A 121896-nucleotide genomic window follows, 5' to 3' on the forward strand; every position below is an offset into this window, starting at 1 on the left:
TGTTGCGTCTGTCCTTCTTATCCTCCCTCGCTGGTGTCTGATCTTCTTTTCTGTGCCTCTTTGCTGACTTTAAGAATGCCCATTTAGGATAGCCGCACGTTTTAAGTACTTCCTTTACATGTGTGTGTTCCTTCTTTTTCCCTTCAAGCTTAGAGGGAACATGTTCTGCCCGGTGGTGTAGGGTCCTAATTACTCCAAGTTTGTGTTCCAGAGGGTGATGGGAGTCAAACAGGAGGTACTGGTCCGTGTGTGTGGGCTTCCGGTAAACTTCGATGTTGAGGTTGCCATTCTCTTCAATGTGCACAGCGCAGTCCAGGAAAGGCAAACAGTCGTCCTTTGTGTCTTCCCTGGTGAACTTGATGTTTTTATCCACAGCGTTGATGTGCGCAGTGAAGGATTCCACTTCTTGTGTCTTGATTTTGACCCAGGTGTCGTCTACATATCTGTACCAGTGGCTGGGTACTCTTCCTTTGAAAGAGCCAAGAGCCTTCCTTTCCACTTCCTCCATGTAAAGGTTGGCTACAATAGGTGACACGGGGGAGCCCATGGCACAGCCATGTTTTTGTCTGTAATAGCCTTCGTTGTATTTGAAATATGTAGTGGTGAGGCAGAGGTCTAACAGTGTGCAGATCTGATCGGGTGTGAAGTTGGTCCTGTCCTCCAAGGAGCTGTCTTCTTGTAGTCTTTTTCTGACAGTCTCCACTGCCTCCGTGGTGGGTATGCACGTGAAGAGAGAGACTACATCAAAGGACACCATGGTTTCATCTGGATCCAGGGTAAGTTTCTGGACCTTGTCAGTGAAATCGGTGGAGTTCTTGATGTGGTGTGGGGTGTTCCCCACGAGAGGAGCAAGGATGGTAGCAAGGTGTTTTGCAATGTTATAAGTGGCTGAGTTTATGCTACTGACTATGGGTCTGAGTGGGACAGCTTCCTTGTGGATTTTTGGAAGTCCGTAAATGCAGGGTATGGCATCCCCTGGGTAAAGGCGGTGATAAGTAAGGCGGTCAATGATTTTGTCCTTTTCCAAGTCTTGAAGGCAAGTTATAACTTTCTTTTTGTAGCTGCTTGTGGGGTCTCGCTTTAAGGCTTCGTAGGTATTGTTGTCACTGAGGAGAGTAGTGATCTTTGTATGGTAATCTGTAGTGTTTAGGACCACGGTGCATCTTCCCTTATCCGCTGGTAAAACAGTGATGTTGTGGTCTTTGCTCAGGGAAGCGACGGCCTTCTTTTCCTGTATTGTGAGGTTGGACGGAGGGACTTTGGCACTGGAGAGGGTGGCTGAGACTTTCATCCTGATTTGCTCTGCTTCTGTCTGTGATAATTTATTAATCCGTATGGCAGATTCTGTGGCTGTGATGAGGTCCACTATCACAGTTTATGAGTGAGTTTGACTTTAAGTGACTTACAGGTTTCTTTGAAAAATACTTTCTTATATCCAGGTTTTTCCTTTTTGCTGCAGTCCTCCTCTCCTCCTCGCAGCGCAGGTTTGCCGCTACTAAAACTAAACAGAGCTCCCTGAAAGGCTCAGCCAATCACATTGGCCATATTTGTCACATGACGTGGGACTCCAGTAGAGAATGTAATTGAACTCTTTCTGCACCACTGGGTGAATGAGACGTTGACAGATCGTTTTTTTCTTTCTATCGGGTTTGTTTTTCTTTACTCGAAGAGATCAAATTATTGGTGGGGACAATTCAATAATCGCTGGATATTGGTGGGGACATGTCCCTTCCGTCCATGCCAAATCTACGCCCTTGATCACAGGCATGGAACTAATGTCAGTGGCAAGCGTAGAAGCAGCCAATATGACAGGATTTGAAGCTGCATGGCATCTCACCCCGCCACCTTCAACTCACACCAACCCTTTCTTAACACCAGTAGCAAAGCAGAATGCAGTGTGTAGCGAGTTTAAGCAGTTTCAGTACTCAGATTGTGAAGGCCCTGGAAATATTACATCTACACCACATGGGACAGCATGGCACACATGATCACCCTTCTTGGATTATTACATCCCCCTCATGCAGCCAGCCATTCACCGCCATGAACTGTACCTGCAATGTCCCTATAAAACCACAGTTTACTGAGCCAGCGACACTACATATTATGCCAGGTACACCCCAACCTGCCCAATTCAGCTATGAAATGCCAGCTCAGGGCTACTTTTCCCTGACACCTCGCAGGGTAACACCACCACCAGCAGGGGTGTGTGGGCTTTGTAAGCATGGCCATGACCACAGTTCAAAACAAGCCATGCCAGGGCCACCAGCACTTGGAGAAGTACCAAGTGCTGGTGGCTCACACAGTTGTGCAGCCTCGCAAACCCTCTAGCATCTCAATCAGAGTCTTTAACCCTAGGGCTACAGCTGTTACCTTAAAGTGGGGTGCAGTGGCTGGGGTTCTTCAGCCTGTGAAAGTCCTGGAGGGGTCGGGGAATCACCCACCAAGGGTCTTGGCAGTCCTCGAGATTGATAGCACTGCCCCTGCTCCTGTGCCAAGCCATTGGCAGACCCTGTATGCTGAGAGCAGCCCCGGTTTCACACACGTTGCCCATTGCGGACTGGCAGGCCTGCTGAGGTCCTATGGTGATGTCTTCTCCACTGGCCCAAATGACCTTGGTCGCATCAGTGTTGTCCAGCATCACATCTTGACCATGCCAGGGCCACCAGTTAAGCACTTGCCATGCAGGATGGCAGGAGACAAACAAATAGCGGCCGAATAGCAAGTACAGCAGAGCCTGGAGGCTGGGTCAGCTCAGCCTAGCAATAGCAGCTGGGCTGTTCCAATTGTGATGGTGAAAAAGAAAGATCAGAGTCCCCGACTGTGTGTGGACTATAGACCACTAAATGAGCGAACTCGCTTAACCCCTGCCACGCATCCAGGATACCCTTGACACGGTTTCTACTACCAAGTACTTCAGTACACTAGACCTGACATCAGGATACTGGCAGGTAGAGATGGCCTCCAGAGCCCGAAAAGATAAGATAAGATAAGATACCTTTACGGGTACAAAAAGCAGCTGCATTTTGTACCCGTAAGGGATTGTTCTAGTGGAATGTGATACCTTTTAGGCTATGCAATGCACCGGCCACATTCCAAAGGCTTATGGACAGAGTCCTGGCTGGGCTGCAGTGGGAGACGTGTTTAATGTACCTTGATGACATCATTGTCTTGGGTCAGGTTAGCACCCAGATGCTGGATCGGCTCGAGCAAGCGTTCATCAGATTGCGTGGAGCCAACCTAAAACTGAAGCCATCTAAATGCTGCCTGTTCCGGGAGCAGGTTGCCTATCTGGGCCAAATCATCTCTGCTGGAGGTATTTCCACAGATTCCCAGAAAGTTCAACAAGTGACGGAATGGCCTGCACAGCGGGCCTGCACAGCGGGCCTGCACAGCGGACCGTCACAGCGGCGGTACAGCAGCCCCTGTCCTGGTTTACCCTATGGACCAGGGTGACTTGTTCCTCGACACTGATGCCAGCGATTGTTGGATCGGAGCAATCCTTTTCCAAGTGCCAGGGGGCGAAGAGCAGATCCTGACTTATTGGAGCAGGTGGCTGTCAGCAACTGAACAAAACTACTGCACGACCAGGCGAGAGGTTCTAGTAGTTGTGGCATTCACTTCCCACTTCAGACAGTATCTGCTGGGTAGGCCATTCACTGTCCAGACTGACCATAGCAGCCTTTGCTGGCCTTAGAGATAGGGCGAGAAGTTCAGCCATCAGGGAGGGGCTCAGAGTAGAACAGCAACTCTTCCACATCGAAAGGCACCAATTGAGGTGGTTTGAGCATCTGAGAAGGATGCCTCCTGGGCGCGGTGTTCCAGGCATGTCCCACCGGGAGGAGGTTCCCGGGGCAGACCCAGGACACGCTGGAGAGATTAAATCTCTCAGCTGGCCTGAGAACGCCTTGTTCTGCTGGACAAGCTGGGAGGTGGCTGGAGAGAGGGAGGTCTGGGCTTTCCTGCGGCTGCTGCCCCCGCAACCTGGTCCCTGAGAAGTGGAAGAAGATGAATGGATGGATGGGATGGACGAGCAACATACAAGATATTTGTCACAATTTTGTTTATAAATAAAAAACAAACAAAAGCTGATGTATATGTATATATGACATTTTGCAGAGGATGTCACAATTTATTAATAAAAACACAGTAAATAGTAGAGGTGGGAATCACCATACATCCCACGATACGATATTATCACAATACTTAATGCACAATACGATATTATTGCAATTTTTTTAAAATATTTTGCGATATTCAGATTCTGTACATAAAGGTAAACTTTATCAATATTCATTTTATCTAATATCAAAGTCTCACACTCTTTCTCTCATTTCAGTCAGTTTTATTGTTGACAAACTGAACGGTTTGTATTACAGTCTAGTCCAACTTAACTGAATGCAACCATCTGGTACAATTATAGCTATTCTGAACTATGCAATTTATGAAAACTATGCAGCCCATTCAGCAACTGAAGAATTTGAAAGTAAATTAAAACAAAATATAATTTTACATTAAATAAAAAAGTTTTAAACTTAATTAAAATAAAACATGTCTTAAATTAAAATAAGTAAACTGTCATGTTTATTGCTGCCAAAAAAAAAGTTAAACACATTTGGACAGTGAAGGAATGTTAGGATTCTTGCCCAGAAAAAGGATCAACATGCTCTGAAGTCAGAGCACAAAAACCTTTTTTTTTGTAACAAAATATCGATTTCTGCTGTCCCTGTATCGATACATTATTAGCAAACAAAATATCACAATACTACACAGTATCGATTTTTTCCCCCACCCCTATTAAATAGTGGTGACAAAATTGGGCTTGAAGGCCTTGAAGGCCTGATTTACTCCTTGAATCATACATTTAATTTATCTCTGAGACAAATTAAAAAAAGACAAAAAATGAGAGGTTTGGGGGTAAGTACATGGACTCGAACACAACCAACAACAAGCCGCTCTGGTCTTTCGGGAGCTTTCAATTGATCGTGATTTCCACTCATGACTTCACATATAATATCCAAGCACAGCACACACACAAACCACTCCAGCTGTACAGATACCAAACACAATATGTAGATTACTTGTGGTCAGAACAACATATATGTTCTGAGATGAAAATATTACTTCTAAATAGATGAGACAGAAAGTAAAATAAAGTGTCTTGTAGTGCTATAGTATTATAATCTATTTTATTTTAGCTTTATTTGGAGGAGGATGGTCTCCTCTGTAGGTGCTGAAGTCAGCTGTGCACTAGATGGCCCCTCTGGACAACCAGAGGCCTCCATGTTGAATCATATAAAAGGAGTGGCAACACAAAAGGAGTTTATTTTATGACAAAGAGACGAGAGCAGAGCAAAGGAAGAATCTGACCTAAAAGGTAAACCAAGCATTGAATACACCTGTAAACATATCTGTCATCTGTTTATTTCTTGAAAATCATCGTGAGTTTTTTCCTCATTTTTTCTGCTTTCTGCAGAATAGCTATTAGGTTTAGGTGTACAATTCTCACCTGCAGCAAACTCCAGAAGTCAGTCTTGACTTTTTTATGAAGCATTGGTGGGCTGTAGTTTTTTTTTTATACAGCACAAAATGAATAGAAAACACACATGTGCAATCTTGTGAAAACAATTTGTGTGCACACAGCATGTGGACAAAGGAGTGCGCAATTTCAAACAATTAAATGCTGCGTGTTGTTTCTCAGTAGTGCACAGATTAACCAGATTTAAGTAGCTTCCAGTGAGGAATATGCATTGTTTAGTTAATTACTTAATTAGTTAGTTAGTTAAACATGTTGTACCCAAGTGTTAAAAGTCAAGAAAAGATTCACTGTATTTGCACCGTATGTATGTATGTTAGCGATCAGTTAGAAATGGAGAAGAAAGTGAACTTTTAAATCACTTGAATTAATTTCCTGCAGGACGTGTTCTGTTTCTAGCTTAAATTAACTCTGCGCCATTCCTAAAATTACTTTTACTGAAACATCAGCTTGTTCCGCATGATCATTTTGACACAGCCAACCTTACATAATCTATCATGTAGTCGTCTTCTAACAAATGGGACTAGCAAAGGTTATCTTATCTGCTAATCTTATGTTTACATCGGGAAGCAAAATCTGAGTTTACAGCACCATATATGTCTTGAAAGACGTTCCAAAAGAACTCAGAGGCATTTCAAATTTTTACAGTTTGCAGCACATGTAACTGTGATTTTCAAAGCTGGCAAAGTTCTTGTAGTGCAATTAATTTTAAGTGGTGTCTAAATTCTGGGTAGTCTCAAGGATAGGAGACAAACTATACTGTAAGCAATTTTAAGTATTGCATAATGTCTTGTTAATTTTGTGGAAAATCCCTCCATCTTACAGTTGTTGTTTCAACTTGTAAATGCGTTATAATTTCCGAGATGTGGGCTGTATAATGGAGCAGAGTAACATTGCTGGTTTCTTACAGGAAAGGAGACCCTCCTTTGTGAACAGTGATTGTAAAAAACAAACAAATTAAATTAGACTTGGCTCCATCATTATAAGGTCATAAACCTGCAAATTTTGTTGGTATTAAGTTTTTCTTAAACTTTGGTAAGGGAAAACAGTCCTCAATCTCATGAACATCAGTGTAGTGAGTATTAAATACAGATGTTAAAAAAAATGATGTAAAAGGTCAAATTATGCTTTTCATAATATGACCAACACCCTGGAAAATACAACATATTTTCAGAGTAAGATAGGAAAATATTGTTTGTTTTTCTGCAAAATGACCATGAAATTAGAGAATACTTCAAATTACTTATGCACAACTTAAGTTTACTTACAGTATTATTATTTCCTTGTTCATGTAAAAACATAAACCCTTTATTCTGGTCTGCCTAGATTTAAGTATTTAAGTGCAATTACATTATAATTTTAAATGTAACACTTTGAAATTTCATTTAATTACAGGAATTTCCCCCTTAGTTGTGAGCTGTATTATAAAGTGCTGTCTGTAAAACCTCCAGTTATCAACCTTTTTTATTAACACGGGCTTTCTGCTTCAGTCTCTGTGCATGCTGATGTAAAACGGGGTGTTTAAGTGAGAAAAATGATCACGGCAAAACACAACACAGGTCCTGAGAGAAAGGCAGAAGACCAGTGCTTCAGAAACCAGTTAATCTTAGTATGAGATGTGTTTTAAGTAGTCCAGAGTGTACTGTTGCAGTTACTGTTTCATCCCCAAAGTGTCAGCTGTTAAACTTTAAACTCGATCAATTTGAACACAAAGTTCTTAGAGGGCATTCAGGTGTGACACTCTTACAGAGAGCGCACAGAGATTTTAAAGTGGCTTTATTTCTTTTATTTTTTATTTTTGGACAAATTAAAGTGAAATCATTCTCTGTATTGAGTATTCTTTACTACAGTGCTGTAACATATGACAGATTTGACAGAACATTAAACCAAGCATAACAAATAAAAGTACATATACATGAATTTTCTGCATTTATTTCAGCAATTTATTGGCTTCTTTAGTTTCTATTACTTAAGTACAGCTCAAACTGCATCTGAAAATTATCTTACCACAGCTCAGAATCTGTATCGTAAGGATACCTCAATAAGACAGAGTGTGAACTTTCTGCTAGAGAAGTTTTCTTCACTAAGTTTAAGGACAAAACTTAATCTGAACACAGAATGTAAACAAACAAAGATGCTGGTATTCTGCTTAACTCTTACTCTGGTCTCTGTTCTTCTTCTCCACTTGTGGTTTTTCACTCACAGCTCAGAACCTCGTGTTTCTTCTGATTTGAAGGCACCATGAACAACACAGCAAACCTGACCTCTCATCAAGATTTGTGGCGCAATGTGACGGTTGCAAACACCACCTGGGTTTACCGACCTGCTGTGAACTCTGCTCTTAATGATGCCATTTCAGTAGTGGTTATAATCATAATCATCATCACCATGGTTTCACTTGGATGCACCATGGAGGTGTCTAAGATCAAGGTGACCAAGATCAGCAGTGAATGCGAATGTATATGTGGTTTGTGTATATGCAAAAAAGCATTGTGACAAAGCTTGAAAAATTACAGGTAAGCAGGATTTTTGAGGATGTCCTTATGCCTGACAACTAGAGCTGGGCGATATGAGATTTTTTCATATCATGATATGTTTTTTTCATTTCAGGCGATAACGATATATATCACGATATAAGCCAAATAACTATATTTGTAAGATTTAAATGTGCCGTTGCTCACAAGTAAAAATAATCACATGTGAAATAATCAGCAGCTTGTTTTGATTTAATTATTTATTTCCCATAATAAGTTCAACAGGGTAGATGTACTTAAGGAACGTGAGACTTTTTCAGATAAATAAAGGCAAATATTGCAAACTACACAAAAGGCAGCCGCTAAAGCGTTTAAGTTTCAAAATAGAACAAACAAAACAGACTACTAAATTGTCAATTCCACTTAGAAACAAAATATTAATTCTAAAAATAAATCTTAGTTTGTTTTACAGAAGAACAGACAAAACTGACTAACTTTTGTCAATATCAAATAAACTGAGAACTAAAAGGAAATTCTCAATCTCTCCTTATTGTATAGCTTAGCTTTTCAAACAGTTTTAACAGTTACTTTAGTCTGACCAAAGCCGAATGACAAATTAGCGCTTCCAGTCAGAGATTGAGCATGCACCGCTTTATTGTATTTCCAGACTTGCTTTCGGCACAATTTACAGCGCGCGCTACTCTGTTTGACTTGAAATAGCCGAAATATCTTCACACTACGGAACTTCTATGGCTCTTCCGTTCGACAATCTCTCCGGCATTGGAACCATCATCTGTTTTCTCTTCGGTAACCTTCAGTCACGCTCTCGGTTGATTTTTCTCTAGTCTGCACACTCATTTCCTCCATTACCCGGGCGGCACGGCGGCTGGCTGCTTCCCAAACAAATACACATGTGCGGCTTGGCACTTGTGCTGTACGTAACAAGTCACGTGACGCTGCGGCTGTGATTGGTTCGGCTCTGCACTACTTAATTTGGATTGGCTTTTCTTTTTTTTTTCTTTTTTTTTAAGAGGACAAGAGCGGTGAGGCCTATTGCAAGAGTTTAATTTTTCTATCGAGAAAAAGTTATTTTGCAATACATATCGTTATTGTTCTATCGCCCAGCTCTACTGACAACACATTCCAGTTCCTGCAAGGAATTGCTGGCCATGTTTATATAAAAAGGATAAAATAAGCAAATATGGTTAATGTGAAATTCTCACATGTCGGCAGCAAACCATGCAATCCATTCATGAGAAATGACACAGGGATAAAAGTTGTAAACACATAAACATGAAGAAAAGGAGGTGCTAAAAGCTGTGGAAAGTCATGACGCCAGCTGAAATCAGTAAATAGAAAGCAATCCTGCCGCTTAATGCAAACTAATTTCCGCAGTTTCAGTCCCAAGTGAGCCTATAAAAAGGTGTCTCATTACCAAGGTGTCACACAAGAAACATCTGATGAAGGGTAAAACCAACAAGATTTCTCAAGACCTTCGCAGCCTTATTGTTGCAAAACATAGTGATGGCATTAGTTACAGATAAATGTCTAAACTAGCGAAGGTTCCAGTGTAGCACTGCAGGTATGATTGTTTCAAAGAAAACAATAAGTAATGCATTAAACCGCCATAGTCTGTAAGCATGCTCATGAAGCAAGACTTCATGGCTGAAGAGAAAGCATTTTGAAACATGTTCAAAATTTGCTGAACAAAATTTAGACACATCTGTGAAATACCGGGGGAATATAATTTGGTCAGACCAAAACAGAACTCTTTGGATGCCGTAATGCACACCATGTTTGGAGGTCAAAAGACACTGCACATTACCCTAAAATCACCATACTGACAGTGAAGTTTGAAGGTGGGAACATCATGGAGTGGGGATATTTTTCAGCATATGGCATTGGCATGCTTCATATAATTGAAGGAAGGATGAATGGAAAAATGTACTGGGACATTCTTGATGAAAATCTGCTGTCATCTACCAGGATGATGATGATAAAACAAGGGTGGACGTCCCAAACACAGATCCAAGGGAACTCGGTTAGTTATGGATATTCCTGGTTTAAATTTCTTTGCATGTGTGGATTGGATGGGTTGTTAGTGACATCTGCCTTTGAAATGATGTCAGTACCACCTTTAGAAATATATTCACTTAGCAAATTGGTAAAGTGTTGAATACTTATTCAATACTGCCTTTGAAATGGCAAGGTGTCACCTGAGTGAGCCGGAATAGGTGGCAAGAGTGAGGCAAGACTATGCTTCTCTGCTCCGACTGCTGCCCCATGACCTGAACCTGGATAAGCGTCAGGAAATGGAAGGAAGGAAGGATTGATTATTTTTACTCAAACTGGAATAAAATCTTCAAATATTTACAGATACAGGATTTCGGAATAATACTTATTGCTATGAATACAGAAAACTGAACGTTTACCTTTTTGAATTGAAATGAACTTTTTAACATTTTGAACTGTGTTTATATATCCAGTGATATTATTTCTGATCAGTTTTCTGCCTTCTTCTGTTTCCAGTATCACCTCATGAAACCTAAGGGGGTGGCTATTGCAGTTGTGTCCCAGTATGTGATCATGCCTCTTACAGCCTTTTGCTTGGCTAAGGTTGGTATTATGTTAAATAAGATTAGAAATAATACTTCATATAAAGTTAGTTCCCCACAAAATTTTTGAAAAGATTCATAATAAAAATGAGAAAACTATATAAACTGACTTAACCAGAAAGAATATTAAAACAAATCAATTTTTAAAAAAAAGCATTTTCTTTTTCCATGCTGTCGGCATACTTCACAAGAGCTCTCATTTTGGGTAATAAAGATCTTTATGATATAAAGGGGCCTGATTATTCATGATTTTTTATGTGAGGAAAATCATTTTAAATTCAACTCTGAATTTAACAGGTAACCAATGAAGAGAAGCTAATATGAGGGAAATCTGATTTCTCTTTCCAGTGTCATTTAGTACTCTCGTTCTTCACCCTATAATACATAGTGGCCCAATATAATTGAATTTGTGTTGCTGTACCAGTATATAACTGACACCAGATCAGCACTTGTATCACTGTTAGACCTTGTTACTGGCACCCTGTAAGAGGTTATTGTGATTTTGTGTTACAGGGGTTTCAGCTCGGTGATATAACAGCTGTGACTGTTCTGGTCTGTGGCTGCTGTCCTGGAGGACAGAACTCCAACACAATGACTCTGGCACTAAAGGGGGACATGAACCTCAGGTACACATGGGAAGTTATATTCTTGTAATACATTTATATTAAAAATGTAATTTGAGGTGATCATAACCCTTGTCTTTCCCTTCAGCATCGTGATGACTTCCTGCTCCACGTTGTTGGCTATGGGTATGATGCCTCTCCTGCTCTACATCTACTGCCAGGGTTTCCCCAGCGTGCGGAACGCTGTCCCATATGTTCAAATCATCTTATCGTTGGTCTTGATCCTTGTTCCGTGTGGCATCGGCATCCTCATCAACACCTACAGGCCGCAGTATTCGAAGAGGGTCACAAAGGTTTGTGAAGAGAATGAAGGTCAGACAGATCACTAGAACTGATTAACAGTGTTGATTAATCAGTTGGTGCAGGAATGGCAAATAAAGACTTCAATAACTGATATTTGTTATATTGTTTAACAAAAAACAAAAGACAACAGAAAACCTGTGGATTCTATCATCTTAAATATTAGGATTTACTGATTTTTTTTCACTTGACAGACAGAGAAACTGAATAACTCTAGACATCAATCTGTGAACTGATACAATTCCTGAGACTTGATAATTCGTAAGGCTTTGGACACACATCAGATCTCCAAAGAAAAAAGCATGCTGAATATCTATAATAATGTTAAATGGGTAATGTGTTAGGAATGAAGAAATTCCATCTCAAGGAAATGAGAATCATTAACCTATAGAGAGGTGAATTCAAAGACACCCGAAAATCAAAGAAAAAAAATATGTAAAAGGTTAGTGCATTTTGCTGAAATTTCATTGTAGCTTGTAGCTTGTCTAAGGATCTCATCCAGATACCTAATGGCAGTCAGAGTGCTGTTGCCTAGACCTGTAGAGGTCTCTGCGTTCCTTTGATAAGGCCCCGCAAAGCATCACTGACCCACCTGCTCTCATCTGTGAAAAGCACAGGGTGGACCTGCCAATTTTGGCCTTCCATGGCAAATGCCAAATGAGGCTCCACAGTGTCAGGGAATGAGCAGAGGTGTCACAGTCTGCGGCGGGCAGACCGTGTGTGGGAGTGTGAGGTTCCAGGTGCAGACATAGACGAGGAGACAGTACTGAACTTGAAACGAAATGCGAGCCTTTTTTTTTTTTTTTTTTTTGCCTGTCCCGTTTGGCTCTTTTGCCATCAGAATTATTGTCTAAAGGCGAAGAAAGATGCCCAACGGATTTTCTTTACCAAATTGACCATCCCAGCTTTGCCGTAATGGTCCATTTGATTCACCTTTTATTCTTTATTTTATTTTCACTTGCTGAATACGGGACAGACTTGACTGGGGGAAAGAAAAGGGAGAAAGAAAGAGGGAAAGAAAAACAGTTGAGAAGAGGGACGGGGAGAAGGGCAAAAAACAAAAACCAACAGAATAAGCAGAAAAAAAAAAAAAATATATACATATATCGATCACCTGGATCACCTGTTGAGAAAGAAAAAAGAAAACAAGCAGAAGAAAACGAGAGTAATACAATAAACCACATCACAATGATATATGGGAATATGACAGTAAATACTAAATATTAAACATTATTGTGCAGCACGTAAGATTGACAGCACAGTGTGCATTGAGGTAGGAGCCAAAAAGGGTGTAGTTTGTGTGTGTGATCACCCGTGTGTACACCTGTGAGCATGGACGCGCTTGTTTTCTTAAAAGGTTCCCTCATGTAATGATCTGCTAGAGGGTGTGGGGGGCCACTGCCACGTCCTCCAGGGCATGAAGCAGGTATGGAGGAGATCAAAACTCCAGACATCCAGAGGCCCCCAGAACACAAGAGACCAAGGAAGACCAACAGAGGGGCAGCCGTGCCACCGTCCCAGAAAGAGCTGAGGAGAGTCCCAGATGAGGGGTCACCCAGCAGCCACGGAGCAGAAGCCAGGGGGGGCTGCAGTGACGTGCCCGTGAGCTCCGCCGGCAGCCAGCTGTGCCTGAGTGACCAAGCCCCAGGCCGAGAGGCCGGGGGCACCCCACCTCCGAAGTGGCCCAAGCGAGCCCCAGGCTCCAGGCCCCGATAAGCAGCCGCCAAGGAGTGAGCCGGTGTGTACCCGGACGCCCACCCCCGGACACAAAGAACCACCAACGCACCGATGTCTGAGGGAGTCCGCCCCCGGCAGGGGAAGTGGTGGGGGGAGATAGGCCTCCAAACCTTGGAGGGCCTGAGCTGTCCTCAGAGAGGTGGCATCTGATACCCAACCTGACATATAGACACAGACATACAGGCACACACAGATACAAACATCCATTCCCACCCTCATGCTCTCATATGCACTTACTCCACACTCAACCAACGTGGAGACAGACATAAAGAGACGCTGTACACACAATCACACTCCCCAAGCGTACTCTACGAACCGGGTCTAGGTACCCTTGCCCCTGGAGGGGGGAACTGCACCCAGACCCAGGTTGTGTTACCCTTTTCCCTGCGGTGGGGAGAAGCAGACCGCCCCGACTCCGCAGCAGCAGGGAGGCCCCACATTCCGGATCCCAGTCGGACGGCCAACTCCTCCTCCTAGCCCCCCTGCTCCAGCAGAAAGCAGAGAACGAGGGTGAGAGAAGACTCCTAACCTCCCTCCACCCGCTCATTGTAGTGTTGATGTATGTGTGTTCTAAGGTGCATTTAAAACCCAGGAGGGCATGGAGCTACCTGCCAGAGAGCAGCAGGTAAGCGCATAGTCCCTCCTGCTAGCCCTCAATGTCTACGTGTATTTAAAATTGAGAGGTGGGCAACGACGCCCTGATGGTAATTGGGATTCCGTGTAGCGTGCCCACCCCCAAGATCCTATATGTATGTGTAATGAGAGTGTGAGTAATGTGAATGTCTAAGTTGCGGGATAAAATTGAGGCAGAGGCAGCCAGAAGGGGACAGAGGGGGGGGTTACCTCCTCTGCACCCTGGTGACACACCCCTACTCCAAGGCCCTGCATGTGTGGGTGGTTGTGGTGGAGCGGGAAGAGGGAGGCAGCTGGAGATGGGGAGGGGAGGAAGGGAGGGGCAAGTGACCCCTCCCTGGGGCCAGCTCCCCCGCTGACCCCAGTAGGCACCCCCATACTCCGCGACCCGCCAGGGAAGGGGGGCCCAGGCCCATCCGAACCGGGGCCCAGTGCAGCGGCGCCGCCCGGCCCCACAGAGCCCGGGGCAGTCCACCCAACCCCACAACAGAGAAAACTGCACCCACCCCATCATCCACTCATCTTCCAGACTACATAAGACAATAGACGCCCAGGCTGAGATCTTCCTCCACCTCTCCTGTATCTCCCCCTCTTGCAGAGAGAGTTCCTGAGAGAGGAAAGCTCCTGCAAGATGTGACAACCCCCCCCCCCCCCCCCACACCAGTTGAAGAGCCCCCCAGGTGGCTCGGCGCACCGGCGGCACCCCGCGCCAGTGGCGGGCCCCCATATACCCACCGGCCCACAACCCCGGCAACACACCAACCAGGACCCAGGCCCCCGAGGCCCGGCCAGGGCCCCAGGCCAGAGCCGGAGCGCCCCCAGAACCTCACGCCCGTCCCGGACCCACCCAGGGGCAGCCAGGCTACCAGGTCAGTAACCCCCGTCCGTCAGCACAGACCCTCCCCTAGCCCCGCTGCACGTAGCCACGAGGAAGCCGTCACCTAAGAGCCAACAGAGCCCCTAATTGGCCATGACCGCTACCCCGAGTTGAGCCCCCCAAGGAAGATACTCCCGGGGAACCCCCCGACGCCCTAAGCCCGACCCTACCCCCACACCAATCACAACAGTGAAGGCGAGACCAAAATATGACCCCCCACCCCCACTAGGTGATGGAGCTGATCAGAGGAGCCCAGAGCGATTGATCTGATGTGGTGGCAGAGGCTGTATCAAGACTAATGTAATCTAATAGATAATTTCTATATTGGTTAGAATTAAGATTGTTTTTATTTTTCCAGTTCATGAGGACTGTTTTCTTGGCTATGCATAGGGCAGTGAAAACCATATGGGCTATATTCTTTTCTGAAGTGACATTATCTAAGCTGCCCAACAAACACACTAAGGGGGAAGTTGGAATGTTACATTTCAGACACTTTGATAAGTCTTCACATATCTCGCGCCAAAACTTCTGAACTGGTGGACAGAACCAAAGAGCGTGGATATAATTGTCCGGTGAATTGGTTTGGCAGTGTGAGCAGTTGTTGGTAGATGCAAAGCCCATCTTGAACATCCGATGACCTGTATAGTGCACTCTATGTAGTATTTTGTATTGAATTAATTGAAGACTGGGATTTCTGATTAGATGAAAGGTTTTTAAGCAAATCTGAGACCAGAATTGCGAGCCTTTATTTGGGCTGATTAACGTGGCAAACAACAGAAAGCACAGAGGCAAATCTAAACTAGAAGCTGAACTGGGAAAACTAAGAACTGACACTAAAGTCAGACAGCAGGGAAAGCGAAGACAGGGTGACAACGATGCATATGGGAGACTACTATGAACAGGACTCTGTGCTGGAACAAGAAAGAACTATACACGTTAGCAACATGAGCAGCACAGAGTCCTGAAACCTGGCGTAACATGGGGGAAGTTGAACAGACGACGCGGCCACGAACAAAGGAAGACTGAGGACTTAAATACAATCATGAGGTGATCAGGGGAAGTGGAGACACATGAGAACACAGCTGACTAGAAGGAAACATAATGACAATACAGGGGAGAGTAACACTAACTACAATGAACAAAGAACACCATACTCTTTCAAAATGAAACAGGAAACACAGAGACATAGACATGGAGATAGAACATAAACTTAACCTAACCAGAGACATGAAACATGACAGGTAGACACACGGACCAGGGAGAGATGACAAAAGGGACTAAGAAACCAAGGACTAAACTGCAAACTAGAAAACAACTAGATGTGTTAAACTACACATGTGGATACAAAAAATATGCATTAGAACTTAAACCCTGGGCCTCATGGCCCAGTACCGTGACAAGAGGGCCCACTAGAGGACGTCTGGCCCTCAGGCCACCCTTATGAAAGAGACATTCACACAATTTTATAGGGCTCTGACAATGCTCATCCCGTTCCTCCTTGCACAAAGGAGCAGATACAGGTAGAGCAGGGGAAGCTACCTGAACGCTACTCCCACAGAGGTCATTATATTTTTAATAATTTTACATCTTCACTCCGTACAACACTCTAGCTCCTCTGGAAAAAAAAAGAGACTCAAATAGGAAGTACTTGACTCCCTGGTATAACTTTCAAACGGGCATCTTAACCTCTTAAGCCCCAATGCCCCCTGATACGGGGGCAAAAGGCAGGAAAACAGTTAGGCTTGGGGCTTAAGAGGTTAAAGCAGATAACTCGTAGGCTGGAGAGGAAATGGTGTCTCACTCATTTACAGGATCAGCCAGGAAAAATATTTTTTGGCTCAATAAAAAAAGAGGATTTAAAATCCTCCTCATCACATACAAGGTCTTAAATCTTGAATCGATTTTTAAGACTTCGTAATACCATTTCACCTTAAAGAGAACTTCTGCTCTCAGACTGCAGGCTTAGTTGTGGTTCCCAGAGTATTTAAAAGTAGAATGGGAGGCAGAGCCTTCAGCTGTCAGGCTGTTGCCTCTTCTGTGAAACCAACTCCCAGTTTGGATTCGGGAGACAGACACCCTCTCTATTTTTTAAGAATAAGCTTAAAACTTTTTGACAAAGCTTATAGTTAGGGCTGGATCAGGTGATCCCGAATCCTCCCTTAGTTATGCTGCAATAGGTCTAGGATGTTGGGGCTTCTGATGAAGTGTTTCTTCTTTACTCACTATGTGTTTATACACCACTCAGCATTTAATCATTGGTTATTATTAATCGATGGCTTGTGACTTTGTCCTGTTTTCCTCCTCTCAATCCGAACTGGTCACAGCAGATGGCCACGCCTCAGTGAGCCTGGTTTTGCCGGAGGTTTCTTCCTGTTAAAAGGGAGTTTTTACTTTCCTCTGTGGCCAAAGCGATTGCTCATAGGGGTCATATGATTATTGGGGTTTTCTTTGTTTTCAATGTATTATTGTAGGGTCTTTACCTTATAATATAAAGTGCCTTCAGTTGCCTCATTTCAAATTGAGTTGAGTTGAATTGACAACAGTCAGAAATGATGAGGTTGGAAAAATCCCAATGGCCTCCATTTCTGTTTTGAGTGTTGTCTTGTTGTTGATTTCATCAACATCTGAGCCACTAAAACTGATTAACAACCCCCTCTGCTACTTAACTTCAATATCCCAGACGTTTAATTTACTTGATGCTATACTCTGAAAAGTGTTCCTTTAATTTTTTGAGCAACATAGAACCAAAAGAGAAGTCAAACACTGATTTATTCCCTCTCTTGTTGCTGTTGTTAGGTAGGCATCATTATCTTCCTTATTTTTACTGTGGTGACCTTGACCTTAACCACTATTGCAAACGGACGCTACATCCTGACTGTGCTGTCTCCTTCACTCTTGGCCATCGCTGGTCTCATGCCTTTGATAGGCTACTGCTTTGGATATGTCTTCTCTTCAATCTTCAGACTCAGCCACAGGTAGGTTATTTGCTTAATTCAGTCATTGATCGATATTATCAACATTGATGATCCTATGAGGTTTGGAAAAATATATAATCCTTCCTTGCCTTCAGGGAGCGGAGGACCGTTTCCATGGAAACAGGCTGTCAGAATGCCCCGCTGTGCACCACCATATTGAAGGTAGCCTTCCCTAGCGAAGTGGTGGGTCCTCTGTATCTATTCCCGGGAGTCTACTTTGTGTTTCAGTTGTTGGAGGCGGCGATGATCATCATGCTGTTTTGGTGCTACCAAAGGTTCAAGAGAAAAGAGATAGGTAAGAGTGACAGCAGGTTTCAGAGGTTACATTGCAATATTATACTCATGTACTGGTACCCAAACTGACCTTTTTAAAAAGGTGCCACGTTAGATACAGTGTAATTTATTCTATATATTTTCATTATTAATAATGTATTTGCTTTGATTGTTAGTCATTTAAGTGGTCTCATTGATCACCAAAAGCATTATGCGCCTCACATCTGCCTCAACATGTGGCAACAGTGCTAACCACTGCACCACTCTGACCTGAGACAAACACACAATAAATGTCAGATGGTATTAAATGCTCAAGTACGCCTGAGCCTCAGTTAACAGCACAGTTAAATGTTCATTTTTTAAATACATTCTGCATTTAATAATTAGTTAGTAATTATTATTAACATCTGGCACTCTCAAATGTTTAATTGAGTTCAATTCAATTTTATTTATATAGAGCCAAATCATAACAGTAGATGCCTCAAGGGAGTTAAGTACTAATATATTATATTAAGGTCTTGCATTCTAAGTTTTTACAATAATACAGAGAAACCCCCAACAATCAAACGACCCTCCTATTAGGAAGCACTTGGCCACAGTGGGAAGGAAAAACTCTTGTTTAACAGGGAGAAACCTCCAGCCGGCTCAGGGAGTGGCAGCTATCTGCAGCGATTGGTTGGGTTGGAGTGGAGGAAGACCTAGTTTACCTAGTTATTCTAGACACAGGAACTTGAACACATAGTACATTACTAAACACACAGTCTGTGGTTGAAGCAGCAGAAAAAAAGAGGCAGAGAAAATGAACAATTCCACCATCAGGTGTGGATGAGCGAAAACAATACACAAAATTATGACCTGAGTCGTAACAAACTGCAATCACCAATTGTGTTTTGTTTACCAAATTTTAGGATTTTACATCTAACCACAGGTTGAGCAAGTTTTGTGTCAAATCTTAGTTTGTGTTAATGCATCTACTTATCTGACCCACAGAGCCTTACCAGCCTGCGGCCACTGGAGAGGATCTGAAAGAGTCTGATGTGTGATGTCAATTACCACTCATATATTTCTCTATTAGTGTGCACTGTTACACCGAAGGGGATCCAGACGAGGGAAACAAAATCATACAGCTTACGAACAAACAGAAAAATGTGCAACTGTATATCTTGATTATTATACCATATTGTTATGAAACCTGTTAATGTTTCAGTAACTTCAGTTACAAAGCACCAGTGAAAACAAAATCCAGTTTTAAATAAATTTTTGAAAAATTAGAGAAGTCTCTTTTTCCTATGTCATACAAACACAACATTTTTGCTTAAAATAAATTCATTATGTACATAAATGTACTTTTTCCAAGATCTTGTCCACCAAGTACCAACATTATCACTGAGAGAGAAGCTATGGAAGCATCTAAAAGAAGCATCAAAAGTTTCCCGGATAAATAGTTGGATAAATATGTGGAGTGGTCTGCGAGGAATCATCTGCTTCTTAATGTAAAAAAAGATCAGACAGACAGTGATCAACTTCAGACAGGAGAGCATGATGATGTGGTGGAGTACAGGTATCTGTCCACAGTGGGTGTGCACAAACGGGGTGAGCAAGGAAACAAATGTATTGATTTAGAGGAGCTTATTGAGTAATAATTAATATTTTTCCTTTTATTTACTCATTTATTTTCATGAAAGTATTTCCAAGAGGAGGAGCTTCTTTAGCACTTCTCAAGATGCTTAACTCACCTGTGCATTAGATGGCACTTCTGCACAAACAGAAGTTTCCATGTGTCATTTGAAACAGACAAAAGGAGTAAGGAGTGACAACATGAAAGGAATTGATTTTATGACACAGAGAAAAGCGAAGAACGTGGCCCAATAGGTAAACATAGGATTATATACACCTGTAAACATATTTCTCATGTTTAAACTACAGCTGTTCATTTCTTGAAAATCATCTGGAGGATTTTGGTCATTTCTTCTTTTTCTGCTTTCTGCAGACAGACTTCTAGGTTTAGGCGTGCAGTTCTCACCTTCAACACAGTCCAGACTTCAGTCTTAACACCTGAATGAAGCTTTGCTGTGCTGTGTTTGTATTGTGTTTTTGTTTACTTAAACAGAAACAGAAATTTGCAATTTATGTACACACAGCATGTAAGCAACATTTAAAAACCCCTTGAAGATCTCCAGACATCAGGTCATTGTTAAAATGTCCATAACAATTTGGCGTTGTCGAGCAGGGTTCCTCGTGTTACAGGTATAGCCCTTTAATGAAGGCTGTGGAAGGATATGTGGGACTGCTCCTGGAGGTGTGTGTCTGAGTGAGGGAGAGAGGAAAACAAGGGGATCACAAGTATCTACGGAAGAAACAGAAAATAAAGGCATTAAAAAGGGAATATAACAACTCCCACAGCAGCCCGAGGTGTGTGCGATGCTCATTCTGAGTAAATTGTTGGAGCCCACTGTTGGAAGAAAATAAAGTTCCAGTGAAGCAGTTTTCCTACCCCTCCTTCTGTCTCTTCAATAGCAAAGTTGACCTGTGCAGTAAGCTTGTTACCGGCTATGAGCCAGTCATGGAACCCGAAGTAACAGCCAGAGGTCTTCTTACTACGGCCTGGCGAGGCAACACTAGGGGCTCTTTTCCAGGATTAAACTCTGCAAAGTGCCAAGAGAGAGGGAGAGCAAACTTTTTTTTCTCAGACAGCAGAGAGAATGGGGGCGCCGGGAGATGCTGAAGGGGACGACAAGGTAATGCACTTCAATAACATTAGCAACCCATTTTTGTCGGAATGCCCATAAAGTGGCAAAGTTAATATGGACCGTGCTACTGACAGAAACAATAAGATCTGTAGTGGCAACCCCTTCATCACAGGCAAAGGCGTAGATTTGGTTTTTGGCATTGGTGGGGACCGAACCCTGACCTGTTTCTTTTTTCCTTTTTGTTTTTGATAAAAAAAGGAGAAATATACTTGCGTACATATGCTATTCTACATGCTTTTAAAACATTTAAAATTACAATTCATAGTTTTATATGTGAATTATATAATGTTAAATTACTATTAAACAAATGACTGACTAAGTATTTTAGGCTTTAGTTTACTTCAGCCATATTCCATATAAATCAGGTATCATACAAAAATAAAAATAGCTTCAAATAAAGTCATGACAATAAAAGAATATGACTTTAAGGACTTAACAATATTAGTTCAGTTATAGTACACCAACATCTGTTATACATTAGCACTAAGGGAACACTGAATGACCTGGTGGTTTTTGTCCATAAAACTACTCATCTAAGATTACCACAAAGTAAAAGATCTCTCAGCAAAATTATGCAATATTTTAGGCACACTATTGCCCCGATCAAGTCAGTGAGCTGGGATGTTTTATTCTAAACATGAACTCCTGTTACAGCAACAGACATGGACTACTGGTGTCCCACACAACAACTCAATGTCCACTATGTGAAGGAGCCAAACACATGCCTTTTCCTCTCGTTAACTGAGATAAACTGCTGGCATATTGGTTTTACGTCTATACTGTCCAGTCTCTCCTGGTGGACCTTAGCCATGTTTTTAGTCTTCTGAGAGCACTGAAGCTTCTTTCAGCCTCAGTACCTGCGTTTTATCCTCAGATTAAAATTATTATTATGTGCTTGATGTGCCTCACCTTTAGCCCTGGCTCTTCACCTCTGACTGCACTAGGACATATTGCCACCTGATAAAATAACACATTGATTCGTGCCATATAAAAGTGAGACATGTCAATTCAGATTCTTTGTCAAATATACACTAATGAATCAATTTACATCAGCAGCCTAACAATTGTCATGATAATGAATACTAGTTAATCTGTAGCACTAAATCATCAGTCAGTCACCTGTGACCTCGCCTCTTCACCTCTGTCCGAGCTACAACATGGCAGAGCTGCACTGTCACCTGACAAATAGGACATACATGACAATAAGAATAAAATGTGTAGCTGCTTCAGTGTTTCTGTCAATTTGTGCAGATCTTGACTCATCAGTAATGTTTGTAGGGTGAGTGCATTTTTACAACAATTTGTGCAAACTGCACTACAAGGTGGAATATTTGCAAAATCATGACTACCTCATGATATTTAACCCTATGAATATGTCAGTGCCATTAGGATGAAATTATTGTGTCACCAACATTTTAACGTTAGACATATAATTTTAACATCCTCTGTAAACTAATGTCCTGGCTTGCTCGAGGCTGCCATTATCTCTTACGGTTTCAGTCAAAATTAGAAATGCTGCTCTGGGAGATTGAGATAACTAATAGTGCTGCATGTTGTGCATTTAGTTTCCAAAACACGTTATTCATGGTTACATACAATTTTAGACTGATGTGGGCCAAAGCCTAGCATAGCCTATAACGTTAATATGACGGACACATTTTTTATGTGTGAGCTTGACTTTAAGTGACTTACAGGTTTCTTTGAAAAATACTTTCTTATATCCGGGTTCTTCCTTTTTGCTGCCGTCCTCCTCTCCTCCTCGCAGCGCAGGTTTGCCGCTGCTAAAACTAAACAGAGCTCCCTGAAAGGCTCAGCCAATCACATTGGCCATATTTGTCACATGACGTGGGACTCCAGTAGAGAATGTAATTGAACTCTTTCTGCACCACTGGGTGAATGAGACGTTGACAGATCGTTTTTGGTTTGATCGGTTTGTTTTTCTTTACTCGAAGAGATCAAATTATTGGTGGGGACAATTCAATAATCGCTGGATATTGGTGGGGACATGTCCCTTCCGTCCATGCCAAATCTACGCCCTTGATCACAGGCATGGAACTAATGTCAGTGGCAAGCGTAGCAGCAGCCAATATGACAGGATTTGAAGCTGCATGGCATCTCACCCTGCCACCTTCAACTCACACCAACCCTTTCTTAACACCAGTAGCAAAGCAGAATGCAGTGTGTAGCGAGTTTAAGCAGTTTCAGTACTCAGATTGTGAAGGCCCTGGAAATATTACATCTACACCACTTACAGTGGGACAGCATGGCACACATGATCACCCTTCTTGGATTATTACATCCCCCTCATGCAGCCAGCCATTCACCGCCATGAACTGTACCTGCAATGTCCCTATAAAACCACAGTTTACTGAGCCAGCGACACTACATATTATGCCAGGTACACCCCAACCTGCCCAATTCAGCTATGAAATGCCAGCTCAGGGCTACTTTCCCCTGACACCTCGCATGGTAACACCACCAGCAGCAGGGGTGTGTGGGCTTTGCAAGGATGGCCATGACCACAGTTCAAAACAAGCCATGCCAGCACTTGGAGAAGCACCAAGTGCTGGTGGCTCACACAGTTGTGCAGCCTCGCAAACCCTCTAGCATCCCGATCAGAGTCTTTAACCCTAGGGCTACAGCTGTTACCTTAAAGTGGGGTGCAGTGGCTGGGGTTCTTCAGCATGTGAAAGTCCTGGAGGGGTCGGGGAATCACCCACCAAGGGTCTTGGCAGTCCTCGAGATTGATAGCACTGCCCCTGCTTCTGTGCCAAGCCATTGGCAGACCCTGTATGCTGAGAGCAGCCCCGGTTTCACACACATTGCCCATTACGGACTGGCAGGCCTGCTGAGGTCCTATGGTGATGTCTTCTCCACTGGCCCAAATGACCTTGGTCGCATCAGTGTCGTCCAGCATGACATTTTGACCATGCCAGGGCCACCAGTTAAGCACTCGCCATGCAGGATGGCAGGAGACAAACAAATAGCGGCCGAATAGCAAGTACAGCAGAGCCTGGAGGCTGGGTCAGCTCAGCCTAGCAATAGCAGCTGGGCTGTTCCAATTGTGATGGTGAAAAAGAAAGATCAGAGTCCCCGACTGTGTGTGAACTATAGACCACTAAATGAGCTAACTCGCTTAACCCCTGCCACACATCCAGGATACCCTTGACACGCTTTCTACTGCCAAGTACTTCAGTACACTAGACCTGACATCAGGATACTGGCAGGTAGAGATGGCCTCCAGTGCCTGAAAAGATAAGATAAGATAAGATAAGATAAGATAAGATAAGATAAGATAAGATAAGATACCTTTACGGGTACAAAAAACAGCTGCATTTTGTACCCGTAAGGGATTGTTCTAGTGGAATGTGATGCCTTTTAGGCTATGCAATGCACCGGCCACATTCCAAAGGCTTATGGACAAAGTCCTGGCTGGGCTGCAGTGGGAGACGTGTTTAATGTACCTTGATGACATCATTGTCCTGGGTCAGGTTAGCACCCAGATGCTGGATTGGCTTGAGCAAGCGTTCATCAGATTGCGTGGAGCCAACCTAAAACTGAAGCCATCTAAATGCTGCCTGTTCCGGGAGCAGGTTGCCTATCTGGGCCAAATCCTCTCTGCTGGAGGTATTTCCACAGATTCCCAGAAAGTTCAACAAGTGACAGAATGGCCTGCACAGCGGGCCTGCACAGCGGGCCTGCACAGCGGACCGTCACAGCGGCGGTACAGCAGCCCCTTTCCTGGGTTACCCTCTGGACCAGGGTGACTTGTTCCTCGACACTGATGCCAGCGATTGTTGGATCGGAGCAATCCTTTTCCAAGTGCCAGGGGGCGAAGAGCAGATCCTGACTTATTGGAGCAGGTGGCTGTCAGCTACCGAACAAAACTACTGCACGACCAGGCGAGAGGTTCTAGTAGTTGTGGCATTCACTTCCCACTTCAGACAATATCTGCTGGGTAGGCCATTCACTGTCCAGACTGACCATAGCAGCCTTTGCTTGCCTTAGAGATAGGGTGAGAAGTTCAGCTCAGAGTAAAGCAGCAACTCTTCCACATCGAAAGGCACCAGTTGAGGTGGTTTGGGCATCTGAGAAGGATGCCTCCTGGGCGCGGTGTTCCAGGCATGTCCCACCGGGAGGAGGTCCCCGGGGCAGACCCAGGACACGCTGGAGAGATTATATCTCTCAGCTGGCCTGAGAACGCCTTGTTCTGCTGGACAAGCTGGGAGGTGGCTGGAGAGAAGGAGGTCTGGGCTTTCCTGCGGCTGCTGCCCCCGCAACCTGGTCCCGGAGAAGTGGAAGAAGATGAATGGATGGATGGGATGGACCAGCAATATACAAGATATTTGTCACAATTTTGTTTATAAATAAAAAACAAACAAAAGCTGATGTATATGTATATATGACATTTTGCAGAGGATGTCACAATTTATTAATAAAAACACAGCAAATAGGGGTGACAAAATTGGGCTTGAAGGCCTTGAAGGCCTGATTTACTCCTTGAATCATACATTTAATTTATCTCTGAGACAAATTTAAAAAAAAAGACAAAAAATGAGAGGTTTTGGGTACATGGACTCGAACACAACCAACAACAAGCCGCTCTGGTCTTTTGGGAGCTTTCAATTGATCGTGATTTCCACTCATGACTTCACATATAATATCCAAGCACAGCACACACACAAACCACTCCAGCTGTACAGATACCAAACACAATATGTAGATTACTTGTGGTCAGAACAACATATATGTTCTGAAATGAAAATATTACTTCTAAATAGATGAGACATTATTTAAAAACTAAAATAAAGTGTCTTGTAGTGCTATAGTATTATAATATTTTATTTTATTTTAGTTTTATTTGGAGGAGGATGGTCTCCTCTGTAGGTGCTGAAGTCAGCTGTGCACTAGATGGCACCTCTGGACAACCAGAGGCCTCCATGTGTCATTTGAATCATATAAAAGGAGTGGCAACACAAAAGGAGTTTATTTTATGACAAGGAGACGAGAGCAGAGCAAAGGAAGAATCTGACCTAAAAGGTAAACCAAGCATTGAATACACCTGTAAACATATCTGTCATCTGTTTATTTCTTGAAAATCATTGTGAGTTTTTTCCTCATTTTTTCTGCTTTCTGCAGAATAGCTATTAGGTTTAGGTGTACAATTCTCACCTGCAGCAAACTCCAGAAGTCAGTCTTGACTTTTTTATGAAGCATTGGTGGGCTGTAGTTTTTTTTTCATACAGCACAAAATGAATAGAAAACACACATGTGCAATCTTGTGAAAACAATTTGTGTGCACACAGCATGTGGACAAAGGAGTGCGCAATTTGAAACAATTAAATGCTGCGTGTTGTTTCTCAGTAGTGCACAGATTAACCAGATTTAAGTAGCTTCCAGTGAGGAATATGCATTGTTTAGTTAATTACTTAATTAGTTAGTTAAACATGTTGTACCCAAGTGTTAAAAGTCAAGAAAAGATTCACTGTATTTGCACCGTATGTATGTATGTTAGTGATCATTTAGAAATGGAGAAGAAAGTGAACTTTTAAATCACTTGAATTAATTTCCTGCAGGACGTGTTCTGTTTCTATCTTAAATTAACTCTGCGCCATTCCTAAAATTACTTTTACTGAAACATCAGCTTGTTCCGCATGATTATTTTGACACAGCCAACCTTACATAATCTATCATGTAGTCGTCTTCTAACAAATGGGACTAACAAAGGTTATCTTATCTGCTAATCTTATGTTTACATCGGGAAGCAAAATCTGAGTTTACAGCACCATATGCGTCTTGAAAAACGTTCCAAAAGAACTTGGAGGCATTTCAAATTTTTACAGTTTGCAGCACATGTAACTGTGATTTTCAAAGCTGGCAAAGTTCTTGTAGTGCAATTAATTTTAAGTGGTGTCTAAATTCTGGGTAGTCTCAAGGATAGGAGATAAACTATACTGTAAGTAATTTTAAGTATTGCATAATGTCTTGTTAATCCATTCATCTTCATCCGCTTTATCCGGCCGGGTCGCGGGGGCAGCAGCCTAAGCAAAGAGGCCCAGACCTCCCTCTCCCCAGCCACCTCCTCCAGCTTATCCGGGGGAACACCAAGGCGTTCCCAGGCCAGCCGAGAGATATAATCTCTCCAGCGTGTCCTGGGTCTGCCCCGGGGCCTCCTCCCGGTGGGACATGCCTGGAACACCTCACCCAGGAGGCGCCCAGGGGGCATCCTTGTCAGATGCCCAAACCACCTCAGCTGGCTCCTTTCAATGTGGAGCAGCAGCGGCTCTACTCTGAGCCCCTCCCGGTTGGCCGAACTTCTCACCCTATCTCTACGGGAGAGGCCAGCCACCCTTCGGAGGAAGCTCATTTCCGCCGCTTGTATCCGCGATCTCGTTCTTTCGGTGACTACCCACAGCTCGTGGCCATAGGTGAGGGTAGGGACGTAGATCGACCGGTAAATTGAGAGCTTCGCTTTTACACTCAGCTCCCTCTTCACCACGACGGACCGGTGCAGCGTCTGCATTACTGCAGCTGCAGCCCCAATCCGTCTGTCGATCTCCGGCTCCCTTCTCCCATCACTCGCGAACAAGACCCCGAGATACTTGAACTCCTCCACTGTCTTGTTAATTTTGTGGAAAATCCCTCCATCTTACAGTTGTTGTTTCAACTTGTAAATGCGTTATAATTTCCGAGATGTGGGCTGTATAATGGAGCAGAGTAACATTACTGGTTTCTTACAGGAAAGGAGACCCTCCTTTGTGAACAGTGATTGTAAAAAACAAACAAATTAAATTAGACTTGGCTCCATCATTATAAGGTCATAAGCCTGCAAATTATGTTGGTATTAAGTTTTTCTTAAACTTTGGTTTAGTCCTCAATCTCATGGACATCAGTGTAGTGAGTATTAAATACAGATGTTTAAAAAATGATGTAAACGTTCAAATTATTCATATCATAATATGACCAACACCCTGGAACATACAACATATTTTCAGAGTAAGATAGGAAAATATTGTTTGTTTTTCTGCAAAATTACCATGAAATTAGAGAATACTTCAAATTACTGAAGAGTTAAGTTTACTTACAGTATTATTATTTCCTTGTTCATGTAAAAACATAAACCCTTTATTCTGGTCTGCCTACGTTTAAGTATTTAAGTGCAATTACATTATAATTTTAAATGTAACACATTGAAATTCCATTTAATTACAGGAATTTCCCCCTTAGTTGTGAGCTGTATTATAAAGTGCTGTCTGTAAAACCTCCAGTTATCAACCTTTTTTATTAACACGGGCTTCCTGCTTCAGTCAACACAGGTCCTGAGGAAAGGGTAGAAGACCAATGCTGAGATATGTTTTAAGTAGTCCAGAGTTTACTGTTACAGTTGTTGTTTCATTCCCAAAAGTGTCAGCTGTTAAACTTTAAACTCGATCAGTTTGAGCACAAAGTTCTTAGAGGGCATTCAGGTGTGACACTCTTGCACACAGAGATTTTAAAGTGGCTTTATTTCTTTTAATATTGGAAAAATTAAAGTGAAATCATTCTCTGTATTGAGTATTCTTTACTACAGTGCTGTAGTATGACATATTTGACAGAACATTAAACCAAGCACAACAAATCAAAGTACATATACATGAATTTTCTGCATTTATTTTAGCAATTTATTGGCTTCTTTAGTTTCTATTACTTAAGTACAGCTTTATCAAACTGCATCTGAAAATTATCTTACCACAGCTCAGAATCTATATCATAAGGATACCTCAATAAGACAGAGTGTGAACTTCCTGCTACTGAAGTTTTCTTCACTAAGTTTAAGGACAAAACTTAATCTGAACACAGAATGTAAACAAACAAAGATGCTGGTATTCTGCTTAACTCTTACTCTGCTCTCTCTCCTTCTTCTCCACTTTTGTTTTTTCACTCACAGCTCACAACCTCGTGTTTCTTCTGATTTGAAGGCACCATGAACAACACAGCAAACCTGACCTCTCATCAAGATTTGTGGCGCAATGTGACGGTTGCAAACACCACCTCATTTTACCGTCCTGCTGTGGACCCAGTGATTGGCAATGTCATTACAGTAATGTTTACAATCATAATCATCATCACCATGGTTTCACTTGGATGCACCATGGAGGTGTCTAAGATCAAGGTGACCAAGATCAGCAGTGAAAGCGAATGTATATGTGGTTTGTGTATATGCAAAAAAGCATTGTGACAAAGCTTGAAAAAATTACACGTAAGCAGGATTTTCGAGGATGTCCTTATGCCTGACAACACATTCCAGTTCCTGCAAGGAATTGCTGAGCATGTTGAAATATAATGGATAAAATACGTAATGAACATCACCATTTTTTTTAAGTAAATATATTGGTTGGGAAATTCTCACCAGATGTTGGCAGCAAACCATTTGATCCATTCATGAGAAATGACACAGGGAAAAAAGTAACCAACTGAAATCAGTAAATAGAAAGCAATCCTGCAGCTTAATGCAAATTTATTTCAGCTGGTTTAGTCCCAACTCATAGCCTATAAAAAGGTGTCTCATTACCACACAAGAAACATCTGATGAAGGGTAAAACCAACAAGATTTCTCAAGACCTTTGCAGCCTTATTGTTGCAAAACATAGTGATGGCATTAGTTACAGATAAATGTCTAAACTAGTGAAGGTTCCAGTGTAGCACTGTTGGGGCCATAATTTGGAAGTGGAAAGAACATAATTTCACCATAAACCGCACATGACCAGGTGCTACCAGACAGACGAGTGAGAAGAAACATCAGAGGAGGCACAAGTGTGTCAAAGAAAACAAGTAAAAACACTCAACTGCCATGGTTTGTATGCACACCATACATACCTCAGCACACAAGACTCCATTACTGAAGAGAAAGCATGTTAAAGCATGTTTAAAGTTTGCTAAACAGCATTTAGACATGCATGTGAAATATTGGGGGAATGTAGTCTGGTCAGGTGAGACCAAAATCATGTTTGAAGGTCAAAAGGCACTGCACATTACCCCAAATTCAGCATACCGACAGTGAAGTTTGAAGGTGGGAACATCATAGAGTGGGACTGTTTTTCAGCATACGATACTAGCAATCTTCATATAATTGAAGATGAATGGAAAAATGTACCGAGACATTCTTGATAACAATCTGCTGCCATCTACCAGGATGATGAACGATGAAGGGTGGATGTTTCAGCAAGACAGTGATCCTAAACACAGATCAAAGGAAACAGAGTTTCTTTCTCTGAAACTAGACTGGCCCAACAAGTCACCTGGTTTGAATCCAACTGAAAATCTGTGGTTAGAGCTGAAGCTCAGAGTTCATAGAAGGGGCCCACTGAACCTTCAGGATTTGAAGACCATTTATGTGGAAGAATGGCCAAAATCACACCTGACCAATCCACACGACTAGTTTCTCCATACAGAATGCATGTAGAAGCTGTCATCACCAACAAAGACTTCTGTACGAAATATGCATTTCAGTAAGCGCGTTTGATACTTTTTCCCTGTGTCATTTCTCATTACTATACATAACTTAATTAATGGACATCTATGGTTTGATTTCTTTGCATGTGTGGATTGGATGGGTTGTTAGCATCTGATGTACTGAATTTCATGTCAGTAGCACCTTTAGAAATATATTTACTTAGAAATGCTTATTTTACCTGTTGTAGATGATTTCTCCAGTGATTTCCAGGTGGGCATGCCTAGAAAACCTCCAAAGGGAGGCATACTTATCACAAATCCAGTATCTCTAAATACTAGACCATTACCTAAGAGCAGTCAGCAAATTATTTACAACTTCTGGAACAGTTCTTGATTTATACACTCTGCTTGGGTCTTCCATTAATTAGTGCATCGTGGCACTCCTGAGGTGCTATGATGATTTGATAATGGACCTTAGCTCACTTGTAATTTTGCTTTGTTTTTTTCCCTCTTCCTCTTGACGACACCCCATAGATTCTATGTAGGATTCACCCAAGAGAGTTGGATGACCAGCCAAGCAAAGTAGCCTAATAAAATGGTCATCATAAAAATTATCAGTTTTATTTCTGTGTGCAGGTAATAAGTCCTGTTAGAAAAAGAACTCTACATCTCCATAAAGATTGTCAACAGATGGACGCTCAAAGTCCTCTAAAGTCTCCTGGTAGTCAGCTGAATTTGGATTTTCAATTCAATTTTATTTTATAGTGCCAAATCACAACAACTGTTGCCTCAGGGCACTTTATATTGTAAAGTAAAGACCATAAAGTTATACCGTTTACAATTGATAAAGTCGATTTGATTCTGTTTTTGTTCAGACAAACCCTGTATCAAGTATACCCTTATACTCGATACAGGGGTCCACTCTACCCTACCCAGGACAGGGTTACTGGGGTCGTACTCTGGAGGCAATCCTCTCACAGCTCCGAAGTTATTCCTTTAATTGGTAATGTGCTGAATACCATCCACACCTGTTTGCCTTTGTTGCTGTCTAGGTGTTCTTCGGTCTTTCTCTTGTAGTCTAACTTGGCCTCACGGATACTTCTCTCTTCATGTTGGCACATTCTGTGCTAAGCATAAAAGTGAAGCTGTCAATTTACTAGTTAATCTTTGTTTAACCCTCACCCATGGTCACAAGCTATGGGTAATGACTCAAAAAGAATGAGCTGAAGGATACAAATGGGTGACTGAGTTTTCCTTTAGCAACAGGGTAAGGCGCTCAGCCAATCAAAAGGGACTTGGAGTAGCAGCGCTGCTCCCACACATCGAAAGGAGCTAGTTGTGATGTTTTGGGTATCTGACAAGGATGCCTCATGGATGCTTTCTAGGTGAGGTATTTTGGGCATGTTCGTTTTGGGATGAGGGTCTGTGGCAGACCCAGGACTCGGTGGAGAGATTATATCTCTCAGCTGCCTTTGTAACGGCTCAGTGTCCCCCAAATGAGCTGGAGGAGGTGGCCAGGTTGAGGCTAGACTATGCTTCTTTGCTCCGACTGCTGCCCCATGACCTGAACCTGGATAAGCAGCAGAAAATAAGTGGGTGGATGGATGGAACAAAGAATTCATGATTTGAGTAATTTACTCAAACTGGAATAAAATATAGAAATATTTTGAGATACTGGATTTCTGAACATTACCTATTGTAATAAATACAGAATATATGAAAGTTTACCTTTTTCAATTAAAATGCACTTTTTATAGTAAGCCTAGTTTTTTTTGTTTGTTTTTTTTTTAATTCATTTGGCCTTTTTCTGCTTTATTGGTTAGACTCAGTGAAGAAAGGACAGGAAAGTGGGGGCAGAGAGAGAAGGGGAAGACATGCCGCCGTGTTCATGTTAATATAAAACACAGTGGCATGATACATGTTTGGTAAATTTATGATCAACTTCTTTTGCTAACTTCTTCTGTTTACAGAATTACATCATGAAACCTAAGGGGTTGGCTATTGCAGCTATGGCCCAGTATGGGATCATGCCTCTTACAGCCTTTTGCTTAGTTAAGGTTGGTATTTATGTAAAGTTAAATAAGATTACTAACATGCAGTATAAATAATACACATTTGTCTTTACAAAGTTACAAATACAGACAGTGATTTATGATTTGTGTTCCCCACAAAAATCTTTTTACAGGGATTCATAATAAAAAATGTAAAAATTACACTGAGTTAACCAAAAAGAAGAACTAAAAACAGATTTTTTATGTGAGGAAAATGAGTGGAACAGACTCAGGTGCAGACCGGATGAATTTAGAATAAAAGTCACAAGTTTATTAACAAGATTTCGAGGGATCCAGGGATGGAAGGGAAACGGGTCCCAAAAACACAGGCCGCAAGTCCGCCCCTGACTCTCAAGTTTCACAATCCTCTTCAGCACTCACGCTCACATTCACTCCACACCTCACTGCCAGACTCAGGGGAACAGATCAGGAAACAGGGATGGGTCCAGGGATTTATATACAAGTAAACGTAGTTAGAACAGACTAGAACTTCACATGGAAAACAGAGGTTAACGGAGCTGTACTGACAAGTGTTACTCAACTCAGCTCAGGCAAACTGGCAATCAGGCAGATTCATGGCAGGTGGGCACGTGAGAGGAGATGGTATGGTTTCCAGGAGGTCCAGAGGGAGGAAAATCCAAGCGAGCCATGACAGGCAGGAAGGCAGGGCAAGGAGCGTGGTGAGTGTGAACCCCATGGTTTGTAGACTGACTGACGTAGTAGAACCGAACAGGACAAGCGCTGAAGAGTCACACGGCAGGAGGTGAATCTGATAGAACTGAGAACAGTAAGGCAACGTTAAACCTGGGACAGACGAGCATGAACTTGATCACAAGGAGGCAGAATTACCACAACAGTAGCTGGACAAACTGGTGGAGAGAGTGCTGGTTTAAGAACCCTACTGCTGATTGCCGTTGAAACGAGAAGCAGGTGAGGTGCTGGAAACTCCACCCCAGAGGACGGAAATCTGGAACTGCTCTAACAAACAGGAGCACCTCCCAGACACTCCCAAGGCACATGACAAAGGTTGCCCAGTATAATTGAATTTGTGTTGATGTACCAGTATATAATTGACACCAGACATTGTGTTTTAGACTATTAGACATTGTTACTGGTATTTGCAGCATCCTGCAAGAGGTTATTGGGATTTTGTGTTACAGGGGTTCCAGTTGAGTGATATGACAGGTGTGGTTGTTCTGTTATGTGGCTGCTGTCCTGGAGGAATTTTCTCCAACTCCATGGCTCTGGCTATACAGGGGGACATGAACCTCAGGTACACATGGGAAGTTATGTAGTTATAATACATTTATAATGACCAAAAAGAAGCTAAAACTGTCATCTGAAGTGATTAATGCTCAGGCAGAAAACTTCACAACAGTTATACCACTCGATTGTGGTATAAAACTTTCTCACACTGTGTCTGCCTGTGTAGTTTTCAAATATAACACCAAGACAAGCACAATTCAGACAGTTCAGTTAGATTTTGGCATATCTCTATCTGATGTCCAGCAGGTCAGTGGAATATTCCAGGAAGCAGGAATATCTCTAGTAAATTGTTTGAACATCAGGTTGACAGGGACATTTAGCGTTGTGCAGTTATGAGAAGGTAAATGGAGTCAGTAAAATACGAGGAATATGGAAATCATAAAGTCCGTAAGAATCAGATGTCATTTTTAATTCAGAAAGGCTAGTTTCCATAGCTCAGAGTAAAGCAACATATTTATCTCACCCTTGTCTTCTCAGCATCGTGATGACTTCCTGCTCTACAATGTTGGCTCTGGGTATGATGCCTCTCCTGCTCTACATCTACTGCCAGGGTTTCCCCAGCGTGCAGAACGCTGTCCCTTATGGTGAAATTATGTTATCGTTGGTCTTGATCCTTGTTCCGTGTAGCATCGGCATCGTCATCAAGACCTACAGGCCACAGTACTCGAAGAAGTTCACAAAGGTTTGTGCATACTGACAGGAGACTGAAGGTCAGACAATCAAACTGATTAACAGTGTTGATTAATCAGTTGTACAGGCAAATAAAGATTTCAATGACTCTTATTTTAGATATTTGTTTAACAAAAAAAAACCCCAAACAAAATGGAAAACCTGTAGATTACATCATCCTACAAATTCTAGAATTTGCTGATGTTTTTTCTTAACTTGACACACAGAGAAACTGAATAACTTTGTCTTCAGACAAGTCTAAACATCTTTCTCTAAACTCAAATAATTCCTAATGATACCTAATGGCAGTCAGAGTGCTGTTGCCTAGCCTGTAGAGTTCTGTGCGTCACTTTGATATGCTTCCGCAGACCATCACTGACCCACCACCATACTAAACAATATTACAGACAGCATACTTTTTACCATGGCTTCTCCAGACCCTCCACAGTGTCAGGGACAGGGTCCACTAGAGGACGACTGGCCCTTAGGCCACCCTTATGAAAGAGACATTCACAGAATTTTTTAGGGCTCTGACAGTGCTCATCCTGTTCCTTTTTGCACAAAGGAGTTACCTGTCCTGTTGATGGGTTAAGGACCTTCTAAGGTCCTGTCCAGCTCTCCTTGACAGGGCCTATTAACTGGCTCCATACCACAGGCCTCCAAACCTGCAGTAGTTAAACCGTTACTTAAGAAGCCAACACTTGACCCAGCTGTCTTATCAAGTTATAGGTCGATGTCGAACCTTCCTTTTCTCTCAAAACTTCTTGAAAGAGTAGTTGTAAATCAGCTATTTACTTTTCTGCAGAAAAAAAATGTTTATTTGAAGAGTTCAGCCAGGTTTCAGAGCTCATTACAGTACTGAAAAGCCATTAATGAAGGTAACAAATTACCTTCTTATGGCCTCTGACAGTGGACTCACTTTTGTGCTTGTCCTGCTGGACCTCAGTGCAGGGTTCTGTGCTACGACCAGTTGTGTTTACAGTATACAGACAATAACATTAAAGACATAGCATTCATTTTCACTGGACAGATGACACCCAACTTTATCTATCAATGAAGCCAGAAAACACACAGAAATTAGTTAAACTGCAGGAATGCCTTGAAGACATAGAGACCTGGATGACCTGTCATTTTCTGTTTCTAAATTCAGATAAAACTGAGTTTATTGTTCTGGTCACTAAAAATCTTAGAAATCAAGTCAAGTCAATTTGCTTTATTGTCATTCCAACCATGTGCAGTGGTACAGTAAAGAGTGAAATGAGACAACGTTTCTCCAAGACCATGGTGTTACATATGACATATAACAGACAATCAACACAGGACTACATAGAACCTGACTGTACCTGACAGAACAGAACGATACAGACACAACAGTGCAAAAGAAATGTGAAAAAGACTGAGTATTGTGCAGTCCAGTCACTGACTGTTCAGGAGTCTGACAGCTTGGGGGAAGTTACTGTTTCACAGTCTGGCAGTGAGGGCTTGAATGCTCCGGTACCTCTTGCCAGAAGGCAGCAAGATGAAGAGTGTATGTGAGGGGTGTGTGACGTCCTCCAAAATGCCGGTGGCTTTACAGGTGCAGTGAGTGCGATAAATGTCCATGATGGCAGAAAGAGAGGCTTCAATGATCTTCTCAGCTGTTATGGTGTCTAACAAGATCAGCTTAATATCACCTCTATCACCTTAATAGAGCACTTCACTGTCAGACTGCAGGCTTATTTGTGGTTCCTAAGGTATTTAAAAGTAAAATGGGAGACAGAGCCTGCAGTTTTCAGGCCCCTCTTCTGTGGAACGAGCATCCAGTTTGGATTCAGGAGATAGACACTATCCCTACTTTTAAGATTAGATTTAAAACTTTCCTTTTTGCTAAAGCATATAGTTAGGGTTGGATCAGGTGACCCTGAATCCTCCCTTAGTTATGCTTCAATAGGTCTAAGCTGCTGAGGCTTCCCCTGATGCAATGAGTTTCTTCTTCGCTCACCTTTAAACTCATTATGTGTTTATACACCAGTCTGCATTTAATAATTACTCTCTGGCTCTCTTCCACAGTGTGTCTTTGTCCTGTTTTCCTCCTCTCACACACAGCTGGACACAGCAGATGGCTGTCCCTCTCTGAGCCTGGTTTTGCCAGAGGTTTCTTCCTTTTAAAAGGGCATTTTTACTTCATCTGTCATCAAAGCAATTGGTCATAGGGGGTCATATCATTGTTGGGGTTTTCTCTGTATTATTGTAGGGTTTTACCTTACAATATAAAGTGTCTTGAGGCAACTGTTGTTGTGATTTGGAGCTATAAATAAGCTGAGTTGAGTTGAATTAAATTTAAATCAATCAGAAATGATGAGGAGGGCAAAATCTCAACGGCCTCCACCTGTGAAACTATTCTGGTTTTGAACATTGTCTTGTTTTTGCATCTCTGGCACACCTGTTGTTGATTTCATCAACATCCAAGCCACTAAAACTGATTAACAACCCCCTCTCTACTTAACTGACCAGATCAATATCCCAGAAGTGTAATTTAATTTATCCTATACTCAAATTCTTTTGAGCAACACAAAAGCAGAAGAGAAGTCAAACACTGATTTATGTCCTGTCTTGTTGTTCTTAGGTAGGCATGATTATAATGCTGATTATACTTATGGGGACCTTGATCTTAATCGCTATTGGAAGCGGACATATCATCCTGACTATGATGTCTCCTTCACTCTTGGCCATCGCTGGTCTCATGCCTTTGATGGGCTACTGCTTTGGATACGTCTTCTCTTCAATCTTCAGACTCATCCACAGGTAGGTTATTTGTTTAATTCAATCATCAATGGATATATATATATATATATATATATATATATATATATATATATATATATATATATATATATATATATATATATATGTATACAGGCAGGTAGGTAGATATGACTTGTAAATAATCCTTCCTTGCCTTCAGGGAGCGGAGAACCGTTTCCATGGAAACAGGCTGTCAGAATGTCCCACTGTGCACCACCATATTGAAGGTCGCTTTCCCTGACGAAGTGGTGGGTCCTCTGTATCTATTCCCAACAGTCTACTTGGTGTTTCAGTTGTTGGAGGCGGCGATGATCATCATGCTGTTTAGGTGCTACCAAAGGTTCAAGAGAAAAGAGAAAGGTAAGAGTGACAGCAGGATTCAGAGGTTACATTTTAACACAGGCCTTTTATCACACAAGATTAAAAAAAAAAAAAAAAAGTATCTACAGATGTCTGGCTGATCGTTATTTCACAAAAATTCAACTGTGACTTGATCAAGTGTGGGTTTGGATGTTGTGGATATCTGAAGTGGGCAATGCTAGAACAAAGTTTGGGTTAACTCACTGAACTACATCCAGGTTGCAGCATCTCAGATTGGAGTGTTTGCATTACTCCAGTTGCTATATGTCAAATATTTTAAATTAAACATTTTTAAAATTTTGCGTTTGAAGAAACAGTACTTTTTACACTACACAAAGTATAGAGCAAAAAATAATAATACAGATATATTCTCCCCAAAGTACTTTATTGTACCTTTATGGGCTTGTAAAAGGGGCGATGCCTTCTAAGGTACTCCTGTTGTACCCTTTCATGTTGTAGGTTATGGAGAACCACTATTGACAATATTATACTCTCATGTACTGGTACCCAAACTGACCTTTTATAAGGTGCCACATTAGATATAGTGTAATTTATTCTATATAATTTCATTATTAATAATGTATTTGCTTTGATTGTTAGTCATTTGAGTGGTCTCATTGATCACCGAAAGCATTATGTGCCTCATATCTGCCTCTACAAGAACAAAAGCTCTACTATGTGGCAACAGTGCTAACCACTGCACCACTCTAACCTGAGACAAACGCACAATAAATGCACACTTGAGCCTCAGTTACGGGTATGAGACAGTTAAATGCAAATTTATGGCATTCTGCATTTAAGCATTAGTAATTATTATTAACATCTGGCACTCTCAATAGTTTAAATTCAGTTCAATTTGATTTCATATTTTATTTATATAGAGCCAAATCATAACAGTAGATGCCTCAAGGCACTTAGTATATTATATATAATATAAATGTATTAAGGTTACATTCTAGGTTTTTACAATAATACAGAGAAATCCCCAACAATCAAACAACCCTCCTATGAGCAACACTTGGCCACAATGGGAAGGAAAAACTCTAGTTTAACAGGAAGAAACCTTCAGCAGGCTTAGGGAGCGGCAGCTATCTGCCACGATTGGTTGGGTTGGAGTGGAGGAAAACCTAGTTTACCTAGTTATTCTAGACACAGGAACTTGAACACACAGTACATTACTGAACACAACAGCCTGGTGTGAAGAAAACAAAAGAAGCAGCAGAGAAAATGAACAATTCCACCATCAGGTGTGGACGAGCAAAATTATGACCTGAGTCGTAACAAACTGCAAGCACCAATGAGCCCACAAAAAGGTTTCTGGCTAAGAGTCTCTGCTGCCTGTTCTTGCTTGAAATTTTACACACACAAAAATTGTCAAAACGGCACCAAAACAAATCAAAGAATAACTTTGTGATTGTGTTTTGTTTAGGCAGATGAATAACCAGACCTTAGGATTTCACATTTAACCACAGGTTGAGCAACTTTTGTGCCAAATCTTGGTTTGTGTTAATGCATATGCTTGTCTGACCCACAGAAACTTACCAGGTTGCTGCCACTGGAGAGGATCTGAAAGAGTCTGATGAGTGATGTCAATTACCGCTCATATATGTCTCTATTAGCGTGCACTGTTACACCAAAGGGGCTCCAGATGAAGTAACCAAAAATAGCTTCCTTACAGCTTAATGAACAAACAGAAAAATGTGCAACTGTATTTCTTGATTATAAAACAATATCGTTATCTGAAACCTGTAAATGTATTAGTAACTTCAGTTATAAAGCACTAATGAAGACAAAATCCAGTTTTAAATAAATTTTTGAAAAATCTGATGAGTCTATCTTTTTCCTACGTCATACAATTACAAGTTTCCACTGAAAATAAATTAATTATGTACACTTGTGTTTTTTCAAGCTCTTGTCCACTAAGTACCAATAAGTACCACTGAGGAAATGCCAGGAAACACGTCCACCATCTCATGGATTACTACATTACAGGCTGCAGTATGTGAGATGAGCAGAGCTCTGAGTTTGTGATATGCACTGCATGAGCTCCACAGAGCACTGTCCGGTTTTCATTCCTGTTCACCTTGACCACCTTAGACTTTCAGTAGAACTCAAGGTCGTGGTGCCCACAGAATGGTTAGATGCAAACAAGATGGTGCTCGACTTCAGAAGGAAGAGCACAGCTACATAGACCGTCACTGTTCTGGGATGGGATGATGCCCCGGTACTCCACTAGGTACTCACAGGTACAGGAAGGCAGAGCCATCTCCTGCAATTGATTGGGGTGGAGGGGAGGAGGACAAAACAAAAGATCCAGCTGGTCATGGAAAATGACTGCTCCTCCCAGAGCCTGGTTCTACTAGAGGCTTCTTCCTGTTAAATGAGAGTTTTTTCTACCTCCTTTCACTGAGTAGAGTAGGGTAGAGATATAGACAAATTCTGTATTTGATGACAAGGAAAACTAAATGACATTTTAAATGACAATGGGAAACAGTGGCAACAAAAAAGTTCTGGCTAAGAGTCTCTGCTGCCTGTATTCGTATTCCATTTTCCACAAAAAAGGCAAAACAAATACAAAAACCTCCATCAAAGAGTAACTGTGCAATTGTGTTTTGTTTTTTGCTCAAGACCACTTTTAAAAAAATCCCAAGAAAGTCTCCATGGAAGCACAAATATAAAGAAACAAGGGGAGGCTCAAGACTTTTGCACTGCGCTCTCAGTGCAAAGGGCTGCCTGTGTCTGTGCTGCTGGTTTTAAGGGTTTATGAGAAACCAAGCTTTGAATGCTCTAGTGAGATGCCACAGCAATCAAAAACAACACATTTGTCACAGCTGAAGCCACGCAAAGTGGGCTGTCTCAGAACGGAAAACACGGAGACAAGGGGTGACGTAAAACACGAGAACTTTATTACAACAAGACTATGAATCATGAACTCTGAATGGAATTATCAACAATAATGAGAAACAAGGTCAGAGAAGGTCAGAGAACTATAACTTGGGCATTTTTCAAGATCTAAGGTCACAATGAGAAACTAAGGCTAGAATGGGTCAGAAACATCACCAGACATTAGTGCACTCAAAGTTCAAGGTTTGGTGGAGGGCATGGGCACCAGGAAATGCAACCGGGAGTCTCCGTACACTGCAATAAAAAAAGAGGAGATTAAGGGACCATGACCCAGAGCCCCGTAGATGGAGAAACAGAGTGTAGATTACTTAATCTTACAGTTTTGCAGGTGGTGGACTGGCAAGGTGGGGGAAGGATGAGTTGTCCAGGTGAGCTGATTACAGAGCAGGTGATCCGTAGGGCTCTGTGATGGTGACAGGAGGGCAGGCAGGTAAGCTGAATGACTGACAGGATAGAGAAACTGAACAGTCACATTTAGACCAGCAGCTGGGTGAGAGTAAGTGTTGTCTAAGACGAAACCTGACAGCCGACTGGAGGTCTATAGAAACAAACAAAGTCAACAGCTTTCTGCAGAAATCAGCTCTTTAACCAAAACTGTAGCGATTAACACTGACTGTGGCACGCTGAGCACTTGGCAGAGAGTAATGGTGACCGCTGATCCTAAATGCTAACAGCATAATTGTGTGGAGAAGCGTCAGAACGGCTTGAGTTGGCGCTATATAAATAAAATTGAACGGAACTGAACTGAACGCAATGCAGCGACTCTGCCCAGAAGTGGAGACAGCAAAAAAGAAGAAAACTCCAGGACTCACCCGGACCATGACAACATTATGACCACATGTCTGTAAGAATTTAGAGGAACAGATGTAACATTTAGTTCAGGTGTATGGTGCGTCTAGTACTTCTGGTTGTCCTAACATCTATCTAATCTGTGCAGTTATAACTCAGATCAAGATTTTTTCTTTTCTTCATTCAAGCAATATTAGTCCTTTAAAAGCAGCAGTGGTTCATTACACTTGAATGATTTTTTTCACTCTCAATAGCACGGTGTTTTGAATGAATATTACGCAATGTGAAAAAGTGTAATTCATCTGCATGTTGACATTTTCCTTGGAAATTAAGCAAATAGCTAAAGGATTTTTAAAGAAGGGCACAGGTTTTCACAATGCTGGGTTTTGATTTCAGTATTAGTTCATTATAGTTAAAAATAATAATTTTTTAAAAATCTATGTAAATCACTGTTTCTGTCATGGCAGTGGCAGCAGATGTGAGTTATAAGAGAAGGTCCCAAATGCAGGCACAGGCTTTGATGCGAGTGAGCTTTTATTTACAGTACATGACATTCAAACAAAAACAGGAAATGAGTGGCGTGGAGCTAACAGAACCTTACCTGGGAGAACTAAAACCTAACATGAGCCTGAACTGAAAACAAGAAACCTGAATACCTGGAAGAGGACACAGAGAGCAGGGGCATGACAGACAGACGAACCAACAACAAGCACAAAGAATAATAATAATAATAATAATGGATTGCATTTATATAGCGCTTTTCAAGGCACCCAAAGCGCTTTACAATTCCACTATTCATTCACTCTCACATTCACACACTGGTGGAGGCAAACCACAGTTGTAGCCACAGCTGCCCTGGGGCAGACTGACAGAAGCGAGGCTGCCATATCGCGCCATCGGCCCCTCTGGCCAACACCAGTAGGCGGTAGGGTAAAGTGTCTTGCCCAAGGACACAACGACCAGGACAGAGCCTGAACTGAAAACAAGAAACCTGAATACCTGGAAGAGGAGACAGAAAGCAGGGGCATGACAGACAGACGAACCGACAACAAGCACAAAGAATAATAATAATAATGGATTGCATTAGATTGGCAAATTGGTCCTGGGTGAGGGACCAGACAAAGAGCGATTCAGAAGACCCTTATGAAAAGAACACCGAGGGAACAGTTTACCCTGCCCGGGATAGGGTTACCGGGGCCCCGCCCTGGAGCCAGGCCCGGGGAGGGTGCCCGAGGGCGAGCGTCTGGTGGCCGGGCCTTAGTCCATGGGGCCCGGCCGGGCACAGCCCGAAGAGGAGACATGGGCCCATCCTCCCGCAGGCCCGCCACCCGCAGGAGGCGCCATAGGGGTCGGGTGCATTGTGTGCCGGGTGGCGGCCAGGAGCGGAGGCCCTGGCGGACTGACCCCCGGCTGCCAAGACTGGCAATAGGGACATGGAATGTCACCTCTCTGGTGGGGAAGGAGCCTGAGTTAGTGCGTGAGGTTGAGAGGTACCGGCTAGATATAGTCGGGCTCACCTCTACGCATGGCTTGGGCTCTGGAACCAGTCTCCTGGAGAGGGGCTGGACTCTGTCTCAGTCTGGAGTTGCCCCTGGTGAGAGGCGGCGGGCTGGGGTGGGTATTCTAATATCCCCTCGGCTTGCTGCCGGTACGTTGGGGTTTTTCCCGGTGGTCGAGAGGGTTTGTTCCCTGCGCCCTAGGGTCGGGGAACGGGTCCTGACTGTCATCTGCGCTTATGCGCCGAGTGGCAGTTCGGAGTACCCAGCCTTCTTAGAGTCCCTGGGGGGGGGGGGGGGGGGGGGTGCTGGAAGGTGCTCCACCTGGAGACTCTGTTGTCCTGCTGGGAGACTTCAATGCTCACGTGGGTAACAACAGCGAGACCTGGAGGGGTGTGATTGGGAGGAACGGCCTCCCTGATCTGAACCCGAGCGGTGCTTTGTTATTGGACTTCTGTGCTAATCACAGTTTGGCCATAACGAACACCTTGTTCGAACATAAGAGTGTCCATAAGTGCACGTGACACCAGGACGCTCTAGGCCGTAGGTCGATGATCGATTTTGTAATTGTATCACCAGACCTGCGACCATATGTTCTGGACACTCGGGTAAAGAGAGGGGCTGAGCTGTCAACTGATCACCACCTGGTGGTGAGTTGGATCAGGTGGCGGGGGAGGACGCTGGACAGACCTGGTGCACCTAAACGCGTAGTGAGGGTGTGCTGGGACCGACTAGCAGAGGCCCCAGTCCGCGAGATCTTCAACGCACACCTCCGGCAGAGCTTCAACAGCATTCCGAGGGAGGCGGGGGACATTGAGTCCAAATAGACCATGTTCAGCGTCGCCATTGCCGAAGCTGCTGCATTGAGCTGCGGCCGCAAGGTGGTTGGTGCCTGCCGTGGTGGTAATCCCCGAACCAAATGGTGGACACCAGAGGTGAAGGGAGCCACCAGGCTGAAGAAGGAGTCCTATCGGGCTTGGTTAGCCTGTGGGACTCCGGAGGCAGCCGACAGGTATCGACAGGCCAAGCGGAATGCGGCTGGGCAGTGGCTGAAGCAAAAACCTGGGTGTGGGAGGAGTTCGGAGAGGCCATGGAAAAAGACTTTCGGACTGCATCGAAGAGATTCCGGCAAACCGTCAGGCGTCTCAGGAGGGGAAAGCGGTGCTCTACCTGCACTGTGTACAGTGCTGGCGGAGCGCTGCTGACGTCGACTGGGAAAATTGTCAGGCAGTGGAAGGAATACTTCGAGGACCTCCTTAATCCCACTGACGCGTCTTCCGAGGAGGAAGCAGAGTCTGGGGATGAGGGGAATGACCCGCCAATTTCTGGGGGCGAGGTCACTGAGGCAGTTAAACAACTCCTTGGTGGCAGAGCCCCTGGTGTTGATGAGGTCCGCCCCGAGTTCCTGAAGGCTCTGGACGTTGTAGGGCTGTCTTGGTTGACACGCCTCTGCAATGTTGCGTGGAGATCAGGGGCAGTACCCCTGGACTGGCAGACCGGGGTGGTGGTCCCCATCTTTAAGAAGGGGGACCAGAGGGTGTGTTCCAACTACAGGGGGATCACACTCCTCAGCCTCCCCGGGAAAGTCTATGCCAGGGTGCTGGAAAGAAGAGTTCGTCCGCTAGTCGAACCTCGGATACAGGAGGAACAATGCGGTTTTCGTCCTGGTCGCGGAACACTGGACCAGCTCTTCATCCTCTCGAGGATACTTGAGGGTGCATGGGAGTTTGCCCAACCAGTCTACATGTGTTTTGTGGACTTGGAGAAGGCATTCGACCGTGTCCCTCGGGGTGTCCTGTGGGAGGTGTTGCGGGAGTATGGGGTGTCCGGCCCATTGCTACGGGCCATTCGATCCCTATACAACCGTTGCAAGAGCTTGGTTCGCATTGCCGGCAATAAGTTGGACTCGTTCCCGGTGGGTGATGGGCTCCGCCAGGGCTGCCCTTTGTCACCGGTTCTGTTCATAATTTCTATGGACAGGATTTCTAGGCGCAGCCAAGTGGCGGAGGGCTTTCGCTTTGGTGGCCTCAGAATCTCATCTCTGATTTTTGCGGATGATGTGGTTCTGTTGGCTTTATTGGGTGAGGGCCTCCAGCTCGCACTGGAGCGGTTCGCAGCCGAGTGTGAAGCAGCAGGAATGAGGATCAGCACCTCCAAATCTGAGGCCATGGTTCTCAGCCGGAAAAGGGTGGAGTGCCCACTCCGGGTCGGGGATGAGTTCCTGCCCCAAGTGGAGGAGTTCAAGTATCTCGGGGTCTTGTTCGCGAGTGATGGGAGAAGGGAGCCGGAGATCGACAGACGGATTGGGGCTGCAGCTGCAGTAATGCAGACGCTGCACCGGTCCGTCGTGGTGAAGAGGGAGCTGAGTGTAAAAGCGAAGCTCTCAATTTACCGGTCGATCTACGTCCCTACCCTCACCTATGGCCACGAGCTGTGGGTAGTGACCGAAAGGATGAGATCGCGGATACAAGCAGCGGAAATGAGCTTCCTCCGAAGGGTGGCTGGCCTCTCCCTTAGAGATAGGGTGAGAAGTTCGGCCATCTGGGAGGGGCTCAGAGTAGAGCCGCTGCTGCTCCATATCGAAAGGAGCCAGCTGAGGTGGTTTGGGCATCTGACAAGGATGCCCCCTGGGCGCCTCCTGGGTGAGGTGTTCCAGGCATGTCCCACTGGGAGGAGGCCCCGGGGCAGACCCAGGACACGCTGGAGAGATTATATCTCTCGGCTGGCCTGGGAACGCCGTGGTGTTCCCCCAAACGAGCTGGAGGAGGTGGCTGGGGAGAGGGAGGTCTGGGCCTCTTTGCTTAGGCTGCTGCCCCCGCGACCCGGCCCCGGATAAAGCGGATGAAGATGGATGGATGGATTGCATTTATATAGCGCATTTAAAGGCACCCAAAGCACTTTACAATTCATTCACTCTCACATTAACATACTGGTGGAGGCAAGCTACAGTTGTAGCCACAGCTGCCCTGGGGCAGACTGACAGAAGCGAGGCTGCCATATCAGTAGGCTGTAGGGTAAAGTGTCTTGCCCAAGGACACAACGACCATGACAGAGATCGCACCAGCGACCTTCCGGTTACAGATGCGCTTCCCAACCCCCTGAGCCATGGTCGCACACACGGTAGCTGTGTCCAAATTCATGGGACACATGAGGACCCAGCCTTCGCGGTCTACGTGGGCCGGGTCCTCAGGAGGTAGACCGGAAGTAAACGGCTGGGGAAATTGGACGGTCTAGCCTTCTGATTAGCGTCACCGCTGTCTCGGTGTTAATAAACTCGGCCGTCTGCTCCTTGCTATCTAAAATGTAACAGGACACTGGCGTAAATTCTCGACCATCTCACAGTTCTGTTTAATCAGTTTTCTGTTTGATGTTTATTCAGCTGTGTGAAAACCAAGGAGGAACCCACCCGGGGGATTAATAAAGTTTTATTTAATCTAATCTAATCTAATCTAATCTAATCTAATCTAATCTAATCTAATCTAATCTAATCTAATAACTTTAATCTCAGCCAAACCGATTTACTCACGAACAAATAAAACACTGAAAAAAGCCCAACAATAACATTTTTAGGTTGTCTAAGTGACTTATATATTACGTTTAACCTGAGTAGCGAAAGTCCACGGTGATCTGCAAATGATGTGCCGGGAGTTGTGCCGTTCTCTGCGGCTCTAGTGACCCTCGAACTCTCGGCTAGCTATCGAGCTGGTGGGTAACAGACTTCTCCGAAAACGTCGAAGCACTTTTGCAAATATACGATACCTTGATAAACCGAGCAGATATTTGAAGTTTACACAGCTACATTCTCACCTGAAAATATGTTAAAAGTTTATTTTGTGACCCAGAAAGAATAATAAGAGTAATATTAAAACTTAGTAGCGGCCACCATTGCCGGAAACTGGAGTTTGGCTATGAATTTGGACACAACTATGTACACAGGGAGGGAAAAGAGGAAGTTGCAATGCACACAGAAGGGAGACACGGCTTAACCTAATGAACATGACGAGACAGGGAGGACGCAAAAATGAATACACTGACATAAGACACGGACCTTCACAATAAAACAGGAAACTCAACACACATGCAAAGAGACAGACTCAGAGACACGGGCTTGACACAGAGACCTGACTGAACTGGAACAGAAGAAATATGGGAACCAAAACCTAGGAACTCGAAATCTTTGCAGAAGACATAACCAAAATAAACTAAAACATAAGATAATATTAATTAACACAAAACACTGAGTCAACAGACTCAGGACCATGACAGTTTCACAGGAGATTTTTGTGGCTTTTTGGGTTTGTGCCCCAGTTTATTTTTATTCTGTTTTTGTAGCAGTGACACACACACAGACATTTCTACTTCAAAACAATTAATGACATTTCAAACAGCATCTTTTTGACTCACAGTATCTCACAGCAGAATGCAGTCTGAGCAGTACGCCAGCTGTAGATCACTTTGAGGGATTTATAGTAAATGCGGGTGGAAACACCAATCACTGCCCCATCTGCAACAAACAGTACCTTCTGCCTTAAACATCTTGTCAGTAATTCTGATATTTTAAGCACTAAATGATGATTTTTAGTTCATTATTTTTCATCTACAAGCAGAGCCTTAACATTTTCTGTGAGACAATTCACAGACTCCCTTGGCGTGGCATTTTCAGCAGCGAGCGTTTCCACCTGCTGATGGCTGAACTCCAGGGATTCTCGCAAGGATTTAAATTCCCGGTGTAGAATCTCCACCAAGGACAGCCTTGCATCGAAACTGGACAATCGTTGGTCGATTGACTCCAGTATGTCAGCAATATCTTTGCCAGCTGGCAATGTTGTGCCGGGGAATCTGCCGGGCGACATCTTTTCGACGATGGCGTCTCAGATTTGGCCGGGGAATATGCACTCTGGGCCTTCTTCATTACGAGATCCTGGAAGCACTGATCAATGTAATCTTGGAGAGCCTCTAAACTCTCCCCGTTGTTCTCCAGGGTGTTGGAGATGATTTAGACACTGTTATGCCGATGACACCCAGCTCTACCTTTCTTCTAAACCCAATTCATCCCTCCCACCTACCTCCCTCTCAAACTGTCTTATTGAGATTAGGTGTGGCATGGAGACAATCAGCTTGTGGCACTGCTGCGGTATTACTAGGGGCCCCGGATGAATTGATAATTGTCTTCAGCTCCTCTATTTCTGGGTTTCTAGGTTGCCTGTTTCTCATCTTCCTCATGGATTTTCAGTGGGATTCAAGTCTGGCGAGTTAGATGGCCAGCCAAGCAAAGTAGCCTAATAAAATGATCAGCAGCCTAAATGGTAGTAGCTTTTGTTAGCAGATAGAACTTGTCAGCAGATAGAACTATAAAGTTCACACTTCACACCGGACTTCAAACATCTTTGATTCTTCAGCTCTCCACTTTTCCTCATGACTCAAAGACTTTGAATTTCAAATGAAATGCAAAGTTTACTTCAGACCACTGAGCAGCAGACCAGTTCTTTTTCTCCTTAGCCAACATAAAATCTACTGATGCTGTCTCTCATTTAGGAGTGTCTTTCCATTAATCAACTCAAGTCAACTTCCCATTAATATGCTGTAGTTTTTAGCAGTTAGCTTCTGTGGCTTACCCTTCTTGCCAGAGGGTTTCGATCATTAAAGAACTTTCAGAACTGGATAAATACTAGAAATGCTAAAAAAACAAAGAGACACCAACTATAGAAATAAATCATATATATCACTTTTCTTAGTAAGGTGAAAATGAACCTTACCCATATATGAACATTGTATATAAGGATTTGGGACTAAAACCCTTTGAGTACACTGATCACAGACCATGGGACTTGGAAAATTATATAGACCCTGAAAACAATTTCTATACCCATAAGTATGATCAAAAATGTGAGTATTATACAAATGAGCAATTCAATCAAAATATAATAATGGATAATGTAATATCAATCATACATTTTAATAGTAGAAGCCTCAATTCAAACCATTCAAAAATCCTGGACTGTCTGGCACAGTTTTCTAAGAAATTCACTGTCATTGCAGTTTCAGAGACTTGGTTAGATGGGGATCAAAACTTAGTGAAGATTGATGGCTATGACGTATTACATCAATAGAAATAAAAAAAAGGGGAGGGGGTGTTGCCTTTTATACTGATAAAAATTACAAATGTAGAATCATCAGTGAACTGTCACTAGCACTGGATAACATAATGGAGTGCATAACTATCGAAATAGAAGCTGAAAAGTCAAAGAATCTGCAAATCAGCTGTATCTACAGGACCCCTGGATCATGTATAAAAATGTTCATAGAGGAAATGTTGAAGATGTACAATCCCATTAACAACAAGAAAATGACATTTATATGTGGTGATTTCAATATAGATTTGTTGAATCCAACTGTGAACAGTGCCATCACTGATTTCATCCATACAATGTACAGCATTAGTCTTTATCCCTTAATCTGCCGTCCAACAAGAATAACCTCACATAGTGCTACACTTATCGATAATATTTTCACTAATGTTGTTGACAGCAATGTTGAAAGTGGATTAATAATAAATTACTTAAGTGACCATCTACCAGTTTTTGCAACAGTACAGAGCTACGCCAGGATTAACAGATGTGAACCTAATAAGAAATTAATTAGACATAAAACACAAGAAGCAATTTGCCGCCTTAAGAAAGAGCTCAACAATCAAGACTGGAGTAACAACATCTATGTTCAAGACGTTGACGTGGCATATGAAAACTTCTTATCAATAATATTAACTCTTTACAATAAACACTGTCCCCTGGTGAATAAAGCAAAGAAAACTGAAAACTCAGGAAAAAAAACCATGGCTAACAAAGGGGATATTGAACGCATGCAAGAAAAAGAATCTGTTGTACAAGACATTTTTAAAGAAAAGAACAATAGAAGCTGAACAAACTTATAAGAGGTATAAGAATAAATTGACAGGGATCATGAGAAGCAGTAAAAGAAATTACTACAGTAAACTTTTAGATGAAAATTAAAAAATATGAAAAACATGTGGACAGTGCTAAATAATATTGTAAATAAAGGAACTAAAGGATTGGAATATCCAAATAACTTTCAAATACAAAATACAACAACTAGTGACATAAAACAAATTGCAAATGGTTTTAATGACTTTTTTCTTGATGTTGGTCCTGGCTTGGCTAAAGAAATTGTAAAAACTGGGTATGCTTTTTATATTGTATATTAATGAGATATGTGCTATTTCAAAGTCTTTGAAAATAATATTATTTGCGGATGATACAAACTTACTGTGCTGTGGAAGTAACTTGGAACAACTTCTGAATGAGCTAGAAAATTAATTAAATAATCTAAAGACCTGGTTTGACCATAATAAATTAACATTGAACCAGAGCAAAACAAAATTCATAATATTTGGGAATCGCACATATTCTACTAACAGTAAACTGACAATAAATAACACTGAATTAGACAGAGTATCTGAAATAAAATTCCTTGGTGTGATAATACATCACAAACTATCCTGGATTCCCCACATTACTCATATCAAAGGCAAAATATCAAAGTCTCTGGCAATTCTCTATAAGGTCAAGGATCTCATAAATCAAACATCATTATATACTCTCTATTGTTCTATTATACTGCCGTACATGACATACTGTGTGGAAGTGTGGGAAAACACGTATAAGACACACACTTATCCAATATACATTCTGCAAAAAAGAGCAATAAGGATAATAAATAAAGCTACTTCAAAAGAACCATCAAATCCACTTTTTATCAAATTAAATATTCTCAAATTTAAAGATTTGGTTGACCTCAGAACTGCGCAAACAATGTACAAAGCAGCAAATAAATCTTTGCCCCACAACATTCAGAACTTGTACCAAATAAGACCAAATACTCATGACCTGAGAGGAATCCTTATGTTCAGCAAGCCAGTAGTAAGGACAAATGTAAAATATCAGAGCATTACAGTCAGTCAGAGTTAGTGTGTGGAACACCTGTACAGATGAAATCAAGACAAGTATATCAATACAAAAATTCGCACAATTGTTCAAAATATCTGGGAAATATCTGCCATGTTTTTGTGTACGATGTCAGGAACTTAGCGTTAAAGTGAATGTTCCCAGTTAGAACTCCTTTTTTCACATGAATACACAATAAGGACGGGAGTATACAATTACTGGGCACTGCATTAGGTACACCTAGTAGTACCAGGTCACAGTCCTTTGTGTCTTCACGACAACGTTAACCCTTTTTGGCACAGAATCAACAAGGTGCTGGAAACATTTCTTAGAGCTTCTGGTCCATATTGACATGATAGCATCACATAGTTCCCGCTGATTTGTCAACTCTAAATCTTCTGCTCCATAAGAGCCCAAAGGTGCTCTATTCAATCGAGATCTGGTGACTGTGGAGGTCATTTGAGTATAACAAGCCCATTGTCAAGTTTGAGAAACCAGTTTGAAATTATTTAGGCTTTCTAACATGGTGCATTATTTTGCTAGAGGAAACCATCAGAAAACGGGCACACTGCGGTCATAAAGGGATGAACAGGGTTCTCAGCTTGGCTGTGACATTTGTGACCTGCTCATATGGTGCTAAAGGGTGTTCTAAGCAAATATCCCTCACACCATTACACCACCAGCCTGAACAACTGATACAAGGCAGGATGAATTGAGTTGAATTGAACTGAGTTGAACTCAGTTTTATATATATAAAGCACCAAATTGCAACAGTTGCATCAACAACATGGATCCATGATTTCATGTTGTTTATGCTAAATTCTTACACTACCATCCAAATATGTCTGCAGAAATTGAGACTCATCAAACAGGCAATGTTTTCCTACTTTTCTGCAGCTGTAAGCAATCTGCTTCACGTTTTAACCTCCTAGGACTAGGCATCCACATATGTGGACATCACATTTTGGGTTGTCTAGACCAAAATACAAAATTTTGCTCTACAAGGGCCTGATATCCACTTACAAGGACATTATACTGCCTCTGTTTTATAGAAATTTAAAACGAATATCCTCATATGTGGCTCTCATTTTTCTTAGAAAAAAATATCAGGTAAAAAATAAATAAATCTGGTGATTCCTTGTTTTTACATTCATTGGGTCCTAATTTGCCCAAATATCAAAGAGAAATTAAAAATGCATGCCATGGAAGAGTTTGAGGAGGTTAATTTGGTGAATGTTCAGAGAGGCTCTTCTGCATACCTTCTTGTAACAAATGATTACTGTTACTGTAGTTACTGTTGCCTTCTTATCAGATCAAAGCAGTCTGGCCATTCTCCTCTGACATCTGTCATCAACAAGGCATTTTCCCCTAAAGAGCTGCCGCTTGCTGGATAATATTTTCCTTTTCTCTGTAAACCCCTCATGCCTAAATGCATTCAGTTGCTTTCCCTCACTCAGTTGCTTTTACTTATTTCACATTTGTATTAATCTAATGTAAAAGAATGTAAAAGTAATGTAAAAGAACCCACCCACCACTTTATTTACACTCTAGCTCTTGTTTTAACATATGGCACAGAAATTGAACATTTAACAGTGTTTCCTGAAAAGCCTCTCTTGTGTGATCATTTGCTAATAACATTTAAATTTACAATAATTGATTACATGTTCTAATTCTCAAACATGTAGCTTAAAGCAGATAATTTGTAAGCTGGAGAGAAAATGGCGTGTCACAAATTTTGAAGATCATCACGTAGCCTGAAGAAATAGTTTGGTGCTGTATAAGAAAGCCCTCCGCAAAGCTAGAACATCTTACTACTCATCACTGATCAAAGAAAATAAGAACACAAGGATATTCATATAAAGTCTTTTTCTCCAATTGATCTTTCTGAGTTAACTTTAGTAATGACTTCCTCCAAACGATCTTTTAGACTCCATTCCCAAAAGACTGCTCAAAGAAGTCCTGCCATCAATTAGTGCTTCAATCTTAAATATGATCAACCTGTCTCTATTAATCAACTATGCACCACAGCCCTTCAAGCTGGCAGTAGTAGCAGTCTTAGCTAATTATAAGCCAATCTCCAACCTTCCTTTCATATCAAAAATCCTTGAAAGAGTAGTTGTCAAACAGCTAACAGATCATCTGCAGAAGAATGGCTTATTTGAAGAGTTTCAGTCAGGTTTCAGAGCTCATCACAGCACAGAAACAGCTTTAGTGAAGGTTACAAATGATCTTCTGATGGCCTCTGACAGTGGACTCATCTCTGTGCTTGTCCTGCTAGACCTCAGTGCAGCATTTGATACTGTTGACCATAATATCATATTAGAGTGATTAGAACATGCTGTAGGTATTACAGATACTGCGCTGCAGTGGTTTGTATCATATCTATCTAATGGACTCCAATTTGTTCATGTTGTTCACACACTAAGGTCAATTATGGAGTTCCACAGGGTTCAGTGCTAGAACCAATTCTGTTTACATTATACATGCTTCCCTTAGGCAGTATCATCGGAAGACATAGTATACATTTTCACTGCTATGCAGATGACACCCATCCATGAAGCCAGATAACACACACCAATTAGTTAAACTGCAGGAATGTCATAAAGACATAAAGACCTGGATGGCCGATAACTTTCTGCTTCTAAATTCAGATAAAACAGAGGTCATTGTATTCGGCCCTGAAAATCTTAGAAATATGGTATCTAACCCAGATTCTTACTCTGGATGGCATTATCTTGGCCTCCAGTAACACTGTGAGGAACCTTGGAACCATTTTTGACCAGGATATGTTCTTCAATGCACATATTAAACAAATATGTAAGACTGCTTTCTTCTCCTGTCTCAGAGTGACGCTGAAAAACTAGTTCATGCATTTATTACTTCTAGGCTGGACTACTGTAATTCATTATTATCAGGATCTCCTAAAAACTCCCCGAAAACCCTTCAGTTAATTCAAAATGCTGCAGCAACAGTACTGATAATGACTAGAAAGAAAGAGCATATTTCTCCTTTCTCTCTTGGATTCCCTTCACTGGCTCCCTGTTAAATCCAGAATTGAATTCAAAATCCTGCTTGAATAATCAGGCCCCATGTTATCTTAATGACCTTATAATACTATATCACCCAATTAGAGCACTTCGCTACCTTACTTGTTGTTGCTAGAGTATTCAAAAGTAGATTGGGAGGCAGAGCCTTCAGTTTTCAGGCCCATCTTCCGCGGAACCAGCTTCCAGTTTGGATTCAGATAGAGTTTGTCCATCTCTGCTTTCAGGCTTAAAACGCCACTGGGGGATTCCCATGATGCACTGAGTATTTCTTCTTCAATTACCTTTCTAACTCATTTTGTGTTAATAGACCTCTCTGCACTGAATCATACTTGTTATTAATCTCTGACTCTCTTAAACAGAATGTGTTATGTCCTATCTACCGTCTCTCACCTCAACCAGTCCTGGCAGATGGCGCCCCCTCCCTGAGCCTGGTTCTGCTGGAGGTTTCTTCCTGTTAAAAGGGAGTTTTTCCTTCCCGCTGTTGCCTAAGTACTTGCTCAAAGGGGATCATATGATTGTTGGGTTTTTCTCTGTAAGCGACTTGAGGTAACTGTTGTGATTTAGTGCTGTATAAATAAAATAAAATTGAATTGAATTAATGAGCAGTTGAACAGGTTTACCTAATAAAGTGGCTGGTGAGCAATGTTCCTTCTAATTTTTCATGTGTTTGAGCAAACACACAAACTCCCTGAGCGGTCCCTTGGACCACTGTGAGCAACATTAGACGTGTGCACTCACTGTGGTCACGCCAGCATCGAATCCATCCAAGTTACATGGTTTATGAAAATAATCAGATTACAGCATTTACAATCTTTTGATTGGTTGACATAGTACATTTTTCCACCAATAGGAAAGGATGGGTTTTTTTGGTTTTGTCCTTGCTCACAGGGGGTGGGTGTTTTCGTGCGCTTTCCTTATAAACGCAGTTTTTACCGTTTCTTCCCGCAGTAAATATAAACGATAGTATTCAGGAAAAAAAAAACAAACATTGCATATATATATATATATATTTTATCATAACTCTGGTTTACGTGGCCTATCAACACGATTTAAAAACTGGTATAAAGTCCACACTTTTTCCGTCAATTGTTCCGTCTGTCCTGCTCACATCTCCAATGGTTGTACACGTTGTCAATAACGTGGCTTCACTCCACATCATATGGGAACTTGAGGAACCAGGTCAAAACAAATTCAGTAAGTGTTGGGCCAAAAGTGTTTTTTGGAATAACAATGTTCTACATAACCTCTGTACTTCTAACTGTATACTTTTTACTGAATAATTAAAATATAGAACAACATTATTAACTGTTAATGATATAAAACAAGAATAAAAGTTAAACAGTGATTTGTCTTGTTGTTCTCAGGTAGTCATCAATTCAATTCAATTTTATTCATATAGCACCAAATCACAACAACAGTCGCCTCACTACAATGGAGATTTTTTTTACGGGTGATCTTTATCTTAACATGCATTGAAAATGGAGACATCGCCATGGCTGTGCTGTCTCCTTCACTCTTGGCCATTGACGCTCCCATGCCTTTCATGGGCTTCTCCTTTGGATATTTGTTCTCTGGGATCTTCAGACTCAGCCATGCGTAAGTGGTTTTATTCAGTCACTGATGGATATTGTTAGCGGTCATATGAGCCTTTCTGTGTATATATATATATATATATATATATATTTTACACATGTGGATTACTCTATCTGCCCTCAGGGAACAGAGGACCGTTTCTATGGAAACAGGCTGCGAGAATATCTTGCGGGGCTCCACCATATTGAAGATTGCTTTCCCTCAGGAAGTGATAGACAGTCTACATGGTGCTTACCATGACAACAGATTTCAGAGTTTACATGTTGACAAAGGCCTTTTACGTCTATTAACAGTATAACATTGTATTTTCACAAAGGGGTAATAGTTCAAATGCATTGTTCCATGCAGCGTTGTGTGTAGCAGGCAGGTTAGGACCCAAATGCAGGACTCTCAGGATAGACTGAACTTAACAACAGCTTTATTTAACACAAATAACTAATTACAAGGAACTTAAATGGCAGGAACTTGTGGATCCAAACACTGAACAAACACTAAAGGCTGTGTGTCCTGATCAAACAGGACACACAGCATACACAGGTGAAATGACAAGGTGCTTAGAGAGGCTGCAGAGATTGGAGAAGGCCAAGAAAAGGCCAAAACCACTAAACAAGCCTAAAGTATGATAATTACAGTTCATTTGGGCAAGGGAACAACCATCTAATGCAAGAAGACCTAACCTCAATATCCTCCAAGGTGGCAGATGGGAGTAGACCTGTGAAGGAAGCTGAATATCCCACCTGTTACCCAGTCAACGTTGAGGCCTGACATGGATATCTGCTCAACTGGGCCTAAAATCTCAAGATACAACCTCGAGACATTTCAAGAGTCTAAAATACCAAGTGCAGAGAGAAAGAATGGCAAGAGAGAGTCCCCAGAAAACACTGTATTGTTTCAGGGAATGAGCAGTAGACAGCTGTTCACAGGATTGGGGAAGCAGCTGAGTGAGCCTATTGTTGGCCCTGGTATATGGAGGAGGGGGGCTGGGCTAGAAGCCTTGAGGTTGTTTGTAGTGATTTGGCCACCACTGCTGACCTGCCATCAGGAGAGTCAAAACAGTCAGTGAAGGTTGGGTATCATCTGGCAACATCAACTCCAGGCTGAAGACCATAATTGCTCTATAGTACCTACAGTTGTGGCATCCTGGGGCGTGTTAAGGAAGCTTGAACACTACATGAACAAACGTACTGGTTCACACCTCTGAAATGGCACTTGCTGTGGTTCCTACAGGCTTCCATTTTGCAACAATACTACTTAAGAGTTGATTGTGGAAACCTCTTCCTTCCTGGGAACACAGCATGGTGATAAGGATGTTTAGAAGATGTGCACAAAGCTGCATCTGGTCAGTCGGCTGATCAATTTGTTTCACCAACTCACCTACACAAGGCAATTTGTAAAGGGCATAGCAGTTTGTCTTGAAACAGCAATGGTAATCTCCATATTTTGACTTTCTCAAAATAATTTTTTTTACATTATTCTCAGAATGATCACCAATATTTTTTTTCTTAACATGGCCATAAGACTCCGTCATACAGAGAGGACAAAAATTAGGACCAATAAAAACTGAAAAATCACAGATTCATTTTCTGTTGGATTGGAGTTTCTTTGATAAGTGACTAAAAGATTGATCAGCTTTTAAAATAGTTGGCTGTATATCTTTTCGATGCATGCGTTTTAAAATTCAGTGACACTTATCTAAGCCACTGGGTGACCGCTTTTCCTGCTTGAAAAATCTCAAACTACCAATCAGATACTGAGAAAATAGTTTGACGTTTGTTCTTATTTTTCCATTCACACAAACACAAGTTTTGTCTACGCAGACGAATAACCAGACCTTACCATTTCATGTCTAACTACTAGAAACTTTTGTGCCAGAGCTTGGTTTGTAATGAACCTGCCTCTAACCCACAGAGAATTACCAGCCTGCAGCTACTGGGGAGGAGCTGAAAGAGTCTACTGTATAACATCAATCAATGATGTGAATTCTCAGACAAGTAAATCCTAAAGCTGACTATACAAACGGAAAAAGCATACTATAATCTGAAACTTGTAAATGTATTGGTGCTTTATAACTTAAGTTACTAATGACAATCCAGTTTTAATGAAAATTCTTTTATTAGTTAAGTCTATTGTCTTTCTACACCATACAAACACCCATTATAATTTTCACTGAAAATAAAATCCTCATGTACAAAAATCTACCCCCCACCCAAACTCTCATAGTACCAACAAGGGCCACTGGAATTACATTTAAAACAAAAGTCTGCAATCTGTACACAAAATCCCAAATAAAAACAAGTATAACGCTAATGAAAACTGCATTCTGTAAGCAAAACCACTGAAAGTAAATGTCAACTTGATCCTTGAGTTTTTAAAATAATAAAGCCACCGCAAAAAAAAAAAGAAAAAAGAAAAAGTGGGATTTATTAATTTTTCTGTACAGCTGTTTAACTGATGCTGTACTTAATTATACACAATTGTTCTTGATAGAGAGCTGCCAAAGTTACATTAGAGTATTAAGCACAAATAGGTAAAAAAGAAAAAACAAAAGGTATTATATTCTGATGAAACAAAAGCACATGCAACCATCAGAAGTTATACAGCAGCAGCTGTGGGGTTCAGAAAACATGAGCAATAAGCACAGGAAATATGATCTCAAATTCTGCCACTGACCAGCAAAAGGTATCACAAAAGGATTAAGTGGTGACGTATCAAAAGCATCCTAGAGTTGAACAGAAATTCAAATCCCTGTTCAGAGTTTATTATAGTGGAGAGATTCATTTAATGGATGTAGATGCTGGCTCACACGGGCATTTTGCAAGAAGAAACAAAGGTGGTGCATGTCCGCACCTGAAATTGAGCCACAGGATGTTAACAGATACGCGTCCGGGCTTTCTTGACTAGTGAGGAAGAGGACAAACAGCATCGCTGTCCACAGAAGTTCTGTTCGAGAATGTTCTGGATTCAGAGAACACCTGTAAATGTGGGAAAATCAAGCAACAGTGACTTGAAAAGTCCAGACAGGAAAAAGCAAACCTTGCTCCGGGAAAACTCTTTCAAAAGAGAGTTTACAGGAGCTCCAGTGTGCCAAATCCTCCGAGCTGATTCTACTGATGAAACAAGCCGTGGCTTCTGTTGACTCCCGACAACTTACACCCGGCCTTTAGCGCTGGCTGTCAGTAGAAGGAGAACGAGAGCGGGAGCGTGAACGAGAGCGGGATCGGGAGGCGGAAGCTCTCTGGGCAGGCGTGGGGGAGGGCGGGGTTGCTGATTTGCTCATCTTGGAGGAGCGCTTGGCGGGCTCCTTAGATTTGGAGGTTGGGGAGGATGCGCCGCCGGCAGGCGAGCCGCTGTGGGAGCGGGAACGGTTGTGGGCTTTGGCAGGGCTGCGGGAGCGTCTTGGGGAGCGTGATGCAGAGCGACCACGGGAACGGGACCGCGAACGGGAGGAGCTCTCAGACCGTGAGCGACTTCTCGACCTGAAAGAGGAGGGGGAAAAAAAAATTACATCAGCTTCATATCAATATTCTTAAAAAATTAGATTATTAGCTTTTATTTAAATTAGCATTTTCAGTTTCATGAAAAAAGAAAACCAATCTGTTAATACAGTGGGGCAAAAAAGTATTTAGTCAGCCACCGATTGTGCAAGTTCCCCCACTTAAAATGATGACAGAGGTCAGTAATTTGCACCAGAGGTACACTTCAACTGTGAGAGACAGAATGTGAAAAAAAAATCCATGAATTCACATGGTAGGATTTGTAAAGAATTTATTCGTAAATCAGGGTGGAAAATAAGTATTTGGTCAATAACCAAAATACAACTCAATACTTTGTAACATAACCTTTGTTGGCAATAACAGAGGTCAAACGTTTACTATAGGTCTTTACCAGGTTTGCACACACAGTAGCTGGTATTTTGGCCCATTCCTCCATGCAGATCTTCTCAAGAGCAGTGATGTTTTGGGGCTGTCGCCGAGCAACACGGACTTTCAACTCCCGCCACAGATTTTCTATGGGGTTGAGGTCTGGAGACTGGCTAGGCCACTCCAGGACTTTCAAATGCTTCTTACGGAGCCACTCCTTTGTTGCCCGGGCGGTGTGTTTTGGATCATTGTCATGTTGGAAGACCCAGACTCGTTTCATCTTCAAAGTTCTCACTGATGGAAGGAGGTTTTGGCTCAAAATCTCACGATACTTGGCCCCATTCATTCTGTCCTTAACACGGATCAGTCGTCCTGTCCCCTTGGCAGAAAAACAGCCCCATAGCATGATGTTTCCACCCCCATGCTTCACAGTAGGTATGGTGTTCTTGGGATGCAACTCAGTATTCTTCTTCCTCCAAACACGACGAGTTGAGTTTATACCAAAAAGTTCTACTTTGGTTTCATCTGACCACATGACATTCTCCCAATCCTCTGCTGTATCATCCATGTGCTCTCTGGCAAACTTCAGACGGGCCTGGACATGCACTGGCTTCAGCAGCGGAACACGTCTGGCACTGCGGGATTTGATTCCCTGCCGTTGTAGTGTGTTACTGATGGTGACCTTTGTTACTTTGGTCCCAGCTCTCTGCAGGTCATTCACCAGGTCCCCCCGTGTGGTTCTGGGATCTTTGCTCACCGTTCTCATGATCATTTTGACCCCACGGGATGAGATCTTGCGTGGAGCCCCAGATCGAGGGAGATTATCAGTGGTCTTGTATGTCTTCCATTTTATGATGATTGCTCCCACAGTTGATTTTTTCACACCAAGCTGCTTGCCTATTGTAGATTCACTCTTCCCAGTCTGGTGCAGGTCTACAATTCTTTTCCTGGTGTCCTTCGAAAGCTCTTTGGTCTTGGCCATGGCGGAGTTTGGAGTCTGACTGGTTGAGGCTGTGGACAGGTGTCTTTTATACAGATGATGAGGTCAAACAGGTGCCATTCATACAGGTAACGAGTGGGGGACAGAAAAGCTTCTTACAGAAGACGTTACAGGTCTGTGAGAGCCAGGGATTTTCCTTGTTTGAGGTGACCAAATACTTATTTTCCGCCCTGATTTACGAATAAATTCTTTACAAATCCTACCATGTGAATTCATGGATTTTTTTTTCACATTCTGTCTCTCACAGTTGAAGTGTACCTCTGGTGCAAATTACTGACCTCTGTCATCATTTTAAGTGGGGGAACTTGCACAATCGGTGGCTGACTAAATAATTTTTTGCCCCACTGTAACAGATAATAGTTAATAACAGTAAGAGTCTATGCGGTGCTCAAAGTGAAACCCAAACTCATTAAATCCGTCTCAAAGGAACCATTTTTACAGATGTTACTGAGAATTGCCTTCATAACACAGTAATGAGAAACTAGTACAGTATTACATTCCACCAGTCTGTACAGGGCAGAATTTGAAAACGAGGGTTTAACATTTAGTTCAGGTGCACTGAATGGTTAACCTAATGTCTCCTTAATTACTATCAAACTCAAAGATGTTTGACTTTCAACACATAAGCTGTTTTTCTTCATAAAAGCGTATGTAGTTCCTTGAAAGCAGCGCTGATTTGTTACAACTGGGTGAATTCAGTTAGAAGCACACTTTAAAAAGAAAAGAAATAAAAGAAAAACAGGAAAAAAGTGAGTTCATCAGCCAAAAAAGACATCTTTCATAAATTCTGGCGTTATTTGAAGTAAACGGCTTTCCACAAACACACCTCTTCTTGGCAGCTTCGATGAGCTTGATTTTTCTGCCATTAATTTCCTTTCCAGAGAGTTTGTCAAGTGCATTTTTCAGGTCACTGTGAGAAGCAAACTCAACCACCCTGAAAACAAATAAGACACACGGTTAGTCAGAAACTCACTTTCCTTTTCTTTTTTTTTTTTTATTATAAACAGACACTGGGCACCGGTTAATAGTCTCACCCTTCGTTGAGCTTGGGACGATGTGCGTCTGCGAAAGTCACCTCTCCAGCTTGCCTCATGAAATCTTTCAGGTCCTACACATGCAAACTTTGGTCAATTTACGGAGCGCCTCAGAACACAAGCACAGGCTGAGACACAAACAGGACTGAAGAGAGATGGTTAGATTCTCTGAGAGGACTACACAGACTACTGCAGATAAGGAGAATGAGTCCAAGAACCTCACAGTCTGGTCAGCTTGCAAGTGTTTCAATATAGAAAATTACAAAAACAATAGAGGGGGGGGGGGGGGGGTAGAGAAGAGGGTTTCATAATTGCTAATTAAGGTCTAACCCAATTGTGATTGGCCGATTACTTGCAGCAGCTTTGAGGTCCTTGGACACACCGCTCGTTAAAACTACAGAGAGATGAACACCATCTGCAAGAACTGCAGAGGCGCAGCCTGGGCAGCATTTGGCACTCAGAGCCCCATTTTCCTTGGGAAGGAGGGCACAGGGCTCCGCGCCGGGATCATCCCTGCCTCGGCACCCCACCTCAGTAAAGAGAGTGAACAGGGTGGAAGAGAGGAAACTACTACCTGAGAGCGAAACCCTTTGGGGTGGGCCGCAGGCTCTCCGAGCCCACCATAACCGGGAAAACAGCAGATTATATCCACGGGCACCTGGCAGGAATTCACACTCTCTCGCTCACGACGTGCGGGAACACCAGAGGGGGGAAGGGAGGGGGGGATATCGATCGAAGCCCCTCAAATTAACGAACCATCGATCAATACGCCACCACCATCACCATCGACTCTCGCTCTCTCCTCTGCTTTCTCTCTGCCAACCCTCTGTTTCCTCTCTCTCGCCCTCAACCACACATCAGGCGTTGCGAGCGAGCGAAGGGGGCCGCCAGCGCCTCTAGTGTGGAGCGAGCGCTCACATGACCAGCAGGCATCAACTAGGAGTAGGACAGACTGGCTGACACCACAGGCTCAACCCAGACAGAAGGACCCAGAAGGGGTTAACTCCACCATAAGCGAGCTCTTCCATATGACTGGCAAATAAAGGGGTGAAGAATTGGTTAAAATGTGAAAACAGGAACAAATTAAGTGTTTTGTTGCTGCTTCTGCTGCTCTTTGCATCACTAATGAACTGCATGATATGCAGATTAATCAGAGCAATCATTCTGAAAAAGAATAACTTGGGCTGACTGATGTATAACAAGGTAAAACTGTTTGAACTGTTTTGATTTCAGTAACATAGTCTTTTTAGCAGCAATTCTAAAACTTTAATGTGTATTTTTGGAGATAGACTGTTGGAGGTGATAACATTTGTGTTCTGTTGCAGCTTTCAAAGGCTTGTCATGTTTTTTTTTTTGCTTTTGTTCTGGTTTTTAAAAGACGCTTGAGCCAATACTAACCTGCCAGCTGACTCGAGAGGACAAGTTCTCCACAATCAGGCGGTTCTCGGTGCGCATTGGAGGAGGGTTACGACTGGAAATGGAAAGATATAAAAGCAGCAATTGAGCAATAACAGTGTAGGGCTGATACAGACTTTCCCCAGAGTCTAAGAGCTCTCATTAACAAACTGTCATTACAAGGCTAACTCATGTTAAAGAGCTTTCCAGATCAGCGAAGACAAGACTTGTGCTGCATGTTAATCGTGGCTATGAACATTTCCAGCCTGCAGGCCATTAAACTGCTGCAATAATCTGACGACTGACCTTTCACCAAATAACAGAAGCTGTTTACAGAGCGTGCTTGCTGAGGTTTTGTGTGCATCCATTCTTCTTTTTTTGAATGGAATTAAAGGGAACTTGCATGGCATCTTAAAAAGGGGAGCTGTTACCTCCGGCTGTTCTGGGAGCCGCGGCCGTAGCGATCAGAGAAACGTCCCCCTCCGCCGCCGCCACCGCGCCCGCGGCCACCGCGCAGACGCACGCGAGCATGCTCAATGGTCACCCTGATGTATCAAGCATTAAAAATAGATTTTATTATGGCAACAAATGTGAATAAAGGGACTCGTTTCCCAAAGGAAATTCATTACCTTTCATTGCACAACTCTTTGCCATCAAGCTCATAAACAGCATCTTCTGCATCTCTGGGGTCGTCAAACTCCTGCGGACCAAGCACACAACACCTTTTACATCCACAGTTCCTAATGTTCATCCTTTTCATCACCAATAACGTGTCCTGTTTTTAATACTTTACTGAAACATTTAATGACTAATCAAATAGCTTTTAATACCAAAAGAATGGTAACGAATAACATTAAAAAAATACATCACTCTTTTAGAAAAGTGTAAAAATTCATCACACGTATGACTCAAAATTGGTCTCTGGTCTGAGCGGTAAAAGTGATTCAATCCACCTCCAACCCTTCCAGTGTTGCAATGTGGACTTTTCTGTCCTTCTAGAGAGGGAAATATTAATGTTGCATAAGTGGACACAAATCAGAGCAAATGAGACCAAATTGTGTTCAAGGACATGAAAATAGGGGAAACTCTATTAGATTAGAAGTTGTGGCTAATGCCAGGATTTTTCAGTAGGTATTACTTTGTCTAATCAAATCTATGGATTTTCCTTCCATATCTGCAGATTTCTTTAACGAAAGTGTTTATTATTTCAATAAAGAGACCCCACTGATAGATGTCCATTTTGTGATAGATATAGCCATGTTCTGTTTATTCTAATGTGGATTTTAACTTGTAATGAAATAATCTACAAAATTGTAGAAATCTGATTAAAACCCCTGAAAATTCATCTTACATTCAAGCACGTGTTGTCAAATCTTAGTTAAAATTTCATTAAAATTTATAACATTACTTCAAGAATGACACCTCCTGGTGGTTCTAGCGTTAAGTGTCCATCCTTACATGACTAGTGTGCCCGTCTTCGGATGGCTGCTTGCAACAGGATGATGCTGCATGTCAAAAAGCTCAAACCATCTAAAACAGCTCTTTTAACCTGACATGAGACCACGACTGTACTTCTCAATCCTGCAGACCTCAATCCAATACAGGACATTTGGGATGTTCTCATCATCATTACCCAGCAAATCTTCAGCAACTGTGTGATGCTGTCAATGTCGATATGGAGCAAAATCTCGGAGAAATCTGTTAGCCCAGGCCATTTAATAAGTAGAATAAACTGTTAAAATCATAACGTCGTTACAACGTTGGTGATTTTTCATTGGGGGAAGGCCAAATCCAAATCCAAGTCTCGACACTCGGCAGCCATCTTGTAACGCTCCCAGGTCCTTATTTGGGTAGGTATTTCGAAGCATTATGCAAAATACCTTTATTTCAATGGTCACCTTGAAATATATACAAAACCGCCTAAAGTCGAGCTTTGTTCCACCTCGAAATTTAGGAGATATATATATATATATATATATATATATATATATTGTGAATATATTTTAAATATGCATTTAAAAAAATACATATATTTTTAATTGCTTTCTTTATGACTCTGGTGTGCAGAAAACGCTCCAAGTATATGAACGAGTCTCGACTTGGCCCTGATTTACTGGTGGGTATGTCACTAAACAAGAAGTAGGCCGTAAAAATGAAACCATGATGATTCCCTGCGGCAGCCTGCTTCAAAACACCACGTCAGGTCTGCAAAATCAAGTATGGAGTCTAAATTTAACTGCAGAGCCGTGCATGGCGCTCAGAGTACATTTAAATACCTTTCAGCCATCCTGACCTACTTTCGCTCGGTGACTCACCACAAAGCCGAATCCTCTCTTCAGGTCGATATCTCGGATGCGGCCGTATCCTTTGAAAAACCTCTCCACATCCTTCTCTCTGGCCGAGGGGCTCAGCCGGCCGATGAAAATACGGCATCCGCTCATGATTTGGTCACGTTTAATTAGCTACAAGCAGAACACTTGCGTTAGTTTTTAAGGATTTAGCTAACACAGCTTCAGAGGAATACAAATGACCTACTTATGTGCATCAGCCTGTGGCCCGCTTTCGCAACGATAGCCTGTCAACCGTCGGTCCAAAGATAACTAAATACCCAGATAATATCAAGTAATGACACCCGTCTGTAATGTAGATATAATAAATTCCAGTCGATGTACACGTACCTTTAAGAGGAATGCAGCAGCAGTTGATTTTACTGACTGGCGACAGTGAGCCTCAACTCCAGAATAAAACAAAATGGAACCTTAGCTGTCTCCGGAAGTTTGGGAGGAGGGGGGGGGTACATCCCGCGTGACCAGTCTGACACTGCCTGACACTGCAGAACTCGAAAAAAGCCGAAGTGCTGGGGAACGTCTACGGAGATGACGTCACAAATCCGACTCATGTAGTTTTGGAGTCTGACCACTAGGTGTCACTCGGCAACTATATAGAAAACATTTAAAACCAATTTTCTCATTTTGAGCATTATGTCTACGGTTTAATTAGGCTGTTTGACATAACACTAGTAGAGCAGCAGGACAAAGGATCATAACAATAAAGCGCAAGTTGCAATAATTTTTACAGAAATCAAGCAGAAAACAAAAAACAAACAAACAAACAACAAAAACAACAGGTAATAAGAAAGCGATACCACACCTTTAAAGAAGGATAGGCTTCTCAGGTTTCAATAAACCACAGCAGACAAAACACATAGATCAAAACAAACCAGGCTAACCTTTAAGCATGAGTACACGTATTTCCATCTCCCATCAGTTAAACGTTTAAATTTTATTTCTACCGATTTGGTAGTTTTAATAGAACTTTGGTAAGCCACACTGCTTGATGGATTGTCAGAGCATTACGGCTGCCGTAGTGAGGAGCTTCGCGGAGTAATCTGGATCCAAAACTCTGTCCATTTCAGGTCCCAAAGTCAAACGAACACTGAGAGTTAAAAACGGTCTAAAGTATTTAATCTTTAATAAAATCATCAGCGTTGCTGCTTTACCAGGTGTAACAATTGAGTTTAACATCCAGGCATCCATGAAAACAGAATTTATTAAATTTAAGGGAGCTACAAGTTAACAGGAAGTTAGCTCGCTAGTTTCCACCTAAAGTGACATACCATGTTCTGACTGAGAGATTTCTGAAACAATTCAAACGTACAGCTCTGCTACCACTTCCGACATGAAGACAGAAAACTAAACAGCAGTGGCGTTTGCAGGGTTACTGAAGTTGGATTACCTGGTATATAATGTTGTGCTACGTGATTGCTAGCGACACAGCTATGTTAGCATAACATTAGCACAGTGAAGCTGGAGGACGAACGCCAACCTTTTTCCACTCGATAAAAGTTAACTTGAGGGATTCTGGTGATCAGGGACAAATGCAATCGCATAGCAGGATGCTATACACGGAGCAAACTTCAGCAGGAGAACTGAGATTATTCATCCACAATACGAGGTTAGTTATTAATATACTGCAACAACATGGGAATAGAGCAGCTGCCAGAGAATTCAACATTAATGAATCAATGTTACGGAAGTGGAGGAAGCGCAGTTTTTGGCTTTCCCCATATTTCAAAAGTGCTTCACCTCTTTGCTATGACTATCGTCAGGTAGGATGGATTACCAGAACACCGGCATAATTTGCAGATGATAATGGTTGTAGCAGCCGCAATGCTTTCGACCAGAACAGGCGCCGCTCGATGACGTCATCAACATGCGCTGTCGCGATAGAGCGGTACGGTCAAAATCTCTATCGTTGGCCAAATCTGTATCGTTTCTATCTTATATCGTTTATATCGCCCACCCCTAATTTCCATCTTGATTATCTTGTTTTAATAATTGCAGGAAGCTAGACTTGTATTTAAATAAAAATCTGATTCACTGCACAGCCCTGTTAGGCTTAAAAATATCAGATGGTTCTAGGAAGTCTGTTTGTGCATTCATTCAGACTGGAGCTGGCCATCCATGTGCAAAACGAGAATCAGGTCTTCCATTTTCCAGTCCAAAGGAAAATGAATCATGTTCCAAGTAACACAAGCGGATACACATTGCACTGGAAATGTCTTGACATGAGAATGTGATCAATATTTTCCTGGAAGTGCATAAATTTGGCAACACAGAGTAGGTCCAGCACGATGTGGCAATGAATAAGAGACAGGTCACTTTACACATTCAAAAGAAAGCTTTAATTAGAAAGTTATATACACACTGTAAAATTAAATTAAACTTTATACAAATATTAAATTACTATCTTCACACCCACTGCCATGTACAGAGGAAAAACCAAAGCTGAAAGCATTGATACAAACAAAAATCCAGATGTTTTTCTAACTGGGAAGCAACACTGTACAACAGTGCTTCTGAATGCAAATGAATTCAATTTTTGCCCCTTTACCATAATTTTTTTAATGCCTTGTAACAAAAGAGAAAGCCAAGGGCAAATAAAACATAGGTGCTTAAAGGATCACCATCATCATCATCATCATCATCACAGTAGCTGGAAAAGCTAGGGGAGGACAGAGGATGGACATTCATTTAGTCGTGTCCACAACAAAAGTAAACTCATTGATACATATACAGACAGTTTTATGCATAGAATAGAAAAGAATAGAGTAAGGCCATTGGGAAAACAGAACATGTTGCAGTATTGTGGCGCAACCAATGCAGAGGCTTAAGATTATACATCAAAAAAAGAAAAAAAGAAAGAACATTTACAAGTCTAAGGCAACATCTGTTTGCATTAATAATGTAGCCATTGACGTGACAAACGAATGTCAAAATAAAACTGAGAATAGAAATTCAGACAGGTTGCTGTGTTATTGTATTTTTTTCCCAGGCAGTTAAGGTTATAAAGTAGCTCTGAGGATCCATCCCAGTCATGCTGTTGTCAGGGTGACCAGCTCAACCCCCTAAGCTTTTTAAGTGGCAACGAAAACAGAGGATGACTTCTCACAGAATAACAAGATTCTCTCTTAAGCTTGCACTTGGCATTCGAGGGGTGAGTGAGTACATGTGACAGGGTGCTGTATATATTTATATTTATAACAAAACTCTTATTTACTTCACTGCAACCAGTTGCAGTTTGTGTCAATAATGCACAAAAGTGGAGAGTCCTTAGTTCAGTGTGAAGATGAGCATGAGCCAGTTCCTCTGAGGAGGCCCGTGTTTTACAGCCATTCAGCAGAACATAATAACTATTCTAGCTTGAGAGCGAATGAATAATACACACATTGTGTTGTGGACTCGACGCCCGAAGTGAAGCTGGTTTGTTCATGTGACTTATTCAATGCTGGGAGGGATGTTTTCCTATGGTGACTGACGGGGACATTGTGAAGCCAGCCTCGGATCAGAAGGGAGGCAAATCAGGAAATGGCTGTGTCAAGGCCTAACCAATAAGAGGACGTTCTCTGTGGCCTCGCTGGCACATAAACATACACGCACAGACACGCACTCAAAATCAAGCAACTTAAAGCAAACCGAGCCAAACGCCACGCAATAAATACGATGGGAAGAAATAAAATTTGACTCATGTGCCCAATCACCTTGTTTAACAACAACAACAATAACAGCTCACTCTTAAGCTCAGATAAAATGTTGCATTTTGTTTTTCTTTCCCTGTACAGCTAAGATGTGTAGCGAAGTTGTGGATCCAAAACACCAATTAATCCCACTCATGCGAGAGAAGGAGCAGCTTCCAGATGCCGGGTGCAGCGAGCAACAGAACAAAAAAAAAAAAAAAACAAGAAGCAGATCTTTTTATAGTTGTGATTTGGTGAAGTGGTTGTCACTCCTACTTATCCACACGTTAGACGCCAACTGGATGCACAGATAAGCAGACAGTCAGAGAGAAGGCTTCATGCTTCATTCAGAATAGGCCGCCGTGCCGTGACAGCAAACAACTGAAAACCACATGCAGCATTCACAAGGAACTCAGGCATCACTCACAACTTTTCAAGTATGGCGGGAAGACTGAGTGCCGACAGCATCAGGAGTGAAAATCACACTTTTTTTTTCCTTTTCTTCTTGTTCTTATTTTTTTGTATCCACAGTTGTGTCAGATGCAGCTGGCGTGTCTCGATTGTTGTAGCCTTCTCTGAAGAAGCCTCTTTTAGCAATGTTAATATAGAGAAATACATCTGGGTAGAGGCAAGTGTATGGTAATACATAGCCTATAGTACACAACCTTGACTCAGGTATGTTTTTTACTCATATACACAGGATCTACAGGATTTAACTTAAACTGGCACCACTCTGCTTGTCTGGCTCGTCTTTAGTCTGATCCAGCAGGTGGGTCCTGTGGTGCTCCGTAATTGCCTTACAGTGCAATATGGGTATTGGTTGTCAGCTTTGCTCTGCATGTCTAGCAATGGCAGAAGAGGCTGTGATAGGGAAAGGGCACAGTTCTAGTCTTTTCTCTGCTGGCTGCAGTGGGGCGGGATCAGGGAAGAAGGTTGACAGCCACAGTCAGTTCTGGCCAGCAGCGTGAGAAAGGGAAAGAGGGGCTCTGCTGCTGATGCTGATAGCAGGCCAGCAGGCTTCATGCTTCCTTCAACAGGGGAATATCTGCAGGAGAGGAGAAGAGTCATATGACAAATGACCAATACCTTTAGGGTCATTCTTAGTGCAGTCCTCAACCCATCACACTTAAAATACATTACATCAAAGTTTATATTGAGTTTTATTCATTTGTCATTTTTCGTCTTGTCTACTCTTGTCCTTGATATGCACTTTACATGTCCTATGGGAAATAAAATCCATGTACATATTACACAGGTGTCACACTGGCTACTTTTTAATGCTATCCTCTATAAAAAAAAACAAACAAAAAAAAGGGGGAAAAATCAGTTATTTAAATGTACAAACTTAATCCAATGCAGAATGGTTGAGTTTTTAATCTAAAGTGCTATTTTGTCTTTATTCAGAATCTTAGCTGTAACTCAGTCTATGGAATATATAGGAACACAGTTAGACCAATGCAGCTACAACTTAAAAATCAGAGAAAAATGAGCAGACTGCATCATCTTACCATCACAAAAATCATCTGCTGAGGTGACAGAAAGCAGGCTGTGCTGGTCGCTGCTGTCAGAGTCTCTACGGAGAGGTAGGGGACCTGCGCATGCACCCCCAGGGTGCTCTGTAATCCATGATGATGAAGAGGAGGAAGAGGGAGCCTGGTGAACCAACACCGTCTCTGCATGACGGCGGGAGGAGAAGGATGAAGAGGAGGAGGTGGATGGGAGACAGAAGTCTAAGTCTCTGTGGTGGCGGGTTCTCCTGGAGCTTTGACCTCCTGTGGCTCCCTGAGGAAGCCCCTCAGAGAGCACAATAGGAACTCTAGACTCTGGAGGGACTGGAGGCGGCGGTGAAGAAGGAGGAGGAAGAGAACCGGAAGGGCCACATGGTCCACTGCTTCCATATACTGCCTCTTCATAGGAGGGCAGGGTCACCTGTACACCCTCCACCATGATGGAGCTGGCTTGGCCCGACACGCCCTGCTCCCTCCTGATAAACAGACATGAAGAAAGAATGAAAAGTGTGAACCAGGTGAATCACCAAACCAAGTCCATGTTCAAGCTGAAACCGCAGCTGGTTAGTTACGCAGATGGCAGTAACTCATAACATAGGCTATGTTTCATTACTAAGGAATTCAAGAAATGCTAACCTGCGCAACTAGTCAAACATAAACTTTTTATGATTCGAGCCTACGTCTGAATGCTGGGTGTGTCACAGAAAGATTGTGTTAATTTATGGCACAAAGGTTAAGCTTCCGAAAGTTTCCATGTAAGACTGATATGATATATTTATATATTTTCAACAAACAAAACATAAACAGAGCCACACAGAGGCTGAAAAGTCTTTACCAGGCTGTAAAATGTGACTAAATTTAAAGGCTGATGTCATTTCAAGTAATCACACTTTACTGGCCAATTTTATTGATGTTTTTGGAGGAGCAACTTCCCTGAAACCAGCTTTACAATGGAGTCCATTAAGAAGAGATGAGCGACTATGTTTTGCAACAAGGATATGAACACAATTTATTCAATTGTCTTAGAAAATACCCTCTAAAATGTTACATAAGGTCCTGAAATTTATGAAACCACAACTAAAAATGCCTTCAGTCGATTGAGAAACTACACGACTGCGTAGAAGCGGAGTTTTTGTTATCAGCAACATATCCAACTAATTTTTTATCGTGAAGTATTTGCTGGTGTGAGACTGCAGTTAAGTTTATGTGTCTTACCTGTTGTGATGAATAGACTTGAGCTTTGGTTGTACAAGAACAAACAGCACCACTAAAAGCAGGACAAATGCCACAGAGCCGGCTGTGATTATCACAATAGACAGAGCAGGTGTACCCAGTGGAGAACTCGGTTCCTTCTCTGAGAGGACAAAACAAGACGTAGAGGAAGTGAGAATGTGATTTGCTGATTTTAACATATCTGCAACTGGTTATGCATGCTCATGAACAGAGATATAACAGCTAACAGAGATTAGCTAAAATGGCAGACCTTCTGTGAGTCGGCAGCTAATCTGCATGGGACGGTCCCACTCGCCATTCCGACAGGTGAGGAACTTGTACTCTCCCTTCAGAGCGTAACCCTCGGCGCAGAAGTACTCGATGACGGTGCCTTCAATCAGAGGGCTGCAGTGAGTCGGATGACAACGGTAGCCCCCGTTTTCTGGTTGGGTAGGGAGTGAACATACTGGAGAGAGAGACAGGCAATAGGGATTTTATGTTTGTCGTTGAAAATGTGTTCACTGTTATTTACTACATGTGTACTTATTTAATTCCTTTGGCTTGAGTTCTCAGAATTAAGCTACATTTCTAAAGAGGTCTGACACTTCAGATCTGGTACAGCCATGTCTCTTATGAGCACGTGATCAATGTTAGAAGTAATAAAAGGTGCCTTATAGGGAAGACATTAAGAGTAAATAAACTATAAAATACAAATATGTATGACAGCAATACAAATATCCATACACATCCTCCCAGCCCTGCCTACATAAGCGCATACGCAATAGTAAAAAATAATTTGCATGTTTTATCAGCATAAAGAAAAGTGGCTTTCTTATGTGCAAAATCAGCTAAAAATGTGGATTTTGACCACAAAATTGACAGTACGCTACTTGGAGTCGCATTAAAAACACTAAATTGCATTGCTTGTCTGCTTTATCACAGGTATATTTGCATTTTTGAAGCTTATTTACCATTATTTTTGATGCAGCGTAGCAGTTGTTGGGACCAGGTTCCAGAAGTGGTACACACGATGGATCGGGATCCAGACTCGGCGATGTATCCAGACTCGCAGCCATACACTAACACAGTGCCAGGTGGGAAAGAGCCCCGGTTGGATTCAGTCTGGTTCAGCAGGTATCCGTGCTGCACACCAGGAGGGTGCTGACAACCTGAAGATACAGAAACAAGTCAAAGAAATAATTATTAGTGGGCTGCTTAAGTTGTCAGTGGAGAACCTCTTCTGAGCAAGACGTAAACAGGATCTGAGAACTCTTCCCCTCACTTACTTAACGAACTGCCAGCTGCAGGCCAGCATCCAATTTGGGATCTTGATCCATATAAAGTGATTATAAATTATGTAACTAAATGAAGCTGAAACTCCTTCTGGAAATGATGTACATCTTAAGGATCAATTCATGTAGAATTTTCCAATTTATAGGGCTTATAAGGAAACAGGAAGTGTTTGACTGAGAAGTTGCTGGGTTATCTGAAGAATAATTTACCATTATTGTGCCAAATTTGTGAATTAAACAGTTTGTGTTCTGTCCTTCTCCATCAAAGTTTAACAGGGAACCATTTTCCGTTGACTAAAATTTTAGTGGTAGATTAATGCTGCTGGAATATAGTGCTGTCCTTTCATTACTCTGACATAAACTGCATCTTGGTCTCCCCTGCAGGCGACTGCCACAGGGTCAAACAACTTTTCAGAGGGAGCCTCTGTCAAATTGACAGGTTGAGCTTATAATTAAAGCTCTGTGGTATTGTTACTTGAAACTAGGCTGCTTTTGCAACAGCAAGAGAGAAGCACTGTATCAACATGACAAGTTAGGTGGAGACAGCCGTGCTGTGCATCTTAGAGAATACCTCAAGAGCCTACAGTGGATTAAAATGTCACAAGGAGCTTCATACAGATCTAATTTCTCTTGATTATTTGCTGTTCATTAAACCGTTTTCAGCCCACGCTAACATTAGTTCTATCTGTCTGGCGAAGAGACAGAGTCTTTAGCGAGGCTCATTTACTCCGTGCTAATGACAGACTTGAAGCTCTAAGCCAGCCAATAAACACAAGATGAGTCAGAAGACCTAAAGTTAATCGAGCTTTGATCCACCTTCCTGTGCTCCATATATCACACATACATACTGCAGTGACACGGCAACTGCTCTTTGCGTCTTGAGTGACTGTTTAATCACAGTGTTAGAGTGAATTTGTGCTGCACTCCCACTGCCATGTTAATACATGCAGGCAACAAGAGCTGTTACTGGCGAGAGCAGAGCCTGTAAATCCAGCCGATCTGACATCAACATTGCAACACCTGTGTAAATTGAGACAGCAGGAGACTGACTTTGCTTTCGGTATTACTGAAAAAAGATATGTGGATCATACACATACATTTTTATTACCGCCCATGTGACCCATTTGGGAGGAGATCGGGTATTTTTCCAATAAACACTTAAACCCCTTTGGGCAATAATGTATAAATTAATTTTGTCATAATAAGTGAAGGATTTGTTTTGTCTTTTAATCCGTACATCATATTTGTCTGATTTATTGATTTGAATTATACACTGTGTTGTGGCTTTTCTTACTAACAAGTAAAATTAAACACTCAACACAAAAACATTAATAATGCCATCAGCGCTAATGACCATATGGCTCATTATTTAATCCCTGGTCTGAGTACTTATAAAATCATATTAGCCAAGGTCTAATGCAGTGCTTTATCACTTGCTTGACATAAACAAACACACCAACACCACAAACAGGCACTTTGTCTTGCCTCTTGTGTGTGTGAGTGGTGTGTGTGTGTGTGTGTGTGTGTATGTGTGTGTGCGTGCGCGCGCGCGTGTGTGTATGTGTGTGTGTGTATAGAGATTGAAAGAGAGACTATTTCCACAGCAGTGCCTCGAACATCCTCTAATCTCCGTAGAGAAATGCCGCTCTAAGCTGGCAGCACAAGATTAAATGCAAACACTCTAAATGTGCGAGTGCCTACTCATACACAACAAACATGCGCGCGCACGCACACACACACACACACACACAAAGTCAACACCCAGAAACAAGGCACACCCTGAGCTCGTGGGTGTGTGTGTTTGGGTGTTTTGAGCAGAACAAAACATGCAGTTACCATAACATTATTGTAGGTATATTCTAAAATTATAAATACAGTTTTAGATATAAAATTGAAGATAATGAGGTCGACATTAAACCCTCTTTACTTTCAAATCATCTAATTTTATCAGCAGAAGCTAGAAATTATTTTTCATTATGGCTTAATCTCAAGATAACATTGTTATTATCTTGAATAACTAACTATTTAGAACATAGCACCCTGAAAAATGCTGATTAAAGTTTCCCAAAAGGACAGATGATATCACCAGATTAGCAGCTGCACCCTGTCAAGTGTCCAAAACCAAAGTCAAAGATGATGTAAGACAAAGAAACACACAAATGTTTCACATTTGGTTTTACTGAAACATCTCATTTGGTTTTAATATAATTGCTCCTACATTCATTTTCTTGATTGCTTATTTTTTTTTAATCAAATACTAATTATGCTCTAGTTAGCTTCTATAGTACACAGATTTAATACAGAACATACATCTCAAAATGTAATTAGATGATACATCCTGAATCTCAAGTTCAAGACACAAACATGTTGGCTTTGATAGGCAGGATCTGTAAAGAGATATTTAAAGAGCTGCCTTAATGTACTGAAAGAGATTACCAGTAATAATCAGACCTTAACAATGAGCTGGAGTTTCCTTACAAGAAATGCCAAGCTTTGTGTGTTAAAGTAGTATCAAGTGTTCACACACAGTCACGCTTTCTTCTACACATACAAACACTGTCTGCACTTATTTCAGGATGCCATTTGACACCATGACTCGGTCCCTGAACTGCTTGTGGGTGATTAAAGGACCTCTGAGTAAAGGATGGTAGTAACGGAGGTGGTAAGGTGATGAATTAATGACCCTGGGCTGAAAGGCAGCAGGGAACAAAAAAAAAGGCCTGAGGGGGCATTTTGGGGCAACAGCCTTTAGCCACTGTTTTGATCTTTTGTGGTGCACTGCAAGGTAGTCAATAGCAGTGCAGAAGACAGATCAGTGATAATTGCATTCATCCTTTTGTTCTTTTGAATGTTTTCTTATCTGCAGGAATGCTTCAGATACAAATGCATGAGCATATTAATGTAAGTTGAGTTAATGCTATTCTTAGACAAAGACAGATTAACAAAAAAGATGCAAAATGCCAATACCTTAAACCTATTACAACAAAGGCTTCCTCTGTTCTCTCTCTTTATTCTATAGTAATGAGTTCAGACTGCATACTGTATTTAAATGTGCTGCTTGATAAAAAAAAATAATGAGCTGAAAAACACAGAAGAGACCAGAGAATCTGGCTTTATCTCAAATCATGTATAATACTTGTGAGTGCAGAATGAGAGGCTCGCTCTTCTTGTAACTTTAAGCACATACACTTTTGTTTATGTTGTTGGTAAGTCAACAAGGCTCCTGCATGATTATGGTGTTAGCTGACAGGGCAGTAAGAAACTGTTCCAATGACAGGCTTACATTGTTCAGGTCACACAGTTTACTGAAGTCAGGCCAGTCTGAATGAACCCCATAGGCAATGAAATGCATGGCAATGTGGGAACTTCTGCTCCATTAAGAAGCCCAGCAAACTAAGTGCTTTCAGTCAAGGCAGGAAAAACCTGAACTGCATATGAGCTCTGTGAGAGTTCCATTATTGGAGTTTTCATTTGCATCTGCTACACCAAGACTAGCATTCACAAAGAAAATCAGTGACAAGCCTTTGCTTGTCACGACAGAAACAGCCCAGAATATTTTTACAAACTGCAGAACACAGTGTGGTTCCCTGTACTATTGTAAGGATGATTTAAACAGCATCAGATACTTCTATTATCTACCCAGATTGAACAACACAAGTAAAAATTTGTGGAAAAGACTGTAAATGTATCTTTTTTTTCAATATGTCAGCTTTGGTCTCAGGAAGGTTCTCGTATAAAGCTTAAAGACAAAACTATTAAAACGGTGCTATGAAACTACTTAGCAGTTCAAGTGATAATAAAAGTAATTCTGTGTTGCATTATAGTGCTAACATGGACTCAGGTATGGGTAAAATACACACACACACACACACACACACTTTTTCCCTTACTGGATTCTTTGGGAATAGAGAAACTCAAATGGATGACAGCTTAAAAAGTGAAAATGATGAAAAAGATCTGGAAAATAAAGAAACGTCAAAAGGAAGTGGAGCAGTGAAGAAATTTGACTTAAACCCATACCCTCATGGGACTGTACTTGTCAAAACTAGTTTGAGCCTACCTGAGGGTCAAATATATAATTATATTCAACTGCAAAAAGAGCACAGATAGGGAAAAGAAGTACTTCTGAAAATTACCAAATATAGAGGTGACGTTTAGAAGTGGTAAAGCAAATAACGAGAAGCAGTAAAATCAAAAGATACTGACAGGAATATGCACTCATCATTAGATAAACAGAACGGGAGGAGAAGAGAGAAGGAAGAGCGCAGAAATACGTCATTACCATGGAACATGATGGCTCTGAGCAATCACAATCCACAATGGGACATGTTGCGGCAGGTAAGTGTCAACTAACAGTCATAAGTGTGAGGGAGAGGCTCTGCACTACAGCAATGGGGAGATGAGTCTTCAGTTCATACCACACCGTGGATCGGACAAGCAAAAATGGATAGAGGCTGTTAGAGGAAAGAATAAACACTCGTTTGGTGCCCAGAGATGGTGCAGTGGTAAAGATAATGTATAACCTTGCTGTTTCCCCCTTTTCCATCAGCCTCTCAGCCTAAATTGAATACTAGCTTTGAAAGCACACACTAGGAAAAATGATTAAAGCACTAAGCAATGCCAGAGTGGATTTCAGCACACCACGTTTTGTGCTTATGAAGAAGGGAATGAGTCACAGTTAAACACAAGCTGTTCTCTCGCTGGTCTGATGTTAAGAGTTTGCTCAAGAGAGCAGGTTTTTGAGAAATGTTGAAAAACAACAATGACTAAAGGAGAGTCACAAGTGCCTTGTGAAAGCCAGTGGAAGGAACAAGTGTAAAAAGCACACTTACAGAATTTCAAAAAAAATAATACATTTGTACATTTGTACAAATACATTTGTGTTTAAGGATGTGGCCAACAGATTATCCCCTACTTGCCTTCATTATCCACTGAAGACCCCAGCAGTATTATGCTCCAACATTTACCATATTGAGTTAAATAAAACAGACATGTGAAAAGGTTAAAATATTAGAAGAAATCTAAGAACGCAGTTGTAAGCTGACGAAAGAGCTTAGTTGCTAAAAGGTTGGGGAAACATTTGGGAGGACTGGGCCCACACAGGGCACCCATGAGGCTGATTGCTAATCCCAACATTCAGCGCCTTAAAGCTATGCTCTAGGAGACTAAGACCACGGGGGGGCGTTAATATCGCCTGCCTTGCTCTAAAGTGTCGGACTGGCTGTGAATATCTCCCTTTTCCCATCTGTTACTGATGGTAGTCAGTCTGCTAAGAGCTGGAGGGGGTGGGGAATGGATTGAGGAAAACAGAAGTGAGAAAAAGGGTTTGAGCCCTCTTTGCCCCAGCAAATTAAATTTCTAATTATCCTCCATTACAAGCTGGGTGTGCTCTAAAACAAATCAGATACTGATGACTTCTGTAGCCAACTGTCTGGTTGTTCTATGCAACAATGGGCCATAAAAGAGGGTGTGTTTTCCAGTGTGCATGTTTAAGTGTGTCAGGGAGCGAGGGAATTTGTGTGCATGGATATATGCTATGGGGAGGGGGGGCGTGCATTGGATTAAGCTCAAAACCGAGGGGATGATGATGCTCTCTTTGGCTGTGTAAATATGTTTTTATTCATTTTTCGGCCTCCCTCCAAGTCCTCTGTTGTTGTTGTTGTTTTTGACGACGTTGCTTTCATTTTTGGGATGGGTGTTTTTTGTTTTTCGCCACGTTCCCCTGTCTCTCCTGCTAATCCGTGGGATTTTTAGCCAAGCTGTTGTTATTAGAGTACAGTACAGTACACCAGAGCCCGTGTTGAGGGTAGCATTGGAAAGAATTAGTGTTCTCGCCAACTCATTTCTACCATTGGTAAAATCTGGTATGATTCATCTTAAATATCCAAAAGGAATAAAAATTTGACAGTGTGGTCATTGTGAAAGGTCTAACAAAAGTAAAAATATTACTAAAATGATTACTGGCAGAAAACTGGTCAGTAAAAGCTTTGACTTTACCAAATTTGGTATTTGTAAAAGATTTTTCCTGGTTTATAATGGAGCTCATAAACATGACTGGTCTGCACATAATTACATCAATTAGTCTAGGGTGCCTTACGCAACAGAAGTCTGTGTATTTTCCTGGCATTTTTGGCCATTTGCTAATCAAATGTATTCCATGCTTTAGTAAATTAAACTCCACTTAAAAAGGTCAAAAAATTTTCAGCGTCTTGGTTATTTTCATCTGGTAGGAGGATAATATGTCTTTAATGGTTTCCACGTGTTGGGAAAAACCCTAGTATTGTAAAGTCCTGACAGTGAAAGCATTTCATAATTTGGTCATGTAGGCACAAAACTAGAAGTTATTAGATGAGTCATTGCTCCTGCATAATGTGACACAACATCCTATGTGTAATATTTATTCTTTCACACACACTCAAGCAAAGCAGAGAGACATCTCACACAGTATACAGTGACACAACGAGTACGCCGACCTAGGTGGGTGATATGTAACATCCGATGCTTGTTATGTGAGCGACAGAAAATAGCAGTGTCCTGTTGTACTAAAAACCCTGATACACTGAAACACACAGTCCTACTCAAATCATACTCCACTTAGAATATGTAAAGGCTGGGCTTAAAGAGAAAGAAAGAGCACAAAAAATGAAAAAGAAAAAAAAAATTGGAAATGAAACTTGAAACAAAAGAAAAAAATATTTTAAAAAAACCCATTGAACTTCTATTACTGTAGCATTGGAATAAATTTCAAACACAGCTGAAATCTAAAAGCATGAAACACATTTTTTAAGATGCTGCTGATCAATGTCTTGAGCTTTAACTGGAAGATGGAAGAACTTAAGAAAGGAGGGAGGTGGAGGATGAAGAAAAGGGAGGTGATGTTGCCTTTATACAATAGCCTGAGTACTCACAAATACAAGTAGTCTACTCACTATGTAAGCAGAGGTTGCAGGTATATCACAAGGTGTCTTGCACATACATTTTATCCCTGTGGTGAGAGCTGTCCAAGCTAACATTTGTCTAGAACTAGATCAGAGTTTTCCTCGCCTCAAAGGCTTTGATTGTGTTTATAGTAACGAGCGTTGCTATTGTTAACTCGAGAAAACTGTGGGTTGCAGCGCTGCCTATTTGTTTCCCTCTGAAGAGACTCCAGCTCCACTATAATTGACAACAGCATCATCTTCACTACTTCTGTTATCAACCTTATTGTCGATAAAAACTAAAGCTACTTTGGCTGAATCTCATAACACACGCGCACGTCTATTTTTAGCTGGTGGCCAATCCTAAGTTGGATAAGGGGTTGGATGTGTAAATATCAATCAGAATCTGAATTTTTACTCCCTATGTATAAACACAGCTTCCCCCGACCCCCATCCCCTGATCCAGCATCAGTCAGGCTATACTTGTTTTTCTCCAAGGCCAACCACTATTGGTTATCTACACTGCTGCCAAAGCCAACGTTGTCATTTGTAGGGTAAACAGGAAACTTGCCAGAAAACATGAGTCAAACAGCTGCCAGCCTCCAAAGGAGCATTTTGCAGAAAACTTAGCCATCCAGTCGCCACTTATCTTCCTGCAGCTGCACCCCAGAGCAACTAACCCACGCTGCATCGCCTCTAAGCAGGTAGAGGCATCCTCCCCCTCCACACCCATTACCCCCCTGCTGTTGCAATGCATTTAGCAAGCCACGTGTGCTGCCAATACATCCCATTGTTCCTGCTCATTGAGGGATGGGGCACAGTGACAGATTTAAGCAGCGTGCCTCTGAATAGGGCAACAGACAATTTTGCATCTAAAGGGTTAAATATGCATGAGAGGCCAAGGCGAATACGGGTAAGGGCAAGGGGGAGTACCCCTATTGTGTGACCTCAACATACAGACACACACTCACTCTCAGCCTCCATGTAACAGATGGGAGTATGTTAGAGGAGGCGAACAGTGAGCTCCCCCTTTGCTCTGCTGTTACCCTCATTGCTGAGGACAGCTGGGAGGCAGACATTCCTTCTTCTCAGCTTTCAGAGGAAAACAAAAGAGTGTGTGGGACCCCTCCTACATACACGTGCATGTGTTCAGGCACACACACACACACACACACACACACACACCCTAACCAAAGCAGTGTCAGTGCAACTGTGGGTTGATCATATTTCAACAGTGTGAGCTTAACAGCCTGAAGAGGTATGAATGCTGAGCGTGGAACATTTGTTGAAGGTGAAAGTCAGGGTGAAATCACCAACCCTGCTCACCAGAGCTGGCATGCTGGTGTTTTAATAGTAGCAGAGCCACTGCTGAGAGCAGTGTACGAGATATAATAGCAAACAAATGTTATATAAACTCGTGCTCAATCTGCAGCTGGCTGCTCTTTTCTGGCCAACTCATCCTTTCAGTCCTGCGTGAACTGTTTCATTAACAGGTTCACTGCAAAAGCACAGGACACAAGTTTATTACAGGCAACACAATGGCTAGAGCTAGAGATGTCCAACATATGGCCAAAGGGTTCAGTGTATTCCACTGAACAGCTTTGTAATCTGAGACATACTGACAAAACTGCACTTATTTTTATTAAGCGATTTCAGGGTGTTTTGTGAATGAATGGCTCATTAAATCTCAGTGGTTTCACAAGTAACTTATACATCTTTTCAATGAAAGGAAGGGATTTTTTAATGTACTCATTTTACTTGTCTGGCTCCTCTGAGATCAAATTGCACCGTGTTGACCCATGAACTAAAATGAGTTTGACACCTCTGGGCTAGAGGGAAAGCACGAATAAATGGAGTAGTCGTATTGCAGAGCACTGGAAGACTTAGCAAGAACAATAAATGTTTACTTGTGTTATGTCAACATTGGGTAATACAGGATTATGGTATCCTATACCTGTCAAAAAGAGAAAGGCAGGGAATACAGAAACAATGTTACCCACACTCAGACAATGCAGTCACTGTTGCAGCCTCGCTTTTACCACCAACGTCATGAAGTCCAACTGGACGAAGACAGAGCAACTGCTTGAGCAAGTCACCGAGAGGGTGGACAAATGGCATCAAGCATGAGTGTGTGTAACCTCTTAACACTTGCAGCCTGCTCTGCTGATAGAAGTGGTATGCTGTTTGTTGTCCATGTGTGCCTCACATTTTTTGTAACAGTTGGCCCATATACTTAACATACTTAGCTGACAATACAGTGTTTCATATTTCCTCAGCATAAAACCTTAAACTGTTACCAAACACTCTTAATAACAAGCTAAGAATGTCAAAGGATGTCTGTGGCAAATCTAAGAAGAAACACTGCAAGTCTGTTTACTCTGCTATAACGATCAGTTAATTTTCCCATAAGGTTTCCCTGGGAACAATCCAGACACTTTCCGATAGACTATTTACTGTAAAGCCTGATCCATTTATACCCTTTGTTTGTTCTGTGTATAGCAAAGGCAACCTTATCTCCTAATCAGAGATACAACTGTTACAAAGAAACAGCAGCCAGCACTTTAAATTCACATATTAGCAAGCAATGAATTGTGTTCAGTATGTCAGAGGCTAAATATTTCAGAAACTGCATACACATCAGGGGCAATATAAACTTGATAATGACATCTCCACTTACTGTCAGCCCTACTGAATAGAGTAATAAAGCAAAGATGTTCCTGCCTGTATTCAACACAGACAAAAATGATTCACGACCAAAAAATTCCAGGCTCGTATGAAACAGCGATAAATACAAAATGATTCCAGTCTAGTCTTTATTTTTAAATTGATTTCTTTGGCCAAACATCCCTGATGGAAAACACTGAATATAAAATGATGTATTTCTAAGAATATAGAAACATAATAGCTTGAAAAAAGGGTAAAAACAAAACAACAGAGTTTCAAGCAAGAAACACAGGTTGATTTTATTACTGGTAAGTGGTCCAGAAAGAGAAGGAGAGATAACTATTGTATCATCATAAGGCAATTACAAAGTACAGTTTATACTGCTGGGTAGACCTAAAACATAGTCATTTATGGACATGAATGGCTATGTTATAAAACTCAAAGCCTGAATGGCCCTGTGGCCAGGAGGGCAACTTTACCCACACTACGTTTTAGCTCTCTGAATGAGAGCACAAAGAGGAAGCACAAAACAATGAACAACAAATAAGTCATTTACTTACACAAACAATAGAATAATTGTTCTTATTTAGGAGTTAGCCAAGCCTCCAGTCATTAAGAGTGTCACAAGTTTCTAGTTATTTTAAAATGTGCCAAATACATTATCAAAACTAAAGTGTGGGACTCCAGCGCAGCGACATGAACAACTAGTAGCAATAACTTCAGCCTACAAATGAAAACCCCAGCTGTTCAATTTAAACATATTTAGCAAATTCATTGCATGAAAACGAGGAGCCAAACAACACATAATTTCTAAATCTAGGTGTGTTGGCTCACACTTTGTCAGACAAAATAAGCAATTTAAAAGACATTTCTTGACTCTGATAGATGGAAGACACCTATACAAATAGCTAATCCAAAATGCTGCAGCAAGAGTACTGACAGGGACTAGAAAGAGAGAGCATATTTCTCCTGTTTTGGCTTCCCTTCATTGGCTTCCTGTTAAATCCAGAATTGAATTCAAAATCCTGCTCCTCACATACAAGGTCTTAAATAATCAGGCCCCATCTTATCTTAATGACCTTGTAGTACCATATCACCCTATTAGAGCACTTCGCTCTCGCTCTGCAGGCCTACTTGTTGTTCCTAGAGTATTTAAAAGTAGAATGGGAGGGAGAGCCTTCAGTTTTCAGGCCCCTCTTCTGTGGAACCAGCTTCCAGTTTGGATTCGGGAGACAGACACTATCTCTACTTTTAAGATTAGGCTTAAAACTTTCCTTTTTGCTAAAGCATATAGTTAGGGCTGGACCAGGTGACCCTGAATCCTCCCTTAGTTATGCTGCAATAGATGTAGGCTGCCGGGGGATTCCCATGATGCATTGAGTTTTTCCTTTCCAGTCACCTTTCTCACTCACTATGTGTTAACAGACCTCTCTGTATTGAATCGTATCTGTTATTAATCTCTGTCTCTCTTCCACAGCATGTCTTTTATCCTGTCTTCCTTCTCTCACCCCAACCGGTCGCAGCAGATGGCCGCCCCTCCCTGAGCCTGGTTCTGCCTGAGTGAGGTTTCTTCCTGTTAAAAGGGAGTTTTTCCTTCCCACTGTCGCCAAAGTGCTTGCTCATAGGGGGTCATATGATTGTTGGGCTTTTCTCTGTATCTATGAAGCGCCTTGAGGTGACATTTGTTGTGATTTGGCGCTATATAAATAAAATTGAATTGAATTGAATTGAATATGCAAATACAAAAATATGATATTCAGGATATACACAAGCCGGCTTCCCGTAAATGCTAACACAATTATCCAAATGGATTCCAGGGTAGCATATACTAACACTTCCACCATTTGGCTGCTGTTTGTCACAGAGAGCTGTTTACAAATTACGTAATAAGCACAGAGGGCATTAGAGTGGACCTAAGCCAACTGGCCACGAAATATCTCAACACTCCAACTAATGGGCTGTTTAAAGTTTGAGCGATGAGACAAGACAAAAGAAAAGAAAAAAAAACACACGAAATAATGAGAAATAGACAGGAAATGCTGATTGTTAATTGGGACATTCTCCTGAGACCACAGCCAAGTTTCGTACAATGTATTCACTGCAAAGTCAGTAGCCGTGTCAAGAGGGTGAGACTAAGGGGATGTGCTTTATGTGAGAACCCATTTCAGGCCTGCAAAACAGTAACCACAAATAATACTGAAGCGTTTTCAATACTGAAAGCATGTGCAAAATCAAGCAATGGTATTTCTCTGATTTCTCTGTGCAGGAACATCAGATAAGAGTCTCTTTAACCAACTGCATTTCATTTTCTCTTTAACCAACTGCATTTCAGTTGGTTAAAGAGAAACAGCTGTACAGCACCTCCACCCATAACAACAAGCGGCACGCATGCAGCAGGATAGCACATGTACAGCCCAGCCCTTCCCCTTGGCTCAATAACAGCAAATCTGTCAGACGAATTTTATCTTGCTTTCCATTTTTTCTGCATGAGAGTGACTGTGTTTGAGCAGCCAACATGCACTTTGGAGAAGTTATTTAGTTATTAAACCAGTTGATTTTTTAAAATGAAAGCTGGAGATTAAGGAAGAGTTGCAGTAAAGCTGAATTAACAGTTAGGGTAACAGTTAGGGTTTGTGTGGGAGGCAGTGCATTATTCTCCCATTTTCACTGCCTTGCCACAGCTCCACATGTTGAGGCTTGAACATACACTGCACATATCTACAATGTACTTCACTTTTGCAGTTTTGGCTGAAACATGATAGGTACCATTAAAAGAGCTACTGCTGAGGTAAAAGGACAAAAAACCATTTCTGTATAGCCAAGTATCTTTCTATGTTTTGGAGTTGTAGTCGCTGTTCTGCTTCATGTTAAAAGCTTTCAAATGGCGATGCGTTGGAAGACCTCATTGACACGCAACAACAGGAAGTGCAGCTTTATTTGCCAACAGTGTCAGAGATCAACTGAGCTACAAAGCAAGATAACAATGTTTTTCCAATTATATTATGGGGACTGGTCAAATCAGCAGAAAGCTGATCATTGGCCCCTATCACTAAAACCAAATTCCTGAACTTTTCTCGACGTTAACTCAGTGTCAGATTGTGCACACTGTAAAGTCATTGCATATATTGAAGGCAAGCTAGAGTTTCTGTTCCTCCATTAAGCTAGGATCGTGATGAGATAAAGGTCATTATCAAACATGTAGTGCAAGGCTCCATGCAGATGTGTAAAGACTCCACCTCAGTGTACCGTTTTGTACTGTCTGCTGCTGTCCAAGTCAACAACAGAACAGTTAAGTTGTCTTAGTCCAGTGAAAGCTAACCTGGTCAGCTTCGTTCCCTAAACCATGTAGAGTATTTGTAGTAGTGATAACACTTTTGCAGCAATGCTTGATCCTACAAACATTTTCATGAGATTAAGTGTGAGTTCCATTTTACCCTTCCATACTGCTACACAGAAAACCATTCACGATGCACGATGCACCCACGTCATGTGCGCTCATGACGATTGCTCACAGTTTGAAACAGCTTGGATGTCTCAACCATTGGCAGATTCAGCATATGTGTGTGGGATGCTCGGAGCCGTATGTGTAAGCTGATGAACTTGTTTGAACAGGATGTTGCTGTTGACTAACGGTGTGATACAAAAAAAAGGAGGAAAAAAACCCCAGCCCACATCATTTCAGTGGGCCTGAAAAACACACATCAAAGTTAAGGCGAGACAGGAGGGAAAAAAGACAAGGCAGAAAAAAAGGAGACTGAACTTCGATTAAAAAAAAAAAAAAAAGAGTCAACGACAGAAAGAGATTAACATAAAGGTTTGACAGCATGACAATGCAAAACAAACAAAAAAAACATGAAACAGAAAACAGAAATTCACAAAGGTAGGCAAAAACATTGGGAATTAATGCACGTTAAGAAAGATTGAGTGAATAAATGACAAAAAGAAAAAAGCAGAAGCAAAAGCAACACAAGACAGGAGACTGGGGGATATATTTAGCAGCTCATTAGTCAGAGATGTCCTCTACTCAGCAGGCTGGTCCCTCAGATGAGGCCCTTTGGAAATCATTATGACTGCCTGCTGCTTCAGACAACCACACACATCTCACTGGAAAACAATTTACAAACCGCCTCTCCTCTACACAGCCTTAATGTTGCTTCAAAATGATTCTCAATTTTTGAAAAGAGGCCCAAAACCAAAGCTTTAAACAACAAAGTGGCATGTTTTAATCATGATAACTGCATAGATTTTAACACAACACACACTACATCAGCCTGAGGTGTAACCAGTAAGAATGAGGTTACGTTATAAAAGCAGCTTTGTGTACATTTTGTACATTACTGGTGGTGTGCTTGTACCACTACTTCCTTGTTTGACATTCATTAACCTTTATAACCTTTTTACATCTGTCAATGGCAAAGGGCTAGTCAAACATCCTAAGGACAGCACAATATACATGTTAACCAAAAACTGCACCAAAATCAGTGGGAAGAAAATTTAAAATACAGATAAACACTAAAGAAAAAAATGTAAATCACACATTGTGACAAGCTTAGTGGCAAAAAGCTGGGAGGCAGCACTGTGTAGCTAACAATAATCCTGGCCATCTGGGATGTGTACCAGTAATGGAACCGTCTGGTCAACACTTTAAAGTGAATGAGATAGTCTTGCATCGCCTGTCCACACTGCAGCATCTGTTTTCATTAAGTATTTCTTTGTCTGGTGAGGCATTTAAAGTTTCCCCTTAGGGCTTGATTGGTTGGTAGAGCTGTTAAATGGCACAAGATGAGAGCAGAGATTGATGGCTCAAGTGATAAACACACAGGTAATGAAAGAGAAAGGCTGCTGCATTCGACCAGACTGCTGCTAATGGGTTCCAGTCTCACCTGGCTAATGGCTGGCTTTACACATAGAGGAAGAGAGAGAGAGAAGAAGAGAGACATCATATAAAAAAAGGCTCTAGTGTGTTCAACACACAGTCACATACACACAGACTTGAGTTAGCAGTCCTAATTGCTGAGTGGTGATCTAGCGGAGGTGCAGCTTGCTGTGATTTGGGCTATAGAGGGCTAAAAGCCTTCTTTGTTCTCACATTTCAGTAAGTAGCCAGTGTGTTGGATTACTCCTGCCTGCCTGCAACCGCCTTGCTAACAGGACTTTAGGGGGCCTTTCTGAAGAGTTAATTGCATAGGAACAATTGTTCCCCCTCCCTTGGGCTGCACTGTTTGTAAACCCAGCCTATCTAGCAAACTCTCTGAGATGGTTGGAAACCAATAGTGTGGAAGGAGACTCACACACTGTGGTCTTTTTGTTACACACACACACACACACACACACACACACACACACACACACACACACACACACACACACACACAACATTTTGTTGCTACATAAAGCAACAAGTTTCAAAGACTTAAGCTGTTTGAAGATGCAAGAAGTAGGGCATGGCCCATTCAGATATTTTCCTCTGTGGTCAGAGCAATGACGCTATGTTAGCCACTAGAGTCTACTCCATTATTATAGAGAGAGGAGAGTTGTCAAGTCTTGTTCTTTAAGACTTAAAACTGAGCCTTCAAGAAAAAAAGTTCCTTGGGTTGGACTGATGTATGACATGCCAAGAAAAATGGATTTATGAGCACAATAGCTCTTGATGAGGCAGAGAAAAATGTATTTACTCCATGAATGCACAACAATCGACTGTTAAAAACAAACACAAATTACAAAGGAAATTAGAAATGCAGCCCTCTGGACCCTGTCCTGCTCTCATTCCCTCTTCACTCCACCACTTTCTTTATCCTATACTTTTTTTCCCCAGAGCCCTGGAGAGCCGTTTCCTTTTCTCACACATGAACATACATTAACGTCACCACCACACAGAGCACACAGCGGTCTTGCTCCTGGTCCTTGCTAGTGCTTTCATGTACAGCTTTAACTCAACTTCAGAGGATAATTTTTTTTATTTTTTTTGGGGGGGGGGGGGCAATATTTATCTATTTAACTGGGAAAGTTATAGCCTTTCTGGCTCCTGATACACAACACATTTAGAGCAGAAAACATGCAGTATTCAGTTATGTGAATAGACCCTCTGAGCTTCCATCTTTGCTCTTTCACTTCTGACTCACTGTCTGGGCCCACTTCCTCTGAAACAAACCACAAAGGCTTACTGTTAGGAATTGACACCATATTAGGAACTGAGCTCTGTGGAGCTAGCATAGTGGGATGTCAGATAGACTCAGAAAAGACATGAAACAAGCAGCGTTTGCACTGTGCCCTGAAAATCCTCCAGACTGATGCTATTTATCCTTTGCATACACAAAACCCAAGGTGCTGCTTCGTAGCCATGTTTGTTTACTGGCACCCTGCTTCAATGAATAGGATGTTTTGTTTAGTATGTTGCTACTTTGGGAAGAATGTCGAGAATCATAAACGCAAATGTAATCATGTGAAGCAATCACAAACACAAATCCCAGAGAGCCATTTACATTAACCCAGAAGATAACCTCCTGGTAATCTTGTTTACAATGAACAGCTGAACGACAGATATAAAAGACATGACAAAAGACAAGACATAGCCAGTTTTAAAAATACCTAGACTCTGAAGGCTTTGCAACTACTTTCTAACAGGCTGTATTAGCAGTTACAAGAAATTGTTCTCCTGACCTTTTCCAGAAAGAACATGAGGCCGAAAATACAGGCGCTTAAAGCTTTTCCCGGACGTGTTAAAGGAACCAAAGACAGGCAAAGCACATTCAAATGGTTAATGTCTATTATTTTCTCTTTCCATCAGCTAAAGGTCAAATTTCCTAAAAGAGTTATATCCACAAAACCTACACAGACTTGAAGTAGAAATCTGATGCTGCTCTCTGCTGTAGTGTAAACTTCTATTTAAATGGACTATAGTATATTTTCTAGTATCCATTTCTATTCATCTTCAACACTGCTGTTTGCTGGAGTCTGGAATAGGCCTGTTGGCTGTGATGAAATTTTATATTCATGAAATTTCCACAGCAATCTCCATCCCTGGAACACGTCAAGGGATTACCTGTGTGAATTATGTATGTCGAGCAGGAGAGCAAAAGGAAACGGCCAGTAGCTAATGATGACGTTAACGCTTTAACATGAGTGTTTTGCTTTTATGGTAATTTGTCTAATTATAGATTTAACATCATACTTCTGCTGTAAATGCTGCAACTCATGTCTTGCTCTAATGGCACTTATGTTTACAGCCAACCCTCCGTATTACCAATATTTCCAATGACTTTTCTTGGCTGAATTCTCTTTCTCTTTTTTTAATCCTGACATAGTTTACCAGAGTCTCATCAATAAATATCAGGTTCATCTTGCTTTGTGCGATCTGGGCTCAATTAAGAAGAATGAAATGAGCTTCAAGTTCTGTTTACTAAGGAGCTAAGCCTCTAAATGTTTCATTGCTCATTACAAGTTCCTTGTGATTGTGATCAAATATTTAAATTTATAATACGGTGCTTGAATTGAAAATATACCCCAGAAACCTCAAAGGAAATCTGAAATATTGTACTGAAACCCCCCCCCCCCCCCCAAAAAAAAAAAAACTTGTGCATAAGCCAATCTTCATCTGGACTTAATTAATGCCAAAGAGGAAAATATTAAGTGTTATAGGACACTTGAACGTTTGAACTGTGAGTCAGCTTAAACACTGCCTTATGTACTGTGAGGGAGTGGTCAGAAGTGTAAAAAAAAAAAAAAAAAAAAAAAACCTAACAGAGCTGCAACAGTTAAAAATAACCTTTGGATTTTTATCAGTTAACACGCAGCAGTGTTTGAAATGTTCCATTACATTTCTGAACAGCTAGTTGCAGCATGACAAACAATTTTTTGCATAAAAGTGGAAGTTTTAAAAAAAAGAAAGAAAAAAAGTATATACAAAATCACTATAAGACTTCAACACTTAGTTTGATTTATGCAGATTCCTTCAAGCAACTTGCTAAAAAGACAGCAAGACTAGAATGCTACAGAGCTTAAAAGTCTAGTGCTGAAGCAATGGTGTGCAACATTTGTTTTCCAAAAGCAAATGAAGGGCCATGGAATGGACAGACGACACACATATTTCAGAATTATGGTAAAACTCCATGAAATGTAGTGCACACAGCAGACTATTTTACAGTAGGCTGTTTGTTGGCCTACAAAAGCATGTCTTTCTTTACAAAACAAAACAAAAAAACAAAAAACATGTTGACTGTTTTGTACAATTTACATAATACTACTAGTCCTCTTCATCCCATGTGAGACATACGGGTGCACAATTGATTATATTTATGTTTGAGCTGACTGATATTGTCATGCAAAGATTACTTACATAAAACAATCCTCTGAAATGCTGTATAAACAACTAAATGAGCCTACATCCTTCCAACTGTCTAATATGCATCACTGCAGAGGTCAAACACAGACTCAAATCAGACTGTTTTACACTCATCAAAAAGTAATATTTGTCTCCTAATTCAAACATTTATATGCTTGCAGTAAGAGGATAGAAGACTTAGGTTAATATTTACCATATATTTAAAAAAGGGATTGTTTTGTACACATATACCAATATTGAATCATTTGACATGGCCATGGCAAGCATTAGTGGCACACCCTTTGTTGGAACCAAGTTAAACAGCAGTGCAGACTCATTACAGTCATTCACGTTGAGATTCATTAACACAGTGTTGTCTTTTAATTCCTTTCTAAGCATTGTTTTGCTTTCTTTCCTGTATGTCGGAGGGATCAAGACACTTCATATTATGCTCAAATATATATTGGGAGTATAGAGAACTAGCTGTGACTTCCCAGAAGCTGACTGACAGTCTTAAAGACGCAAGTTCCTTTTTCTGTGTCAAAAAGAATGAAGTGGCTCGAATATCTGTGTTCAGCCCTACAGGAGGCAAAACAGCAAACAGAAATACTTGATTACAGACACACACACGTGTGCACACACACAATCTTCTACAGCACCCTGAGCACATGGGCTAGGGATTTGAGGACACACTTTTGTTGGTATTGGTAGACAGTCTATGCGTGCGAGTGTGCTGGACGCAGAACGTGAGTGTGATACCAGCCCCCCTGGGCTCAACATGAGTCATGTGTGTTACATAAGGCATACCGAGAGATAATACAGTTGCCATTAGCAATCCCCTCCTCCCTTGCTCAACAGCACATCTCCCTCGTTTTATACTCCTACTGTTGCTGTTTCTGACTCTCATAAACACACTATTTATTTAAGGAATTAAAGAAGAAAATCAATTAACGCTCATAAGCATCTGAGAGCCTTAAACCACTCCTTACACAGACACACACACACAGACACACACACTCACACAGTATGCTTGCACTCTGTGGCAAGGACATCTGGCACATTTCACAAGCTGGCTATGTGTGGAAAGTGCATGTGAGTGTGGTTGTGTTTTGTGTGTATGTAGGGGGGAGGGGACTGGAAGATTGGAAGAGAAAAGAAAGCTGGCACAAGTGGAGGGGTTCAGCAAGTCCACAGCATCGACATTACACTTCTTTAGAAGAAACAAAGGACATCAGCTTTATAGTTCCTGTATTATGTTACTGTTTACCACGTGCAGGACCAAATTTCCCTCCATTAGACAACAATGAATTTAGTTTAAAAACCTGACACTTCCCAAATAATGTAGGACCTCAGGGTAAAACGCCAAACCTGATCTGAGGGTTGTTGTGGAGCAATAACAAAAGTTGTCTAGCCGTGCCAAAAGCTCTCGGAGGGTTCTAAATGTCATGGTTGATTAAAACCTTATGACAGAAATGTGACCGCATCTCTCTGTTTCACTCGATAGAGGATAAAAACTGTTGTGACTCATTAGGACAGTGAATGGATTCACAGAGCGTGTGGGACTGAGCTCTTAGCTGCCGCTCTGAACCTGACCAACCCAGGGGTAAAGGAAGACGATTTAATCTAACTGACCTGTGGGAGGAGGGGAAAATAACCTCAATCAATTCACAAGAGACAGGCAAAGATAACAGTTTATTTGATGTGTATCGTGTGAGAGAAAAGGCAGAGAATTCAAAAAGCCATGAGCATGTGACTTACCTGATGCGTGACCATGAGGGAGCAGGATGAAGAGGAGGATAAGCACGGAGGCAGCCAGCCTGTGAGCTGGAGAGGAGGAGGAGGTAGAGGATGAAGAAGAGGAGGACAGGGCTCTCGTCTGAAACGCTACCATTCCATCGCACATCTTTTCCTCCGACAACCAGGGAGAGTCCTCTATGGCTTAACCTGTGCAGGCCACACAGACAGGAAGGGACAGAGAGGTATGAGGAGGGGGGAGGAAGAGCGCGGATTACTATCAACATTCAGCGAGGATTACGTAACCACAAGCAACACAGAGAGACAGGAGGGAATTAAGAGATAGCCACAGTACACAGGCTGGAAGACAGAGTCACAAAGTGAAGCCCTGACCTGCATCTTATTAAACAGCAGCTGAATTCCTAATATTAATAACTGCATGAACGTCCATTTTCTCCTCATTTGTTTGATCTATTATTAGGATCCTCCAGCATTAGCCAGTGTTCCTCTTATCTCCACTCAATCCCTAATCTTGGCTCTGCCACAGCATCTAACCAAATAAACCAGACGTTAAAGTCCGTTGTAGATGATGTAACGAGATCACTGCTGCTGGTGAGTTAGCAACACTGGCGGCTGGGTGGGGTGGCGACAGAGGCTAAAAATGTGTGTGAGAGAGAAAATTTGGGCGTGATTACAACTGCAACTTTTGCAAACACCCAGATAACTGGAAAAAATGAGTTTGTCTAAGAAAACCATCATCATGAAAGAAGTTTCATTTCCAGAAGATCATGAATCACACTCTACTGTGCTGTTACAGCAGTCAGCATCAGCAAAAATTCAGACATTTGTAAGGATATTATTTATATTTCATAATATTATTTATACATCTAAATAAAAAGTGTTCTTAAAGATTTTTTCATGCTATATGTGCACCTCAACTGTGATTCTATTCCATACTGTTGGTTGTTTACTACAATGGAGTGTGATGGAAAATGTATGCAAAGATAATGGCAATAGGTGATGCATTCAGAAATGATTCCCATATTTTGTTTATCATATACTGTAAATTGGCAATGATATCAGTCTGTTCAGATTCCTTTTCCCTATACTACTTGGAGACGGGAAATAGTACTTGCGGATTATTTTTCTTGTATAAAAAAGTTTAATCAAAATCAGTGCTGTAAATACTTTTTTTTTTAAAGATAAGATGCAAATGCAAAAATCAGACACCTAGTTCTCTGGGCAGACAGCAAACAAAAGCATGAAGGACATCAAGAGTTACTGTGAGACATCTTTAAACAGTAATATGCAAATAGAGAGCAACAACCTCATCCTCTCTCCACCAATATCTCTCCATGATACCAACTTAAATAACTTCCTAAAAGCATTTGTTGGTTGACTGAGGTGATACGATGCGACACACCATTACGTAAATGAGATGCAGGTGCACATAGAGCTGTTTATGTTGCATCAGAGGGATTAGGATGAAGTAGAAGTGGCTCTGTTCTGTGGGAAACTAGATGGCCTGCAGGCAGAATATTCTCAAGAGGAGGCAGAGGCCCATTACGTTTCCACAAGGCTGTGAAGCTAATGCCTACAGTAATGGCATGGCTGCACTTAGAGAGCCGCAAATTTAATTGCTGATCTGCTGGATGGCCACTGGCACTGACACAGCAGATGATCTGGACTGTGTAGAGGAAAGTAACTGTAAGCACATATACACTATATACTGGAATCTTATTAAGTTTTTCAGGTACAGGATGCAGATATGACAGTTTAATTAAAATATAGCTGCTTCCTCATTGCTTCACTAAGAAGTCAATGAGAGTCATGTGTTTTTTAGTGTGCTTTCTGCATCAAGGTGATTAGATAGGTTCTAATTAACTTCAACATTGTATTTCTAATCACCTGTGTTTTAGCATTTGAGTGCCCTGGACAGGGCTATATTCCAAATTTCCAACACAAACGAGGGAAAGCAGCCCACCCACTGCCTGCCATCTTTCTGATGCCCCTAAGAGTGGGATGAAGAGTCATACCTGATTGTGGCGCAAGCCAGTGGGAAACAGTGACGTAAGTCAATTTTGGCAGGACAGTCTGGGCACTGCATTGAGCCAAAGGGCAGCTAGTCAAAACCACATGCAATGGATCTGTGCCAGCCATTTGATCCATAGATGCTTTCTCATTTGTCCATGCTGGCTGCTATTGTCGGGTTATATAGAGGCCCTTCATTATCTTTTTGACAGATGAATGTCAATTTTAGAAGTATCAAGGACAAACTGCACAAAGGAAAGACAAAAAAACTGCAATTGTTGAGGCTTAAATAACTGCTTAGGGCTGCATTTAAAATGCAGGACTGACCTCCTGAAAAAGCTGAGGGCATAGTATTGACCAGCCAGAACGTCTACAAAGTGAAAACTAAAGCAGAATTAGCTTAATTGCTTTCACACAAGAGAGTCTGAAAAAGGATTTAGTCATTAAGTCTGTTCTAGGGTATCCTAAAAAGCACAGCTTCCAATTAGCTATAACAAGACATTTTCACAACATGAAAGGAATTTTTGCACATCTTCTAATGCACTGACTTTATGTTCACATATTTAATTGATTAATAACAGAGCAGGCAGGTTGACAGCTAAAAGCACAGGAATATTTTAAGTCTGGATGTCAACCTGCCTTGCAAATGTGTGGGTTTCCTGTCAAATGCAGCAAAAGATGTTAAGCTTGAAACATCACATTAAAGAATGTGCTTCTATTTTCAACCTCAAGTTTCCTGAAACACCTTTTTTTTTAATCAACCTGCACACAAAAACACTTCCTGAAGCTGCACAGTACTAACAAAGCAATTGAGACCGAAACTAAAGTACAGCGTCTTTAAAGATAGCAAATATTAGAAATCAAACCAATATAAATGGTTGACTTCTAAAGGAATTATTAGAGTAAAACTACTTAACATTATACTATTATACTAAATATCACTATCAAATATATACCAACAAAAAGGCAACTAAAAGGAAAAAACTGTGTGAGTTTCAGAAAACATACCAACCCCCCATGAAAATGAGATACAGTAAACAATACTGTAACAGCATTCTGAGGCAGGAGGACATGAAGTGGCAAGAACAGCCAACCAACAAAACTGGTACGGGCAGTTCTAGCTTGCCATTAAGTTAATAGACAAGGAAGTCTATTGACCAGAATTTTCAATCTGCACCACAAAGTCTGATTAAGAAGACTAAGGATGCAACGATCCAATATTGTAATCAGATATTGACTTGTAAAGCTGGATTGCATATCAGTGACAACTTCCCAGTCTCTGCACCAATCTATTCAAATCTTTTAACTGTTGTTCTATGTTTATGTCGCCATGCGACAGCAGCAGAGTTGAAAAGAGCTAACAGCAAAAGAGCGTGCGATTTGGATGTATTTCATGCCTGCTAAACTGACAGCTTTTCTTTATACGTTTGCAGACGTTTTTCATTACGTGCAAACTGTGGTCAAGTGAAAAGCTCAGACAACGAAAGGTTTTTTGTCTTCTCTCCCTTTTAGTTTTGCTCTCATTATCTGTGCTGGGAGAGACATTATATAAAGTAGAAACTAGAAGGATGTTGTTTCGGTAAGCTTTTATTACACTTACAGTAACACACTGAACTAGATTAATATTTCACTTCAGCTATCTCTTGTCAGTTCCGCATTGTGTGTGTATGAAGAGGCAAAAAAAAAGATTTTAAAAAAAAACTAAATAAACTACAAACTACCATGACTTTCTCTTTAATTGAGTGGAAATGAGATCTTGGCAAATAAGATATATAAAATTGTAACTTCAGTTGTGTTTGGTCTGTTCTTTTATGCATTAATTTACTAAAAAAAAAAAAAAAAACAATTAGGTAAGTTTATATTCTTCAACAAATTCATCCATCAAGTTTTATTTTACAACATTAGAAAATAAAGCTAAGTACTCTGTCTTAGCAGATACCCAAAACCAAGGAATGGCTATCAAATGGAAAAAACTGGATCATGACATCCCTCAAGTTTAAAACTGCACTTCATGAGTCATTTGGACATTTCTTGGTCGTTTATCTCATTCCACGTGTTACATCTGTAGGCCATACTTAGGTCTAGCACATTAAAGAAGTTGAGGTTTTAAAAACATAAACACATTTTTAGAGTGTGTAGTGTTGAACTTGGGGGGAAAAAACTATGTAACTCTCCACTTGAGACACCAATGAGCCAACCAGGCAGTCAGCAGACTGCTACTGCAGTTTTTCAGCTGCCCGAGGCTCCTGGAATGCAAAGGGAGCCAAGAAGAGAGCAGCAGCACAGGCATGTGTCCGGGAACAGAGAGGACTCAGTGCGCCAAAGAAACAGCCCAGAGGAGATTTCCATCCGATAGCCCTCCGTGCTACTGCTGCTGCTGGTAGAGCCTACGTGGGCCTATAAAGGGAGCCCAGAAACGGGGCTCTGCATGGCAGAAGAGAAAGGACCCTTTGTTATTAAGTACGATAGTGTTAAACCCCACAGTGCCTCAGCATCCCTCTGTACTGCCGCAAGGAAAGAGAGAGAGAGACAGAGAAAGATGAAGGAGAGAAAGAAGAAGAAACAAGGAAAAAGGGGGAAATATGATAGTGGTGAAAGATGAGGAAAGGATTTAAGGCAAAAGCAGTACTCTCATTTATACTCACAATGTGTTTTCTCTAGGTATGTTGTCAAAACAGAAGACGCCCCCAAACTCAGGGCCCGGAGTTATAAAAATTTCACTGCAGTTACATAATGTCCTTTAAACTAAGAACCATTAAAGCTTCACATTGTATATCCATTATTCTGCGGATGCTAGGGCTTGTACAATGCATGAAAACAAAACTAGTCAGTCTAAACAATGGGGGAAATAAATAAATAAATTAAGAACATGAGTGAGTTCAGCAAAGAAAAACAGCCTTTCATCTCACGCCTTAATTCTGTTGAAAAAACCTATCCAACAAAAATAAGCTCTAGGAATTAGACGCGAACATTTGGGTATCGCTGAACAACAACTAGCAGGTGTGACAGCATTATGAAATATTGGGAAATTTTGGGGCAATAAGCCCATCATATTACTTAATGTATTGAAGTCTTTTCACATAAAACATGAGCTGACAGCAGATGGAAGCTGTAAGCTGGATTTCTAAAGAGCAAACCGAGCGAGGGATGGGCATAAACAACTTACTGTTGAACCCTGACCTGCTCAATAAAGTAGCCAGTAGGCAGGAAAGTGCTATTCACAGCATGTTGTACACATGTTAGAGTAAATCATTTAACTAGCGTGATAAAAATGTTTTGCACATAACTGAAACATATTAATAAAAAACAAAATCTTTTGAAAAAGACAAAATCTTTGGTGCATGTTTAAAAAGTCTGGGATGTCTACATGAAATGCTGTATTTATATATAAAAAAAATAGAAAGGTAAAAATGATTAAAATGATCTACAAAATATGATAACTGGACTGAAAATCTGAGCTTAAATAAAGGGCTACTGTAAACGGTATATGTTACGAAACGACCAAAACAATAAGAAGGTGGCGCACAGAGATCGGATCAAAACATTTCTCAGCCTTGTATTATCAAGAGACCACAATAGGAAATTGAACCTGAATACTTCCCAGACTCTGATCTTCGTTATAAACACAACAGTTCACATCTGAACTTCCCTGCTCTCCGCTTTGGGTCAAGTGTCACATCTTACCCTTTCCCTAGTAACAGGAAACGACTCAAAAAAAAGTTTTACTGGAACAAAAGCGTGGGGTGGGAAACTGCACTGCTGGGAATGAGAGACCCCCCAGCGCAAACACACACACACACACACAGACAAATAATAGCTCAAAGATGCATCTCTGCAACTGTATCAAATGTGGTCAGCTGGCTCTTTTTAGCAGTCCTACGGCAGTCACACGCTTCAACACGTGTAACTGTACAGTGAGGTATTTAAACAAAGAGTGTGGTGGGCTGCCAATGCCACGGGAACAAAAAAAAAGCTGAATAAAAGCAGAAAACAACATGATTCAAACAAGCAATACACCTGGATGTACCCGGTTCTTCACCGACTCAGCCTCTTATGTATGCACCATAAACAACACAATACAAGCAGACTTCTTGCTTCCTCGTTCCTTTTTTTGTTCACATGACCAGCTGTAACGTTGTTACAGTGGGTAACTGTAGACGGGACTCACCAGCTACCACAGACAATTTGCTCTTTGTTTCACTGTATCTGACAAGTCAAGGTGAGATATTTCCACAGATTCAAACTTATATCCAAGAGACCGTCAGAGAAAAAAAATATGACATTTAGCCAAACAGTAACTACGTTTATCATACGCTAGCTTAGTTTAATAATCGACCTCGTTTGTTAAACAAAAAATAAAAGGAAAAAAAAATCTAACTAATTACTTACACTAACGAGTTAGTAAGCGTGACCCTAAGACTGGTTACGCTTTTTCCTTGTTATTATTATAATTATTATGTAATGACCAAATACCGACGGGCAGAGAGAGACAGAAATAAAGACAGAGACAGAAGAGAGAGAAGAGCAAGAGCTCTCGTGTGGCCTGTGTGTGCTTAGCTGGCGAAAATACGTTCAAGACTCACCAACGTAAAGGTTACCAGCGGCGGCGAGCCCTCCTCTCTTACGTTCACATTCGAGGCATTAAGGACTGTATAAATGGAGACGCTCGGACCTGAGTATAGAAATATAAAAATACGACGTCCTCGGCGTCAAGTTCCGTCCGTGCCGTTCCGCTCGTCCCCTGTCCTCGACTCAGCCAGCTCTTTATTTTAGGTGAGCGGAAACACTCGCTGTGAGAACTCTACGGGGCTGACTCGCTCTCGCGCGGTGTCCATGGCTACCTCTGTAAAAAAGGGCGGATCCATGGGTTGTCAAGTCACTGGGCTGGATTTCAAAATAAAAGCGCCGAGTTTTGGTGAGGGGAAACAAAAGAATCAATAAAAAAAGAATCAAACAAAAGGACAATAAAAATGCAAATGCTTAACTGTATGCTACAGTTCCATGTAGTTTTTATAAAGTCGTGTGAGTCGTATGATCGATATAGTATGCTCGCCAACAAATTTGGGTTAATAAATATCTGATATCCCGAGATATCAGCTTCAAGAGATAAAAAGCCAAATATTATCAGAGAATTAGTAATAATCGAAAATAATATTCACCTGCTTATCAGTTATGCTTTATGAGATGACAGTAAAATACTATAAAAATGACTGTAAAGATGTTTCATTTTGTTAACATTCTACAATATATCTAGTATATAATATCTAATTTTATAACATACTATTTGTCAATTAACATTTTAACGTTATGACAAAAGAATGGAATAATGTGATGTTCCTGTATTTCCACAGAATCTAAAATGCTAAGAATAGAAAAGAATAGTCCAGAGGGGTAGTGGACATGTTAATAGATTCTTTATTTGTGTGCACCTTGCATTTTGCCATACTCATGTTTGAATTATTATAGTTTTTTTCATGCATAGGTGTTTTTTCATTTATTTGTTCATGTAATTTAAAGGTTTGCTCTTTCTGATGATCTCTTTAACAGAATGCTAGTGCCTGTCTGTCTCCCCTTTACTGGGGTTAATATACTCTATATACATCAACCATGCTTTAAAAACAAATACATTCTGGACATTACCATTATATCACAGGTAAAGTGTGAGATTATGTAAATGTATTAGTATTTGAATTATCTCCCAGGGTTTATATCTAATGAATAATTTTCCCGATGATTTCTGCAGAGGCAACCAACAGTGCCTTGGTTGGTGCCTCTGTGAGTGTGTCATTAGATCTTTTGAAGTGATTTTTTTTTTTTATTGGTTTTGATGCTACAGAGAAAGAACATCCCAGTGTGTATTAACTCAGATGGCTGGTTCTTAAACTGAGGAGGCAATGCATAAATAGACACATGATCTAAATGTCTGCCTTTATGCAATATGCCTGTAGAAGAAGGCAGGAAACGAGTGGGAGAATTTTTGCTTTCATTCACTTAGAGAAGAAATGTGAGATCTTTGAGATTGCTCATTATAGCTAAATGCAGTTTACACATCACTGTAACATCACTCAGCTCTGCAGATCATGAAGTTTTACTGCAAATATGGATGAAAGAGGGTCACTCCTTTTAAATCCCTTATGTTACTACAGCTTACCATAAGAAAGTCGATCAATTGCTTGCAAACATCACTGCCCAAAAGCTAGATCAAAAAACATTTAACCAATTCTGTCGTCCACTTTTAAAGAATGGTTGTCCTAAAGAGAAAAAAAAAATGAGATACCAATAAAGAAGTCATGGAAACCAAATAAGGTCTCACTGAGTGATTTTAAATTGGATGATATTAACCAGATTTATCTTTAATGTGAGTTTAATTTCATCCCTATCATACAGTAATCTCTCTTATCCTCTTAAATCCATTCGAGTCACGTGAATAATTTCCTTTTAAATCCCTCAGAGTCCAATAAGAGATCACTAATTTTGACGATTGTTTAATGTTTTGCCAACGTGTTGTGTCTGCATAGCTTTTAAAACACATTTTTTAAAATTTACCCTCTCCAGTTTTTTTTTAAATTTGGATGCCGTCCTAATCCCTACTCACACCCTTGTCATGTTTTAATTTCCCCTCTTTCCACAAAAGTTTCCTTTCTCTTCTCCTCTCCCCGAGAAGAAATCTCCCTGATAACAGAGGCCCATGTAAAGGTCAGCCAGTTATAGGATTATGCTAAGACTCCAGTTTGACACCTAGACATGCCACTGAGTCTTGTAAAGAAACTCCTACATACCCAGGAGAGAAACAAGAAGCAGGACACCCACTGTCCAACCGCTTTGTTCATAAAAATTAAAATGTATGCAATAAGGTGGTTTATCAACTAATATCACTCGCTCTACATTGAAATACATTAGATAAGTAAATGAGATATGACTTATCATGTTCTGTTCTGGATTTGTGTTCACACAGATAAGACTAGGGCATGCTCTGGATGCAAATGTCTATTCTGTGTTAAGATATATGTATATATAAAAAGTGCTAGTCTTGTACAGAAGACCGCAGGCTATATGTAAAGTAGCCTGTATTATCTTTGAGTGAGACTGTGCATTAGAAGTCTGTACTATTGCTGACATCTAGTGGCTCCATCGACTACTTACCTACATGTATAGGTATTTTACTTCATGATATTTGCTGGAAAAAAAAAAAAAAAAGATCTCCGTATAAATTACTTTATCATTAGAAATGTGTTAATTTACACTCATTTACATTCTAGTGTCGTGATAAAAATGGATGATTACTGGTATTTAGTTATATAAATGAGTTGCCCCATAATCTGTCAAGCACACCTCAGACATATTTCTCATGAATGATTTTAAATTGTAAGTATGTATCCTTTACTTATCCATATAAAAACAGGAACTGACATTAAAATTGTATGTGAATGTGAATGTCTATGTGAATCAATGTGCAGCAGAAATTGCGACAAACTTAACATAAATTTTCTGTAAGGATACTTTAAGTAGCCAAAAATGATTGAACTGATTATACTGTAGAAAACTGAGTAGGTACAATAACGTAGATTCATGAACACACTTGCAAAACAGGCAATTTTGTTATTTTTATATAAACCCTTTGTAAGTCCAATTGACTACAGGTTACCAACATAAGCAAATATATTAGGCATAAAATCGTATAGAAACATTAGAAATCACGCTATAGCAGACGATCACTTTATGACAGATCACCTGGTTCGAAATATTATGGACGGTTACATTGCGGATGGTGGGGGCGGTGGTGATAACAATTCTTCTCAAACTGTCATGAAATAAAAATGTCTCTCACTTTTGACATTTTGAAAGGCATATTTAGAAAACCAGGGTAAAAAAGAGTGTTACACTAACGCAATACAAACACGACAAAGCTACAGGTGATCTTAAATCGTACTCCCGACGCCCCCGTTTTTATAAGAGGCTGCTTCCGCTTGCTTTCTACTTGGACAGCGCTACTTCCGTTGTTAGCATCGATTTTGTACATTAAAGCTTCAAGGTTGGACAGGTACGGTCAGACTGGAGAGGGGTTGTGTTAATTCTGATATTGATATAAACATTTTGACCTGGTTTTAGGCTGTTGGTTGCCCACAACTATAGCTAGCTCAAACAATGAAAGCAACTCAAGTTAGCTTGTTTGTGTTTTGTACCGTTGTTGTTTTGTCAACCGGAGAAAACGAAAGAATTTCTTGACCTTTCACCCAGTTAAACATTACTGTGTGACGCCGTATGGCTGCTCAATCTCAGCGTGACAGCAGTCTTTCCCATCAACCGATGACCATCAAACCATTTCTTACTTAAACACTTTAGCTAGAAAGTGTGACAGACCATAGTGTCCCCTGATAACTGTGCCAATGTGACTCTTCACTCTCTTATTGTGCGTAAAAGGTTCATTTTAATAACAACGTGTACATTATAGTGCTCATTTGGTTACTTTCACTTAAATTTATCCATTTTATTCTTAAATTTCATTTGTGGTCTTGTGTCAATGCCGTCATTCTAATGTACAAGGCTCACCAACAAGGCTGGAGGGAACACATCCTGCAATACCCCATGTATTCTCCAAATTCTTTACCGGGTATATTGCTATTTCAATATTAAATTGAAATTAAATTTCTCAATTGCCTTGACAGGTGCAGTGACACGATTCCAGGCTACAGTGAAACAACCATTCCCATCTTAAACAGCTGAAATGGCGCAATCACAGATCTGCTTGAAAATTCTCCCCAGTGTTCGCAGCTTCTTTGACAAGATGGTGCGGGTAAAAGTAGAGGGACTCACTCCTCACAAACCAGTGGAGCTGAAGTCCAAACTGGTTGATGACAAAGGTGTCATTTTCAAAGCCTCTGCCCTGTACAAAGCAGATGAAAGTGGTCAGGTGGATGTCTTCTGCACACCCTCTCTGGGCGGTAGTTACACCGGCGTGGAGCCCATGGGTTTGTTTTGGGCCCTTGCACCAGACGCACCACACACTAAACTCATGAAGAAGGATGTGCTCAGCCCAACACGTGTGGCCCTGGAGGCTCTTGATGGAGAGACTGGCGAGGTTTTAGCATCTGAATCTAATGAGAGAGGATACATGATTGAGGGGATGAAGAGAATACCTTTACAAGAGGGCAGAATACGAGGTGTCCTCTTCATACCACCAGGTTAGTAGGATTTTAACAAATTATTCACAAAATTAGGTATCAAGTCAACATTAACTGTCTAACTGTCCCCCCCTTTAGGAAATGGCCCATTCCCAGGAATTGTAGATTTGTACACTTTTGGTGGAGGTCTTACTGAACCCAGATCCAGCCTCTTGGCAAGTAAAGGCTTTGTTGTTCTGGCACTGGCTTATTTTCGTTACCAGGATCTCCCAAAAAACCCTAAAAACCTGGATTTGGAATATTTCGAGGAGGCGGTCACATACCTGAGGAAGCGGCCAGAGGTTAGTATTAAAGAGCAAACAGCAAAGGACATATTTATTAGAAGTAATTCAATGTCATGCATCTTATGTATGTGAAGGTTGTGAAAATATTGCTCAAACATCTGCATTTGAAGTGGATTTGAGATAGAGGCCTATATTTGTGTCTAGTGTGACAATGTTGCCACCTGCTGGCTTTTCTTCTGATATCACCATCATGGATTAATGATGAAACCTCTATATTTCTTAAGTCTTAAAATATTACAAGCTTTTTGTCATTTTTTTCTTTAGTTGAAATAGTTAATTGGCCATAAGTAATTTTGATTTTGGAGGTTTACAGCAAGGTGTAATGATCTGTGGTAGTAATAGTTCCATAACATTACAAAGTGTTTAGGGGTTCAAAAGTAATTGAGTAGAAACACACAAAGACAAGCAAAATTTAGTTTTATATTTTAAAGAAAGTATTTGTCAGACATGGAAACAACAGCAAACACTTTGTTAGTCCTAGTGAGCATACAACACCCTGTTCTCATATTTCTTGAACTGAAATTAGTTTATTGACTTGTGCAGCTAAGGATAATCTCCCTCTTTGGTCACATTGGATATATATAACAAGGTTGTTGTCCTCTACTGCACAATTAAATGTCTCTCAGTCATTGCAGAACTCCCAGCATCTTGAACAGATAACAATATGAGCTGCTCCCTTTTCTCCTCTTTTCACATATCTTTCTTTTTTGAAGTAAACCCATTCTAACTGAAGCTGAGCCTAAAGAACAAAGAAATGCTAGTGTCTATCAATTTGTGATCTGCACTGTATTACCAGTTGTGCACCTGTTACTTTAAAAAGGTTAACTAACATAAAACCTCTTGATTCAGGTGAAAGGTCCTGGGATTGGCGTCATATCAATCTCTCATAGTGGTGCCTTGGCTTTGGGCATGTCATCTTTTCTCTCTGGGATCTCAGCGACTGTCTGTATTAATGCCTGTAATGCAAACACTGTGCTTCCTTTACACTACAAAGACATTGTATTCCCGCCACTGCCCCCTGTCATGGAGAATGTGAAATTCACAGAGTCTGGGCTTGTAGATATACGTGACGCCTTACCAGACCCCACCAAGGGCAAGAACAGGGCGTCTTTGATTCCAATTGAACGAGCCACCTGCCATTTCCTGTTTGCTGCTTCTGAAGATGACCACAACTGGAACAGCACGTTTTTTGCCAGTCAGGCTGCTGAAATTTTGAAAAAGCATGGCAAAAAATCCTACGAGGTTGTTACTTATCCAAAAGCTGGTCACTTTCTGGATGTGCCGTACATGCCTTATTGTTCTTCTGGCTTTCATCCAGCTGTAGGGAGTGTTGTGGTGTTTGGTGGGGAGCCAAAAGCCCACTCTGAGGCTCAGCTGGACCTGTGGGAAAGAGTCCAGGAGTTCTTCAAGACCCACTTGGGCAACAAGAGCACTTGATACTTTATTAATCCATCAAGCATCTCTGAATGGTTGTTCTTAGAAATGCTTGCCTGTATTTTCTAATTAATAAAATTGTGAGAACTCCATTAACCTTCTAGTGTTCTGCATCGGAAACACTCCAACAACCGTTTGGTTTCAGATGAGTTTTTTTCAGTATGACACAAGCTTGTAGCAAAAAATCTTCTATAGCAAAAAGAATCAGAGATTTTGACTTATCATGGGAAGGAAATGTAAATGGACTGCACATAAAGCTGCTTTACCCTACAGAGTTTTGTTGGGGTTGGGTGTTGAATTTAGTGTCATCCCCACTTCTTGATGCAGACTCAAGGTCTGAGTAGTGGTCTACGTCATAAGCCACAGCCATCAGGTCAAACTTGATTGTTTTGTTGAAGTATCTCACAAAAGTAGAAGACACTTGGACTTTTCCTGCAGTTACTTGACAAAATGTCTACCTATAAAATAAGCTACATATGATAACTTCTCCACTGACATGATGTTAGTACAGAACCAGTTCTGCTTTTGTGCTATTTGTAACTTATTTTTTTACTGTTTAATGTTGTATAGCAAAAAAAAAAAAAAAAAAAAAAGGGGGGGGGGGGGGGTAAATATGTGGTGCTGGTGCCAGATTTTTGGGCATCTGAACTGGTGAAAATGCATGAAGCAGTTTGTAACTTCAGTTTGAGTGGAAAACTAACAAAACGGTAGCATGTTATGGAATCACCTACTGAAAACCAATAGTTAAGCTTCTTTAATCTTGTTTTATCTTTCTGGTACTTATCTAGCTGTATTTGAAATGAATGTGATATTTAAATTGTATAGAGACTTGAATAATTCTGTATTTTAAGAAAGCTGAAAAAAGTGATCTTTGTAAAAAATATTTGATGTTTGCCCAAAAAATGAAAGAAATTTGTTGTCATGTACAATATAACCTATAATAAAGCAAAAGCAAATATGTAAATACTATTATAAATCCTGCTGTGCTGGTTTTATTTCCATGCCTGTTTCAAGGATGTGAATATACTGTGATGATCTGAGCAAGGATCTGAGAGTACACTGCACCAGAGAAGGGAGTCTCATTCGAAAGCTGGGAAAAACATACAGACATATGTCCCTCACTGATATTTTGATCACATGAAAATGTGGATTTTCTGTGTAATAGGATGTTCTGATCTTATTTAACAAACAGGTAAACATGGAGTGTATTTAAATGGCACAAATTCTACATTTAAACATTTTTTTCATGGTATTTTCCAAAAGAAAGTATTACTCCATTATTAATTAAAACGCTAAGTGATCCATGAAATGTCCTCTGGTACGGGGTTATTTTTGGTATTTTCAGCAACCATAAGAGGAATGTCGCAAGCTCCCATGAGAGTACAGACTGACCAAGACAACAGGGTCAGTGTGAAAAGAGAGTGAAGTTAAACCTACCCTTGTTTTTGAATTTTAATCCTTAATCCCCCCTTTTTGACCAATATAAAGGTTTATAGAGTGCTTAGAAACACGACTTTTAAGGTGAAGTAATGTAATGAAGTATTTCCTTAAAGTATTTTTTTTAGTGATTTAACAGCCTATTAGGAATGTAGCCAATCGTTACCTTTATTTCTCGGTATCAGCCAGGCTCCTCTTCCTCCATGCTGCTTGTCATTCATAAGATTAAGTGGAGTTTCTCGGTGCTACATGAAGAGGAGGGCTCTCCTCTTCAGTCTTGCACCTCACGCTGTTAAATATTCAGTTGCAGGCTCCCCGCACCATCCAGTCTACCAATAAACGGCCTCTGACAGTGCGATTGGCAGCGGCAGCAGGAGTAACAGTCTGTCAGCCACACATATTTTTATTTATTTATTTATTTTTTCTGGACGGCGAGGGGTGATGGTGCTGTGTTCTCGGTGCTGCAGGCGTCGTTCCCGGAATGGACACTTCGCAAACCGGTGTGGTTTTAGGTGCACTGGGTGTCAGATAGTCCAGCATCCATCCAGCCACACTGCGCACGGATTTCAGTGACCGATTTCTGCCGTGCATCCGCATTACTGGGGAAATATGGGGCATACAGCGTAGGCTTTCCATCTCCCCGTGCTTTGATACAGACTGGGATTATTTTAACATGCATTTTCCTCCCTAATTTATCAGACATAATTACTGACAAAAGATCATCTCATTGCTGCCAGAGGAACGCATTTCCTGCCTGTGTCCGCGTTAAATCTTCATGGAGATCTCCCGTGCAACATAAGATGTGATATGTCGATTATCCCCCTTTTTACTATAAAAAAAAAAAGCAGGTCAGAAATGCCCCTTTACTCTTGGCTGTTGACTCTTTGTCAGCTTTCTTGAAAAACAAACAAACAAACATCAACAACAACAGAAAGGCATATTTAGGATCTCGGCGTGAATCGACATGGATAGTGCAGGGAGCCGGGCAGCGATGGTGGGGGACGGTGCAGTCAATTTCACAGCAGCCCACCTCTGGCTGGATCTACTGAACGCCTCGAGCCCATCGACCCGGTGGGACAGCAGCCCGCCTGACGAGGGCACCGGGCTGGACGAGCGGCAGCGACTCGTGCGAGAGCAAGCCTACCGGGACTTCACCACCACCGTTCAGGTTTTCATCCTCCTAGGTTCGCTGATCGGTAAGTCCGCTCAGTACTCCCACACATTCAATGCAAACTCAGTAGGGAATCATAAACATATTAAAAACCCAGCCTCGTTTATGTATTTACTTATTCATTTCTTCTTAATTTAGATTAAACAGCTGCACAGGTTTTGAACTACAGGGCACCGCTTTTCAAATACCATTGAAAACAGTGAGACTCTAAGATTTGTGTTAGGGGATCTTCCTGTGCGGACAACCTGTGTCCCAGTAGAATGTATTTGAAATATCTGAGACTTTTTCCAGCGTTTATCAGTCAGCCAATCAATCATCTTCTGGTCAGTATGAAATAGTAAACTAGTAAAACTAGTATCTTCTACTAAAAGAAAACTCAAATGACGACTAAAAAGTAAGACAAGCATCACATAAATGAGTGCGTAGGCCAGTTTATTAGAAACAAACAAAACTGCTACAAGTGTACATTATTATTATTTTTAATCTAATATCCCGTTAAAACCACCAGCAGCTGCCAAATGTAAACAACCCACTGCCCATGTCACCTGCTTACCTTCCCTCACAGCCCACCACACTTAAAATGCCAAAAATGCCAAGATGTGTTATCACTTAGTTATCCCCACATAGGCTTCACATTATGTGTTCTGAATATAGGATGTTTAAAAAGAATCTCAGCCCCCTGCAGTCATGTATAAGTTTGATCAAGGTGCTAAAACCATTCAAATAACACTAAACCAGTCACACATATAACTCCTGATTTTCTGGTTTGGCGTGGATGCATTCCATTTAAAATAAGCAGAAATACTTTGGCAAAATTTGCTGTATATTTAAGTCAGCAAAGAAGATTTTTATTGTTTTTTTTCCACCAGAAAACTGAAAATAGTAGCAGTAACTTACATGTTTTAAACTTCCTTAGAGCTGAATATGTGTTGACTAGACATCAGTGATGATGATGGTGGTATAAGTGTGGAAGGAGCTGTGTAGAATAATCTACTGCTCTTGCACACTCCTGGCTTTGACATCCCGTCTCCATCATATAGATCGCCAGAAGCATAATTAACCTGCTTCTAATGATTGCTACAAATAAATGTGTTATTTGTCGCAAATGTTTTTGTGTTGCCCTCTTTGCCCAGCTACAGAAACACACACAGCCTTAGTGTTGTATGGAAACATATGAGCTCAGTGAGAAGCAGGAGCACAGCTCACCATGATGAAATATTGTGAAACTGATACAAAACGGACAACTACAAAAAAACCATCCAAATGACTTGCTTTGATCCAGTGCCACCTCCTGCTATTCAGTGCAATGTGCAGAGTCAGAGAAGCGTGCCCTGACTAGCTGTAAAAATTGCCCTCTGGCAGCATGGCTCAAAATGCCTTTTTGTTTCTTTCTGCATGCTCTACGTGTCGCAAGGAATACATACACCAACGAACCAAACCCACTTCCAGGAAGGTGAATAGCATAAATTCTCTAACGTCAATACAACAGGGCACCTTTGTGTGGTCACTAAGATTCTTGGAGACATATTAATGACAGCTATAAGACACTGAGTGATAAAATACAAACAGACTGTGTGTGCCATAACAGTAATAGGTTCCCCTTTGCTAATGAAATAATCACAATAACCACAGTAATAATTATTATTGGAAAAAATAAAGATGATTAGCATCAGATATCTGAATCAATTTCAGGACCAATCAGAAACTGAACACTTCATCAGTGGGCACCTTTAAATACATGCATTATATTACCTGCAGCATAAAATGATGAGTGTTAAACTGATGACGGTTCCACGGGGCTGTCTTTTGAAGTTGAGTCCCCTAAAAAAGTGTCTGTGGTCAATTCTCAAGCTACTTTTAATGATTTCAAAAAAGGCTTTGGTTGTATGATAAAAGCCTAGCTGCATCATATTTATATTCAGACATCACTTATTATCATAGATGAGCAGGATATGCTGGTTCCATTATGTAGGCACTTTGTTGTCTCTATGGGGGTTTTAGTGCCCAAAAGAAAACCTGCATCACTGGCTGAAAGGGGAAAAAAAACCATGCAATTTTTATGGGGAGATGTCTGTTTTGGAGGCATCTGTGTCATTAACAACTTGGGCACATCAATACAAATCGTGGAAGGATTCATGTTTATTACCCGAGGCATTTGACATGGAAAAGATAAATGTGTGGTAAAAGTAACTGCCTTCTGTATCTGCTTATGACTTCTTCTCTTATGGCACAGAGAGATGTGCGAAGGTGAAGGAAATTAAATGTTGCACAAACTGCAAATTTGTTGAAAAGCCTCGATGTGGTAACATCCAGAGCTCATTAAATTCTCAGTGATGCAGATTGTTTTCACTTAGTTTGTGCACTTTGTATCGGTATTAACTCGCTGAATCATCCACCTTCTGGGTCTGAAATACTCAAACTCGAGAAGAATGACATTTTTTTTTTAAATTTAAAAGATTTTGTTTAACACACATTGTAGATGTGTGCAACAAAACAACACTAATAAGACTAATAAGTTATAACTGTAGGATCTCCTTTGAAGCTTTGAACAACATTAAGCTAAAATGCATGAATGTGGAGCATTTGAACTCATGGATATGGATATGTAAGAAGGGTTTTTCTATCACAAATTAGGCCAACGAACAGTCTCTCTAGTGGAAAAAAAACCCTGGTATCTAAATTTGAAGGTTTGTTTTCCAGCACAAGTAATTAACAATAGAAATTCCTCTGCTTCTTTTAAGGTTGCCTCCCCTTCGTCTTTTGCTTTATGTTTTGAAATGTTGGGATCCTTGGCTTAACATCAAGCTGGTTTGCTGATTAACGGGTCTGAAAAGCCACACTGTGCTGTAAAATGCTGTTTTGGGAGTTGACTGACATATAGCCATATAGTGGTTTCAGCAAAAGTACTTTGCTGAGTACTTTGGCAGGTGTTAAATATCCCATTTAATTCCTCAATGTTCCCACCTGGATACGCGTGTGTCCAGATAGGAAGTGTGCAGCTTGCCAGAGAATCATGGGCACTTGTTGATGGGTGTGGTGAAAGGCGTTCGAAGTTGGGGAGTTATTTTTACACCACTTAACCACTGCATTGTAATGCTCTACATTATTATCTTTAAGTTGTGTAGAAACGCAGTCTTCTCAAATGTGACCCTAGTCTCATTCTGATTTTGTCACGTTTCAGAAATGTTTCTGTAACACTTGTTGTGTTTTCAGATTTGGATCAGAAGGGCATTTCTGTCTCATGCCTTTAAGGATAACCGCTTAAACCCTGGTAGGAGGGGAAAGTGCTAAATTCCAAACATGCCTAATACCTCCAAAGTTGACCAGTTAGGAAATCTTGTTTGTTTACACCATAAATAAAGAGGAAATTAGTTTGACGCAGTCATTTCATTGCAGAAACAGACCTAGATAGGCCCCATTAGAAAGCTGTAACTCTTCCTAAAATATAAGCTAAACTGAACTGAAGAGAGAGGCATCAGCAGGAAATGCCCCCCCCCCCCCCCCCCCCCGTCTAAATGCACAGATGTGCGAGCCATTCCAGTTTTCTCATCTAACTCTCCTAGAAAGGGAAAATACATATTCCTCAAAATTTAGATTTTTTTAAATGTATAACATTTGCTGCCATAATTATGCAGTTTTACTGATAAGGCAAAGATTTGAGTTTTACTGCAAATCTCATTAATGTGTCACAGTGTGCATGGCACTGGCTGACTTCGCCAACAGTTGTATTAAGGTCTGTGAGGAATTATGTGGCTGACTAGCTCTGCGGTTACTGCTCCTAAATGAACCTGTCACTAAAACTAGGTTAATTATAAATCACCAGGATGTAAGTAAAAAACTGTTAAGTGTACTTAGCATGTCGAACAGCATGTGTTTAGACATCAATAGGAAAATGATCCAGCTCAATTTGAAGCAGACCACGTTGCTGCTACCGCTAGTTAGGGTGCCATTTGTTAAGCGGGCAAAATAATCATCCGTACTGTTTGCGCTCTCTTGCTATTGGCTGCTCTGACTATGGTTACCAAGGTGTTCCTCAAATGCCCAGCGAGCATTCTGGGCTCAAAAGTACAAGGTGATGTTGTTTTTTCAGACAATACAAGTCCTGAAAAAACAAAAAATAAAACGATTTTTGGTTTTTGTCACAGCAGTTTTCTATCTTTGGCAGCTACCAGTTTCTATGAGTATTTAACAGAGATTAAATTTGGTTTTAATTTTCTGTCTGAAATCTATAAGATAAAAATCAACTCTTGTATTTTGATTATTGAAATCTGCTTTGAACATTACATGGTAGCATGACTCTGGAAATGATCTAGACAAAAATATCTTAAGTAATAGTTTTATCGCCTTATAAATGTAGTATCACACTTTCTTTCTTTCTTTCTTTCTTTCTTTCTTTCTTTCTTTCTTTCTTTCTTTCTTTCTTTCTTTCTTCCTTTCTTTCTTTCTTTCTTTTGAAAGACTGGGTATTAATTGCCTTACATTAGAGACCAAAGGCAGCAAGATAAAATGTCAACATACCGTATGAACAGACATTTGTAATAAACATTCTTTTTATGTAGTTTGCATTTGAAATAATGAATATTTGTGCTGATTTAATTATTCCACATTAGTCAGCCTAGCAGAATGTACTTTTACCAGGGTTTCTCTGAAATACCACGCCTATGTGCTATTCTGTATCACAGCACGTTAATCGAGTTCTACATAGTTAAAGCACACCATGTCCTGCTGAAAACAGCTTCTTCCGCCTCCATTTGAAACCTCCTGAGGTACATAACAACAGAAATCAGGGATAAGTGGTTGTTATATACGACCTTGCTTTCATAGAAAAGGTATTTTTTCTCTCTCACGACTGTTTCATTTAGTTTTATAAACTATGGTTACTTTTCTATTCTCCCATCCACCTGACGATGAATGCGGTTTTCTTCTGACAAACTGAGACCTTTTTTTAAAGCACAGGTCTCAGGAAAAATGTGAAATGGTTTCCTTCACTGCAGAACATCTTGCTCTCAGCCAGAGTGCAGCTAACACTCTGTGGGTAATTACTTTTGAAGGAGCTGAAATCACACAGGGTCCCATGTGACCTGACATGAGTTAATGCAGTGCAAGAAGGAAAAAGTTCACCTTTTGAAACTTAATTACTAATCGTTACCACTTTGTCACTTCAAATTATGCAGAGCAAAATAGAAACATAAAAATGTTGTTTCTTCCTTGCAGTCATCAATTGTGGTCTCGCTTGGTTCAGGTGGAACTGATCCTGCAGACCTGCAAAAATAATCAGTATGATCAATAATTATGATAGAAATCAACCAATGTTTAAAATCATTTCATTCCTTGTTTGCCTTATAAAACATTATTAGATGGTATTTAGTGAAGTACAGTGGAAGACTTTTCTATGAAAACATAACTTGATTTAACCAGTGCCACCTGGCAGCTTATTGTCTTATGTCATGTGATTGGCAGAAGAGTCTTGAAAAGGAAGTGTGTGTGTGAGGTGGGGTCAGTTCTCATCTGTGTGAATTCCAGGAGGCGATGGTCTTAATCTGGTGTGAGTGGGTATGATTTGTGTGAGGTCACAAGGTTTTATGGTCGAATTTGTCTCCAATGACTGTCTCCTGTTGTTGTTTGTTTTGTTATTGCTGATATAGATTTATTTCATTTGGATATTTTTTATTTTATGCTTTAGCGGCACCTGCATCAGTAATTCTGTCCTGTTCTCTGCCATCAAGTCTTTACAAGAAGGCGCTGTCCTTTAAACAATTTTCATACTTTTTTCAAGAAATCCCCCAAAAATAAAAAGAAAAGAAAAGAAAGAGCAAGTCTGGGGGCTGAAACTCCTTGAACTGTCACAGGGGAAGCCTTTTTGCAGTAAAATGGGGGTAAAAAGGGGTGTCCAGATGCAAATAATAACATTCAAATTGAACCCCCCCCCCCCTCCCCATTTTTTTTTTGGACAAATTCATAAAGAGTTTGATTTTGATTTGAAGCAGTATTCTTGGTAGCGGATGCCTCGTCCTGCTGTGAGGCAGCTTCCAATCGAATGTGTAAAGACTTCCAGTTCACAGATGAGTTCATTGATGGCAAGTGTAAAACGAGCAGATTGAAAATGACACATTTTCTTTTCTTTCGTACATCTGTCAGTTGGCTTAAATCTCAGTCCGAGAAGTACTTGCATTCCTTACATTGTTCAGTCGCAGTGTTTGTCCTGGATGGACGTCAGGAATAAGCAGCTGAGAAATCATTCATCTGTGCTATAGCAGATCACTAAGATAAGTAAGCCTTCCTTCCTGTCAATGGGCAATTTAGTCTTCAAGCTAACCAGGTCTTTTCTTTGAGATCTATGGTGTGCCTGGTAGAAACTCATACCAGCACAACAAAAGGAAAGGGCTGCTTGTACCAGCGATCAGGTTTCCAACCTTTATTTAAACTGAGTCAGAATGATGACAACACAGACTGTAGAATTCAAGTTTTTGTATGTGAACTGATAATATGACCATAATTCTACACTTTAACTCAAGATCAGAAAACCAAGTTGTAACCATATTTCACATTTGGTTGGATGCAGGATTGGTGACACCAAACCTTGGAGCTAACCTTTAAATTCATAAAATCTTCATTACATTTATTACAATGAGTGCGTATAAACAAAACTTGACTGGCTGGCAGAGATGCAGACTTATAGGAGTTGATAATTGTAGTTACTACTGAGGGGTGCAGGTTAGTAGGCAAACTGAATCTCATTTAAATCTTTAAACATCTTTCTTTCTCTCGACAGGTAATGCCACCGTGTTGTGGTGCACCTGCTGCACAAACGTCTTTAAAACAGTGACCAATCGATTCATCAAGAACCTGGCATGGTCTGGTATCTGTGCCGGCCTGGTGTGCATCCCCTTTGATGTGGCACTCGGAGCCAATCCTCGGTGCTGCTTGTGGCTTCACACGCTGGTGCTCTGCAAAGCTCTCAAGTTCCTCCACAAACTCTTCTGCTCTGTCACCGTTCTGAGCTTCAGCGCCATCGCATTGGACAGGTAAACGCAAAAACATGATACTTTTCAGTGTATACACAGAATTAAAGTAGATAGGGGAAGCATCATTTGTTTTCAGTCATCAAGTGTGGATTGCGCTTGAAATTACAAAACCCAAAGAGCCCTCTATCCTTTCAGTAAAATGAGTGATGTGTTTATTTTTTCTCACTTCAGGTTTGTAGCCAGAATCACTGTGTTTAAATGATGCTTTTGAAAGACACTAACATGCACCTCCTACTCACCTCGCTGTATCTGGATGGACCGCTTGGGGCAAAAAAAGTGGGTCCTTTATATCAGCTCTCTGATCAGTTTGTCAATATGTTGCTTAGCATAGTCAACTTGGCTAATTCTCTTTCTTTAAACACCTGGAAATCCAACTCTGAAAGATTTTTTTTTAAAGCAGAAAAACATCTCTACACCTTCTTTTAACACCCTGTTAAGAGGAGGTGCAGGGTTGTGATTGGTGGAGCGTGTGTCCCAGGCCTCCCAGTACCACTTTGAATTTGCTGAATTTGTAAGTTTGCTCACTTACAACTAAATGAATAGTTTCTCATTTTATGGTAGTTTCTTTTTAATGGAGAAAAGAAAAACTACCAACCAAAAATCCAGAAAAAAACATTACACAAAGATTACAAATTGATTTTCATGTCACTGAGTGAAATAAGTATTTCATCCTCTAGCAAAACGCGCCTTAGTACTTGGTGGAGAAACACTTTTTGCCAAGCACAGACACTTCTGGTAGTTGGTCACCAGGTTGACCCTCATCTCAGAGGGGATTTTGGCCCACTCCTCTTTACAGAAACTCTCCAACTCCTTTAGGTTTCTTGGCTGTCGCTTGACAACTCAAAGCTTCAGCGCTCTCCACAGATTTTCTACAGGACTGAAGTCTGGAAACTGGTTAGGACGCTCTATGACCTTAATGTGCTTCTTCTTTAGCCACTCCTTTGTTAACCTGGGGTTAATGTTTGTAATTATCACGCTAGAAGACCCATTCACCCATCTTCAGTGTTCTGGCTAAGGGAAGAAAATTCTCGTTCAAAATGACTATACATGGCCCTGTCCATTGGCTCCTCGATGCAGTGAAGTCATCTGGTACCCTTAGCACCTCTGTGCTTCACTGTGGGGATGATAGGGTAGTTTGGAGCATCCTCAGCATTTCTCTTCATCCCAACACGGCGGCTCGAGCTGATGCCAACGAGCTCGATTTTGGTTTCACCTGACCCCAGAACTTTCTTCCAAGCCTTCTCTTAATCCTTTACATTACAGCGCAGTGTGTTACCAATGATGTTCTTGGTCCAAAATGCCTTGAGATCATTAACATGCTCGTCCTGTGTAGTTCACCCCATGAGGCATGATCTGGCTCCAGATAGGGGATGATTGATGGTCATTATATTTCTTCTAGTTCCAAATAATCACACCAACAGTTCTCACCTTCTCATAAAGCGTCTTGCTGTTGGTCTTGTAGCCCATTCCAGTCTTGTGCAGGTCTACAATTGTGTCCCTGATGTCCTTTGACAGCTCTTTAGTGTTTCCCGTGGTGGTAGAGAGGTTGGAATAGAAGAAATTGATTCTCTGGACAGGTGTGGTTTGTACACATAAATTGAGATCAGGAGTATTTGTCATTGTTTGAATGATTGAACGCAATCTGTCTGCCACATTAGCACACAGACTCTGACTTGCTCGTAGGGGATGAAGTACTTATTTCACTCACTGATATGCAAATTTTGAACCTTTATGTAATTTACTTTTCTGCATTTTTGTAAATGAGCAAACCTATAAAATCAACAGGTGATAATTTTAACTATTTCCCCACTTTATCTCAGCTGAAGTATTTGAAGCATATTGTTTTACTAGTTTAATTTTATTTTCTTATGCTATACCATTTAATTAACCTTTTACTTTCATTAATTATTGCAAGTGGGTGCTGGTTATGTGTATAATATCTCCTAAAACTGTGCCTAAAGCTGACTATTTCCTGTTGTGCACTTTGTCCATAGTTTACCTTTTTCACAGAATGTTCTCAGCTGAGTCTCTCAACATTGTACAGAACTCATGTGTAAAAATGACTGTAGTTAGTCAGTGGCTCTAATGTTTGTATTTTCTCCACACCAGTGTTGTTTTTGCTTAAAAAAAATTAATTAAAAAATTAGAAAATTGGCATAGAAAACAGTGGGCAGCCCAAGTACAGATGCACAGACTTATACGAAATATAAAAAATATACTTATACAAGTATTGAGAAAACCTAAAACAGTTCATTTTTCAGAATCGTATACATGACTTATTACTATATGATATTTATTGAATCTTTTTTTTTTTTTATCTCTTTGCATGTTGCAGCTTAAGATAACACAGCTTCTGTATATAATGCAGAAAAAATAGCAAATATCATAAATAGACATGTTCAAAATGGAGCATAAAAGTGCACAGAAGCCACATTTTTCTGAATATTAATTTATAATATTAAAATATACCATGGATAATATGGATGACTGCAGTAGTACGTGAATATCCTCTACCAACTTTATAGTGATTGCAGGGAGACTTTGTATTGTTGCAACCTCTTCCCAGCCCTCGTTTCACTGCTATAGAGATTATGTTGCCTCCATAGCAACTGGTACAGTCAGAATGATATCAAACCAATGAATTATTTATTCTCCAGGAGGGTAATCGAGGCTGTAGATATTCTGTACACAGGTTGGGACTGCAGTGCACATACACACGAACACACACAATCATACTGCAGCACAGACAAGATAGTCAAGGGACATCGTAGTAATGACTTTTTCATTTCGTTTACTCTCCTTATGAGTAAGGGAAAACAAAAGGATGTGAGGCAATCTGCATGCTATTATCTGCACTGCAGTTATCAAGAGATCACCCATATAATTTTAACCTCTGCAGAAGTTAATATACCATGGATAAATTAAAATTCTTTGATCTAAAAAGGGCTAAATGTTCATGATTGAATGTATCCAAAGTGGCCACTAAAAATGGTACATATGGCTTTATTTTTAGATAACTGACCTTTGTCCATTTCCTGTGAAATTTCCTGTTTTTCCTGTTTATAAAAATACCTCAAAATGGCTGTGACAAATAATAAGCCTATGTAATACAATAAATATGTGAAGAGGCTGCAGGATAAATTTAGTAACTACATAAAAAAAACCCCCAGAAAACTGCACCTCTCACCTTTTTGTCTATTTGGAGCTTGTATAATGGATTCAATAATTTTATACCAGCACTACCTTTCTGCTTAAACCCCTTCAAGCTCATATGTCAGTATTTTTGATGTTTATTTTAAAATAATTTTCACATAAATCACGATAAGATGGATTTCCGTGAGCATTTTCAGTATGCCTGGACTCAGGTGACACTCTGGCTTAGGAAAAAACTTTTTTCACAGTGTGAACATCATAAAAACTATGCCTCTTTTGATTTGCTACAAGCTTTAGGATGTAAAAAATTCTGCACTGGATTTGAATGTTATCAGACCATTTAATAACCATTATCAGCTGTTATCAGCCCTGTACCTATTGCTAATATGCTCTCCTCTACAATCAGGCTGAGAAGGCAGTTAGCTACTGTATTCAGTGATAAACAGAAGGAACCACAGATTACACAGGAGAGCTAAGTAGCAAGTATAGCGTAGTAACAAGTGCTTAGAGTTGTGAGTGGTTTATTTATTTTGTTGAGCCAGAAGTCACAACTTTTTGGACGAGAGATTGCTAAATTAGCAGCTAACGCTAGTTGGCTTTGTCAGCAAGCTAGCTCCAAATAACTCAAAAGAAATTGCTTGTAAGAAATGTTCTAACATGAGGAATCTCAAACATGCGTGGCACTTGTGTAAAGTGGAATAAAGCCTTCCTCACAGCCTATGTGGATTTTAGCTTCTATTTTAGCCCGAAAACAGATTACTCATTACTTCTTCCATTCAGCAAGGCAAGAAAGCCTTCTCTGAATAAGCCTCTAGAAGGTGAAGTAGGAAACGCATAATGGACATTGAGTGGGTTTAGAACATTGGAAATGGATAAAAATATCAAATACATGTTGTTAAGCATTGAATTACTTTGTCTTTCTGTCTGTAGATACTACTCAGTCTTGTACCCACTGGAGAGGAAAATCTCAGACGCAAGATCTCGAGATCTGGTCATCTATATCTGGGTCCATGCAACTGTGGTCAGCCTCCCCGTCTTTGCTGTGACCAATGTGACTGATGTATACGTGACCTCATCCTGCTCAAATGACCCCGCCCGCTCGCTGAGTCACATGGTGTATGTGTTGATCTACAACATCACCACAGTGATCCTCCCCCTGGCTATGGTCTTCCTTCTCATGCTTCTGATCCGCAGAGCACTAAGTGCCAGCCAGAAGAAGAAGGCGATCATCGCAGCTCTGCGAACTCCCCAGAACAGCATCTCTATCCCATACGTGTCCCAGAGGGAAGCCGAACTTCATGTAACTCTTCTGGCTGTGGTACTGGCTTTCTCAGCTTGCAGCGCGCCCTATGGGGCCTTAGTATTTTACCGCACTATTTTGGCAGATGCTAAAGAGCTGCCTGTCTCACTATATCTCACAGCCCTCTGGCTTCCTAAGGTATCCTTGCTCACCAACCCACTTTTGTTTCTGACTGTTAACCGCTCAGCGCGTCACAGCTGTCTGGACCTGCTGGCCAGGATTCACAGACGTTACAGCCGCCGTAACGTGGTTAGCACTGGAGGTCTGGCTTCTTTAGGAGCAGATGGCGTAATTGGGGAGCCAGTAGGACTGGAGACTGCTGGTCGATCTGGAAGTCAGCTTCTAGAGATGTTTAACATTGGCCAACAGCAGATCTTCAGACCGTCTGAAGAAGAAGAGGAGGAGGATGTGGAGAATGATGTGGAGATCCCATCTCAAGGATCAGGAGAAGGCTCAGGGCCCAAAGATGACCAGAAAGGTGGGTCAAGAATGGGAAGCCTCAGAGGTGAAGTGATTAACAAAAAGGACTCTCTGCAGGGCACAGGAGGAGGGCTGGTTATCACCAAGGAGGTCCCTCCTTCAGTTATAGCCCCCCGGGCCTCTCCAGTCCATACATGCGCTTATGCCTCTTCATCACAAGTGGCACCTGCTACACCTACAGAAGCAGAGGACTCCCCACAGTTTGGTTTTGGACCTTTTGAGCTGCCACCTCAGTGGTTACCTGAGACCAGGAATAGCAAGAAAAGGCTACTGCCACCGCTGGGTAACACGCCTGAGGAGCTGATCCAGACCAAAGTGCCAAAGCAGAAGCCAGAACGCAGGATCAGCAGGAACAACAAGGTCAGCACAATTCCCACCGTGGATCCATGAACTGTACTGTTGGCCTCTGATCTGCAACACTGGAAAAATCAGAACTCCTTTGGCCCCAACCGGGCCTGGGAGAAGACAATGATGTCTGCATGGTTTCTTCTGGTTCCTTCTTCTGATTTGCAGTTGTAGCTCTTGTAGAAGTTCAGGTTCGACATTTTACTGCATAAAAGCAGGTTCCCTGATGCACTGTATTTCCATTTGTGAATCAATTTGATATCAATATAATATTTCTAGTGTGACAAATATGTCCATTCCATCCAATTTCACAGCTCTTCTAGAGGTCCAGTTTTATAATTAAGGACTTCCACAATGACTCCATGATGAAGGAAAATAGATACCTTTATAAAGCTTTCTTTTTATTGGAGGTGACATCAGTCAGTCAAACAACACTGTACAAATCCAATTATCTTGAGGGATGCACTGATAATGGATAATATATTTCCACAGCAAATAATCAAGCAAGCATTATGGACCTGCTAACAAAACAGTTTTTTTTTTTTTTTTGATTGCACTCTGTATATGAACACATCTCAGTGTTGGTCCTTTCACTAAACCCATTGTGGGACTTTTCTTTTCTATGTTTGATTTACAGAAATGTTTTGGGTATTAACAAACTGTCTGCTGCCTTTGTTTTTTGGCAAATTCCACTTTCTGAACATTTCTTGTAATGTCTTAGATGGTGTCGTGATTTTCACTTTCGATGTGGATGGTTTTCATAAGATTAAAACACTGATGTAGAGTATGCAAATACATGTTTACAATGTGAAACAATCAGAGTTCAACTGTGTGTTCAGTCTTGGTTTCTGGAAGTGCATCACATATACTGTAATCTGCAGGTTCATGCAGACTGGGGATCTTTTAGCGACCTTACATCAATCTTAATGATTTCTCACAGATTTCCTGAAAATCAGTTGCTCAATTAAAATGTTGTATAATAAGTAAGAGCAGAGATACCAAGTGCACATTTTATATCATCTGACGCTCTGTAAAACATGTTTCCTTTTAAATATCTCTGACTGACACTTCTGGCTCTGTCTCCTTTGTGATGCAGAATTCATCAGTAAAAGCTTTGACCGGCACCTTTGGCTGAGGTAAACAGAGCTGGGCTACACTTCAAATATTTGTCAAGCCGTAACTCCCTTCGGGGCTACCCACAATTCCTTGTTATGTCCACAGAGGAGCTGAATCTATGCTGCATCCTACCCATGCTGTTATCAGGCGAATCGTTCACTCATGCTTGACTTGAAATAATATCCACCGGTGCTACTTAAAAGCAAGAGAGAGATGAGTAATAGCTTTATTCAAATACACTGGATGCAGCAGTGACTTTTTGAGCGGTCAGGCTGTGTGTGGTAGTTGCTGTAATAGATATAGTGGATATACCGAGCAGAAAATGTTATTCAGTGTTGCACAAAGGAGAAGATTATTGATTGTTTCCTAGAATATTGACTTGTATTTCCCACCCAAATTGATTCAAGGCTTATTCAAAGACCCTAAACTGATTCTCTTGCAATGATCAAGGGTTCGACAACAGAAATATTGTAACCGTAAAAAGAGAAGTCACTAAGGTTTAAAGTCTGCTTCCTAAACGAATACAGTAGTTCTTGACCTTGGGAAGGTCTTACCAGCAGGTTGGTTAAGACGCCATTCTGAAGCTTTTGATCAGTGCCAGTAATGAATTTTTAGTTTAAGCTCTTAGGCCCTGAAGAAGAAAGACAAAAAGAAAAGCAGAGTTATGTAAATTCATGTCAAATATTGAATTATACAATCAAAACCCACAGAAAACCTCTTACAGAGTTAAATCAGTGTTGGTTTCCCTGTGCCTTGAGGCAAGTCCATGTGTGCACTGCATTTTGTAACTTGTAGAGTACACTGCGTAAGTCTTGAGTCAGCCCCTCCCCCTTTTTTATGTTTT

The 121896-nt window shown here is 41.2% G+C and overlaps 6 protein-coding genes across 9 annotated transcripts in view; 4 read left to right on the top strand and 2 right to left on the bottom strand.

Annotated features, from left to right (window-relative positions):
• Positions 1–20598, top strand: part of LOC146501856 (hepatic sodium/bile acid cotransporter-like) — a 24198-nt gene extending 3600 nt beyond the window's left edge. Inside the window, exons 2-8 of the mRNA XM_085133293.1 lie at positions 7739–7963; positions 10537–10623; positions 11136–11248; positions 11334–11538; positions 17589–17767; positions 17863–18062; positions 19031–20598. Coding sequence (XP_084989419.1) covers positions 7775–7963; positions 10537–10623; positions 11136–11248; positions 11334–11538; positions 17589–17767; positions 17863–18062; positions 19031–19083 — 1026 coding nt within the window. The 5' untranslated portion in view covers positions 7739–7774 and the 3' untranslated portion in view covers positions 19084–20598. The remainder of the gene's footprint in view (positions 1–7738; positions 7964–10536; positions 10624–11135; positions 11249–11333; positions 11539–17588; positions 17768–17862; positions 18063–19030) is intronic.
• A 47-nt stretch (positions 20599–20645) lies between these two features.
• Positions 20646–39994, top strand: LOC146501857 (hepatic sodium/bile acid cotransporter-like). 2 transcript variants are annotated; one of them, XM_085133292.1, is made up of 8 exons: positions 20646–20778; positions 28718–28942; positions 32193–32279; positions 33434–33546; positions 34017–34221; positions 36814–36992; positions 37153–37352; positions 38887–39994. In XM_085133292.1, the coding sequence occupies exons 2-8, from the start codon at positions 28754–28756 to the stop codon at positions 38937–38939; spliced, it is 1026 nt and encodes a 341-aa protein (XP_084989418.1). In that variant the 5' UTR covers positions 20646–20778; positions 28718–28753; the 3' UTR covers positions 38940–39994. The 2 variants fall into 2 exon arrangements, with proteins under 2 accessions (XP_084989418.1, XP_084989417.1); XM_085133291.1 differs by lacking the exon at positions 20646–20778 and adding an exon at positions 23354–25830.
• A 17241-nt stretch (positions 39995–57235) lies between these two features.
• Positions 57236–65242, bottom strand: srsf5b (serine and arginine rich splicing factor 5b). Of its 2 annotated transcripts, XM_085132691.1 has the most exons (9): positions 65110–65225; positions 64967–65031; positions 64747–64893; positions 63061–63131; positions 62863–62976; positions 62435–62507; positions 61037–61110; positions 60829–60936; positions 57236–58618 (listed from the first exon to the last, which is right to left on the bottom strand). In XM_085132691.1, exons 3-9 carry the CDS (start codon positions 64870–64872, stop codon positions 58303–58305), a joined length of 882 nt encoding a protein of 293 aa, XP_084988817.1. In that variant the 5' UTR covers positions 64873–64893; positions 64967–65031; positions 65110–65225; the 3' UTR covers positions 57236–58302. The 2 variants fall into 2 exon arrangements, with proteins under 2 accessions (XP_084988817.1, XP_084988816.1); XM_085132690.1 differs by lacking the exon at positions 64967–65031 and having other exon boundaries at positions 65110–65242.
• A 1850-nt stretch (positions 65243–67092) lies between these two features.
• susd6 (sushi domain containing 6) lies at positions 67093–98978 on the bottom strand. Its single transcript, XM_085132689.1, has 7 exons — positions 98709–98978; positions 92119–92304; positions 72139–72336; positions 71439–71633; positions 71171–71309; positions 69956–70431; positions 67093–69492 (listed from the first exon to the last, which is right to left on the bottom strand). Exons 2-7 carry the CDS (start codon positions 92261–92263, stop codon positions 69467–69469), a joined length of 1179 nt encoding a protein of 392 aa, XP_084988815.1. The 5' UTR covers positions 92264–92304; positions 98709–98978; the 3' UTR covers positions 67093–69466.
• Positions 98979–102037: 3059 nt separating this feature from the next.
• Positions 102038–106001, top strand: LOC146501860 (acyl-coenzyme A thioesterase 1-like). 2 transcript variants are annotated; one of them, XM_085132687.1, is made up of 5 exons: positions 102038–102166; positions 102792–103307; positions 103386–103588; positions 104441–104816; positions 104910–106001. In XM_085132687.1, exons 2-5 carry the CDS (start codon positions 102851–102853, stop codon positions 105026–105028), a joined length of 1155 nt encoding a protein of 384 aa, XP_084988813.1. In that variant the 5' UTR covers positions 102038–102166; positions 102792–102850; the 3' UTR covers positions 105029–106001. The 2 variants fall into 2 exon arrangements, with proteins under 2 accessions (XP_084988813.1, XP_084988812.1); XM_085132686.1 differs by having other exon boundaries at positions 104441–106001.
• Positions 106002–106113: 112 nt separating this feature from the next.
• Positions 106114–120474, top strand: gpr176 (G protein-coupled receptor 176). Its single transcript, XM_085132685.1, has 3 exons — positions 106114–107658; positions 114406–114658; positions 118742–120474. The coding sequence occupies exons 1-3, from the start codon at positions 107427–107429 to the stop codon at positions 119979–119981; spliced, it is 1725 nt and encodes a 574-aa protein (XP_084988811.1). The 5' UTR covers positions 106114–107426; the 3' UTR covers positions 119982–120474.
• The last annotated feature ends 1422 nt before the right edge of the window (positions 120475–121896 follow it).

Source organism: Neolamprologus multifasciatus, chromosome 15 (genome assembly GCF_963576455.1).
Source record: "Neolamprologus multifasciatus chromosome 15, fNeoMul1.2, whole genome shotgun sequence".
In the NCBI taxonomy this organism is placed as follows: domain Eukaryota; kingdom Metazoa; phylum Chordata; class Actinopteri; order Cichliformes; family Cichlidae; genus Neolamprologus; species Neolamprologus multifasciatus.

Excerpts from the sequence above, each read along its gene's own strand:
- LOC146501857 (XM_085133292.1), top strand. The coding sequence starts at position 28,754 with ATGAACAACACAGCAAACCTGACCTCTCATCAAGATTTGTGGCGCAAT. Across the intron at positions 28,943-32,192 it reads TGGAGGTGTCTAAGATCAAG|AATTACATCATGAAACCTAA; the intron begins GTGACCAAGATC and ends TTCTGTTTACAG. Across the intron at positions 36,993-37,152 it reads ATCTTCAGACTCATCCACAG|GGAGCGGAGAACCGTTTCCA; the intron begins GTAGGTTATTTG and ends CCTTGCCTTCAG.
- srsf5b (XM_085132690.1), bottom strand. The coding sequence starts at position 64,872 with ATGAGCGGATGCCGTATTTTCATCGGCCGGCTGAGCCCCTCGGCCAGA. Across the intron at positions 61,111-62,434 it reads CCTCTCGAGTCAGCTGGCAG|GACCTGAAAGATTTCATGAG; the intron begins GTTAGTATTGGC and ends TTGCATGTGTAG. Across the intron at positions 58,619-60,828 it reads ATCGAAGCTGCCAAGAAGAG|GTCGAGAAGTCGCTCACGGT; the intron begins GTGTGTTTGTGG and ends CTCCTCTTTCAG.
- susd6 (XM_085132689.1), bottom strand. The coding sequence starts at position 92,263 with ATGTGCGATGGAATGGTAGCGTTTCAGACGAGAGCCCTGTCCTCCTCT. Across the intron at positions 71,310-71,438 it reads TAGCTGCCGACTCACAGAAG|AGAAGGAACCGAGTTCTCCA; the intron begins GTCTGCCATTTT and ends TTGTCCTCTCAG. Across the intron at positions 70,432-71,170 it reads AAGTCTATTCATCACAACAG|GAGGGAGCAGGGCGTGTCGG; the intron begins GTAAGACACATA and ends TCTGTTTATCAG.
- LOC146501860 (XM_085132686.1), top strand. The coding sequence starts at position 102,851 with ATGGCGCAATCACAGATCTGCTTGAAAATTCTCCCCAGTGTTCGCAGC. Across the intron at positions 103,308-103,385 it reads TGTCCTCTTCATACCACCAG|GAAATGGCCCATTCCCAGGA; the intron begins GTTAGTAGGATT and ends CCCCCCCTTTAG. Across the intron at positions 103,589-104,440 it reads ACCTGAGGAAGCGGCCAGAG|GTGAAAGGTCCTGGGATTGG; the intron begins GTTAGTATTAAA and ends CTCTTGATTCAG.
- gpr176 (XM_085132685.1), top strand. The coding sequence starts at position 107,427 with ATGGATAGTGCAGGGAGCCGGGCAGCGATGGTGGGGGACGGTGCAGTC. Across the intron at positions 107,659-114,405 it reads CCTCCTAGGTTCGCTGATCG|GTAATGCCACCGTGTTGTGG; the intron begins GTAAGTCCGCTC and ends TTCTCTCGACAG. Across the intron at positions 114,659-118,741 it reads AGCGCCATCGCATTGGACAG|ATACTACTCAGTCTTGTACC; the intron begins GTAAACGCAAAA and ends TTCTGTCTGTAG.